The sequence below is a fragment of the Arvicanthis niloticus genome, chromosome 30, assembly GCF_011762505.2.
Source record: "Arvicanthis niloticus isolate mArvNil1 chromosome 30, mArvNil1.pat.X, whole genome shotgun sequence".
NCBI classification, from domain to species: domain Eukaryota; kingdom Metazoa; phylum Chordata; class Mammalia; order Rodentia; family Muridae; genus Arvicanthis; species Arvicanthis niloticus.
Window position 1 is genome coordinate 15,033,258 of NC_133438.1, and position 144,179 is coordinate 15,177,436.

Genomic DNA, 144,179 nt, shown 5'->3' on the forward strand with positions numbered 1-144,179 from the left:
CTGGGTATTAGGACTATCTTGTACCTCACTGGTACAAATTGGCATAATTATGCTCTAATTGTAGTTTGAGAGAAAAGTTTTATTTTAACAGGAAGGGTGATACATAGGAGGAGCTAAGATGAGAGGGGTACAGAGAAGAAGAGAAGGAGTAAGGAGAGGAGGAGAAGAAGAAGAGGAGAAGCTAGGTGATGAGAGAGAGAAAGAGAGGTGGGGATATGGAGGCAGTTGTTCATGTGTCTCCACCAGTCAAAGATAGTTGATATAGCTAGGCTGGGTATTAGGTTACACTTCTGATTGAGCATTACCAAACTTATAAAGCCTTTGATTATCATTTTTAAAAAGTGTATAAAAGCAAAAAGAAAAAGGGGGCATGGGACAGGGGTTTTCGGGGGGAATGGGGAAAGGGGAGGGCATCTGAAATGTAAATAAAATATCCAATTTTTTAAAAAGGCACTGTGTGTATTGATATATCTTCTTGTTCTAATGAATGTTTTTGAAAGGCTTTTTTAGGCAACATGTCTAATGTGAGCTCTCTGTAGAGACAGTTCATGTCTGCAGGAGTTGGCACTGAATGCCATATGTCAATAAGAAACTTCCCACCATGGAGTTCAGCCTCTTAGTTCAGTCTTAGTTCACTTAGTTCAGTCTTTTGTCTTCTAGAGATGACTAGAGCCCTAGACAGATGTTGCTTTCTCAGAGTACCAATAAAAATATTCTCTCTTCCACTGATACCTCTCCATGGGAAGACAAACATGGCCCCTTCACACACTAATCTTTTAACTTTTAAACTGAATGGTAGTTTAATTGCCTGGGAGACTGACCCACCATGTATATCTGACCAGCCATGCTGAACAACCTGCAAGTCAAGCAGGCAGCTCTAGGGATGCAACCTTTCAGTGATCACTTGAGTAATTTGGAGTGGCTCTTCCATGATAGGCTTACCTTTAAGCCACTAATGCTTCTGTAAACAGCTACTGCCCAAATTCCTGTTAATAACTCCAGAAAAGCTCATTGGTTCACTCAGCTAGAGTGGCGTGGAATGATTTCTTTAATCTGTCATACATGCTTTAGGGCAAATACAAGTTTCTTCATCTTTCCCCAGGAAAAGTTTCATAACAGGTGTGAAGTGTAGGTTGAGAAAAGTAGTTAACATGCCAATAGATTTACAGGGCTGAGATGATTCAGACAGCTAGAATATAAGGCAATAATAAGGGTATAGTTCAGTTTGCTGGTTGCTTCCTTGGGAAAGCACTGCTCTTCAGAGGTGTAGAATTTTTTTCTCTAATGTGCACAGCAGCCTTGATAGGAAAGTTAAAACAAAGCTTTTAGAATAATGTAAACTGGTTTTATGTTAAGGTCTTTGGTATTCACTTGGACTTGACTTTTGTGTTGTTTCGGGTGATAAATATGGATGTTTGCATTCTTCTACACAAATACATCTAGTTAGACCAGCACCATTTGCAGAAGATAGTTTCTTTTTCTAGTGTGTATGTCTGGCTTCTTTTACTTAAAACAAACAAACAAACTAACTAACTAACAAACAAACAGGTGTCCATAGGTGTGTGGATTTACTTCTGTGTCTTTGATTGGATTCCATTGATCACTGTGTCTGTTTTTATGCCAATACCATGTGGTTTTTTATTACTATTTCTCTGTAGTACATCTTGAAATCAGGGATGGTGATCCCACTGAAAGTTCTTTTGTCATATAGTATTCTTTTAGCTATTCTAAATTTTTGTTTTTCAATGTGAAATTATTGTCATTTTGGGTCTGTAAAGAATCTTGTTGGAATTTTGATGGGGATTGTGTTCAATCTGTAGATTGTTTTTGACAGGGTGGCCATTTTTACTGTGTTTATTCCAGCAATCCATGAGAGATGTTTGCATCTTCTGATATCTTTAATTTATTTCTTTAGTGACTTGAAATTTTTATCATACAAGTCATTCATTTGCTTGGTTAGAGTAACCAGATATTTTATGTTATTTGTGCTTATTGTGAATAGTGTTGTTTTCCTGCTTTCTTTCTCAATCTGTTTGTTATTTGTTTATAGGTGGGCTATTGATTTTTATTTTTTTTTAGTTAACCTACCTATTTTACTGAAGGTGTGTATCAGCTGTTGGAATTCCCTGGTAGAATTTCTGGAGTCTCTTATGTACATATACTCTCATATCAATTGTGAACAGCATACTTTGACTTCTTCCTTTCCAATTTGTATCCCCTTGATCTTTTTCAGTTGTCTTACAGTTCTAGCTAGAATCTCCATTACTATACTCAATAGATATGGAAAGAGCTGACAGCCTTGTCTTGTTCTTGAGTTTTGTGGAATTGCTTTGAGATTCTCTCCATGTAATTCGATGTTGGCTATAGGCTTGCTGTAAATTGCCTGAAGTATGTTTATACATGTTCCCTGTAACCTTACTCTCACCAAGACTTTTACCCCAAAGGTGTATAGGATTTTGTTGAAGGCTTTTTCTTTAACTTAGTGAGATGATCATATGGTGATTTTTTTCTTTCACTTTGTTTATATTGTAGATTACATGGATTGATTTTTGAATGTTAAACCATCCTTGAATCTCTGGCATGAAGCTTATGTGGTCATGGAATATAATCTTTTTTAAAAAATTTTTTAATTGGATATTTTATTTATTTACATTTCAGATGTCACCCCCTTTCTCCATTCCTCTCCCCTCTGTACCAGAAGCCCCCTATCCTAACCCTCCTCCTTCTTTTGGCTTTTATACCATTTTAATTACATGCAAGTATTAGGGTCAGTTCTTGGTTGAGGAACTAGCAATACAATAGATGTAAATAGTCAAGGAACAAGCAAGACAATAAACATGAATAGTCAAAGAACAAGCAAGGCAATAAAGAAAGTTCCATGAACACTCCTATGATCATTGTTGTTAAGGGCTTATCAGGATGACCAAAATATCTGAGCTTACTTCTCTGTCCTAGCCAAAAGTCATTTTCATTCCTGAAGCCTACTTCTTTGTTCTAGCCTAATGTCAGATTCCTGCTTGAAGCCCATTTCCTTGTCCTTGGCCAATGTCATATTCCTGTCAAGCAACCCCAAAGGCTCTCCACATCTCCCCCTTTATTATTTTATATACAAGACTGAGCCTGTCTTAGGTCATTCTGACAGGTCATTACCTGTCGTCATGGAATATGCATTATCAAAAGCAATGCATTTCTGTGTTAGGTTGGTAAGTGTAGAATCTTATCCGTCCTTGGCTTGCCAGCCTGTTAAATTAATAACTCTGTCTGGGGATCCATTTTCAGTTTCAAGTCATGTATTTTGACTGCCAACATGTTGATGTTGTTAAAGACAAGCTTTAACACAATGGGCAGGAATAAATGTATTCCCAGGACAAAAAGGGCTAGCATGATCAAACTATATATGCCATTCTTGAAGCTTGACCAAAATGGAAATACTGACATCAAGCCATGGATAATTTTATCAGCAGTATCTTCAGCATCAAATCTCAGCAGAGCAACATGGTTTAAATTCATAATCTCACTATGCAAAGTTAAAACATCCAGAGAGGTGTTAGAATTATGCCAGATACCCTGCAAGTGTCTTTAAACTTTTTCCTAATTATAATGACTATCATTGTAAATTTTAGAAGTAACACAAATCCAATGGTATTTGCCATGACACTCGAGATGGTTCCTTATTCTTAAACTCTTAACCTCCTTCCAATAATTTGAATAAGATAAAGAGCATCAATCCAATATTCCAAATGCCTATCTAAATCCTCGTGAATACTCAAAATATTAGTAACATTTTCTTGCTAAATGATTAACAAAAAGTAGCTGTCTTGACTTCTTGTGTAGAAGCTATTGCAGAAGCAGTGGTGCTAGCAATTAATGTTATTAAGGCTGTTAAACCAGCAATGACCAAGCCCAGTACTTTCTTGCTTCTTCTTAAAGCTTAACTCCCTACTTCCGGTACTTGGAAACTTTTATCAGAATACCAAAGTTCTGTAATACTCAGGGCAATATGACAAAAACTGGTTGATAGAGCCCCATAACAGACATGCCAGGTTTCAACACACTAACACAATTAGAAAGTGTACAATCAATGCAACTTACAATAAATACTATAGGAGAAACAAAATTAATTTTAACTTGACAATTAAAAGAGCCTTAACACATGCACTAACACTTTTTTGAAATCTTTTCAATGTAATCTTGGGTCAGTTTGCTAGTATTTTATTGAATAGTTTTGCATCTATGTTCATAAGGGAAATTATTCTTGTAGTTATTTTTATTTGTTAAAATTTGTGTGATTTCAGTATGAGATAACTGTGGCCTCATAAAATGAGTTTGGTAATGTTCATTTTATTTTGTGGAATAATTTGAGGAATATTGGTATTAACTCTTTTTTGAAAGTCTGGTAGAATTCTGAGCTAAAACCCTGTATCCCTGGGCTGTTTTTGGTTGGGAGACTTTTAATGACTGCCTCTACTTCTTTAAGGATTATAGGTCTACTCAAATTCTTTAACTGATCGTGACTTAACTTTGGTAAGTAGTATTTATTGAGAAAATATCTATTTTTTGATTGTTCAATTTTGTAGAGTATTTTTTTTTAAGTTATGACTTAATTTCCACAATGTCTATTGTCTTCCTTTTTTTTCTGATGCTATTTTATCAGTATGTAAACAAGAAAGAAGTTATTTTATGAGATGTTTTAGTTTCTTCTTCTTCTTCTTCTTCTTCTTCTTCTTCTTCTTCTTCTTCTTCTTCTTCTTCTTCTTCTTTCTCCTCCTTCCTTCTCTTTCTCCTTTTCTCCTTCTCCTTCTCCTTCTCCTTCTCCTTCTCCTTCTCCTTCTCCTTCTCCTTCTCCTTCTCCTTCTCCTTCTCCTTCTCCTTCTCCTCCTCCTCCTCCTCCTCCTCCTCCTCCTCCTCCTCCTCCTCCTCCTCCTTCTTCTTCCTCTTCTTTTTACTTTTTTATAGTGAGCTCTGTTATAGCACTTCAGGAAAGACATGAAAAATAACAATATGGAAAAGAAATAAATTGAAATGTATGATAATTTACTAATTGTTTATTTATAATTTTTACTAGTATATCAATTACCTATGAAATGAAAATCCAGATATGCAACAGAAATTAAATTTAGTCAAATTCTGTGTTTTTCAGTCATGTAAACTACAGTTTTACATATATATTTATCAGTTTTATTGCTATGATATTTATGATATGTTGGGAATATTTGCCTCAGTGTTTCTGTTTGCCCTAAGTCCTATACATGGAAAAATGACCCGTTTACTTTCTCTACATCATATAAGCAAGATGCGTTGATTATTAGGGATCATACTGTCTTTCTAGCTATGTCAGCATCAGGAGGTGGATTTTCTTATCCTGAATACCTTTCCACAGTCCCTCAATGATTTTTCTTGAGTTTTTAATTAATGTAATACTAGAGACGGAAGCTAGGGCCATACACATGTTAGGAAGACATTCTACCTCTGTGCAACTATCCTTTTTTTTTTTTTTTCAGTTGAAATCTCATTATCTCACTTAGCCTGATCTTGAACTCACTTTGTAGCATTACTCACTAAGTAAGCATTAAATCATCCTTCTGCCTCAGCCTTCAAATAGCTGGGATTTTAAGCCTGTTCTGTGAGGCCTGCCCAACATTTTCCCTTTCACTGCCATAAATAGTGTGCTACTGTTGTCTGAAAGGAACTTCACAGGTGTCATCTGTTCAATGAACAACTCCATGAAGTACATAACAGTGTTCAAAGACATGATGAGGAAATTTAGTGATGTTGGCATATTGGGTAACCGGTGCTTTATTCTTCCCTCACTTCATTTTAATGCTTCATTCAGGTTTGATGTAGACATGGGGACGTGGGTGTTAGAAAAGCCATTTTAACCACATGAGCAATAAATAAAAATAGCAGTTCAGTTACTCCAGTTTTTGAGGCGAAAATAAAGTATGTAGAAAGGAAAGCAGTGAAGCATTGGATTGTGGGTTTGGGATTTTCATTTTATCCTCATGAGTGTGTCTTATGTTTACTTTAGTTAGTTTGTGTGGTTTTTTTTTTTTTTTTGAAAAAGTGAAGTACAAAACCCCTAATTTTATCATTATGAAAACTGTTCATTTGTTTTCAACAGCAAGCCTCATTCTCTTTTGTAGAACTAGGAGAGATAAGCAGTGTAACCCACACCTACCGTGATAAACTCTTGTTCCCACACTTTCCTGTTCTTCTCAAGTGTTGGCAGGAAGCACTAATCTCCCAGCTGGCTGCTCTGTGTAGACACTAGTGATGTGGGCATCAAGGTCATGGAGGATGGATAGATCAGTTCCAGTTTGTACCATCATCTCTCAGCCACATGTGAACTGAGGATGACTAAGATGATGAAGTCTTTCTATACTGAGGATGAGCCATTCACAATCTGCCTGTGATATTTTCCTAGATGCAGTGGTTTTGCTTTTTTTTTTTTTTTTTTTTTTGAGGGCTTTACTGTTTCCAAAAATAGAATCAAATTTATGATCTTCCTGCCTCAGTATCCTGTATGCTGGGATTGTAGGTATGTGCCTGACACTTGGTTTATTCCTTGTTTAAAAAGCAAAGAATTATATACTGGCATTCAGATGCAACTTGACTGGTAGAGTGTTTGTCTGATATATAGGAAGACAACAAACAAGAAGAGAAAACCTACAAGACAGATCATAGTGCATTGTTTACATAAGTGTGGCAATTAGGATTTTATTGCTGTGAAGAGACATTATGACTATAGCAACTCTTATAAAGGATATTATATGGGGCTAACTTATGGTTTTAGAGGTTGGTTCCATTATCATTATGGTGGGAAGCATAACAGCTTGCAAGCCAACATGGTGCTGAAGAAGGAACTGAGAATTTTATATCTCGATCCACAGGCAGCAGAAGGTGACTGTGTGCCATGCTGGGATTTCTTTCTTTTGTCTACTGATATTTCCGTGAGAGCTTTGGATGCTCTGGTGATTTGAAAATGCTTGCTTGGCCCAGTGAGTGGCATCATTAGGAGGTGTGGCCTTGTTGGAGGAAGTATGTCACTCTTGGGATGGGCTTTGAGACTTTCCTCCTAGCTGCCTTGAGACAGTCTTCTGTGGAACAAGATGTTCCAGGCACCATGCCTGCCTGGAAGCTGCAGTGTTCCTGCCTTGATGATAATGGACTGAATCTCTGAATCTGTAAGACATCCCCAATTAAATGTTGTTCTTTTTCAGAGTTGCCTTGGTCAAATGTCTCTTCACAGTAATGGAAACCCTAAGACAGATCCTTATGGAAGTGAAATATATTTTATTGTTCGAACCAGTTTCTTTGGGAGTCAAAAGTGGAATAACCACTAAGAAGTCATTCTCCAATCAGAATTCTAATAGAAAAGATAATTTCCAGAAATAAAAGACACAGAAAAAATGTTTCTGGCCATCAAGGTATGTGAATTTATCTCCTCAGTTTTCCTGTGTTTTCAAGAAATTAGAAAATCAGAAGTTTCTGAAAAAAATAAATGTATCTATAGTTTAATAAATGGGGCAAAATGTGTGGCTTTAAAGATGTTTACCCCTTATCTCCCACCCCATACACAGATGTCTTCTCCCTGTGGTCATAACTTATAAAAGGCTATGAGGAAAACGTTAGACCCTATGTTAATTTAGCTGTAAGACAGGTTAACCAAATATGATGGTTTGAATCAGAATGGCCTCTGTCTCAGTTTTGGTTACCGTTGCTCTGGTGAAACACCATGACCAAAGAAACTTAGGGAGAAGGGTTTGAGCTTATACTTCCAGATCACTGTTCATCATTAAAGGAAATCAGGACAGAAACTCAAACGTTGCAGGAAGGTGGAGGCAGGAGTTTGTGCAAATGCCACGGAAGGGTGCTGCTGACTGGCTTGCTCCCCACGGCTTGCTCAGTTTGCTTTCTTATAGAACCCAGGACCATTAGCCAAAGAATAGCACCACCTATGGTGAACTGGGCCCTTCTACCATCAATTGCTAATTAAGAAAATGCCTGAAAAGGTTGCCTACAGTCCAACCTAATCACAAGTGTCTTCTTTGCCACCAGGCTGTTTTTAGTGCTGCAGGGCACTGTTAATGAAATGGCCCCTTGCTCTGTTGTTGGAAAGGAAGTCAAGTGACCATTGCTTTCTCTCCACTGCTTTTCCATATTGACCCACAGATAGATTGACCACACGAGGGGAGTTCCTTTCCTTTTTCCTTGACACAACCCAGCCTGGCCCTGGGAGCCAGTACTGATTAGGGATGTGTGTCCAGTTTTTCCTTTACTTTTTGGCTCTAGTTGATACACCTGTACTTTTCAAGGTATGTGGCAGCACATGACATGTATGTCTGAACTGGCGAGAGATAATTATGGTATTTTCAATCCACTCTGCCTTTCCATTGTGATTTTATGAGATTTAAAGGGTCTCTCCCTTAGTCCCAAGCAGAATTGAGAAAAATCCAAACACCTCATTATAATTATCAGTAAGGCATAGTCCTTCCTTTCATTCTGAGTCTTTATTTTCTTTACAAAATTATAAAACTAGAAACAATTTAGAGAAATATTTTAAGAGACAAAACTCAAATATATTTTGCTTCTCATATATATTTTTCTCAAAATGGACTTGAGATCAAAATAATGTTTTATGAACCATGTGCATTTGGAAATCCTTAGCTACATATTTGGAAAATATATATTTGGTAACTAAGTATAGTTGTGAGAAAATAAACTCAGAATGATTTGAGGTAGAGGGCACACATGTGAAATTTAGCTTGAAGACTAATCTTCAATAGTGTATAAATCCTATCTACCTTTGGGATGAATTCAGTTCTTTTGTAATGGAGGTCTTATTCCTTATTCTCATTTACACACACAAGCTAATAATGTGAGTAAAAAACAAAATTCCCCCAAATAATCCCCTTTATTTGCTTCTCTGATAATTTTTGTACTTTCTGTAATGCTCTCTTCCAAGTTGAAATGTAATTCCTCATTGTTGATAATGATGAGCTCCAACTAGAAATCTTGCTACATTTAAAACACTGGAATAAATAGAAAATCATTTGACAAATAACACACGCACATTTAAAACCAAATGTTTGATTTTAGAGTAAGTTCTTCAATGAGAGTGGTCTGTACCATTTACCTTTGTATACTTTACTCTGTGGGACCAGGGGTGAGAATCACATTTCCAGGCTCCCCCAGTACTGCAAAAAGAACAGAAAAAAAAAAAAAAAAAACCACAGGACACAATGAGCCTATGGCTTCTAGCTCAGACCTGGTGGTTAGTTGCACTTATGGTATTATAGGAATGGTGAAAGGTGTTCCAAACCACAAAGGAGCAAAGCTTCCATTCTGGAACTTCTCCACATCAGATAGCAGTGAAGCAGCAGGCATCTATCCCAAGGCAGGTTTAGTATCCTCCTCTGGTCTCTACATCTATAGCCATCTTTGTTGTCATTTTCTCATCCCCACCACCATCTGTCCTTCGACACAGTCCAACATCTTTCCCATGAGTTTCTGTACGAGCTTAACTTCCTAGTGTTATCTGTGTTCTTCTGACTAACACTGATAAAAAGCTACTGAAACTCACACACTATAAGGAAAACTTAGGTTTTGACACAGAGTGAAAGGAACCTTCCAAAACTATGCTCCCTGTGAAACAATGGTCATGCTTTTAAAATGGAGACATGAATAATGCAATATGTATTAAACCCAACATAGTTTTTCAGGATGTAAATGTAAAGTAAAGATTTATATTTAAAATTAGCTTTTTTTTTTTTAACTTAAAAATCTTGGCACAGGGCCTGTGAGGTGGTTCAGCTGGTCAGAGCTCTGACCATGTAGCCCAATGATATGAATTTAGTTTCCAGGACCTATATATTATGAGGCAAAAACTGAGACCTACAAGATGTCCTCTGACTTCCAAAGGCATGTTGTAGCACACATAGGCCTACATATAACCCTTCCCATATATATATATATGTGTGTGTGTGTGTGTGTGTGTGTGTACATATATAAAAATAGGAAGAGGAAAGACTTTTTTCACTTACTTTACGTAACAAATGTTACCTTCCCCAAAGCAAAGACACCAGAAAAAAAGAAGTCCATATGACTCTGTGATATATGTCTAAAATTCTCAACAAAATGTTAGAAAACTAAAGTCAGCATCTATAAAAATGCTTTCATACCCTGCCTACATGTGCAATATTATGGGAAGGTTGTTGTATTTTCTGAATAGATATAGAAATGCATCTAGCAAAAATCCAACTCTATTTCATGGTAAAAATCACTCAAGTATGAGCAAATGGAATACTCTTTTGTAGCTAAATATGGGAATCTTGAGGCTAATATCACACTTGATGATGAAGACTGGATTCTTCTCCCTAAATAAGAAAATCAGGCTAGGTGGAAGTGGCGAGATTTCTCAGTGAACTGCTCTTGCTAAGACCTGAGTCCAGTTTCTAGTACCTACACAGCGGTGATTACAACCTCTTTTGACTTCAGATCCAGGCTATCCAAACCCTCTTCTGGGCAAAGCAGACATACTCACCCCCATCCACATAGCTAACAATAAAATAAATCTTTAAAGTGGAAAAGGATATTCATTTTTATCATTCCTGTTCAGTGTGTTACTGAATGTTCTTTCCAGGTCAATTAATCTGGAAAAAAGCCATAAAACTAGCTTCAACAAATTTGAGGCAATTGAAACCATACTGAATGAATGCTCTCTCTGACCATATTAGAATCAAGTTAGAAGTCAGTAACTGAAAGATAACAAGTAAGCCTAATTTAAAAAAAATTGGAATAATATTCTAAGTAATCCATGGGTTGGGGGGTAGTCTTTCTATTGCTGATGCTACATACTTCGGATATAAGATACAGAGAAATCAAACTGGAACTAATCTAGAAGCTTCTTACCTGCTACCTAGTGTTTGTTATGCAGTCTGCTACAGAACAAAGACCATCAAGGTTTTACCCAGCTATGGACCATGAACCTATAAGGTCTCCTTACCAGGTAATATATGCCCACAACATTCTGATTGAACTAAAGTCCTATTCCACAAAAGAAAATACATGCTTGGTATTGTAAACCTGATTTGAAAAAAAACCTTACAGTTGGGGATGCCACAAGCCCTAGGGGGATATAGTACTCATTTCTAAATGGGCATGTATTTAAAATACTTTCAAAATGTTTATGTTTCTACCATAGACTAGTGTTCTTCTCAGTCTTGCCCAGAGACACCACCTTTGAGTGAAAGTCAAAGCAGTGAGTTTTGATTGGTCCAAATGCAGAGAACTAAATAACTGTTGAGTTCTCTGCCCTAAATAGGGTATCAATATCATGTCTTTCAAGTCAAAGGGAGCATTGTGGACTAGGGAGTACATAGTTGGAGAGAGAGTATTACTATGAAATGCTGTCTTCTGCCTATGTCATAGTCATTTTGGTCACAGTCATCTGGCAGCCATGACTACCTGCAAGAACACATGAAAAGACAGAAAAACAGAAGGAAGACAGACAATCAGGAGGAAGTAAGTAAGATAAAGTAGCAGGGATGGAAAAACATAATCATAGTGCATTGCATGCATGTATGCATCAAGTGGTCAAAATTTTAAAAACGAATAACAGACACTGCTAACCTAGCAAAAAAGCAGATATGGAAAATATATTTTGTGTTTGCAGACAGAAGCCTATCATGGCTGTCCTATGAGAGTCTCTATGAGCAGCTGACTGAGAGAGTTGCAGATTCTTACAGCCAACCATTGCACTGAGGTTAGGGACCAATATGGAAAAAGGAGCTAAAGAGGATTGCAACCCCATAGGAAGACCAACAGTGTCAACTAACCCAGACCCATCAGAGGCCCCAGAGACTGAATCATCAACCAAAGAGCATACATTGCCTGATCTGTGGCCCCTGACACATATGTATCAGAGGACTGCCTTGTCTGGCATCAGTGGGAGAGGTTTTCCCTAATCCTATAGATACTTGATGCCACAGGAAAGGGGGATGCTGTGTGTGTATGTGTGGGGGGGGGGGAGTAGCAGGGAGCACCCTCTCAGAGGCAAAGGGTTGGAGGATCTCGAAAGGGACAACATTTGGAATATAAATAAATAGAATAATTTAATTAAAATGTTAAGTAGAACTGACTTAAGTGGAAAACAAGAAGTGGAAATTTGTGCAAGGCCATGAAGATGGTTCTATAAAGTACATTTGACTTCAAATGCTTTCATTAGGAAGGGAGAGAATTATCAAATTAGTTATCTCACTGTCCCACTGAAGAAACAGAAAAATTACAAAAATAGACACAAAACAAAGGAGAAAATAATGTAGGTCAGAGCAGGTATCAGTGAAAATGAGAACAAAACCTGTATGAAGAGAAAAATGTATTTATTGAAACGATAAGTAAAATTGACAAACTTGTAATAAGAATGATAGCGTTAGAAGAGAGAAAGACTAGGGATATAGCTTAGTGGTGGAACACTTGCCCGGCATGTGTGAGGCTAGAGGTACAATCTCCAGTGCAGCAAAAAAACACAGATGAGAAAGAGGCAGAGGAAGGGGTAGGAAAGAAAGGGAGAATAGGGAAAGTAAGAGGGAGCCAGGCAACTATCAGTAGTAATAATAACAACAATTTACAGGCAAACTTGTATAGATTCTTCAGTCATTTAATGATCACATGAAAGAAACTACGTATAAAATAAAACAACTTAGGTGAAATCCTCTCAAAACCATATCTATGAATCAGATGATTTGTCTTATAAAGAGCGTGCACTTGGCTTTTCCACCATGATGGACTAAAATTAGAACTGAGAGCCTTCTTTTCTCTTAGGTTGCTTCCTACATGGGTTCTATCTCTGCAGTGAGAGCAGTAACTGATCCTACATCTCAGTAACAGCAGATGTGATGTACAGAACCTGCTGAGTGAGCCATGCTTGGTTTTCTTTGGTCTGTTTTCCAAACGTCCACAAGTCTATTATCAATTTATACTGACATATTTTAAGATATGTTGGCATGTGACAACTTAATGAACTTTTTGTTCTGGTGGCAAATATTTTATTACATTCATATAATTCCCGAATGCACAACATTTTCATGTGTGGTTGCTGTGACATTTTGATATGTCTGTGACTCATGAACAAAATGATATTAGCATTTCGGTGCCAAATAGTTTGTCCTGTGCATGATACTAGGATGTCTTAGTTGCTTTTCCTGCTGCTGTGATAAATCCTTTGAACAGAAGCAAACTCAAGGCAGGAATGGTTTATTTTGGTTCAGTTTGAAGTTAACAGTTCAATAGTTAACAGTATGAACTCATCATAGCAGGGAAGTCACAGGGAATAGACATTGAGGTAGCTGATCATGTCTTTTATTATTATGTTTACTATTTTTAATTTATGTATATATGAAAGTCTTTGTATGGGTATGTGCAAGTGATTGAAGGTGCAGAACTGAGAAGACAGTCTTCAGTTTCCTGGTGCTGGAACTACAGATAGTTGAAAGCTGCTTAAGGTGCAGCTAGGAACTAAACTCAGGTCCTCTAGAAGAGCGATAAATGCTCTTGTCTGATAAGCAATCTCTCCAGCCCCTAACTCTCTCTTTATATAGTCCTGGAGCACACCCTAGGTAATGGTGCCACCCAAAGTAGTGTTGTAGTGAGAAGACAAGAGTCAGAGGCCTCCTAGATAAATTTGGAATAAGTCACTTGGACGTAGATGGCATAGTGATACCTGTGGTCCAGATGTGTCTAGGAAGTGTTCTGCCTCTGCATGAATTAATCTTAGAGCCAGAAAGTATCTTCTTCTAACCCCTCGTCATTCCCACTAGACAACAGTGGATGAATGCAGAACATTCTTGAACCTGACATCCCATTGTGTAGGTTCCTGGAAGTCCAGTTCCCTTCCCATCAGACAGTGACAATCTGAATGATTGCTGCTACATCTTCTTCACATAACACCACACTGCATTTGTTTGTCCTTGAGACTAAAGTCTTTTCTTATTAAAACAGTTTGTCGCTTTATGTGTATTAAATGGAAATTTGTAGTCTCTGGGTTATCTAATTTTGTCTTATCTATTCAATGAAGTAATGGATACATTATTTATTTATTGTGTTCTCAGGAAACATTTATGTCCCAGAAATGAAATCAAAAGAACATAACAGTAAAAGTGAAGAGAAAGAGGACAGTACTCATTCCCTTCTTGTTCTTTCTAGGACTTCCCAATGAGGTTCTCAGGTGGCATCCTGCAATTTCCAGCTCCTGCTATCCCATATTAAAATCCGAGGTGTACTGCCTCACTATTTCTTTCTGTGTTGTATGATTATTGTCCTAGTTGCCTACAAATGGGGCCTCACTTCCTACTTCTGCTTTCCAGGTTATAGATTTTATATCTAGAGTTTCTTTCCAGGGACTCCTCAGTTCTACTGGAGCCCTGAAAAGGAAGAAACCAAAGCTACTCTTTGAAAAAAAACTGTGACTCATCTCATTCTTGAGCATTGAGGCTCTGGGTTCCCCTATGTAGTTTTGGTTTCAAGCCCAGATTGGAAACTGAGCTTTAAAACTAAATGATCTTCAGAAAACAAATTTAAGTGAGATTTAAATTGGAGGTAACTAATTGATTGCTATGGTCTGATTGCACCCCTCCAGAATTCACATTGAAACTTAATCTCATTGCAACACTGTTAAAAAGTAGGCCTCTTCTTTTACAGCATCATGAGGCCTTCTCACAAATGGACAAATTTGTGGCCTTGTTAAAGAAAGAAACCTTAGCTTTATTTACAATTGGGATTTTGTATTCTGCTCTGGAAGGACAACACTCACATGGTAAGTAAGGCCCACAAACAAGATCCTGTCTTAGATGTAAGGAATGTTATTACCAGGTACTCAGTTTGCTAGCAACAGCTGCCAGAATTGTAAAAACTATATTAACCATTAACCTCAGAAGTTACCCACTTATAGGCATCTTGTCACAATGAGAAGGAAGGTTTAAGAGTGCTCAGGGTGTTAGAATTATGCCAAATACACCGGAAACATTTTTAAGCTTTTTCCTAATTATAATGACTATCATTATAAATTTTAAAAGTAACACAAATCCAATGGTATTTGGCATGACACTTGAGATAGCTCCTTACTCTTAAACTCTTAACCTCCTTCCAATAACTTGAATAGGATAAAGAGCATCAATCTAGTGTTCCAAATGCCTATCTAAATCCTATTGTATACTCAACACATTAGTAACATTTTTTTTTTTTTGCTAAATGATTAACAAAAGTAGCCATCTTAACTTCTTGTGTCAAAGCAATTGCAGAAGCATTCGTGCTGGCAATTAATGTAATTAAAACTGTTATACCAGCAATAATAAAGCCCACTACCTTCTTGCTTCTGCTTAAAGCCTGACTCACTTCTTTGAGTACTTGCGAGCTTTTTTCAGAATACCAAAGTTCTGTAATGCTCAGGGCAATAAAACAAAAGCTGGTTGATAGACCTCTGTAACAGGCATGCCAGGTTTCAACACACTAATACAATTAGAAAGTGTACAATCAATGCAACTTACATTAAATATTAACTTTGCATAGTGAGCTTATGAATTTAAAGAATGCTGCTCTGCTGAGCATTGATTTGACAGATACTGCTGATAAAATTATTTATGATCTGAGGTCACTATTTCTATTTTGGTCAAGCTTCAAGAATGGCATATATAGCTTAATCATGCTAGCCCTTTTTTGTCCTGGGAATATTTTTAATACTGCCCATCATGTTAAAGTGTGTCTTTAACAATATCAACAAGTACATGGCTTGAACCTGAAGATGAACCCCCAGACAGAGCTATTAAGTTAACAGGCTGGCAAACCAAGGATGGGTAAGATTCTGCACAAAGCCTTACCAACCTAAGACATAAGTGCATCGCTTTTGATAATGCATATTCCATGACAGGTAAGGAAGGCATTCTTGTCAGGAAGACCTAAGACAGATTCAGTCTTGTTAATGAAATAAACAAAGGGGAAGAGTTTTTGGGACTGCTTGGCAAGAATCTGCTTTGGCCAAGGACAAGGAAATGGGCTTCAAGTAGGAATCTGACATTAGACTAGAACAAAGTAATAACTTCAGGCAGGAATCTAAATCTTAGGCTAGAACAAAGAAGTAACTTCAGGCAGGAATCTAAATCTTAGGCTAGAACAAAGAAGTAACTTCAAGCAGGAATCTAAATCTTAGGCTAGAATGAAGAAGTAGGCTTCAGGCATGAAAATGACTTTGGGCTAGGACAGGGAAGTAGGCTCACATATTTTGGTTATCCTGAGAAGCCCTTAGCAACAATGATTTTGGGAGTGATCCCAGAACTTTGTTTATTGCCTTGCTTGTTCTTTGACTATTGGTGTTTATTGTCTTGCTTGTTCCTTGACTATTTGCATCTATTGTATTGCTAGTTCCTCAACCTAGAACTGACCTTAATACTTGCATGTAATTAAAATGGTATAAAACCAAAAAGGAGGAGGGGGAATGGGATCATAATTTTTTGAGGGGGTGGAATGAGGAAAGAGGATGACATCTAAAAAATGTGAATAAATAAAATATCCAATTTAAAAGAAGGAGTGCTGAGGGTGCTGACCCTCATTCATTCTGCAGTTTGTTGTTATGACCTGTGAAACTTTTCTGACTCTTTTGTAGACAGGGGCATGGCAGGATTCAGTTTATACTGTATGGATACTGACTACTCACTTACTGTGCCATCTTATACTATCCACACAGAAATCCATGGGAAACCAGAGAGTAAACATGGAAACCAGTTTTGTAATGTGTGTGTTGACTGCAACATCGTGAAGCTGATAAACAACACAAGTAGATGAGGAGCATCACGCCCAGGTCACTGCAAGGCAAAATCAAACTCAGTGGTGTCTACCCTCTTGTTTCCTCTTTCCCCTCTGCCTTTCTTTATGGGGAAAAAAAGGATTGGGGAGGCTTACTCAGGAGACCCTTCTGTTTCTAAACACCATCTTTAGAGACACTTAGGCCAGTTGTCATTCTACTTAATTCCCTTTGTGTAGTTAGAAATTGCGAAGTCTGTCCTGAAGTTTGCTATAAGAAGAAAACAAATCATAAACCAAGAAAGTGTTTGGCAAACTTCAAGTCACACATGGAACAATGTATACAGGGGATCAGATCGTGGACATTCAAAGCCAAGCTTGGCTTCTATTCCTGGGCTGTCAGAGATTTCTCACCTCTAAAAGATGTTGTCAGGGATCATGATGGTTGTCAACATGCCTCTGGGAAAATTTGTGAGGGTATTTCCTGAAAAGGGGAAGTTTCCCCTATTACATAAAATGAAAGACACTCATTTTCTTCCTCCAATGTACCCCAGTTATGAAGAAGCTCAAAGGAAAAGCTATTGTTTTTGTGCTCCCACTGTGAGTGTGCTTTCTGATGCCATCTCATCTCTTCTGATGTCCTTGTCTTACATCCTCACTCAGTGTCTTCATCCCCCCCAGTGTGAACCAAAGCCCAGCAGCTTCCAAGGATCCTCCTTCTGTACCAGATTCTGACTGCAGAGGGGTCCAGCCTCATGAACTGAGCAGGTTCTTAGACTTTCCAGCATGCAGCCAGTCATTGTAGAACTACCCAGAATGCATCATGTCAGATAACCTAACAAATCCCCTTAGTATATATCCATCCTCTCTGCTTTCTTCCTCTAAGATAGTGATTTTAAAGATTCTTCTAAACCTGGACTCTTTGTGAACTTGACAGGTACCTCCAGTGTAGTCTGTTAGATTCATAAGATTACCCAAAATGGGCTCCATTTTAAGTCTTATGATTTATTTTACTAATATCACTTTACTGACACAAAAATAAATTTCTATGGCAAGAAAAGTGATTCAGGAGCAGGCATCCCTCTGAAGTTTTCTGAAGGATGACTTTTCAATTTATTTATTTTGTTTGACTCATGATGCCTCTCCCTTTTTAAGAAAGTATATTTTCTCAGAGTAGTGAATAAGTTGTAAATTCTCCTTAAGAAAAACACATAAAATTCAAAACAATAGAATACTATACAAAACAATTGTTATCTACCTAAAACTAATTTAATTTCATCATGTAAGTTCTAATTTCAGAGATTTAATACCATTTAGATGGAAACAGTGGATGTATGCACAAAGCTAGATGGCATTGTATGTGGTATCAACAGGTTTGTTTTAAACTCTGGTTATTCTGGGGGCAGCTGAATTAAACAATAGATACATTTAAGTTTGGAATAAAAGCCCAACAGGCATTCAGTATCACAGGGAAGAAAATAAAGACATTATTGTGTCTACAACAGTAAGTGTTTCCAAACTTATTTTATTTAATAGCTTCCAGTGGCTGAAGACTTCAATATCAAATAATTATTTTTTATCCAAAAAAAAATGTTAAGTTTAAAGATGTTTTTAATGGAACTTAATACTCTTTGGGCAATTGGATATTTTGTTTTGTTTCATTTTGTTTTAAGACTTTGTGGTGGCCTCCTTAAGTCATTTACATAGAAGTAAATCATGCTTTGGAGAAGGGTCAGCATAATGAAACTTTCTCTTCATTTCCTATAAGGACCAGTGAAAGACATGGGTCATGTTTTAAGTGCGGAAGAAGACAAATTATCACTTATATTTTATATATTTGGTTTGGGGATATAAGGCAAATATTGATAATGTACATGAAAGTGCAAACAGAGAGAGAAGGGAGGAGGGGCATGAAGAGATGGATAGATAATAGATAGATAGATAGATAGATAGATAGATAGATAGATAGATAGATAGATGATAGATAGATACTAGATAGATAGATAATAGATAGATAGATGATAGATAGATGTATAATAGATAGATAGATAGATGATAGATAGATAGATGATAGATAGATAGATGATAGATAGATAATAGATAGATAGATAATAGATAGATAGATAGATAGATAGATAATAGATAGATAGATAGATAGATAGATAGGTAGATAATAGATAGATAGATAATAGATAGATACTGGATAGATAGATAATAGATAGATAATGGATAGATAGATAATAGATAGATAGATAGATAATGGATAGATAGATAATAGATAGATAGATAGATAGATAGATAGATAGATAATAGATAGATAGATAGATAATAGATAGATAGATAGATAATAGATAGATAGATAATAGATAGATAATAGATAATAGATATAGACAGATAGATAATAGATGATAGATAGATAATGGATAGATAGATAGATAATAGATAGATAATAGATCGATAGATAGATAATAGATAGATAATAGATAGATAGATAATAGATAGATAATAGATAGATAGATAATAGATAGATAATAGATCGATAGATAGATAATAGATAGATAATAGATAGATAGATAATAGATAGATAATAGATAGATAGATAATAGATAGATAATAGATAGATAGATAATAGATAGATAGATAGATAGATAGATAGATGATAGATAGAGATTCAAGTACTCTGGTTCTGAGATCAGCTAAAAGTTTCAATAATCCCCTGTGGGGGAAAAAAGACTTTTATTTTTTTTTCAAAACCTGCCAGGGAAAACATCTCTAAATAGATATTCCTAATGAAATATTCCTGTAAATGGTTAAAAGACCTTAATCCCAAGGATGATGGTAAAATGAAGGTTTCAGGAAAAAAAAAGTCTACCCCCCCCAAAAAAAAAACAGTTAAAAATCACAACAATTCAAAAAATATTTTCATTGACAACTTCCACGTCCCTGGTAAATTTTCCCATAAAATTTATAAACCTCTTTAGAAGAGAATATAGACTAATCAATTTGTTTTAGTTTCTCCAGTTTTCTAATGAAGAAACCAGACTAAATGCTAATTTTTCTCAGTTCTAATATTCACATTAATATGCGGTATTAAAATGGTCTCATTGGTCTATTCAAATGATAATAGAAAAAGGCGGCTTGGCTTAAGCTTTTGAAGCCTGGCAAGGCAATTGTTTGTTGATAACAAAGGAAACCAACAAGTGGTCAAAGACACTACTCAAGTCCTAACCCACTAAGCTTCTCCTCAGTGTCCCTGCTTCCAAGCCAGTGTGGTCATCAAATATATTGCTTTGTTTTGTTTTTATTAAAGACTCTAAGAATCCCAGATCCCCACTCTGGAAATCTTTATGATTTTGGGGATGAGATCAGAATTTCCCATCTTTAAAGGAGACCTCAACATTCTGATTTGAACATAGACAGGTGCTACAGATCATTCCCAGACTGTCTGGAATTCAGGGACACTGAGGAGCAGATGTGACCACACCAAGAGTTTTAGGTTATCATTTCATGCCCCCAAAGAACCACTTCTCCAGTGTTTTCTCTCCTTTAGTGGAAAAATGTACTATAACTAGCTTCTGGTATCTAGGCTATGCTCCTGTGGTGGAAAACGTCCCTGAAGTATGCAAGATTGAGAAAAGTGGATCTATAACCTTTGTGATTTGTGCCAGACTCACATTCTAGACACTTAATACCACTTAAGCCCTAGAAGTCTTCTTACTGTAAACCATGAATCTCACCATCACCGTGCTACAGTCTCGAGCCTTTTAAGGCAATCTGTGATTTAAAAATTATTTTCTTTACTTCAGGCAATGGTATAGTAAAGTGGAATCCTCTTAGTGGCTAGGATACTATAAGCAGCAAGCCCACTGGTTTTGTTTGGCAAAAAGAATTTCTTAACATTTTGGGGTGAAGTAAAATTAATATTTAACGGACTGCGTAATATAATTGCTTTTAAATGAGAACAATGTACAGCAAAGTTGTTTCTAAGATCATCTATGTAGGATTCTAAGTATCTTAACTCTTCTACTTCTTCTAGGCCACTTCTTAGTACAGATTTCATGTATCAGGGGTAAGCAAATTATACCCTTGATGTACAGCACTGTTTCTTATATTATTATCAATGTCCAATTTAAGGCCTTTTTACACAGTATAAGAAAGAAGAAATACAATATAATTGAGCTGTCAACAAAAAATTGTTCCTGATCATTCTTGTTAAAAAATAAAAAAAGTGAATTAGTTTTTTTTATCTACTGATTTTGGGGAAATGATTAGAAAAGATGAATAAAAGAAAACAAAAAACAGAGAAACAAAGCAATCAAGCAACTTACCTCTACAGAGAGAGAATTCCAGATAAAGCTGACAACTGAAAACTTGGGACAATTTTAACAAAAGGGGAAATTCAGCATAATTTGATGCCTTTCTTTATCTCATTTAAGGAATGTTTGTTATTGAGAATGACAAAATAAATTCATTACTTTGTCCTGTCATTATTAAGGCAGTCAAGTATATAGATAAAGCCACATGAGACTACCAGGTGGTATATTAAAAAAGCATGTGTGAGCATCTTATGCTTGCTCTAGAAGGCTGGCATATTAAGCCTGCAACATTTTCATTTAACAAGAAATAAATAGTATCAGCTATCTTTATATGGGTTAAAATGCTATTTATGATTGATTTCTGGAAAATTGTTAATGTTAGGTTTGTGTATAATTCTTATTTTTCAATATAGTTGGTGGCCAAGAAAGTCATTAAGTGATACATTAATGTCAAATGCCTTAGGTGAGTACCTATTAAAAGGTATGCAAAATATAAATAGGATTGTATATTTTCAAAACTTTAAAATAAACACAAAGAATATATAGGTCTACATGTTATAATTTCAAAGTCAACACTAGCACATAATTTTTTTTTTACCTAAATACATACCAGAATACTTCCTATGACAACACATGCACCCACAAACACATGGCCATGCACAGAACCTTGTTTTCTGCATTTGCAAGGAAAGTTCAATTATACAATATTGTACACTGTGTCAACTTAAATCATATTGGAAAGTCAATGAGAATGGCAATAAAAAAAATCTAATGTAAGAAATTAAAGTACAGGGAGGTAATTGTCCCATAGATTAAAAACACTGAAGACTGATGGAAAGTTAGGATTTAGGATTGCTTGTCCCAGTGGTCTTAGAAGATACCAAAGAGAATAGAACTGTTTGTAAACATTCTGAATATTCAGCTTGGCAAAAGGTTTGAGAACTTTTGTAATCCAGCAATCCAAGCTAGAGTTCTAGAGCATCTGGGCTTCTGTTTGCAGAGAGGCGTTACAGCTGTGGGCAGTGCTCCGCAAGGCTGGGGGTGCAGATGGCGATCTGGATGCCCATCTGGATGGGAGCCGGCGATTCGCTGGTCTAGCAGGTCGGGAAAATCCTTTTCCTTTGGAGGCTTTCACTGCTATGAACTCCTACAACATAAACAAATGCTGTAATCTCTTAATACATACCACCTTTATCCAGCAAATATCCTTCTGATTATCATCATCATCATCATTGTAACAATAATAAAGGTGTTCTTGAGATTTTATACTTATGGTTCCAATGGGTCTTCTTTCAGGAATTTTTTTTTTAGATTTACTTATTTCTATTTTCTATATATGGATGGTTTGCCTGTATGTATGTATGTATGTATGTATGTATGTATGTATGTATATATGTATGTATGTGCACCCCGTATGTGACTGGTCTACACGGAGGTTAGATTTCTAGTTCCAGTGGATTCCCTGGAACTAGAGTTACAGACACATGTGAGATCCCATGTGGTAACTGAGAATTGAACTCAGGTCTTCTGCAAGAACAGCAAGTGCTCTTATCTGTTTAGCCATCTTTCCAGCTCCTCCAACTGGTCTCCCTAATAAAGCTAATATCCTTACATCTGAGACAGGCAGCAAGGACACACTCAGATGCTATTATCTCACTCATAGACAAGCAATAACCTCAATTTTTTGTGGCAGGAGCTCTGATTGGATAGAGGAGGTAGGCGGAGCTAGGAGTGGAGAGGAGGAAGGTATGAGGAGAGAGGAGAAGCCAGATGGAGACAGACATATGTGTCTCTATCAGTCTCGGGTAGTTATTAATATAAAAAGAATAGATATTGGGTTAACAATTCTTATTGTGTGAGCATCTTGTGTATTAAGTATTTGCTGATATATAAATCTATTGGATAATCTTTAAACATTAAGAGTCTCCATTCTACCTGGTACCGCAAGGATGGCAGGTATTGTCTGCAGTTGAGCCAAACACTATGAGGGTGGTGGAGTTGGCCCAGGTCCATTCTTAGAGCCATGGACTTCATGGAGCTGCTGACTGGCAGAGGCAGCAGCCACGCCAACATCTCATGGGTCCCCAGCCGGTGCCACTGGCTAGCTGGTGCCATTAGTGTGTGAACTTAGAGCAGGATCATGACAGGACAGACCAGGAGCTAGCCAGAACCTCCCAATCCCCGCCCCACTGCTTTTCAGTTACATCCCACTACAATTTTTTATTGTCCCTTTGGATAATTAAATTTAATTCACTGATTTGTTTTGTTTTTAAATGAAACAAAGCCATGCAATCTGTTCCTAAGGGTCAACATTAAAATAATGCCTTGCAAATCCCTAATCAGTGAAAAGGTGGAAACACTCAGCATTTATTCTTAGTTCAGGAGAAATCTGTTGGTTTTTGTTTGTCTCCAGTCACAGCTCCTACAGATTTATAGTTTCGCTGAAATGAAGAGAAGTACCAAAGCCCGGGAATTATTTGACGTGCTTGCTAATGAGATAATAGCACACCATATAACATCTTATAAATCATGCTGTCACATAGAATAAAGGGCGTTTTGTATGAGTCTTCATAGTAAATAGCAACTTGCTTGACCTTTCCCTTTACAACAAACAAGGACTATCATTTTTAAGTGGATAAAAACAGGATAAAGACTTAGTTAAGTACCCATTTCTATTAATTTCCAAGTAAAGACTATCTGTATTTTGTAGACAGGCTTTTAATGGCACAAACAAAAGAGTACTACTAGACGTTGTTTTGAATTATTTTACCCACACATTCATATGATTAGCATGGGTCACTGAATGGGAAAGTCTGAACCAGCGAGAACTAGGAAAGTGGAAGTAATTATATATGTACAGAAATAATAAACCTTTAGAATAAAACTCTGTAAATCAAGAAATAGGTATTCTGTTTTTTTAAAGAAAGGAAACAAATAACCTTCCCCATCTTGAAACTATCTTATATTAATCATCTATCTATCATCTATCTATCATCTATCTGTCTGTCTGTCTCTCTGTCTGTCTGTCTATCTGTCTATCATTTTTGAGGCTTGCTCTCACTACATAGTCCCAGATAGCTTGAAACCACTTTGGAAACCAGTCTCACAGAGATCTACCTGCTTCTGCCTACTGAGTGTTGAAATTAAAGGCACAGGTTACCACAAGTCACCATAGGTGTTCCTATTATTATTTGTCTTAAAGAAATAATGTACTAGTTCAAGTTTTAGAAACCATACCCTTGACTCATATTAAGGTTTTTCCTCGTGGAGGGCCAAGACGTTAAGAAGATGCCAAAATACATCTGCATCCTCCATACATGATCAAGCAAATAGATTTCAGATCTATTGCTAAAGATGAATGTAGTCCTTGCTTTCTCAACTTCGCAATCTTACTTGAATCTACTCCTTGACCCACTTGCTGATTCCCATGGACAGCGAATGTTCCATCTGATCCATTCTAAACACTGACTCAGTATGATGCAACCACTTACATCAGAACCACATTCGGTCCAGTTATCCCTGAAGCATTCTGAGTTTTGCAGTGCAGACCTTGTCTCTGTCTCATAGGTTTTCAGCAGCTTTTCCACAACACCATAATTTGATCTGGGGTCAGCTGACCTTGGCCGGCTAGAAAAACTGCTTGGTCTCCAATCATGCTCGTGGAACATAAGCTGATAGCTGCTGGGACTCTCATGTGTCTGCATTTGTTTGACCAGGCCTACTGAGGATACTTTTGTGGGATCACTGAACACATCTTCCATGGGCACAGGAACATCGTCACTAGCTTTCAGAACACTGGTCCCTCTGTCACTTTCTGATATGTCAGCTCTGTGAGTAGTGGAGATATCACAGGTATTGAGATTGTCAGGTGATTTTGTGTAGCTTTCACTTTGCTGTATTGCTTGACAGCGTCTGTCTGTTCTAAAAACAGTTCTGTTAAACTCATCGATCTTTGCAGCAAGCTTTTTATTCCTTGGAGTTGGTTCAAAATTGCAGTTGTAACTTGTAACTGGGTTCCTCTGTGTCACTGAGGGAACATTTTTCACATGAAGATCAAGATGAAATTTTGTAGGGTTATCCGGAATCACCTTTTCAAATTTTGCTCCACTGGAGGTAAAACTAATTTTTTGAGATGGCCTGGAAGGGCTCTCTTTTATATCTAATACAGTGTCACGTGACCACAAATTAAGTCGAACGTCTTTGTTACCTGGAGGCTTTCTATCTATTTTGACTTCTGGTGTCCAAGAGGAAAATGTGGTACTATCTTTCAAACTCTTTCCTTCGTGTGGAGACAATGGGGCCTGCCTCAAGAAGAAATAAGGATTGTTATTTGTTTTGTCTTGACGCTCATGGGTCACCCACATGTGGTATAAACTTTCCTTCAATCTTTTTTGGGCTTGTTCAGAATATGAGCTGGGGAGATTTCGAGAGGTACTTCTTGGAGGAGGAGTTGGTGGTGTTTCACTTCTTGCTAAACCAGTTGTATCAATTCCACAGTTGTGCATAGAATTGTTTTGGATTCTGTCGACACAGCTCAGATTCGTTTTCTGCTTCTCATTCTCCAAATTGGTTGGAAGAATGCCCTGGCCATTGCTGATCAAGTGGTCCACATGAGGCACATGGACTGTATTTGGCATTTTCTGGAGAACATGATCTGATTTCATCCTAAACAATTATAAGTTAAGGTATATTAATGACAATTTTCTTTTTAAAATGAGCTTTGAAAAGCCATAGTTTTCTTTAATGCATTTCTGCTATAGAAAAAAGTCACAATTTGATCAAATGTTTATATGTCTATAAATATATATTTATAGATAGTGTGTGTACACATATATAATGTGATATATAAGTATGCTATATATAAATAATATGATATATAAGTAATATGATTATATATAATGTTACATACACACACAGAAACACACACACACATTCTAAATCCACTTACTGCAAGTCCTCTTTATTGTAAGATAAAGTTGTCAGTGTCATCCCTCATTTTTCTATAATCTGAAACATGCTAGACTCAAACTAGACAATGTAGTCTCTTGAATTTCTGCTCTTGACATTGCCATTTCTACAGTCTTTCTCCTGTCATATCTCTTCTTCCTCGTTTCCTATGCAACTTCTATTTCCTGCTCATAATTTCTCTTCAGACTTCACTTTTCTCCTTGGGTTTTAAATAACATCGAGAATGCTGTTGTCCTGAATGAAGTATTACAGCACTAGGTAACTCCAAATAAAATGTGTCATTTGAACTTGAAAGGAAAATAAGATTATATTTTATTAATAAAAAAAATGAGCTCTAATGAAGCGTGCCCACTGTGCAAAGAAAGTGATCATGAATGACACAGAAAAACCAGAGTGTAGCGAATCTTAGAACAATCTCATTAAACCACATGTCGAGGCTTTGAAGTGCTTTCTGGAGGCCAGAGGGATGACGGGAAAGCTTCACGTTTCAATGTTTCTGGCTTTTTTTTTTTTTTTTTTGAGAATTTTATACAATATATTTTGCTCATATTCTTTGATCTTCCCTCAACTCCCCCCACATCTCCCCGACCTCCCTACTCACCCAACTTCATGTTCTATTTTCATGAGAGCTTTGTACCATATGTGATTTGTAAATGAAAAAAAAAAAAGAGCAATTCTCTGCATAAAATAAAAATAGAGCAACAATGTGGACTACCAAATAATAAAATCACATAAGTAAAATAAGTCATACTATACAACTTATAAAATAGCATCCGTGAGAACTTACAATGACATACAATAAGTACATACCAACACATGACAGCAGGAGAGCTCAGTAGGCAGAGAGAGGGCAGTGCACAGTGGCTAGCAAACTCTGTTGCAAATCAGCACAGATATTCTCAATTTCCTGACAGTTAAATAATAATAAGGAATCTCGTGGTTGTAGTATTCTAAGAGAATATTGGATTTCTCAATGAGCTAAATATCAATAAAGAGTAATCCATATTTACTATGCACAGAATTCTAAATCGTTGGTTTTTAACTTAGCTAGAATTTAGTCTTAAACTTACATAGCGATTCTGATCTAAAACAAAGTTTGTACCACTAGACGTATAATGTGTTATTTCAACAGGTACATTTACTTCTATTCTATACACATCACTGTTGAGAAATAAATGACCCAGCCATAAAATGTTTAAATAAAACATCTTACATTGTCCAAACACTACATTGTTAAAGTTGTCACAGTTTAAAAGCCAACTTAACTGGGTTTGCCTATTTGTATATTCTTCCTCTGGTCAAAAACTCAGATGGAGGAAGAACTTCAGTATAGAATATATAGTCATTCTGTAGAGACAGTCTACTTTACCTAAACACTGAAAGAATACAGTTCAGTATTTCTAATACTTACATTATAAAACGTACTGCAAGATTAGCTTTAAGGATCATGAGCTAAGGTACACATCATGAGTCAGTGTAGATTCATCAACTATAAACAGAATTCTTTTTGATTCTCTGCTCTAAAATGATCACAGGTGCCAGCCTACCTTCTGTGGTTAGAACGCTTTCGGATTTCCTCTTGAAAGGTACACAATTCTTCACTAACTTGTGCAAGTTCTTCAAGAGCCTTCATACCATAGCACATAAAAGAGAGCTCTTGTTAGGGTGCTGAAGTGTTAGCATGCGTCTTTAGAAATAGTTCCTGGCTGACCCCATCTTACTTACTGTGTTAAGGGCAACAGAACACTCTTTCCTCTCCTTAGAAGTCTTCTCCCCAGCCCAGGCCTCATGTGCCTTCCTGTCTGTGGCCAAAGGATTCCGAAACCCCACTTTGATTTCTGTGTGTGTATTTTGTTCTGGAGACACTTGACTTTCTTCCCCAAGGAAATTCCTTTGTGTTTTCTTTTCCTTTTCTGGATCATCTTGGTGATTCAGCACTCTGAATTCACATTGTCCTGAGTTGAGGTGATTGGGAGGAAATTCCATTTTATCTGGATCATGGTGAAGATCAATGACCTTAGAATGTTCATTCGTGTTCATTTTCCTTCTCAGCTTTACTTCCTGGCAAAGCTGTAAAAATTAAAAATTAAAAATTTATCTTCCCTAATTTACTTGACCAATATATTCTTTTAAAGGCAGTCTCACTTTGTAGCCCTGGGTAGCTGGAACAAATTCTGAAGTTTGAAGTGGCTTCAAACTCCTAAAGATTTATCTGGAAATAAAGTGGTGTGACAGTATGCCCAGATTTAATCAATATTCCTGATACTAAGCAAATCATTTGAGTTCTATTTGCAATATTACTATACACTACCATTGGTGTTAATGCTTGTGCATACAGGCAGTGTCTCTAAAATAGAGTTGACTCACTGAGGGGATGATTAGTAAGGGCTTAGTTAGAGGGGAGAATGTGTCAGTTTGCTACATGATACGGTCAGCTATTTAGACAGTTAATGTTACTATATAAGAGTGCATGATTAAAAAAACATGATTTTATTAACGTTAAACTCTTGTTATATCCAAAAAGCACTTAGAGAGAATAGTCAGTAATTGATTCAACACACTGTAATTTTGGGAATGTACTTTTGCATTTTGTATAGATCTAGAGTTATTTTATTTTTCAAAGCGTTGATTTCTCATCAGAAAAATAGAATGTAATGCCCATGCATTGCCTTACTAAAATTAGTCTTTCTGGTTTATGGTTCCCCAAAGCTTCTCCAGTTAGTCTCTATTCCAAGTTTCAAATGGTCTGAGTATGTACGTCCTGGATTGTCAATAGCAGTTGCCATTAGCGTGAACAGGGGCTCAGCAGAAATGCATAACATCTCCATGCCCAATGTTGGATGCTCTCACTAGGAGATATTATTACTTAACATCATTGATTTTACGGGTGCATACTTGGGAATACACACGTCTCTAGCATATGGCTCAATATTCTGAAAAAATTTAAAACTAGAACCAATTAATTTTAAACAAAATGCTCTATTTGTTAAACAATATGGGTATTAAACAAAATACTCTATTATGCTTTCATAATCATATGATTGTGTTTTTTGTTTTGCTTTTTAGTTTTCAGAACAAGTGTCAATTTTCTTTAGCCTGTGAAAATATTTCCCTTGTTTTATCAGCATTTCATCTCAGCATTACACACTGTGATTGTTATGTGCATGACCAGAAGAAGACACCCTTCTGGAACTGAGATATTCTCTATGGGAAGTATGAGTACTCTCAACTATGTTGTGTTAAGCACAGGTAGGAAGTCCCTGGGTAAGAGGAGATGGAAAGAAGCAAGTAGAAAATGCCTTCCAAATTGTTGAGGGACACAAAGGAATCATTAGTCATAGATGTCTCAACTTATTTTAGAGGAAGGATGAAATAGCCCCTTTCCTCTGTTTTTTGTTTTGTTGTATCACTTTTGCACTCTGTATTTTATTACTAACCTATTTATTTGTTGTTAGGTAGGGAAAAAAAGTGTGTTTTCATTACAAACATACAAAGCACTTACTTTGCTTACCTGCCTTAAAAAAGAGACCCAGCATTCTGTTAAATAAACCATAAAATTTAATACTGTGTATTGAACAAAATAGAGCAAAATAAATATAGTTAACGTTCAGTTGGAGAAAGCTTGAATGTACACCGAAACACATGTGGGAAGAAATATTCCAGAGCAAAGTATGGGATGATTAGGAGATGATTAAAGAAAATAAAATTAATGGCTATATCAGAGCCATGACACGTCTTTTGAAAATCCTATTTCCTAGTAAGTGTGGTAACATGTGGAGGATCCATGCCAGAATAAATCTGAAAGCCACTGCTACGTTTCTATTTGGCATATGGCACACTTTTTGATGCTGCTGAGCTACTTGACATCCTTTGGTATACATTACTCAGATATCATCTCAAGAACGATCTTTATTCTTGTGTCGTTACAATCTTAATACTATACCTCCCACAAATGATTCCTGCATTTTCATCCTAGGTTCTAGTATCTGAACACTTCTACAGAATATATACATATATATAAATATATATATATATATACATATATATATATATGTGAATATATATATATATATATATATATATATATATATATATATATTCCATTTCGAGCTGGGACTTTACGGTACATCTAGAATAAATCAAGCCTTACCTCTTCAATCTTCTTCTGCATGATCTTCCACTGACTCTCCCATTCTTTTCTTTCATTGTCAAACTGGTCCAGTAACTCCATCTTTTCCTTGTGCCAGTTGGCGGCTGTGGTCTCCCAGTGCTTACGTAGGTCCATGGCAACTGTGTGAGTGTCAGCCAGAGGATGTCTGCTCATCTCTGCCTTCTCTTAGCTGTTTCTTGGAAGTGTTAAACTGTTTGATTTGAAGTGGTCTCACTTGCCTTTAAAATAAAGCCTGAGATAAACATAACGAGACACAGTCCCAGGCTTCTGTGCTCTCTGTCAACATATGATTTTTGTCAAAAGTCACTGACATAATCAAACTATAGAAAGTTAAACAAAAAGAAAAGATAACAAAAATCTGCTTATAAAGGATGTTTTTTTTTATATAACACAGTCAATAAAGTGGTATTGTCCTAAGATCGTTTCCTCTTCTTTGAGATTAACAGGAAAATTACAGTGAACAAGCTGGTTAAGTGCAAGTGCAGGATATAAACATTTCCCTACCTAACTGCCTAATCTAAATAGACTTTCTTCATAAATATTTACAAGTTTGAGTGTGAAATACAATTGTATGGTTGCATCTGCCTAGGTGTGCTCATTCTGTTAAAATGGAACTACCTCTTTTATGTGGCAGTACTAGTTCCATATGCCCACGATGTAAGATTGTGAGCCAGTTCAGGATAACTGTCTGAGTTTCGCACTCAGAGATTAAGCCCACGTCAAGTGGGAAGGATATACCAAGACCCAAAGCAGGGAATTACCTCGAGAGTCTCATGTCTCATCAAGAAACTAGCCTAACTGAAAATCGAAAAGGTCGTTATTTTACTTCCTCAAATGAAATCTAAAGTATCATTATTGTTCCGTAAGAATTTTAACATGTGTTAAAGCTTATTCATAACCTCTCCTCTTTCACCTGCACTATTTATGCCTAGAATATAGCTATAGAAAATAGTTGTAGAACAATAACTATAGGAAACTGCTTTCTTAGGTCACCCTAAGTTGTGACCAAAGTAATTTGATTTCTAACACTCATCTTATGAATATTTAGAGTTTGAAGACACAATTTAAAATACCAGATATGGGGGTCAGAGAGATGGCCTCAGACCTTAAGATTGCACACTGTTCTTACAAAGGACCCAAGTCTGGATCTCAACCCCCATATAACCATCTGTGACTCCAGCTTCAAAGAATCCAACATCTTTTTCTGAAGTCTGTGGACACCCACACTCACACATGCACATAATCCCCAACACACACACACACACACACACACACACACACACACACACACACACACACACAGTTAAAAATAAACTTCGAAAAATAAACTTGGATATACAATTCTGTTATAGACTTTAGTATCTTACTTATATTAAAGTGAGGATATTTATAGAGTTACTATAAGCTTTAGACAGTATAATAAATGCACAGTAACTTGAGAAATTAAAAAACTTATAATTTGGACTTTGAATTTTTTGCTTTGTCTGAAGAAAGTTTTTATTAATAAAATTATGTGTCTTTTTACTGAATAGAAAAAAACATATTTACAAATGAATGATTGTATTTAAAATAATTATGCCAATAAGAAAAATAGTGTTATACGTAATTCAGCAGGAGCACATGCTTAACTTATGTAGGCCCTGGGCTGATCTCCCCCACCCCCATAAACACACACACACACACACACACACACACACACACTCAAAAGAGAAGAAAAAGCCTAAACCCTGATTGTTCTGCTTACTAATTAATTATTAATTATTATGCATTAATCAATTAGCATAATTACTAATTGATATATGGCTGCAATGCTACACCCTTTCTATTATTTATGCACAGATCTGCCAATAGTCAATATGCACTGTTTCTGGCAGAATTAAGTCTGCATGATTATGTAGTAAGAACTACTTTGCATTCACAGTAGATAGATGCCTATTTCATACCTCACATATTAGATGACTATGAAAGATAACTTTACTTTTTGTTAGGCTTCTGCAGTCAAGATATGAATGAATTATGATAGACTACAAGGAATTAAAAGCATAGCTCTTTATGCAGGGCCCCATTTCTTTAAAACAAAAAAACTTACTAATGGTAATATCGATAGTTTCTCAAAAAAACAAAACAAAACAAAACAAAACAACATTTACCAGTGGCACTTTGATAGTTTTTGCATATTTCCCTGTCACTCACAGTATCATTATTAATTCAATCAGGAAAAGTAAACAATTGCCAGTTTAGTTACAAGCATGCTCCCGTGAGCCTGGGTCACTCATTCACTCTGTTTCCAACCTCATTTTCCTTTGCTTCCTCATCAGTCTTGGTTTTCTTCTGCTATGCACCCCACTTATAAGCCAGACTATGGAAATCTAACAAAATGAAGAGAGTAAGGAGTTTCCCAAAGTTAGAGTTTTGTTTCGCTTTACGTAAACTTGACTAATATTATCTAGTGATCCTTTAGGTCTATGCAAAACCTATTCCCAGGAGACACAGACTGGGTTTGTGTTGAGACTGGAAGACTGCTTTAAACCTATCTGTAATGACCTGTGAGCTGAAAGTAACTCTCCAGCCAGGAAGAATTGCCTCTCAGGAAAAGTAGAGACCTTTGAGACATCAGAAGACAAATACAAATTTAACCAAAGACATTGCGAAAAATGAGTGGAGTGATTATAGGATATTTAGAAAAGATGCTTTACAGTATCCATGCTTTGTCCCAACTGTGTTTAAATAGTGGAACTGATCAGAAATCATCCTCACAAGGATTTACTAAAATCAATGTAATGGGTGTGTGCAAGGATTTTTATTTGTTTGTTTTTCATTTCTAGCTCCTTTTGAACCATGCACACTTCAGACTTTGAAGTGGTCAAGCCTTCCTATTTTTATCTACAATAAGATCATCCATAAATACCCTAGATCAGTGTTGTCACTTATAACAGGAATATGTTAGCCCAGGAAACAGTCACATCGGCCTGAATCCTGACCTTATTTATTATCTGCAGGGTCAAACTCATCACTGTTGAAGGGCCGATTGGCACAACTTCCTCTTTCCAGAGCCAGAGTAAAACTTAGTTCTTGAATGGTAATGGCTATGACTGAAAACCAACCATAGCCATTTCACACAAGAAAGAGGACTTTCTGAAAGTTTATTTACAGCTGTTTCTCTGGCAGTGTTTTTGGAAGGGCATTTCCTTAGCTTTGCTAGGATCTAGGCCTTGTCACCAATACACACTGCAACACAGTTGCATCACCCTCTATAAACAAAGCATGGGGAAGGGGCATAAAAACCATTCTGAAGAGTAAGTAGCAAGTGAGAGAATGCATAACAAGAATCCAGACACTGTTGTATCATAAGGATTTTTTTTAAAGATTTATTTTATATATGCATGTTCTATCTGCATGTACACTTGCATGCCAGAAGAGGGCATTCTATACAGAACATTACATTATTGATGGTTGTGAGCCACCAAGTGGTTGCTGGGGATTGAACTCAGCAGCCAGTGCTCTTAACCACTGAGCCATCTCTCCAGGACCACAAAGTTTTGCTAAGTGCTGATTTTCCCCCTTGCCTTTCATCTTCCCTCTTTCCTTTCGTCCTTTCTTTCACTCATCCGTGTAAGCCACTTTCTTTTTTCTAAAGTAAAACCGATTATATCAAACTTTACCTCCTTGGAAGCAAATCTCAATGGGTTAACTTATATTCCCTTTGTCTGTGTCTTGCCTTGGTATTTTTCAGTTTTCTTAAAGACATATGCCAAGTTAAGTATAGTGCAAAACAATTTGTCCCTAGTAAAAAGTTGGATAAATATTGGAAACTGCTTTTTGTTATCATTCTAAATTGAGTCAGGCTAAATGATCAATTTTGTGGGGACAAAATGTTCTGTGATGAGAAGTTTCAAGGCCAAGTGGATCAGCCATTCAAAAGCCTGGTGTTAGTGCTCTCCGCTGAAGCCAGTATAAAAGCTCTCCTTGTTCCTAGCTCTCAGTCTTTCCCTCCCACAGATTCTGGCATCTCTGTGGGAGAGAAGAAAGGATTTCTACATCCTACATCCCCTTCCCCGTAGCTCCTTGCTGTTTCATTTCAGCATTCCCAAATTTCAGAACAGACGTCTATTAGAGGAAATGTAGAAAGAGAGGCAGCTACATTTGTTAGGTACACAAATGCCCCGCCCCTAGCAACACTAAATTAACGTTCTATGATTCTCTTTAATCTGCTTCTCCCCAAAACTAAGATTGTAAAGTGTTGAGAGTGTGGGTTATGCTGTAATGAGAGACTGACGGTTCAGTCCTGCCAAAGGGCAAAATTGAAGAACAGCAAAGGGGGTCTCATGAAGTATACATGATGAAATACTGATTACAAACAACTTTGGGTTGGGAAGCAAAGATATAAGTGTAATAACACTGAACAGGGGATTACTGCTGCAGTTTCGGCCCCTAGACCTACCTCGGTTTGGCCACGGTCACAGGTCTTTACCCAAGGCATGGTCAGTGCTTCCTACATTACAGTTATGACCATTTCAAACTCCATCTTGCCTGCTGAAACTAGATTTTAGCCATGCCAACTAAGGAGGGTCAGGAGGGCTGATCCTACTGTTGCTTCTGTCTTGGGAGGATTCCGCTCTGAGTATTTGGTTTTTGCCCAGTATTTTCTCCTTTTCCTGGGCATATTACATTTCTTGTACCTCAAGTCCTTTACACACATGAAAGTGCAGACTCTAGAAGGAATGTCAGAGACAGCAAATCCGGCCAACCTCATAATTCCTAGAAGAAATCATTTGGCCTGATGTTAAGTTGCTCCCGATCAATTTTGTGGGGTTAAGAAGACCCGTGCCTGTACCTCAAGGAACTGTGTCACCTGTCTTCAGAATTCCTTCCCTCACTTTCCGGGTTATTATCCACCACTGGAACCATTTTAAGCAATTAAGGAATCCTATTCCTCCTGTGCTGTTCATCAGCAAATACATCTACCTAGAGACCTCCCACTTGATTTTATTAGAAGATTAAAATGAAAAGAAAAAAAAAAAAACGCTACTGTTCATTGCTATCTCTGTCTGGTCTTCGTTTTCCAGCAAGGTCAAAGAAATGTGGCACAAAGAGTCCCAGAGAAGTCAATCTTATTTTCTCACTGAGTCACTGTCTTTATTCTTGGTTCTCCAGCTATTTACTGATCGTCTCAGTTTAAGCTACAGACACACCATTTTTAGTTCCCTTAACCAATAAGATATAAGCTTTGAATACAAACAACTTTCAGCTTGGGAGAAGCAAAGATCTAAAAGTAATAATAACCTTGAGCAAAGTTGCTTCTGCGATTTCTCCAGGACACCCGTGCCTCCGAGCTCACGTTCTCTTGGAGTGTAATAGTAGTCTTGAATAAAACTACATTTTTTTTTTAAATTACAAATTTCAAACAACAGTGAACTCACGGGTTGTAAATTTTACGTCACAGATACTAAAAATAACTTCATCCCACCACAGATTGCGTTCTAATAAATAGTTAATGAAAACGCACACTGAGCAAAGTTTTTCGGAACTACTGAGAATGAGCGAGAAACAGTCTCAGGGGTGAGGATGTTGCTTTAGAAATCCACCCTCAGCAGCTGAACAGCCTCTTCTCCAAGTCAGTTGAATCCATTATGTACCCCGCCCACTGTTCTGAGTAGCCTGCCCTAACTGGTTTGCTCTTTCAAGTTTGCCGGGAAGAAACATACCTTCTTGCACTTGGGGATTGTCCTGCAGCAGGTCAGGCTCGGCGTGGCCAGTCTAGCAATGGAAGAGGCAAGGCCGAGAGCTAGTTGTCTTAAAGAACAGTCTCAGTGATTCTTTTATAAAACAAAGGCCATCCATTTTCCACAACAGTCCTGACAAACCCCTTTGCAAATTGCACCCTCAAAGGACTACTCAGCTCAGTGTCACAACAGCAGCTGGGCTACAGTGACGTCAGGGACTTGGAGGCGGCCTTAAGGCTGCTGCTTCCAACCAGAGCTCTGTAATTTTAGAGCAATTCTCCCTCTGGGTAAACAACTCCAGGTCCAGGACATTTTTAACTTTTATAATGGAGCCCAGCATTTTCAAACTTGCCAAGAGAGAACTGCTTGTTAGCTGCACATGATGATAACGGCCATATTCGGGTTTCTTTTATTTGGAAAGTAGACTCTTTTTTAGAAGCAAGAACTATCCTCTTCCTCCATCTCCTCTCTTTCCCTCTCTCCCCTCAGTGAGATGCAGTTTCAGTGCCTTTGTAAGTCTGGCCAGGGATGAAGTGGGAAAGTGCATTTATCACGTAGAGTGAGGACAATATGAAATATACACACACACCAGCAAGCGTGAGTCAAAAAGTATGTTGGAACATATTGAATGTCTACCTTTATGTAAAACAGAAATGAAACATATATAAAAAGCAGTGTGTGTGTGTGTGTGTGTGTGTGTAGGGATGTGTATGTGAGTGTGTGTGTGTGTGTAGGGATGTGTGTGTGAGTGTGTGTGTGTGTGTAGGGGTGTGTGTGTGAGTGTGTGTGTGTAGGGGTGTGTGTGTGAGTGTGTGTGTGTAGGGGTGTGTGTGTGAGTGTGTGTGTGTGTAGGGATGTGTGTGAGTGTGTGTGTAGGGGTGTGTGAGTGTGTGTGTGTGTGTGTAGGGGTGTGTGTGTGTAGGGGTGTGTGTGTGAGTGTGTGTGTGTGTGTAGGGGTGTGTGTGTGAGTGTGTGTGTGTGTAGGGATGTGTGTGTGAGTGTGTGTGTAGGGGTGTGTGAGTGTGTGTGTAGGGGTGTGTAGGGGTGTGTGTGTGAGTGTGTGTGTGTGTGTAGGGGTGTGTGTGTGAGTGTGTGTGTGTGTAGGGATGTGTGTGAGTGTGTGTGTAGGGGTGTGTGAGTGTGTGTGTGTGTGTGTAGGGGTGTGTGTGTGTAGGGGTGTGTGTGTGAGTGTGTGTGTGTGTAGGGGTGTGTGTGAGTGTGTGTGTGTAGGGATGTGTGTGTGAGTGTGTGTGTGTATGTGTGTATGAGAGAGGGGGAGGGCAGGGTGAGAGAAAGAGAGAGAGAATATATTTTGCCTTATATATTCAGGCAGCTAATGGTTTACTTTAGTCATTAAAGTCTCTAGAGCTAATATATAGTCAATAAGCTACACTGAATTTTAAGTAATAAGGTCTTATCTTCAAGTTGAAGTTTTCCACCTGTACAATATTACAACCTACCTCCAGGCACCATCTCATACATAGATAAATTGCTTAATAACGGTAAACTGGACATGGTAGAAATGCATTTATTCAATTTAATCAACTGACTAATTAAGTCTTACTTTGCAGAACAGGCTAGCCTGAAACTCACTACTGCATCTCAGACTGGTCTCAACTTCATACAATCCTGCTTCAGCTTGCCAAGCCCTGGAATTATGGTCATGAGCCACCAAGTTCAGCTTCTTTACTTCCATAGAAGGATGTTATACATACAGAATAACTGAAAGAAATGCTTCCCTATGTTTAGAGAGCTGGGCTTCATAATTCCAACGGCCGTAACAATCATCATAGTTACAGTAGTAACACTAGTTATTCATCGTGAGCAGCTTTAAGCAGAGCTCTGTTCTAAGGACGTCAAGTGGACCTTTGTGTTTACTCCCCTTAGCAACCGTCTCTACAGTTTTTTTTATTAACCTGATCTTACTTATATCCATGGCTTAGAGAGCTAAAACATCTTGACAAAGCCCACAGAAAGGCCTCTGAGAGGCCAAGACTTGGAACCAGTTTGGGGACCCTGGAATTTTGTCACAGGGACCTAGAGCTCAATTCTTCTGCCCCCCCCCACCCCCATTTAACTGTGTGAGCCTGTGGCCTCTGTCTCTTCCTTAAACAATTAGATGTATTTACTTCAGAAGGCTGTATGGAAAACAGATACATGGACTGATAAACAGTCACAGTTGGTTTCTCCTGCTTGCCTTGGTGCTAATGCAAACAGGAGGGTGAAGGAGAAACTTTGTCCAGAACCGTCAGCTGGAGCTCTCAGGTACTGCCCCTGTGGACTCTTCATTCCAAATCAGTGAGTTTCTACATGTTCCCTGTAACTCAAGTTAGGCTTTGCATCTGGACATGTTGGCATAAGCCTGTAGTCCCAGAACCTGAGAAACTCAGGCAGAAGAATCAGCAAATTAAGGCTAATCTCAGATACTGGGAAAGTTCAAGGTCAACCTATGCTCCATGAGATCCCATTCTCCAAACACACAGGCATAAACCCATCAACAAGAACCAAAGAGAAGATAGGAAAAAAAAAAAAAGCCCATTTTGAAATTCTATCAGAAAGTCAAATAGCACTTGGCTGATGTTCAGAAGTTATGTTGTGCTATGGACTCTGGTCTTCCCCGGGGCTATTTCAATGTCATTTTCCTGTGCTAATAAAAAAAGAACTACAGTTCCTTTTTATTAACTTCTTGTATTGTATGTAGATTTTTACTAATGAGTCACTTCATATTTAACACTAATGTGAATATCTTTTAGCTGAATAATTTTGTAAATATACATACATCATACATACATACATACATACATACATACATACATACATACATATTCTCTTGGTCTCTGTCTGTCTCTGTCTGTCTCTGTCTCTCTCTGTCTCTGGCATAGGCACATCAATAAACTGATAGGATACAAAGAAAATAACCGTTCAAAACCTGCTTTCTATAGCTTCCAAACAATTCATTTTAAAAGGGGTGGCTATGTGCACAAGATACATGAATTGAAAAAAATGAATGATGGTGTACATAGTCCCACAGTAACGGTGATATTCTTACTTATTAAACGATTTGGCATTTTAAAGTAGGTGTTAGAGTAACAACAATTTTATAGAAAACATGTCATTTATTGTGTAATGCAGATGATTTGTAAGCCATTCGAACATTTGATTTCATCTCAAAATAATAAAAACACCCAAATTGTTGCTCTCCATTTTAGAAAGATTTACACACACTCAGAATTGCATGCCTGCTAATCCAGTTTCAAAGCATAACAGAGTGTACACAATCCTTAATAAGAGTTAATAGAAAAGGACCAGCTACTATTAAGAAATAATACAGCAAATTATAAAAATGGTTTTAAAAACATTTGTACTAATGATAACACGAGCCATGAGCTAGAACACTTTGGAAAAGTAAAAGAAAGAATAATATAAATGGCACGAGCAGGTGTTTCCAGAGTCACCAGATTTAGAGCCAAAAAGAGCCTCTGAGGTCATCTAGCTAACCTTCTCAGTTTACAGTGAAGGGGGAGACCCTGTCATGAGATCATCTGCTCAAGGTCACTAGTGATGCCAAGAATAGAATCCTGGTCCTCTCATTCCCAGTGCAGTGCTGTGAAATGTAAAATTCCGACCAAGTCAAGAGACAAGAATCAAGACCTGGGATTGACCGGTGAATAAGATGCTGGCTTCTGGCTTTGTCAAATTCTGTTTTCTTCTGTGTTCAATCAAGGGAGGCGATACTCTATCTGTCAAGTATGCCATAAACGCTGTATAGCTGAGAGTTTACTTTGGTAATCAGATAAAGAGACTTGGACCCTGAAAGATGGCTCAATAGGTAAAAGTGTTACTCACATAAGCTTAATAGACTTGCTTTAATCCCTGAAGGCAGTGTACAAAGCTGAATGGTCTTGTGTGCATCTGTGACCTTAGCACTCCCGTGGAAAGATGGGAGGCAGGATTAGAACTGTCCAGAAGCTGGTAACGCTCAGCACAGCAGCATAGACTAGGTACCCTATGCCAACATATGCGGTATAAAGAGGACTGATGTCTCAAGGTTGCATTCTGACCTCTACTCTTCAAGCCGAGACAACTCTGGCTGCTCTAAGATGGGAATATCTGAGTTCATGCCTGCACAGTTCTTTTTCTTCCTTCTATCCTGAGGTCTGATGACATATAAATAGATATTTTAGTCAAGCAGATCCGTCATGGAATTTATATATAGGCGCTTCCAGATGTAAGAAATAGTCCAAAGAAACACTTTTGAACTATCAAATTTTATTTTAAACTCTATTCCAAATTCTGAGTAAAATAACAACGTATTTGAGAAATGTATGTTATTTAAAATTAGAAAAAGACATCTCTTTGAGACTTCAAATTGGCGTTTAGCATCTAATTCTACTATTTACATATTCATGACTTGTTGGTAATGACCAAAGAATCAAAATAAGGAGGGCATTCTGCTAAGGGTGTCTATTTAGTGTTTGCCACTAGAGGGCAAACCTGAGTCACTTCTCTTTGCCGGTAAGTTCTGAGGCCCAGACTGGCCATTTATTTAGGGAGTGATTTGGAGGAAATAATCCATAGTGTTTTTTAAAAAACAAAACAAACAAAAAATCAAAGTGTCTATCCCACAGGCAAAAGCATTATGGTTCCAAAAGTTGTTTGCTACAATGTTACTGATATAGGAAGCCAACTGCTGGTTCTTCACAGCCAACACAGAAAAGGAGAATCACCATCATATAGAAAAGACTGGAAGAAACAAGCAGGGAGTGTAGGACAGTTACTTGTTTCATTTATATGTCATGGGTGAGAAAGAGGAGCAAGGACTGGAAAGGAAGGAGCAGGGCTGGGGACTCCAGTCTGAGGCATCATGCAGAGTGGGAAGAACTGTGGCATTGTTGGTAAGAAAGTCCTAATAGTGAAAGAGAGGCCTGAGGTCATACCTAAGTGTAATCAGAAAACTCCTATAGCTGCCAGATTCATTCCCTAAGGACAAGGTATCTCAGTGAGCCCACTTGAGCTTGGAAACACGACATCCTCAAAGAAAGCTTGTCTGCCAACATCTCAGAAGTCCAAAAAACCCAGAGAGATTAAACTGTTGTGGCATTAACTAAGGAGATAGTTCTGTGTCTGATGACGTCAGTAGGCACTTAGTATACCTGCCAATGTGTCTGCATCTGAACCTTATGGTGTAGCATGGTTCTTGATGCTTTCAGAACAATTTGCACGATCATATCCCTACAGCTTTTTCTATTGCAGTTATTTGGAACCCACAGTGATAATTTGAATCTACTTACTTTCTAGAACGTCAGTAATTTCAAACAAGGATCTACTTTGGAACCGATCGCAGTCCTTCTAAAGTCAGGGGACTGTCAGAAATGTAAGTTTATCTCTGGTAGTGGGTTATCACAGCAATGCTGTAAGGCAAGCCTAGGAAGGTGTTCACTTCCCTCAAACTCTGCCCTTTTCCAGGTCACTGTGGCTTTTTCACCCAGATAGAGTCCAAGCCTGAGAGAACAATGGGAAGGCCCTAACCCCAGCAGATGATACACCTCCAAATGAAGGTGCTCAGACTCCTAGGGCTCCCCTAAACTCCAGCACAAATTAGTTTTGGTGCTTGGTCATGTAAAAATCTACCTCGGAAATTCTATATAACTGATCTATTTTAAAGGTGATTATTTTCTGTTCAAGAGCTAATACTGCAAGTGAAGTGCCAGAGATTTAAGAGAAAAACAAAACAAAACTATAGATAGTCATGAAAAAGAATGGCACACTATACACAGAACTGAGTTTGGGGGTATACACACACACACACACACACACACACACACACACATATATATGTGTGTGTGTGTGTGTGTGTGTGTATCCTCCTCTATCTATCTATCTATCTATCTATCTATCTATCTATCTATCTATCTATCTATCTATCTTCAGGCAGAAAGAGTATTGATGGAAATGTATTAAGTTATATAGCAGGAACCATTTGAGTCTATGGCTCCACAAACTTTCAGAATGGCCACCCGTACCTCTTCACCCTCCTAACTATTGACACAAAAGCACTATGTAGAAGCCCGTGGTTGCTATTGTGTTCATCGAACTGTATTGGGAACATGAAGTATCCTTTGTTTCTCTCTGAAATCTTTCAAGTGTCATGAGACTACTGGTGCACATTGTCATCAAACTGTATACGAAACCATCTCACCTGCTTCAAATGATATTACAGACTCAAAACTGCTTATCTCCATGTACCTTTCTCTCTTGTAAAGAGGGCTCTAACAGATATGTCTTTATGCATAATGTTTTTGAATTGTACAAAATTCCACCATTCCTTTCCTCACATTTTAATACTACTGTCTACCACTTCCTGTTTATTCCCCACAATCAGTTAGAGCCTGATTTTCCCGGGGGAGACTGCCTCGAGGAGAATGTAGCTAAGACACTGTGCAGAGTGGTTAGGTTGACGTTCCAAACTTCAGTGGTAGACAATTATATAGCCATATCCCAATCTGCGACATAAACTGCACATTCCAGCTTGGACCAAACTTTTCTTTGCTTAATGAGTTTTAGTCACTTTTATTTAAAAATAACCAAGCAGATTCCTGTTTTTTCTTAACCTAGGCTAAATTAACCAAACCTCTTGTTTCTATGTCCAAGAAAGTACCATAGAAGGGAATCATCTATAATAATTTTTGCTTTAAAAAATTATGTCTAGTATGCCATTTAAGTAGCACAGCTTTGAAAGTGAGACGATTCCTTGTCTCAGGAACTGGGAGACTCTGTGAGGTTGATCACTTAAAACCAGCAAAAATGAAATAGCTGCACACGGAACAAAGTAATAAAAATAACGCAGCAGTGAGATCAGAGACTAGGCAGGGAAGAGTGTGAGCTGGGGGGAGGGGGAGGTGCTCAGGGGAAGGGCTTGCTGGGAACTCTCACAGGTCTTGGGCACCATCTTTCTTAACTTTTCTTCCCAACCCTAAGTACTAGATTTCTACAGAAAAAATTTAAATTTAAAAGGATATCAAAGAAAGTCACTTCACGGGTAGTTTACGGAGACCGCCTTCCTTTCACTAGCTTACCAGTCGTGTTCTCTGTGATACAGGGACCTCTGACCACCTGACTCTATTGAATTTATTACACATCACTGCAGGTTGGCTGTGTGCACATGCATGTTGTTCCTGTGTGCGCAGCATGTGTGTGCAGGTGTACATGCTGAAGCACATGTAGACACCTGGCTGGACAGTCGACAGATCAGAGTTAGAAATGCCTTTCTCAGAATTTACCGGGATGGTACATTTACATCCTTAAGTTCAGCGATGCAGTAAGAAGTCCAAAGCCCCCAGAGTACGGTCAGAACCAGGCCAGTCCCATTCAACCTGATGTCCCTTTCCCAGGATCTTAAGACAGTTCCATCTATGGAAGGTGTGGTGGGGATGTAAGAGTCACGTAAAATTCTTGTATTAAAATTCTGCCATATAAGTTCCTCTCAGTGCTGCTGTGCCCAGTATAAGCATGACTGTCAAATGAAATCTAAAGATAGTGCTATTTGGCTAGCCCAGAGAGCAAAAAGCATTGCTATGGTCTTTTTCATTACCACTACAGACATTTCCAGGACCTTTAAGAAAGCCTAGGAATTTGTTGTTACAGCGTACAGGATCATCATGAGGGTTTGACTTATTGTATTCATCTACGTATCTGTAATGTGCCTTCCTCGCATTGTTTCATCCTGGTTCTTCTTCCCGTTGCATAAGTGTTCCTTTTGTTTTCTTAGAATTTGTGAGTTTTGAGAAACTGAATTAGTGGGGAAGAGTTTTTCTTTCTTCCCGATATTTTAATTTTATGTATATGTGTATTCATGTGTCTGAGTGTTTGCCTGCATGTCTGTATAAGCATCATCTGCCTGTACTGTTTGCAGAGTCTGGAATCAGGCCCTGGGTTCCCCCAGAGCCGGAGTTACAGATAGACAGCTGTGAGAAGCCAATGAGAATGGGGCCCAGGTTCTCTGCAAGAGTACTGTGTACTTAAAGCCTTCTCTTCAGCCCCATCTATTAAAAATGGCAACAGCACAGTAGAGAACTGCCCAGTCATTGTACATCGTGAAACATTTCCATCTATCCCCAGGAGCTCCACGGGTAGCTAAGGACCACTGGTTGGCTGGGGAGTCTCTGACTCCAAGTGCCATCGACATTCCAGCAATTTTCAGTTTCAACCCTTAAGCATTTATTATGTTCAGTTCCACTGAGTTTGTAACTTTGAAAAGTATCAAAAAATCTAGCCAACAGGTTTTTTTTTTTTTTTTTTTTAAGGTGTGTGTGTGTGTGTGTGTGTGTGTGTGTGTGTGTGTGTGTGTGTTGTTGTTGTTGTAGTTACATGACTGGGTGGTTTTGAGTCAGTCTCAAACTGTAACCCAAGGCAGCTTCAAACTTGCCATGGTTTCTTGCTTCGGGCTCCCAATCATGTTGACCCCGTAGGCTTGTGACCCCAATTTGATCAAGTACGGAATTTTTCTCCCTTCTTTCTTCTCTTCTCCTGAAAGCCAACCTAATCCTTAGCCCTTTGAATTTCAAGATTAAAAGGCAAGTGTGGCCGGACATATATATAGTTCTAAGGTAGAGCATTTGCCTGGCATATACAAGTTCCTGGGTTCCATTACTAACACTGAAAAAAACAAAGGGAAAACATCTAATCAAACAAAATCTGTTTATTGATTGATTCCTAAGTGCTGGTAACTTCACCAGACAATACTTTCCTCCCCCCAAACCCTAGAAATAATTACAATTAAATAAACAAAGTCAAAACAATCCCAAGCAAAGAAAAGATAGTGAACATTAAAGGCAGTTAAATTTAAGTTTCCAACTACCATGAAATTTTCTAAATTTAAGTGTATGTGTGTGTGTGTGTGTGTGCTGCATGCATGCAAGTGTGCAGGTACATGCACTTATGAAGTTCAGAAGGGGATATTGTATGTATGAACGTGTAGTGTGTGTTGTGTGTATATGTGTTGTGATTTGTATGTGTAATGTGTTGTGGTGTTATGTGGTATACATGTGTGTATGTGTATATACAGGTACTATATGTATGTGAGCATGTTGGTACACACACTACTGAAGGATATTGTTTTGGTGTGTACGTGCACATATGCAGGTACTGACTGTGTGTGACTATGTAAGTACATGCATTTATGAAGGTCAGAAGGGGATGTGGTGCATATGTATGTATATTGCACATGTGTGGTGTGTGTTATTTGGTATGTGTGGTATGTGTGTAACATGTAGCATGTGGTATGTTTATGTGTGTGTGTTCACGTAGTATGTGGTGTATTTGTATATGTGTGTGTAATATGTGGTATGTGTATGTGGTGTATGTGTAGTAGGTAGTGTGTGTGTATGTAAATAGTATGTTTGTGTTTATGTATATAGTATGTGGTATGTGTGTGTACTGCATGCATATGTGCACTCGAGTACAAACACTTGTGTAGGCCAGAGGAAGATGTTGAATGTTCTTCTCTACTTCATTCCTTCTTCTGGCCTTGTTGCAGCATGCCCACCCCCACTGTACAGCCATGCACAGCTCTGTGCATGGATTCTGGGGATTTAAACTCCAGTCCTCATGCTTGCTCAGCAAGTTCTGTTACCTACTGAGCCAGCTCCCTGCAAAATTTTCCTAAAGTTAATATTAAAAAAAAAAATGGGGCTGTAAAAGGATGAGGTAAAACACTTTTCCTGCAGATTAAATTCCCGGAATTCCATAGGCCTACCTGCACATTTTTTAAATGGGAAACTTTCCCACAGGATCTGTTTCCTGTTGTCAAGATACTTCATTTTAGCATAGGTTTTCATATCTACTGACTAAGGCATGAACTGATAAGAATATGACTTTTCTTATTCTTTTTTTTTCTTGCGGTCTGGATAGATAGCTTAGGCTGACCTCAAACTCACAATCCTCTCGTCTCACCTTCCCCAGTATTGAGATAAATGCATGTACCATTACACCTAGGTCCCAGGCTGGAATTCCCATGTACCTTGGGATTTCAGTGGGTGAGCTATCAACAAGATGGGCAGAATAGAACCTTGAGTCCATAGAGTTCACCCAGGTGACTTTAGATACATACAAGAAGACAAGGGTGGTAGGGGTCACAAAAGTAAGTTTAGGTCTCAGAGTAGGTCCCATTGGCATGATGCTTTGGGTGTAGATTTTAACTCAAGGAAATTCTGCACGTTGTATTTATTTCCCTTCTCAAGCTACTTCTCATGCTGTTTCTAGCATGTTTTCTGCAAAGAAGGGAGTTCTGTGTGGTAGTTTATCATAGAAAAGAAGAGACTCCAAGCAACATGGTCAGTCAGTGATACACGGCTTCATATATAATACATAAATAGAGATAGCTGGTTTAGTGTAAAGTGGAAAAAATTCAATAGGAGGGGACAGTTTAGTTTCTTATTAAACTAAAAGATCATTTAGACTCACGCTTCCAGATATATCTCTGAAGACAGACCATGTGAGGGTCAGAACATTATTTACTTTTCAAGAGAGCTACATTTCATCATTTCATATTTTCAATAGTATTTATTAGACAATGACATTTTTCTTTTTGTCTAACAGGAGTAACACCATACTTATAAATCTACATAATTTGTATCAGAGATAATTTATAAAACATCTACATTGACTTATATCTCTTAATGCATCTACATGAATGTTGAAAATGCAACCAACTGAAAATTTTCAGGTGTAAAATAATACTCAATTCCTACAGAATAATTATGATACTTAGTCCATTTTTCACAGTCAACCTGTCAACTATGAATCAAGAGTGCAAAACAAAGAAAGATATAAAAGAAAGAGGCAGAAAAATTTGAGTTACACAAAACTCTGATAACTCACTTTTCCTTACCTGAAACACTTTGGTCGCTGGGGTTTCCTAGTGAATTTGACAGTGTAAGGTGAGATGTGTCTTTTTTACAGAGATGTGCAGTCTTCAGTGTTTTTTTTTTTTTTTTTAACAGCATCAGTTACTACAGAAATGATACTTCTTTTATGTCTTGTCTTGAAGGGTGGACAAAATAAAAATAACTGAAAACACTACAGTGAACAGCAAATAATGGAAGATTTACAGTACAAAAAACAGTGTAAAGAGAAAGACAAGTTTAAATATTGTTGTGTAAGACAGGGATGAGAATAGGACAAGGATGAGAATAAGCAGGATGATGGGCTGGAACATCTGGGGAGGCAAACGTGGAGACAGAGAGAAGAGCCAGTTAACAACTACCGTACACCTTCCCGTCGCATCCAAACCCTGACTCAACCTCAAGTAAAGGCACCCCCAGCCTACACTTGCAAATTCTTCAAGTACTTTGTTATAAATAGCGCTTTCTCTCACTCTGACATACATACACCCACCCAGGAGGATAGCTGCAAACACATGCTTGCTATTCAAAAACCTGCAAACCGAAAACCAAAAACCGGTACCAAAACATAACAGAAAAGAATAAAATTTAAACGCCGTGAAACCCAATGGCTTCTATCATCACTCCCTGCCCCACCCCCAGCAAAGCATAGCAACATGCAAGATAAGCGACAGGCCTGCCGGTTCTCTAGCCGTGGTCAGCAGGCAATTCCTCTAATGCCATGCTGCTGCATGTAAACTGGGGTTTAAACGTGGGGGTGGGGCAGGCTCAAGTGTGTACAAAGCCATGCACGCTGTTGTACTTCAGTGGGTTCTCCGATGGACACAGCGCATCAGGCTGCGGCAAGAGACAGTATAGCCTGTGTTGGTCCATAAGTATCTTTTATGTGGTTAACTTGGACAAATGCATTGATCTTTCAGTGGCCACCGTACCTGGCCAAATCTGCTGAGTCCAATTCTTCCGCTGTGTCTCTACAAGTCAGGAGGGAAACGCTGCTTTCCCCTGTGCTGGAATACTTATCATTTCTTTCAATTAGTATTGCCTTAGAGCTATGCTACAGACTTCTCGCAACAGATCTCCATTATTGAATTGAAGGTATTTCAACTAGAAATAATCACCGTGTTACCTCAACTCAGGTAAAAGGGGTAGCTTGTATGTGTCTCATCCATAGGGCTCTGGACACAAGAACATCTCTTTACGACCATCTTGAGAAGTATCAATCAATCTTGTTTAATAAAAAAAAATTTTTTTTTTAAGACAGGGTTTCACTATGTAGCCCTAGGAATCTGTATTTACAGTGACCCACCTGCTTTTACTTCTCTCAAGTGCCAGGATTAAAAGTGTGCACCACGACTACCCTGGCTTATTTCGTAATTTTTATGATCTTAAACTCAATTCTGACCTTCTCACAAACCTCAAGCCAACCTGTTAGGGAAATGCTGAAAATGTTGACCTTTTAAAATGATAATGTGCATTAAAAATGCATCAGTCATTATGCAAAATCTGATTGTGTCCGTGTTAAATTTCCCCTACAAATAGAATAAAAGAGTAAGTGTTAATGATCAGTTGGGTTTCGAGAACCTCTGCCTGGTGGAACATGGTGTGAAAATACAGGTGCCTTGAGCCCAGCAAGGCCTTGAGATGGAGCTTCCCTAAAGTGGGATGTGGAAGTTGGGGTTGGAGATGCCCCACGAGGGACCGCAGCTCCGCGGGCCAGCCTTGCCATCGCCATGGCTCGCAAAAGGCAGAACTGTACCTGACTCACGGATATGGGCTCCTCGGCTCCGCGGTCATCGGCAGACTTGGGCACCTCCAAGCGGTCGATGAAGGTCTGCAGCTCCTTGCGGAAGGCCTTCATCTGCGCGTTGATACGGTAGAGCAGCTCGTGCTCCCGGATGCGGCTGCCGTCGTCCTCCTCGTCCATCAGTCCAAACAGGTCCCCGTTGGCCACGTAGATGCGCGCCTCGGTGATGATGGTGCTCGTATCTGCGATGAGCCGATCGATGGTCTTGCCCAGGCGCTCGGCCTCCGAGCGGATGTCCTTCATCTGCTGCCGATCTGAGAAGCTCTTGGGCCAGGGCCCGGGCGTGGGATAGAAGGAGCGGGTGGGAGTGAGGGAGCGGATGTTCCGCACCTCCTCTGAGTCGCTCTCGCCTCCGATTGGCCCTTCGCGCTTGCGATGGGGAGGCCGGGAGTCATCATCGCTCTCCTTCTTGCCAGTGTCGCTTTCAGCATCGCTGTCGCGAGGGCTGCCGCGGATACCCAGGTGTGAGGCCAGGTCGTAGCGCTGCATGTTGGACATGAGCACGCGGTTCTCGTACTGCAGCTGCATGACCTTGCCGCTCAGCTCGTTGATCTGCAGGCGAGCCGCCTTCAGCTCCTCCTGCAGGGCTTCGGTCTTGGCGCTGTCGTGGTGCCTCGAGCTGTCGTGGCCGCTGGACTTGTACTTGTACTTGTTGAGCTCCGCAGTGATGCGTTTGTTCTGCTCCTCGAGGTCAGCCACGTTCCTCCGCAGCAGCTCGGTCTCGTCTTCCACCAGCTGCAGGTGTTGTCGCAGCTCCGACAAGGACTCGCTCTGCTCCCTCATGAGAGGGTTGGAAGAGCCATTGAAGTCGTCGCCCCTCAGGTCGTCCAGTTCTGCCTTCAGGCCTCGGTTCTCTACCTCCAGCTCCACAATTTTCCTGCCCAGGATATTGGCCTCTTCTTCCACCAGCCTCAGCCGCAGCTTGAGCTCGGCCTCCCTGGTGCTGGGAGGTCCCCCAGCTTCTCCTTTGGGTAGAGGACTGTCTAGATCCCCGTAGAAGGATCTGTACTTCTGCAGTTCGTGCTCAAATCTGTCCTTTTCTTTATCAATCTTGGCCATTTTCTTTCTCATCAGCGCGGCTTCCTCCTTGACGAACTGTAGCTGGCACTTGAGGTCCTCATTGTCGTCCTCGTTAGGGAAAAAGTGGGAAAGGACACAGGGTCATTTCTATGCAAATAGAGAAAACAACCGAGAAAGGACATCTGCCCGCAAAACTAATTTATTTTTCTTTGTAATTACATATCACACAGCTCTGTGTTTTCTCCACATCACCACATCACTTACAATCTTTGTCCAATTAAAAATTAAGGTAGGGGGACTGGAGAGATGGCTCAGCAGTTGAAAGCACGGGAGGTCCTAAATTCAATTCCCACCACCCACCAAATACATGGTGGCTCACAACCGGGATCCGATGCCTTCTTCTGGTGTGTCTGCACACTAGCTATAGTACAGTTATATGCATAAAACAAATAACTAAATAAATCCTTAAAAATTATTAAGGTTGGGTGTTCTAGAAACCAAAAGAAAAGAGGATAGGAAAGATGAGAAAGTCTGGCCACCACTAGGCAGGGATCGTTCTATGTTCTAACAGCTGCTAACCATCTCATGGACCTCTTACTAGTATTGTTTTTACTCTGAATTCCCCGCCCCCCAAACTGCCCCAAGTATAAACTCGTTTGCGCTAAGGAACATGTAGGTGCTTGCACTCACCGAAGGGCCTTCTACTGAGCTTGAGTAGGAACCAGGCTTCTTTAGCTCTTTACAAAAATGACTTGATTTAATAGAACGAACGCAAGCTACATGGTTTACAGGTGTTGAGTGAGATGTTCAGGGGACATAGTGGAAGAGAAGAAATGTGATATATGACTTCACCTTCTCTCTGAAACTATGGCTCTTGAGCATTGTCAGAAAACAATCCTCCCTCCTTTGCTATTGAAGGAGAATTGTTTCACTGCCTTTAAGAATGGAAGAATGATCCCTGAAAGGTGAAACTGGCAGGCAGTCTCTTTGCATGGCTTTTGAAATAGGATGCACTGCCATCTGCTAAAATGGATAGGGTTGGATCTGCCTGCTTGGAAAAAAAAAATAAAACCAGTAAGGTAGACCTGGTGAGGGTCCTCTCACACTTTCTAACTTCAACTAAATTGACATGTATTGAAAAAGAAACAGAAAGAGATCTTTTAAGATCTCTCGTAGTTGTCTGTGGTGGTTTGAAGAATGGACCCATGGGCTCACAAATCTGAACACTTGGTCCCCAGGGATAGAACTGTTAAAGTTAATATTTAAATGGTGCTCCCAATCTGTCTTGTTTTTATGGGGGCCACCATCTTCCCCACTAGGCAAGGCCTGAGGCCATGAGTGGCAGTGTGCTCCTGCCACTGCTCAACTCTGACCACAGCTCATGACAGCCCCAAAGCACTGGCCCTGCCACCCACAAGATGCCAGTATGGGAGATGGCTCTCCCAATCTACCATGCTCTCTCCACAAAGCTAGGCTGACCCCAGATCATCCCACCATCCACGCAGTACCGGTAGAAATGAGACTCTGATGCTTAAAGATTATCCAAAGGCTTTATATGTTTGGTAATGCTCAAATTAACAAGATGCTCACACAATTAGAGGTGTTACCCAATTAACTAACCTAAATATAAATTGTTACTCAGGATGGTCCTGGACCCGTGGTTCTCCATGGCTCCTACATCCTGCCTCTCCTCTTAGCTTCTTCTCTTCATTCTCCTCTTCCTTTCCTCTCCTCCCACATTGGCTCCTCCCAGATTACAGAGTTTTATTGTAAAATGTAGCAGGGGAAATATTCTGCTACATCACCTATCTGGGAAGGGTTAAGAGATGTTGCCTTGTTAGAAGGGCTGCATCAGTGGGAGCCAGCCTTGAAGTTTCAAAAGACTCAGGGTATTACCAGTGTACTCTGTCTGTCGTCTGTGCATGAATTGAGACATGAGCTTGCATCTCTTCCCGATGCCATGATACTGCACTGTCGTGGTGAGGTTCAACCTCCTAAAACTGAAAGCTCAATTAAATCCTTTATTTTCCCTGCTTGTGGTATTTTCTCATAACAATAGAAAAGTTACTAACACAGTGTCCAAGAATAGTGATTCCAAAGGCCATTGGGGTTCATTATTTAGATGAATGGGTAGATTGGTAAATAGGCAGATATATATAGAGATAGATAAATAGATAGATAGATAGATAGATAGATAGATAGATAGATAGATAGATGGATAGTTTTTGCAGCAGAGGGGATAGAATCTAAGGCCTGTCACATGCTCTACAAGCATTCTACCAACAAACAACATCCCCACAATTTCTAAGATTACAGTAAGCATTTCTTCTTCACTCAGACATCTGGGCCAAAGGTGCTTGAGGTGCATTCTGATAAAGCAATACAGAGGACTAGACACTGCAGAGAGGTTCAGAAAACAATGATGGGAAGCTACAAGAATCTTGCCTTGAGAGAAGGAAGGGTTGGAGAGCTGGACACCACAACCCTTCTTTCTTTAGAACCTCACTCCATCAGAGCAGCTGGATCTTTGACCTCTTTACAGAGGAGAAGGGTTATCATGGCAGAACACAGTTAACACACACCAGAGCAGAGTCTGTAACCAGGCTGATTGCAAAGGTGACAGTATTTGAGCTTCTTTTAGAACAAAGGCACAAATGAGGAATCTAGGGCGGGGGGGGGGTAAAGTTGAAGATCTAGGAGGCACCTTTATTCTTGAGAAGCCTCGCTTGAGCACAGAAAAGAGCACAGAGAATTGAGGTGACACAAGTTCCAGAATCAGAGAGAGTGGAGGCTAAAAGGATTCATCACAAGCTTCCATGGGAGAATCCATTCCACAAGAGAAGAGAGAAGCAGCCATGTAGGAAACTCTTGAAATCAAGGATGCCTTACAATGTTTAAGACCACAGTGATCAAAGATTAGAAAAACAAAAAACCCCAAAGTTCTGAGCTATAGGGTTTTGGTAGATTGTACTGATGATTTCAGGGACATAAAGAACAAAGAGGAACGAATTCTGAGTGAAGAACATGGCCTTAGGTATTTATAACGCTGTCTTTGTGAGGCAGCATTGAATGGAGACTATATTAACATCTAGCCATAGGCATGTGCTCTCTCAGGCCTGAGGTCATGAGCATTTACGTTCTAGAGAGCTTCTCTTTGATGGAAAAAAGTAAGAACATGATGCCTTGTTATGATGGGTGAAGCTATTGTAACACTTATGGGGGCAACCAAACATGAGAAGAAGAGAAGGGCAGAGGGTAAGAGATGTTCAAAGGTTTGACAGGTCATGAAGAGCAACAATCAGATAGCAGGTCTGACTGGCCAGAAACAAATGTGCCTTGGCACAGGGTAAGTTTTATTGGAAAGTATAATTAGCTGAGCCTGGGAAGCTGGGTAGCGTCACCTTTATGGTGGAAAACTGTATTTTCTATTACAGAAAAACATTTCCTATACTGACATATAGGGTGGTTTTAGTCTAATTAGTACAGCAGTTGGTTTGATACAAACCACAGAGTGGAGCAGAACAATCCTGCACTTTGCTGTGTCAAGCAATCCAAAGATAGAAGCCTGTCTGATTTGTATGCATATCAGCTCTCCTAACTAAAGGAATAAAAACATATTTAAGACTCGGAAATATCCTTTATGTGACAAAGCCATTTTAAAGGAGATGTAGTGAGAGGATGTGGGCACAAGAATTTATAGGCTTATTAGAGGCTAAGTCTTCTCAAGATGCAAACTGTGCTAGCTTATGCAACTCTGAGAGTTTAAGAACTCTTCGTGCCAATGTGCATCGTATCTTATCTTACAACCTACTTAAAACTGGCCATAAAAACTGCACTCACAGTTATTGTTAAGAAAAAAAAAAGACCCACAGAAATTCATTCTGTCCAAAGTAATTGGTAAAATATATGCCCCACTTTTCTATATAAAAGGGAGGCAAGAAAACTCAAAATTGTCTGAAATGTGAATCAAATTGTGATTTCTGATCATGTCAAAGACCCACTCATTAAAAGATAAAGGAGTAAAATGTATGTATAAAAGATGTAAGAGGAAGGAAACACAGAAACAGCAAATAGTTACCAAGATGCAAGGCCAGCCTGGCTTTGATCCAAAAGGCTAATGCTAGAAGCCAATTTATATTCTAATCAATTACATATATACATATACATACATACACACACACACACATATATATATATACATACGTATATATGTATATATATTTGTATACATACATACACATACACACACAAATATATACATATATATATATATATATATATATATATATATATACATACATTTACTTATTTAAGTACTCAGTAATTCTCAACTAAGATCTGATGTATATGGAAGAGGAGTCTCTGAACAAATGAGTAGCTTATCAAAAGTCATGTAGAGAGCATATAGCAATGATTTCAATATTACTCCCTTGTTCCAATGTTCCTGAGCCCATGTTAAGTTTATTTTTTAAGGCTTTCTTTCCTTCCGTCTCCCCAGTCACTGGTACCAAGTCATCAGCTGCAGACTCTCTCACCTGTTACCTCTTTCTACAGCATCCTTTTATTTATTCTGAAGATGCTTTAGGAACAGTCATTCTACTGAGTTCATTAATTACAAAAGAACGAGATTAGCAATCACAGAACGCACCATGTTTTGCTATAGGCTCACGGTGGGATAGCCCAGGATAGGCAAGCTAGTTCATAAGCAATTATTCTGCCCATATTTTACCACCCGTGTATACAGCTACATAACTGAGATGCATGAATAACACGCTTCACATAAGCCTATTTAGCCATTATGTCTATTTATACATATTGCTTGTTAACATGTGCAATTGGATGTGCTCCATGCATGCTTTAAATGTTTATTTTAACATACCTCGGTGGGCGTCTGCTGAGCCTTTTTTTCAGATTTTGGCAAATCTTTACTTCCTCTTCTTTTTAAGGATAACTGAAACAAAGCAAGAACATGATGAGTTTGGTAAATAATAGTTTTTAACACTATCTGTTTTTAAGCACCCTAACCGCATATAAAACCAAGACATATGAGTTCTCAAAAGAAATAAAAATTCCCAAGATAGAATCAGATACAATTTCACTGGAAACGAGAGATGTAAATCACAGTAGACTGTCACTAAAAGTTAGCCATGTACTTTGAAATCTGGAAAAAACAACTCAGACACAATACAGATCAGTGACTCAACATGCTATAGAGTTCACAAGTAGGCAAGTGCCCTATAAGAATTCATCACCGATAAGCAAAAGAAAAGAGAAGATTAAGTTTATTTTTTTCCTTTCTTGGTTAGGTTGTGACACTTCCAGTGGACTGAGGTAGAATTTACATATTTTTGTCCTCTCACCCCATACTCCTTCAAACAAATACCTATGACATGCAGTGGGAAGTGAAAAGAAAGAGGTCAGAGGAGAGTTCTTCATCTCAAGGAGACGTGGCCTGAGAGCCCCCAGGAAGCTGGTAGCCACTCAGAAACTGCCCTGCCATGAGAAGTCTGGATCATTCCATAAAGGCTCACATAATTGATGGACTCATTGAAACACCAACTCACAGAATATTAACTAGAGCCTGTGTCATGGATGAGCGCTTCATAGTCATTGAGGCTCACCTCCGTTTCCTACTGTAATATAATAAGAGCGAGTGACCTGTGTAAATACTAATTATCCACAGGTGACTGGCTTCTACATGGTGTTAGGTATTGAACTACAGAATCAAAGTCCAATTGGTTAACACATATACCAGCAGAGGTTTAAATTAGACAAAGGAGAGAGGAAGCCGATAATTGCATGGTGGAAAATGCAATGTTTGGGCTTTGGGAAGAATGGGTTTTGTTCTTAATACTGCATCACCTCCATGACAAAAATGCTTGCCACTTGGCAGAGGATGAGAAGTATTTGCTAAACAAACGAGCAAATACAAAATTCTAAGTTCCAAAGCCAAAAAGAAGAAGAGAAATGGAGAGACAATGAAAGCAAAAATAACTTCTCAAAACAAGAAGCTTTGTGTGAATACAAAGAACTAAAATTAAATCCTTCAAATGAAAATTTCTCATGCTCTCCGGTGATAAATGAAGGTATCTGTTTCTGCCTTCCCTAGGGAAAATGTATGACTAACTGCTTTTATTCAGAATGAAATTCAAGTGACAGGGATCAATGGGTGGTCCATGTGGCTATTCAATTGTAATTCTTAGAGTAAACTAAGTTGCTTATAGAATAAGAGTTTCCTGCTAAAAAGACTACACCTCCCAGTTTCCCTTGCATCCAGGCAAAGCCATTTTAGAAGGGGGGGCGGGGCGCTACTGGAGGAAACTCCTGCTCCCTCCACTGGTCCTCTGAATTTGTAGCATTATTTCCTAAGACAAGATAGGATCCTTTTGCCTTATGCCTTTGGTCTAAGACGGCTAGGCTGACTCAATGACAAGCCTCAAATTGTCAGTTCAGGAAACTAGGCCTAAATCTCTGTTTCCAAGAACTGGGCAAGTCCAGGCAATTCACGTACTGAAAAACCCCTTGGCCTCAGGAAGCCAGTCAGAAACTGCCTTACCACCAGAAGCTGTCCCTCCACCTGGCCTGAGGCAAGAACAGTTTCCTGACTTCCTCAGCAACAGTTTCCAGATTCCCTCAGCAACAGTTTCCAGGCTTCCCCAACAACAGTGACCAGCCCCCTACACCCAAGCAATGGTTCTGGAATGTTCCTAGAGATAGAACCAACAAATTAAGATAGAGGTTATCTACCCCTCCCCAGAATTCCCCTAATGTGCTTTAAATAGAGCCTGCAAGCTCACTGGGGTACCTCCATCTTGGTAGATGGTAGACCCCAGCATGTCAGACTTCTGCAGAATAAAATACTCTTTGCTTTTGCATAGTATTTGAGTCTGGGGTATCATTCTTCAGTGAATCATGGACCCTTACAAGCCTGCCTTTGTTTCTGCCCCCTCCAAAGCCTAAATATGTCTCTCAGTGCTCTGTATACTACTCTCTTTTGGATTGTTGTGGTTTGGATAAAAATTACCCCCACCCCCTTCCTCATGTAGGCCCATAGGGAGCAGAATTATTAGGAGGCGTAGTTTTGTTGAAGTGGGTATGGTCTTGTTGGAGGAAGTGTTTCACTGGGAGTGGTTTTGAAGTCTTGGAAGCTCAAGCTAGGCTTAATGGCTGAATGTCTTTTTCTCCTGCGCGTAGATCAAGATGTAGAACTCTCATTCTCCTGCACCATTTCCGCCTGCACCCTGCCATACATATGCTTCCCACCATGATAATGGACTAAACTTCTGAAACTGTAAGCCAACCCCCATTAAATGTTTTCCTTCATAAGAGTTGCCTTGGTCATGGTGTCCGTTCTCAGCGATTGAAACCCTAACTAAGACGATGGTTTTGTTTACTTAAATTGTCAAGGCTGGAGATATCTTTGAAGCTTTTGCTGAAATGGAAACTTTCTTTATCTCAGGATTTGTAAAACCATTGAAAGTATAGTTTAAAAGGTAAAGCAGGAAAAAAATTTCACTTAAAATGTGTCACAAAAAGGGATTAACAGTTATATAAATATAACTTTTTATATATATTAATATATATATATAACTATATATATATATATATATATATATATAGTTATATATATATATATATATATATAGTTATATATAAAGTCCACGTATAAGTAATCTTAACTTGCCATAATATACCATATACGTTGAAGGGCTCTAGCAGGCGCCAGCATGGCAAACATGTCACCAATAGGTTTTACCTTTTAAATTTCTTCCCCGTCCCCTGTACCTTGATAACCCATTAGATTGCATTCCTAATGCTAGTCACCAAGGTCCGTTTCCTTATTTGGCCACTTCCTCCTCTTGAGGCTGACCACCAAGGTCCAGCTATCAAAGTGCTAAAGTCCAGTAATCAAAAGCCCCCTTTCAGCTCTCCTAATTAACATGCCCAATCAAAGTTAAACACCTCATCCTGACACAGGGTTTCCCTTTTTTCCTTTATAAACTGTCTTTTGCCTTTTGCAAAAAACCTGTCTCCTCTCTATCCAGAGGCACTCCTTTGTCCTTCCAGGGAAACTACCCCTCCCCCTCCTTTTTTCCTTCCCCTTCTTCCTTGTTCTCTGTCGCCTATTCTTGTCTCTTATTCCCTGACCCCTGTTCCTCTTTAGCAAATAAACCCCCTTTGTGCTGTGAACTTGGTCTTGGGTCAGTTTCAGTCCTTCATAGGTACGATTCTACTCTTGCTTAGGAAAAATATATATTTCTCTGGAGCAAAAGCAACAAACAAACAAAACACGTGTGTTTGATAGGATCACCTGCTCAGGGACCTAGGCTTACCTGAATAAAGAACAGTCATGTGGCTTGCTGCCATCTTGACTAATGACCTCCACAAGATGGAAGCAACTATGTTACTGGTCGTCATCCTAACTGGTGACCTCATCAAGATGAAGGCAACCACTATCTACACTAAGGTTATAAAGAAGGCATGCCATGACAGTGACTTCACCACTGTCTTGGTTAATTTGACCCTGTGGCATAAACCAATTATGGCAGTACCCTACTCTGCCCCCTGGTTATCATCATATCTCCATTTCATAAGACTAAGAAGGCAACACTAGGTCTTCAGGATGGTTTGTTTTATCATGTTTTCCCTGGATCAAGAAGGCAATGGCAGGCCTTCAAGTTACTTTCGATAAATATGGATTTTTTTTATATGGAGACTTTTGTCCTGCAAGTGATGGGGACAAAACTATGAACAAGGTTTATGGAAAATAGGGCTTAAGAAAACTGTGTCTGATGATTAAATTTCATGAACTCCTAGGATTTTAATGATCCAGTCAGGCTAACAGAAACTGGCCTCTTACAGGTGTTGTCTAATCACTTCACTTTCTGTTAACTATGTAGAAAAACTGAGTCATATAGGAAACTGATATTTTCTAAAAGTACACAATAAAAGGATCAGGAAAATGAGATTCCCAGTTTTTCTGTGGACTGTATTTGTGAGTTAAAGTTTATTTTGCTACTAAAGGATCTTTAGTTTTAAGAATGTAGTTTTAAGAATATATTTTTTGTAAGGCTCAAACCTAGCAGAAACAAAATTATGGAATTCTAATCTCGTAAAAGCAACTAACTTGTTATAAAGTATCAAAGACAACTAAGGTGTACAGGTTAATGCTCAGCCAGGTTGTAACAATCACATTCGTTAATATGCCTCAGAACTATGTTTGCAGTCATGCTAAGTACAATGTAATTTAATATGGAGATAAGCTTGGAGGGAGAGACCAATTTACATCTCTCATTATGTCTTTTCCTGTATATGTTGTTAAAATTAACCCTAAAGCAAATTTGTTAAAACAAATTTAAAGAACTTAAAGTTTGTTTTGTGAAAAATAAGATTCAAAATAAGGTATATACTTAAAAACAAAACGGTTATGAGAGGTTGAGTGTTTGAATAAACTGAGTTAAATTTACTTACACTGGCACGGCAGGATGCCCCCGGGGCCCAGGTTATTGCCTTGGATGGAACAATCCCACCAGAGTAAGTTGCCTCGTTACAAAATATGGATGTTTGGAAAAAGTACATGCCAGAAGTCTGATGCTTCTGCCTCCAGCCTGTGGGCCTGGGCTGCTCCTACTGTGTAGGCCAGACACCAAAGTCTTCATTCCTGGCTACAGGACAGATGAATTACTCCTCGTGTCTCATATGACAGGGGGCTGATTCTTTCCCAGTGCGGGATCTCAGCACCCACACTGGCAGTTTTATGCCTTTAATGTCCCCTGAAGTGACATATGAAGATGCTGTGAACAGGAGAACCTTGTACCTCAGCCTCCCACCTGACTAGTATGGGGCCCTCACAACAGCACAACTGGCCAAGTCGTTTACCTTGGGTTTCAATTTTTCCTCTTAGTCAAAGCTAATTCCAGGGCCCATACCCTAACTACCCATGTTCCCTGATTAAAGGAAACTGCCAGATACTCCGTCTTCAAACTCACAGCTTCGGAATGTTATTCAGAATATAAAAGCAGTGTTTTTGAAACTTTGCTAGACACTTCTATAAAAATAACACAATAGGATTCTATTTCTCTTTTAAATTGACAGTTAGATGCTGACTTTAGCTGATTTATTTTACAAAGCTTCAAGGGCCTTGCTTCTTATGGAGCAGCCTGATGTAAGGAAACAACAAATTACAGGACCTTATTCTCCTACAGAACTCTGGTGCCTGGTCTAGCCAACTGTACAGTTGGATTTTACCTTTTGTGAACTTTATATTTTGCCTTATATTGACTAGTGCTACTCTTAATGTTACTTTCTTTGTCTTCAAAAAGTTGACTTATCTTCTGGGTCTTTGTCAAGGTTTATCATGGTCCCTTAGATAGATTCCTTCTGAGGCACTCTTAACTGCTGAACCCCATTGTCAACTTACGTCAGCTTGAAGCAGTGAGAGAGATTGGCACCCCCAAGCTCCCGAAAGCAGTTCAGGTGACCAATGACCATGGGTCTTCCAACTTTTCTGTCTTCTTGAACTCAAAATTAAAACAGCTGGACTGAATTCTTCTTTGAATTAATTAACCTGTCTTGACAGCTCTCAGAAAAGTCCTTAGAGAAATCTCAGATCGGCTTAACATCCATCAGGGCCAGCTAGATTCCTTGCTTGCTGGAGTATTCCAGAAGTAAAGGGGACTAGATCTGAATACTGCTAATGATGGGATTTGTGCCCTCCTCCATGAACAGTGCGTCTTCTACACTAATACTCATGCCTGGTTTGAGATGGGGCCCTACACACAGAGAACATAAAAAATTCAACCAGAAGCCTCCTCCTAAGTAAGGAGTTCCTGCTCCTCCCACCCTAGGATCTCCCTTTGTTCTCTTCTTTCCTCCTTGCCCTGGGTTTTAAATGTTTAACTTACTGAACTTCACCCTTTGACCAAACTAAATGTTCCACATAAGTTCTCCCAATGGCTCTCACCCCACAAGTAGCTCAATTTGTTCTATTTGTTCCCTGATACATCTGCAGAAGAACTTGTCAGGCACTGTGGAGAAATTCTGGCTGCAGGGGACCTTCAACCTATACCCCAGGCCAGATACAATTTCTTTATAGTAGTCCTGTATTTTCCTCTCCTTTCCGTCTTTTGGTGTTCTGTTGCTTCTGCAAGCTCATTGTGATGCCGCAGTCTTGCAGTGGGACTAGTCTCTATGAGTCAACTCCATGCCCACTTCCTCTGACTCACCCCATCCTTCCCACCTCTGCTCCTCCTTCCTGCCCACTTTCCTGGAAAATCTCAGTTTTACTCTGCAACCAAATCATCTGCTTACAGATTATTATTCAAAAATTTCTCCAGAGATGCAGGGTGGCAATCACATGATCCATCACAGCCAATAGAGTTAAAACTTCCTTCCTTCCATTAACTGACTAGAAGACTCCTCTTTTCACCAGCACTGAGCTAGCCCCCTCCAACAGCGAACCTCCTCAGCAATAAACAACTTAAGAGCCTATGCCCTCAGTTTTCTGCATCTCCAGTTTTCTACGTTTCCTTAGATTTTGAAATGATAGTTTCCTGCTAAAAGACTACACATCCCAGCTTCACTTGAGGCCAGACAAAGTAACTCTAGAGAAGAGAACCAACCGTAAGAGAAAGCGGTTCCGTAATTTCCATCACTATAAATGACTGCAGCCATCTCTCTCCCCAGACTTTCTTTACCACCTTCATGGTATGAGACATCCTCAACACCCAGGTGGGTGAAACTATGCCTCTTCACCCTGTCTATCAAGGAAGGTGGTCTCGCCTCCCCAAGATCAGGGGCCTCTGTTTTCCAGCCTTCCATCTCTTTTAAGCCACCCTAGAAACCCTCTTAGAATTGGAGGCTCTAGTTTCTGAGTTACCTGTTGGCAAGAAATAGTCCAGAGAATATCAAGAATATAAGGGGCTGAATTAGAAAATCTGAAATGCCACCTGTGCCATAGTCCAAATAAAACCAATGCAATCCCCACTCTTTGAAGCGTTCCCAGTTTGCTCGCCATGGCCAGTTAACAGTGCCCCAAAAGCGCTGACAATGTGAAAGGATGTGTAGCCACCCTGGATTGTGCACTAACTCATGGCAATGCTGACCATGTATCTCAACGAACTGCTTTGAAGATATTGAACTGAGAACTTAGCAAAATCGGTAAGTGTTTTCTAAAGCTCAATCACTAGAACAGCATCACTAATGTCACGAGAAGCAGAAGCGGTTAGAACATCAACTTCTTGAGACCCTTCCTAGGTCCAGTGAATCAGAAACACTGATGCTGATTTACAACTTAATACAACCTATAGGTTCTTCTACTTTTTTTTTTTTTTCCTCGTGAGTGTTTCAATTTGTAGCTCAAGCTACCCAGAACTTGCAACCCTCTGCTTCATATTCCGGAGTGATGGAATTAGCCTCAGCCTGTGATTCCGATGTTAAGTCTGCCTTGGTCTAAAGTTACTACTTGGTCGCCAGTAAAATTGCCTAAGCCAGAGAGCTTAATTGGGTTCCAGGACTCTTATATTGGAAAGGAAGATCTGGTTCCTTTATTATAAGTGATAAATGAGATCATGGTGATAAAACCTCTATGAATATCCCTACAGACAACTGTGAGACCACCCTGGCAAATTCACCATAACAACCAAGGGAACACAAAGGGCGAATTAAAAAGACACAACCACCCCTCTGGTCAGGCTGTTCCTGATAACAGGGAGAAAGTTAAAAAAAAAAAAAAATTCAGAGAAAAACCGAAGAATGTACTGATTAGTAACCAGCTGTGTCCTTCACAGCCCTGGATAAACAGAGCCCACCGGAAATAACTGCCTGAGTGGGTGTGGCCAATATGTTTAAAGGCTAAGCAAAGTGTCCAATTAGGTTTAGACAAGTTTCGCTGTTGCTAAAGTCTTCCCATGCTAAAGTATAAAAGGTGTGTGCTTCAGAAATTCGGGGTTCTTCCTCCTGCGGAAGTGAGGTGACCCTGACGAGTCTGAATAAAATTTTTCTTTCATTTTGCAGAGATCTCTCCTGTCCAAGTGGCTCTTTCAGGGGTTCTCCAGTAAACTAAGGCTCTGCTCACTAGAATCTTGCACAACTACCACCCTACCCCAAATATATTCATTCATTCATTCTCTCCCTGCTCTTGTCTGTGGCCTCTCCCAGCTGCTTCAAGTTCCTGTTGTTTTGACTTCCTCACAATGACCCAGGACTAAAACTGTGACCTTTTAAAATCAATGCTCTCTCCCCTAAGTTGCCTTAGTCAGCACCAAGAAACACTGTAAACAAATGTCATTAAAAATAATATTTCTCCTAAAGTGGTTTGAATTGATTCAAAATGGGACAAAATTATTTAAAGCACTAAACAGAGTTATCTAAAGGCAACAAATGAATAACACGTGAAAGGCAGAGGACAATGGAAGAAGCCATTGTTCCAGAATGGAAGAAGCCAATTGTTCCAGAATGGAGGAATTGCAACGAAGTTACCCAGAAAGTCTGACTGTTGAGCGATTTTGCAAAATCAAACTGCATGAACAGCAGGAAGAAAGATGTAGAGAGGCGAGAATATCTAGAGACACATTAATTTCAGAGGAGCAACAATGGAGGCAGGGACCCTGAAGACGGGGGAGAGAAGAAAACAATGAAAAGATGGATTTTCTTACAGAGCTAAGAAAGCTCACATTGTCCTGTAGCCCATGTTAAAAGGAGACTGATGAATTAGTGCCGGAAAAATGCTGAAACTAGGGCATTCATTCCTGGGAGGCACCTTGTGTTTTACTCTCATTTAAATTGCATTTAAATAGGGCACTAAATGAAACTCTGTGCAAAATCCCTCCCCTTGAAATAAAGATGTGTTGCTTTTAAGAAGACTGTGGGACTAGAGGAACTTTACATATAACATTCAACTTTTTAATAAATAGTTATTATCTAGTCATGTTCTAGTATGATTTCATTAACTTTCTGATGCCTGTAAAACAAAGGTAGGGGACTGATAAGCACAGAAAAAGTTACAGCCGTGACATCACTTATCTTCAGTTGTTACTCTGCTCATACTTCACACACTCAATCTAGAAGTTTCTGTGTGTGTCTGTATGTGTGAATGTGTGTATGTGTCTGTGCATGTGTATGTGTGTGTACATGTATGTATGTGTATATGTGTATGCATGTTTATATGTGTATATGTGTGGTGTGTGTATATGTGTGGTGTGTGTGTATATTTGTGCATGTATATATAAGTATAGTGTGTGTGTGTGTGTGTGTGTAAGTATGTGTGTGTGTAGGGGAAGAATCAATTTGGGCAGTGACAACAGCATCTCATATTCCCTGTGTTGGCAGCATGGCCACTTTAGACAATTCTCCAGAAATGTTTCTTGTTCACTTTTTCTTTGCATTCTCACACATAACTTGTCTGAAAGAGGCTGCTATGCCTTCTCTCATAAGAAAGCCCAGAAGTAGAGTGCTGCCAATAATTATGTGTGCACGGCAATTATATAAAATGGATTGTTCATGTTCTCAAAGTGCTAGAAGATTGTTCTTCTAATTGAATTTTGGTTTACTTCTGCTTCCCGTGCCCCCCCCCCGTCCCCCGACCCATTTTGGTTATTTTAACAGGGAGTTTGCTATGCAGTCCTGACTGACCTAGTACTCACTATGTTCTGCACTGTGCTGTTGACCTCAGTCCTCCTGAACCAGCTCCTGAGTACTGGGATTACAAATGAACCCCCAATAGATTCCACCATAGATATATTCTGTGTTTCATAATGTAAAGTGAGATCCATTTGTATGCTGACGAAATCAATGAACTAAGGATATTAATGCCTGTGATTTGTACAGAGCAATGAATACTGCTGTCTTCTTTTCACCATTTTATGTATATCTCCTCTCTGAGTCTGTCAGCTGCTCTGAGTATGACATCATAGTCTCAGTGCCTCGTTATTGCTGCTGGATCGACTACCCAGATGGCAGATGTCAAACCAGCATTCACAGAGCCAGTTTCAGATGCACAGGAACAGAAGTGCAGTCTGGCAACCAGCTTTATTACTTCTCTATGTTTTCAGAGTGTGGCTGCACAGGCATGTGAACCCCCTTCCACATATTACACAGATGTATTGTGTCTTTCATCACCTTCACAACAAAAGTGATGTACACACTGGCCCTCATAATCTGAAATTCCTGTCATGTCAACAACGGAGGGAGGTCCAGGCATATACCATGGAAGGCTGGAGGGAAATTGAAAGAAGCAGGAACCTGTCTCAATTACTTCTTGGAATCTGGGCTTGGCAGCAGACTCTTCTCTAGTGTTTAGGAAGGAGGCAGGAGAATCAGGAATTAAAGGTTGCCTACTTAAGTAAATAGCAAATTTGTGACTAGCATAGGCTGTACGAGACCTTATCTTGAAACAAAACAAACAAAGCAAAACAGGAACCAACCCAGCAACCAGGCCTTAGAAAAAAAGGGCCTCTTGTCTCTAAAGTCAGCCTTGTCTTCACCGACAGGAGAAGGCCTGGGAGAGCATGTGAGGGCACGACTTAGAGTGAGTTCCGCTGTCCATGGTGTCCATTCTCACCCTATGAGGATGAGGTAGATTCCCAAGCTGTATACCAAGTCATGATCTTGTGTCTAAATGAGAATGTGGGCAAGAGAGGCAGAAGCCAGGGTGGTTAGCCCAGCGCATTCTTCACCAAAGCTCCCAGTTTCCCATACTCACAGGAAGCCATTAGCAAACTTGATTGAATAATACACTTATCCTAGGAATATTGGATAGGGTCCCTCTGTGACCCTTGAAAGCTCATTTCAGATTCATGGTGATCCCCCTTTTATCCTCCTGAGTGCTGTCATTACGGGCATGGATCACCACACCTGGCTTTTCAAAACATTCTCATTAATACATCTCCCTAGGACATTTATCAATATTTGACTCCAGAAAAGATTTTTTTTTAATGGAAGTTTTAAATTATTTGAAAAAGCTCACCTTCCAATTTTAAATTGCAAATGCATCTTTTAATACAAAGTGTTTCAATTAGCACCAAAGGTGTGATCTGAGTTAACAGTGAATGAAAGAAATACATCCAACATTCACACTTATTACTGGGCTTGACTAATGCACATCTTTGAAATGTTTCTTCTATTTGAGCTTACTTTTCATTCCTCATCTTCAGGAAGAGATTATGCGCACATCCTTATAGTGACCCCTTCACAGATCTAACTTTCAAATTAAAACCTGTCAACCCCTGGAGAGTATACTGAGAGTAGGAGGACCTGGATCACTTAATTATGCAAATTAATTTTTTTGGTCTTAAATTAGATGTGTGCATCAAATCTCTCCCCTCAATGTCCAGTGATGTATGTAAAGTGGGGGAAGGAATATTTTAAGAGCCAGAGGTGATGGATTACTCCAAAGAAACTCCATCTTCCAGGCATAACAGTATTGCTGCATATATGAACTCACAGAGACTATAGCAATATGCCCAAGACTTGCAGAGGTCCAACTCAGATGGGGTCGCAACATTGAGAGAGGGAAGTGGACAGGGTTTCTAACCCCTAACCAAGAAGCTATCTGCAATTGATACTATATGGCAAATGGAAAAATGGACTATGTGTATCAACTACACTGCAGGACAGAGCAATACCCAATGAACTCCATGGTTTTTGGTGGGTGTTTTATTTTATTTTTGCTTTCTTTTGGCTTGTTTTTATCTTACTGGTCTTTTGGTTGTTTATTCTGCTTTTCATACACACACACACACACACACACACACACACATATATATATATATATATATATATATTCATTTTGAAACACAGGGAAAGGACATAAAGTCAGTTGTGTAGAGATATGGGAAGGATTTAGAAGGTATTAAAGGGAAATGCTTAAAATGTTTAAAAATATAATGTATAAAAAAATGTCAAATCTACAATTAGTTTTACCAAATTTGTCTTTTCATTTTGCTCCTACAGTTTTTCTAGGAAGAGGAAGAAAGATAACTTTCATTTTCACAAGTTTTCCTAATAAGTCATAGTTGAAACATGAAGACAAATGCAAAGAGAGGGCTGTACCCAAGAAACCCTAGGATTCGGTTTGTCAAGGTTCTATGGAGAGGCAAGAAGGCCAGTAGTGAGGAGGGATGCATGGCATGGAGAAAGGAGACAAGGCAAGACGTAACTCATCCACTCCAGGAATCAGCCTTGGAAATTGGCTGACTAACTCTAGGATTTATTTCCAGAATATAATACTAAATATAAACATTGTCTTTTATGTGCAATAAGAATGGTATTTCCTTCCTAAGGATGCTCAGTTACAAAAGTGCAAGTCAAACGTAGAGAGGTGAGGTTATGTCATGTCATGTTATGTTTGATGTTATGTTGGTTCAGAGCACATACATGGTGATCCTCAACCATCTATAATTCCAGTTCTAGGTGATTCTATACCTTCTTCTGGCCTCCACAGGCTCCTGTACATGCATGGTGCACATGTATGTACAGGTCTACACACATGCACATAATAACTTATGTCTTTTAAAAATATTTATTCAATGCTAAATTGAAATAGCAAAGATCAGATTACATTATTAATACAAATAATTCAATGACTTTTCCCTCTTTAGCTCCTCCATCTTTTGCCCACTGTGGCAGAGAAGATACATATAAAAGATTAGATTGCCTATAGAATTATATAAATTAATTATTATTAAATGTTATAACATATGAACTTGTAAGTTACCAAAGAAAGAGAACTCGTTGGTATTTTTCTGTTTGAGAATCAGGGTTCTCACTTCAGGATTAAATAAATTATGTATAGTTCTTTACATTTCTGTTGTTTGTTGTTTTGATTTTGGTGGGTCGTTTCTTTGTTTTTGTCATTGTTGTTATTGTTTTGGGGTTGATTTTTTTTGTTTGTTTGTTTGGGATTGGTATGTTTTTCCAGACATGGTTTTTCTCTGCATATCCCTGGCTGTCCTGCAACTTGCCCTGTAGTCCAGGCTGGTCTCAAACTCAGAGATCCACCTGCCTATGCTGGTATGTTACTTCTTAAGTCATTTTTAAGGTAATAATGACTTTAGAACACCTCTGAACTTTTCTTACCATATTACTTGTTACAGTGCTTAAAGGCTTTTAGATGAGAAAACTGACTCTCCATAACAAAATTTAGATGAGCCAAAATTTAGAAACTCAACTTCGAAGAGATTAAAAGTCTTTAAGGATATGGATCAACAGAGAGAAACAAAGGCCTTTTTGTTAGTGGGATTCTGTTGCTGTGGAAACAGGAGAACTGGGAGGAAACTAAAGCTGAGGCTCCCACAGCGTTGTGAAAATGTCTCCTGTATAAATCAGGTTTAAGTCCAATAACTGCTGGTCTTTCATGGTGTGGTTCCTACTATATGGTCAAATAATTTCTAGACATGTAGGAAAAACTTGATTATTCAAGTTTCTCTAGGTTCCCCAGGAACAGGAAGCATCACATATATAATGTGATGTTTTGTTTTAATTGTCAACTATAAACAGTACAGAATCACCCGGGAAAGGGAATATCAATGATGAATTATCTAAATTAGATTGGCCTGTGGGTGTGCCCGTGATGCAGAGGGTATATTGATTATGTCAACTGAGCTGGGGAAACTTAAAGCTATTGGTGAGATAGTTTTATTAAATAAATAATTTTTTTGTCATTACTAAAATTTTCTGTTTGAGTATGGATAGCCAGTCAAAAAGTCTGCCAAATTGTTAATAAAAACTGATGTCGAGGCTAGGGCACCTAACTTCTCAAAACAAAGGCACATTAAAAATGCTTCTTTAATATTCATATCTTATATGATATGTATTCAGATACTAGCCAAAACCTTTAGAAAACTCTACTGAAGATTTGGAGTTAAGACTGGAATATTTTTCTACAATACATTGTTGGTTTTGAGGGGGGGTTGTTTGTTATTTTAATTTGAGAGTCTGATTAATAACATGAAACAATCATTAAATTTATTTTATTCCTTTGATACCCCATCCGTGGGTAAGGTATGCTTTTTAAGCTGTGACTAACACCCATCAACAAATGCAGAGGTTTCAAATCACATTTAATTAGCTGTGGTTATTGAGTTGGATAATAACCATCATTCTAGCTCATCAATTAAGACATTTAGAAAGTCACGTATGGCCAAGGTAGCAGTTCCTTATGGGCTTTCTCTACAATGAGGCAAACAAAACAAAAGACATGTAGAGCACTTATAAATGAGAAGTCCGATTTCTCCTACGTGATGCCTCAACCAACTCCAATCATGAATGAGATGATTGTAAAGTGAGTGTGCTTGTTTGAGAAAATTGTAGCAAATATGCCTGAAGCTGCTATTCCAAAATATCAGGATGCTAAGGAATGAATATAACTTGAGTACTTGAAAATTTTTCCTTATATGAACATATACTTAGGATATTCAATAAAATTCTTCTATGTCACAACAGTCAATCATTTATAAAATTCCTCAAAAGGAAGAAAGAAATTCCCTGGAAGTTCTTGGAGATTATTAAAATGCAGGAATCTGAGGTATTTAAACACCTGACCCTCTTCCCTGTGTTCCCAGTACAAGCACAAAAATTGCACTTGCTCGTGCATCTGAAGAAGATGCCCAGCTCAGTTGCAAAGAATAGTGTTCTGCTTATTAAAATTCCAATATAGCAAGGAACCCTGCAGGGATGGGTAGATTATTAACCAAACAATTAATCCCAAGATATAACCTTCCTTACCAACTTCACACATTAAAAAGTCTTGGAGGGAAGATATTGTTTTGTATCCACTATAGATAAGCTTCCTTCAGAGCTTATCTATAAGCTTCCTAAACCTAGGGTCACTCAATGTTCAGAGTTAGACTAATTTCATTTTTACCTTAAATAGAAAAGGGCTAGATTGATTGTTAGTAGGAGTGAAAACTGGAGGGAAATTACAGATCAAGCTGACTATACTTCTGTAACAAAAATGGAACAAGAGGCATAGAGTGAAAAGGTAAAAAGTCTCCACAGTGAGCCAATATGACAGCCACAAATACTTCTTTTTGATATTCAATGAGATAATTAAAAAAACAAAAAGAAAGGAAAAATTACACCAAATTAAGATGTATTTTATACAATGAGGGAAAAATGGTATTTTGAGATGGCCAAGTCTCATGACCAATCTGTGTTCCATATCCAGATATCACAAGGTGAGAGGAGAGAACTGATTCCTGAGAGTTAATCTCTGACCAATCCTGTGGCAGGTACACATGCATATCAAACATATGTGATACATAAAAATTATGGCAAAAGGCAAAAACAAGTGGTAGTTAGGATGATGACAAAGGAAAACTCTTGCATATTGTTTTGAGGAATTTAAATTAGTATAGGCACTGTGGAAAACAGTAGGCAAGGTCTTCAAACTAAAACTACCCTAGGACCAAGAAATGTAGATCAAAAGGAAGCAACCCATCCTATTAAAGAGATATCTGTTCATCCATGCTTATTGTAGAGCTATCCAAGATAATCCAGATATGAAATCAATAAGATGTCCATAGATGAATATGCAATTAAAACGTGTGATGTACCCACTCTGTTAATTACCTTTGTATCACCTGACAAAGGTGAACTAGGGGAGGAAGGATTTTATTACCCAGGCTGAGAGGTTTCATTCTATCCTGCAGGGAAGGTATAGAGGTATCACATATCCAGGCAGACAGGAAGCAGAAGACAGCCAAGACACAAAGTTGCCACAAGGACACACCCTCAAAGACTTGCTTCCTTCAGTCAGGCTCATTCTTCTTCAGTTCTACCAGATACCAAACTTTGAATCCACTAATGTATCAAACCTTTCATGAGATAAGAAAGCCCAAGATGTGCTCTCCCCTGGAAGGTTTCTCGCTCTCCTAATCCCATAAGAATTTCTACATTTAGTCAAGTTAAACATTCATATCCACTAGCGCAAACATGGTGGAATAACATCTCTCCACAAAAGGATGAAATTTTGTCAGCTGTGGAAACAAACCTGGAAAGCATTATGTATGTAAATTAAAATTAGGCATAAAAGGATAAGTACCACACTGTCCGGCTTATTTTGGAAGCTAAAACTGCAGATTATATAGAAATGTAGAGTAGATCTATGACCACTGAGGGTTAGGAAGGGCAGAGGGGGAAAATGACATTGGATAACTAGACAAGGCAGGGAAATCAGTTTAAATAGGTTATGGTATGGTGGTGTACCCAATAATCTATAACCCTCTATTAGATACTTCAAAATCACTAGAAGATGTTCAAGCTTCCCAACGCAGAGAACTGTTCATTTCTGAGGAGCTATAAATTAGCTATAAATGCCAATTACCTTGACTTGATAATTATATGTTAAATATATGTATCAAAGTGCGATAAAATGTCTTGTAAGTGCAAACTTTGCATAGCAACTAAAAACCAAAAAAGTATAAAAAAAAAATAGCACATAGGCTGCTGTAGAGAGAGCTAAGTAGTTAAGAATTCACACTTCCCTCACAGAGGACCCATGTTCAGTTCCCAGCACCATGCCATATAGCTCATAGTCCGGTTGAGCTCCAGGAGGATCTGATGCCTGTGGCCTCTGCTGACTTCTGTGATGGCAGACAGGTGCACATACCCACCCCAGCCCTGAAAGAGGCATGCAAAATTAAAAGTAAATTACAAAAACATTTAAAATAGATGAAAAAATCATTTATATGGTGAAAATCTGGTCTGTGAAAGGTAAAAGAAGCCTATATTAGACTTCAAAAATATGCACAAAATGCAACTAAAAATAGACATAAATAAATAGATGGATCATAGATATTGCAGAAAACAAGTAAATAGACAATGTACACATAAAATGGCAGTCAACATAGTAAGGAAATAGAAATTTAAACCACAACGGTATTTTGTTAAAAATTAGTAATGTAGCTGCAACAAGAATTCAATAGAAAATCATTACTGGCTATGATATAGACAGTGGGAAAGGCAGTGGTGCAGATGTTCTGGAAAACATCTGTTAGAGTCTTAAAAGTTGGAAATAAATTCACTGTGTGACACAGGATTTCTATTTAAAAACATGGAAACACATTTACACAAAAATTTGTTGTCCTCAGTGACATTAATCATAAAATGAGAAATATACGTAATTTTTCAGGTGTGTTGCCACGCACTGGAGGCTGAGACAATAGGATTGCCATGAATCTGAGGATAACCTAGGTCATCTAATCAGTTACAGTCCAGCCGTCCAGGGGGAAAAAATGGTATTTGTAACATTTATTTTTTAATAAATGAATAGACAAAAGTGTGGATATATAGGTGGTAATTTGAAAAGAGAGTAGTCTACATGGATGAACCACCTAACAAACTTGAGTCTATGTAAAAGAAGCCACATGCAAAGGTCACCCATTGTGTGATTATAATCATATGAAAACAGCACAGTGTTTGGAAAGTGGTATCTCCATGGTTGATTGAAGATTGGGAAGAGGGGCTGAGGACAGAATGTGAATAGAAATGAGCCTCGTTGGAGCTTTATGGAAAGATTTGAATATTCTAAGATTGGGAATGGTTGAACCCCTATGTACTAAAACCCATTAAATCGTATGCCTAAAAATGGAATGGTTTGAAAATTTATGGCTTTAAAGTATACCTCAAGCACCAAATAAAATTGATGAGGTTGATTTTTTTTTAAATTAGCAAGAGGGAAAAAAAAGCAATCAAACAATGAGAAATCAGATTTCTGAAATCTACTTACTCTGAGAAAAAGAAGGTTTTAACCAACACACTGTACTCTTAAAAATAGCACAGAGTCTCTATGGACTAAGATCCAGAAGAGAGGGCTGAGATGGTTAGGGTAGGTCATGGCTATGTCGCTGCTGTGAATAAAATAATTCAGACACTAAAACTCAATACATGACATCTGAACGTCTTTATAAAGCAGACATGCTGACATGGCAAAGAACTTATACAATTATTCTGAGATTCTGAAAATTTTTCTAGGGATACGGAGAAGGATCAAAAGCAAACGGATGAGAGGTTAGCTGTCCAGATTACTGAAGTAAACGTTGAGAAGACAATATACAGCATGTGATTACCAAGTCTGTATAGCACAACAAGGCTCTTTTGACATGAACAAATGGTTTCTGATTTAGAACTTACATAGTTTGGACATATTATAAGCAAAGATGATCATGCAGATATGCCCAGGCATTAATCTCTGATTTTGTTATTCTCTTTGTAATTACCAAGATATGTCTTGCCCTTTCTCTGCATTGTTCTGTGCTATACAGGAAGACAATCTAAGCACTGTTCACGGGAGGCCAAGAAAGGTTAGGGAGAGTCTTCCAAGTCCCCAGCCTCACTCACTCAAACTTGGATTCAACCAACAAAGTCACTGACAGGAATGCTGAAGTAAGAAGGTAGGAGGTGATGTGAGGCAGGATATTTCTCATGTCTTCATCCTTTCAACACTACATAAAAAGTAGACGCCAAGTCCCTCTTAGTCAACAGTCAACAGATACTACCAGGTATACATACTCCATAGATCAGCTGCCACTGCATCTGTAATGCTGTTTCCACAGCTTGCTCACCCTATCATCTATCCATCCATCCATCCATCCATCCATCCATCCATCCATCCATCATCCATCATCCATCCATCCATCCATCCAACCATCATCCATCATCCATCCATCCATCCATCCATCCATTCATCCATCCATCCATCCATCCATCCATCCATTCATCCATCCAGCCATCTTCCATCCATCCATCATTCATCCATCCATCCATCCATCTTCCACCCATCCATCCATCCATCATCCATCCATCTATCCATCCATCCATCCATCCATCCATCCATCCATCCATCCATCCATCCATCATCTATCCATCCATCCATCCATTCATATCTATCAATCATCTATCTATCTATCTATCTATCTATCTATCTATCTATCTATCTATCTATCTGACAATGGTATCCAGATAGTGTTGGTTTTCTCCAAATGCCTGGCAAGCCCTACTTGATTCTCTTAAATCTGTATTCATCACTAAACTCATATTTGCTCGTTGCAAACACAGTCCCAGAGCTAAAAACAAAATTTGAATCAATAACAAGAGAACCATTATTTTTAGTTCAATAATTTCAATATGCCAATCCTGTATGATGTTTACTAATGATAACCTTTGTCAGCGTCCCAGAAGAGACAGTGTCTCTAAGATTTTCTGGAAAACGAATGCAAAAATACTGTTTACAGTTCAGTTGTATGAGATTGTGGCTGAAAGTCATAGAGTAGTAACACTGGATTTTTAGATGGCTATATAATGGCATATGAAAGCAAAGATGGCTTGAAACTGAAGCCATGTACTATTAACAGTGAACTTAGCACTAGATAGCTTAGCTTAGGCTCCTCTTTGTATTACTGAAGTCTGACCTATGGTCTCAGGGTCTGAATGAACTGACTTTTTAATTCCTCACTTCATTTTTAAGTTCATAAATTAAGAAAGCTGAAAATTATATAAATATATATTACAAAAAAACCCAAAATTCTTACAGTTAATACCAGTAGAATTAGATAGAACAAGATAACTACCAATAGAGTCCTTATAAAATATAATTACTCTAATTTATACTTAACTGGACCTCTAACAGCTATGTCTTTGGAAGAGAATACCTTCCAGGTGAACCTTTCCTAAGTTTAAATAAATGAATCATGGTCTGAAATCTTACTTGCATGTGCAAGGAGGCAGAGGAAAGATATACCTTCATACAAACTGTCAATATTTAGCAATGCAATACCATGCAAATAGGCTGTATGATTATTTATGCTATGATTTAAGGTTCTGAACCAATGGGATAGAAACTTTGTGAAGAAAAGAAAAGGTAACAGAGCTAATTTTATGAGGTGTTTGCTTTATGATTAACTGGCTGGACCATTGGAAGCAACTGAGCAGGTGAGAGCAGGGTACTTTGAATTTTTTTATTTTAAGTGCTTCTAAGTTGAATAATGCTGAGTATAAATGGCCCTATTAACTGAAATATGTAAGTATGAAGTGGAAAATGTCAGGAGGGAAGCTTAATGACATCTTCAAATGTCATCTTCAAATGTCATTTACCATCTGTATAAAGATCAGTTTAAATGACCATAGGATTTTTTAAAAATGGAATTATATTTTAAAAGGCCAAATAAATAATTATATATCTATTATAAGCATCAAATAAATAATTGTACATCTCTTTAAAACATCAAATAAATACTTGTATATCTCTTAAGATGCAGTCAAATCTAGAAATTGCCAAAAACAATTGGATGTTTAATTTAGAAAAAATACTTCTCAATATTTAATGAAACTGTGTATTATCGGTTGCAAAGCAGCCTGGGATTTAAGGGACCAAGGAAGCAAGTGAATCCCGACTTCGACAGCTAACAAGATGCTCCTATGGCATCGAGCTCATGTTCTCAGCACCCTCCTCTTTAGCCCCAGGTTATATATGTATGGTATCTGTGTGTCAGCATACTGAAAATATCGTCTTAAAGCTAGAGAACTAAGACTTTAGCTGTGGAGCCAATAACGCCCAGAACAGCCTAGCACACCTTGTGCTCTGGCACGTTGATGAGCGGCACTTTACTCTGCTCTTCAGCATGCAGAGCAGTGGGGCAGGAGAGCCAAGCAGGCGAGGCTGCATTTGTCCACTAGCTCTCTTCTCATCCTGTCATTATTGCATTAGGCTCCATAGAAACAGTTTTGTTTTGGTTCACTGTTCTGATACTATTTTGGTTGGTTGGTTGGTTGGTTTTGTTCTGTTTACAAAACATACGTCTTAATTGCAATTTTATAATTTCTGTTATTCATAATTGCTTATTGTTCATCAGGTTTGTGTCAGGCTGTCCTCTGGTTGCTATGGAAACAGTGAAGATAAACTCAACCAAGTCTGAGGGAATTTGCACTACAACATGTGAAAACTACGTTAAAGTTAAGTATAAGCAGGCTGATCAGTGCATGTCTGTAATTCTGGCACTTAAGAACTGGAAGTAGGAGGATCAGAGGTTCAAGGGCATCCTCAGCTACATAGCGAGTTCAAAGGCAGCCTGAGGTATACAAACCATGGTTTTGAAACAACAGAACCAAAACAAACAAAAACAAACAAACAAAAAGAAATAATAACTATGAAATACAGGTTATCATATTACAAGTAAAGATTGTCTATAGCCTGCTACACAACTGGGTGTTGATAAATCTATAGAGAATAAAACAAGTCTGGACCTTGATCTCAGAGAACTTAACCTGGCTGTTCTTACGAAAAATCTTCTGAAATCGTAGACATCAAATTATTTGGAATACCAATTAGCGGTCAAGGCGTCATCCATTAAACACTGTCATTCCCATAATTATTTTATTCCATAAAAGGATTAACTTGAGTGCATAGACTATCTCCATGATGTCAATATCTGATAGCCCTTGTAAATATGTATTTTATGTATATATGTATGTATACATATATCTGTATGTATAACAGTAATTCATGTTTGTTAAAGTCAAAATTGTATGCATTTTATCTATATATAAAAGGATTAAATATATACAATACGTTACATTCTGACCATTCTAGTACACAAAAGCATTTCTCTGGTGCCAAGACTGACCATGGTAAAGATCCAGAAGAGAACAATACTGTTAATTATTGCCTGTTATTTGCTGTGACAAAATACCTACCTAAAAGAACCAGGTCAAGAGAGGAAAGATTTATTGGAGCTTGTGATTTCAGAGTGCTCAATTCATGGATGCTTTGCCAAGTATGTTTGAGAAACATCATGGAAGTGGGAGAATGTGGTTCAGGAGGCTGTTAGTCTTATGCACACAGAGAGTAGCATGTGAGGAGGAGGCGGCTGGGAACCATGCATCACTCTGAAAAATAAATTCCCCCTCACCTAATTTTCCTGCTAGACTTAAGCTCTGACATTTCCAGATTCTCCTTAAATAGCACTGTCAGTCAAGGATGACGTATTCAGGCAAGAGCCTGTGGGGAACATCCTATCAGAACCATAATATTGCCTCAAAATCTCAAGGCACCACCTATAGTATTTAGGTTTTAGTTATAGAGTTGGAATTCAATAGATGGTGACAAGATTCTTAATAGAGGCTCATTTTATATGAGGTTTATGTTTGTCATACATGCAAACCCAAGGAAAATCAGAATGGTGAGAAACTGGAAAGAATTGCCAGTTTGATAGCAATTCTTTTTGATTCTAGAAGGCAAGCCCTGAGACACATCTGTGAGAGATTATCTAGATTAGGGTGGGGTGGGAAGACACACTCTCACGATGGTACCTGGGGTCCTGGATTGAATTAAAAGGAGAAAGATGAACACAAACAGCCATACTCTCTTCTTTCCGATTATAGATGAGCTGCAAACTGACACTCTGAGCTCCTGCTGCCATCACAGACTGTGTTCCCTAGAACCCTAGGCCAAAAATAAACCACTCCTCCCTTATTTGGGTTTTGGTGGATGCTTTGTCACAACAACGTAAGTAACTCAGTAGTAATAAATTCAACTTTGCCCATCATCACAGTACTTCACAGGAGAATACAGATGCCCTTTATAAGGGGCATTTATAAGGGCTTTTGAGAATACTCCGTTTAACTTATGCACTTGTAAATAAAGAGATCTAGCTGTACACAATTCAGGTATTTGTCGTAAGAAATACGGTTTCCAGACTCCATAACATAAGCATTTCCTAATCAATCACACTCAAGTTAGTGAGTCATAAGAAGATACCTGATTTTTATTTTCTGAAAACTTTTAGTTCCTAATTTAAGGATCATGTAGCCATGTGGCGGAGAGGCAAGCATTGTTTAGAAAGCTCACCCATCCATACTGGCTGTGTACAATAATCAACAGCTCTTAGCATCTCAGTGTTGCCTCCAAATCTGACCATTGCTGGAAACAAGTTCTTTTCAACCTTTCCTCTCCCATTGCTGTCAAACTCACAGCATGCATCCTTTGGGCAGTGCTTACTTTCATCTTTCCTGAACTTTTGCTTTTAAACCTTTATTTCAATTGCTGACTAGCTTTATTGTGATATCTATAATTCACTTATAAAAAAAAATAAGCTGGATGTAGAAGTCAGAGCTGTAAACAACCTTTAACTATATATTAGCTATCGTAATAAGATTTTTCTATAACTTCTGACTTGCACTCTCCGGGATGGGTCATTCAAAGCACAGCGCAGGGCTCTTAGACTGTGTCCAACTTGTCTGAAGTAGAGACTCGGGGCTCATAAATACATCTTATTAGCAAATTCGGCAGAACTTCAAGCACAGCTGTTACATGATGAGGCCTGTTATGGGTTTTTGTTTTTTTTTTTTTCAAACTCTAGTCTTTTTGATTCTGAACTTGATTTTTTAAAAAAAGGTGTATATATTTATTTTATGTATGCGAAGATATGTCTTCAGACACACCAAAAACCAAAAGAGGGCATTGGGTTCCATTACAGATGGTTGGGAGTCACCATGTGGTTGCTGGGAATTGAACTCAGGACTTCTGGAAGAGTAGTCAGTATTCTTAAGTGCTGACCCATATCTTCAGCCCACCCATTATGTTTTTAAACATTCAGGTCAATGGGAATTTTAGATGGAAAGTGGTGGTGTGCTCACAAAGAGTTCGCTGAATCAAGTGAAATTCCTTTTCCCTCCCATTCCTTCTCTTCTTCTTCCCTCCCCTCCCCTTCCACTTCCTTCCCCTTTCTTCTCCTTCTCCCTCCCCTTCCCTCTCTACCCTTCCACTTGCTCTTCCCTCCCTCCCTATTCCTTCTCTTCCTGTGATGTTTGGACCTTGGACTGACTGATTTTGTGTATCAGCTTGACACAAGCTGGAGTTATCACAGAGAACGAAGATTCAGTTGAGGAAAGTCCTCCATGAGATCCAGCTGTAAGGCATTTTCTCAATTAGTGATCGAGTAGGGGAGGGCCCATTGTGGGTGGTGCCATACCTGGGCTAGTCATCTTGTGTTCTATAAGAAAGCAAGCTGAGCAAGGCAGGGCAAGCAAGCCAGTAAGTAACATCCCTCCATGGCCTCTGCATCAGCTCCTGCTTCCTGAGCTGCTTGAGTTCCAGTCCTGACTTCCTTTGGTGATGAACAGCAAAGTGCATGTGTAAGCTGAATAAACCATTTCCTACCCAACTTGCTTCTTGGTCATGATGTTTGTGCAGGAATCGAACCCCTGACTAAGACAGACCTTGTGCATGAGGACTAACTGCTTTGCCACTGAGTCATGTCATTAGTTCATAAACTTTGTGCTTATGCAAAGCTTTACTGTTTCCCATATATAAGGTTAAAATTCCAACCAAAAAAGGAGCTGGGATCTGATCAACTGTGTGTGTATGCTTGGGGGTGTGGGGTTAGGGATGACCTGTATTTGTATGTCAATAGTCATAACTTTTATATAAAAATTATGTAATGTAGATATAAATATAAACTATAACTGAAATATTCAGTGTAACCACAAAATAATATACTATTACTTTATCTAAGAACTAACATTACTTCTGCTTGACAACTGGAAAAGAAGTCACTTGCCTAAGATCAAGTTTGAAAGTTTTTTCTGAGTTTATATTACTACATAGGTAATTTAATTTAAAAGATCCAGTAAAATTTATAATTCCTCAATGAACATAGTTTTGAGAATTTGTTCACAATGTGGGACATGACTCAGCAGGTAAAGGCACCTACTGCCACACCTGAGGAGAGAAGTTCAATCACTGGGACCCACATTGTAGAAAGGAAATCAATGCCCACAAGTTGGCCTCTGACCTCTGCCTGGGTGCTATGACTTGAGCATGTGCATACATGAAAGAGGACAAAACAAATAAAATGCAATAAAAAAGTCATTGACAATAAATAGTAGCTTTTTGGAAGACAGGCTTCCCAAAGCTTCCCCAGCAGAGCCTTTTTAAATTTATTATTCCCTTCTATGCTTTTCAATAAACTATTAGCTGTGACTAGAAAAAGAACTCGTGTGTTTAAAAATGGTCATTTCAACAACATTAAGTATGAAAGGTATTTATTTTATGGGTATGTGTATATGTATGTATATGTGTGTGTGAGTAAGTGTGTATATGTGCACTGTGTGCAGAAGACCGAGGAGGTCAGAGGGACACTGAACTCCTTGCAACTGGAATTACACGTAGTTGTGAGACATTATGTAGGTGCTGGGAACTAAACCCAAGTCCTCTTCAAAAGCAGCCAGTGCTGTGGACCAATGAGCCCTTTCGGCAGCCCCCCCATTTTCCAGGACAAGCAGAAAATAATCACATGTTGATGAATTCCCCATCATGGGCTATCCTGTCAGTGATACTAGTCAGAATTCTGCACCTTATAAGTTAGGTAAGTGTGCCCTACCAAAACCAATCTGCTATAGTTAATAGCAGAACCTAATTTTATATAAGAAAGTGCATACAAAATTGTAATCATATAGGGCATAAACTTATCTATTAAAATGCCCAATGTGTTAAAATCATCAGACATATGGCTATTTTCACAATGTGTTAGAAGAACAGTGATGCTTCTGCTAAAATTTATAGTGTTAATTATTTTTGTGTTTCAGGATGAACGCTCATTATAATAGGATAAATAAACCACACATATAGAAAATAAAAGTCCTCAAGGCAGATGACGCTCCTGCAGCTAGACAGTTAAGAGTCTTCTAGATCCAAAACTGGAAGATTTTAAGAAAAATATTTTCTTATGTAAGACTGAGAGAAGAAACAACAAAGATAATTAGAGATTCTGAAATATAAAGATGCAGTGAACGCTTTGCACCATCAGCTCATTTTTTTTGTTCTTCTTTAAATGGCTTTTGTTATGAACTGTCTTTCAAACTGTAGCCATTAAAAATGACCTAGGAAGATATCCTCCCTCATTATAATCATAAGAAGCGTTTAAGTACCAAAAATGATGCTACCTCTAATAACGGCAGGAAAGCTCCATGAAGGGAAGCAACTGGTCTCACATGGACAAAAACTCACCCAACCCAGAGAACATGTACAGAGTCTCCTACAAAACCCTAGCTTTATCTTATGTGTGCACAAACCGATCGTGACAGTCAAAGGGCTCCTTGTTTGTGTGCAATAACTTTCAGAGAACTCTATATTGCTGTGATCCTTCATGATGCTGGAAGTCAGCCTGCCACTTTCTCTGGGTTATAAAAAGGTAAACGCATTGTACTCCAGGAGGAAGACACGGCTACAGGAAAACCAATGTTTCATAATGGGGACAAGAATGCTATTAAGGTTCGAAGGCAGATTTTAAGAGGTCCCTCTTGTTTACAGTTGACAGAATATCAGCAGTTTCAATATAAGGAACAAATTGCAAGAGCCTAAACCAATTACCCTCATCCTGCTTCTACTCAATTCTTACTCCCAAGTGTCCACTCCAACCTCTCAGAGGGAGACAAGAAGCAGATGGATATTCGCAGGTGCACAGGATGGTGTGCAGCCACCAGTTCTGAGAGAATTGGTCAATACCCTTGAAGCTAGTTAAAGTTTTAGAAAGTGGCTCCAAACTCTAGCAGATGGTTTATTGGTCTTAGGAGCACTGTTTCTATCTATCTGCCTATCTATCTATCTATCTATCTATCTATCTATCTATCTATGTATCTACCTACCTACCTATCCATCCATTCATGTATGTATGTATGTATGTATGTATGTATGTATGTATGTATCTATCTATCTATCTATCTATCTATCTATGTATATATATATATATATATATATATATATATATATATATATCCATGTATGTATGTATGTATGTATGTATGTATGTATGTATCTATCTATCTATCTATCTATCTATCTATCTATCTATCTATCTATCCATGTATCTATCTATCTATCTATCTATCTATCTATCTATCTATCTATCTATGAATGTATGTATGTATGTATGTATCTATCTATCTATCTATCTATCTATCTATCTATCTATCTATCTATCTATCTATCTACCTATTTATTTTTGGTGGAAGTCACAGACCACAAATGGAACTCAGGGGCCAATTTTAGGGAGTTGGTCCTCTCCTTTTAAGATGTGAGTTCTGGGACTCAAATTCAGATTGTCTCAGGCTTGGAAGCAAGTGCCTTTATTTCCTAAGGCACCTTACCAGCCTGGAGCTCAGTTTTAACAATAAAAACATCATCCCAAATTTGAATTCTTTATTTGAATAAGATATTTCTGACTTTTAAACCAAGTTTCTTACAGGTGCTTTCCTGACACTCTGAAGTCAGCCTGGGGCAGATGGTTATGCCTGCCTGGTTATTTTTCATTTTTCCTTATTATATTTAGTATTTTCTACATCTCCATATGTCATATGTGTCTTTCTCTAACTTCAACTTTTCTTCCCTCCTCCCGACATACATTTTCTAGTATTATTTTTCTTACTAAAATGGTATTTTTAAGAGCTAATGTCCTGGGCTGGGGAGATTGTTAGTGACCTAAGTGTCTGCTGAACAAGCATAAGACCCTGATTTCAAATCTCCAGCAGCTACATAAAAGTCAAGCGCGACAACAAACAACTGCAATCACAGCATTTGTGGGAGGAACTACAGAGACCATAAGACCTCCTGCCTCTGACAGCCTGGCCAAAACAGTGAGCTCCATCCAGATTCAGTGAGAGACACTCATTCAAAATTTGAGCTAGAGACCAAGAAAGGGAAATACCTGATGTTGACCTATGACCTACACACACACACACACACACACACACACACACACGTAGGTGAATGCACCTGCATGCACATGAACATAAATATATGGACCCCACACATAATAAAGAAAGCTGATATCTTGCAGAAATTCTGCTAAATTCTCTAGACTTCATGACTACCGCATTGAATCAGAGACTGAGTTTGAGGTCTCCTTATTTTTTCATGAATATGGATTATCTTTCAGGCCTCCACTGTCTGGTACTGTACCCACATTTTCCTAATTGAGTGCCAGAGTCTTTGGGAAAGCAAGCATCATGGGGAAGTGACTTTTTTTATTTTAGGATTCAGGATGGCCTATCTGTCTGGCTAGGGGATGGATCCATGAGCATTTTCCTCTTTTCAGGTCACGGGATGAAAATCAGAAAACCCTTATACCACTCTTTTGTGTGCACTTGTGTATGTGTTTGCATGGGGGCAAATGGAGATTGAAAGTTAGTGTTCGGTATCTTCCTTTATTTCTTTCCACCTTCTATTGGGGGACATGGCCTCTTCCTGGACCTGGATCTCCCCGTATCATCTAGGCTTACTGCCCATTGAGGCCCCAGCATCTGCCTGTCTTTGCCTGCCTCCCCAATCCCAGCACTGGAGTTACTGATGCATGATGAATATCATGGCCTGCTTGGCTTCACGGGAGTGTTGGGGATCTGAACTCATGACTTCATGCTTTCCCAGTGAATATTTCATGTACTGAGCCATCTCCAAATTCCTCAACATAAGTCATTCTTAAACACAAGTTTCAGAATATCCTCTTGAGAAATATTCACATGACACCAAATTACATGGTATTTCTCGTTTATCCCTGGCAAACAAGTAAGGTTTGTTTTTACTTGAATGTTTTTGATGGTGTAGACAATGACCAGGCAGGCTCCCCCCAATCAAAAAAAAAAAAAAAAATCACACATAAACAGAAAGAGGCCTCATGAGCACGACACTGGACTCTCACTTGCCCACACTAAGGTGATCTTTCTTTACCTTCTTCCTCAAATGAATGTTAAAATCTTAATTCCCAGTTACAAGATGATTGCTAGGTTAGAGAAAATTATTTGGATATATTCTTTTGCAAGGGTAATCAATTGAAAGTAAAGCAATTCGTGTAGACTTTAGCCTAATATGACTTGTGTGCTTATTAATAGGAAGTATTGGATGGTGGAGAAATACGTTAGACAGTAAGATGATTGATTGCCTTGCAAACCGGAGTACCTGAGTTACATTCTTAGCATCACATTGTGAACCTGAGTGTGGTGCTGCTTGTCTGTAAACCTTGCCCTGAGGCAGTAAAATGATATGGATTCCTGGAGCTTCATGGCTAGCCAGCCTAGCTTAGTCTTTGAGTCATAGATGCCAGTGAGAAAGACTGTCTCAACAAACAAGGTAAACAGATTCTAAGAAATGAAAAATTCCATCTGAGGTTGACCTCTGACTTCCGTAAATATCTATACAATGTATACACACACACACACACACACACACACACACACACACACAAACACACGCACTCAGGCAGGGTGGCGCGAGGTGGGAGGTGGGGAAGAGAGAGAAAGAGCTCTAGTGAGTGAGGTTGGGTATGCATACAGACCCTGTTAGCTACCTTCTTGGTAGGGAGCCTGCCATGGGGGCATGAAGTGGATTATCAACAAGCTAAGGAGGGAGGCTTAGACCAGATCCTTCCCTCATGACCCTTAGAAGGCACCAATCCTACTGAAACCTCGCTCTTGCACCTTTGGTCTCCAGGATAGTGAGAAAGTAAAATAGCAGGTATTTTATGAATGCAATGCTTGAAAATTAAACCATTTACCTACTTCATTCTCTCCTTCCCCAGAAACAAAATAAAATTTTGAAACTCTTTACGAAGATTGTCATTATTGCTTAAGACAATACTCATGCATGTATGTATACGTTTCATATGCAACTATCTCATGTATGCAAATATTTCATATTTGACTTTATAACTTCAGGGAATAAGGATATGTGCTTTTCTTTAAGTGGCAATGCCTTGGACTGCATGATAAAATACATCATAGGAGGAGACACTGAAGCAGAGAAAATATGTCATAGGAGAAGACATTTGAAGCAGTCTTTACAGTTTAGAATAAGTAGAGAAAAATAGAAGTTAGAGACCTTTAAAGGTCACCCCACTAGTTACTGATGAAAGCATATTACATGATTCTCAATCTCTGTATTTTTCTACTGTAACACAGAGGCATCTTGGATTAGTGGCCAAGAAGCATGTAGCAACAATAGTACTTTCCTTATACTGCCATGTTAAAAAGATGCGTAAGGTCATGTGTAGGTGGTACATATCTGCAATCTCAGGCTTGGGAGGCAGAGACAGAAGAAATACCTCAAGCCTGAGGCCAGCCTAGATTGTGTAGAAAGTTTCAGACCTACACAAAGAGACTCTATTTCAAAAAATTATTTAATGAATGAAATATTTTTTTAAATGAAAAGGTGTTTAAAGTTAAGGTAACCTAAGAGTAAGTGGGTACAAAGAACACAAAGAATAGTTTGCTTCACTAGCATAATATTCCAGAGTCCTACATTTACAGATTCATAACCACGCTGCTGATATTTTTACTGTGAATGGCAGATATGAGTGGTTCAATATTCAATACATTCAAAGACTAAGATTTTCTTTGGAATTCTATATATCCAAGTAGTCCATTTCCGCTTTTGCTGATTTTTCACTAATAATTTTCATATTATACTGCCGATAACTCAAGTAGTATAAAAATAATTTTAGGTCAGCGAATCTGTTTATCATGACTCTAATTACTTATTGATAGTTTTTTTTTTTTGTTTTTTGTTTTTCTCATCTCTGTTTATTTCTATATCATTATTCTCTCACGAGACGGATGGTAAATAAAGCTGGGGCATTCACAGAGCTAACATGAAAAAGAGAACATTAAATCTCCCACCCTAAAAGACAGAACCAAGATAAATCACTTTGAAGTACATTTGTGTAGGTTCCAACTGAAAACAAAGAAACCCTTTCACCAGAACTCTAATAAAACTGAATTGGCTGCCAGGGAAGAGCTTCAGGATAGTATTATGAACATTAAACAATTTGGGAAACTTTGTTATAGACAAACCCAACTAATGGTTGGAGTAGACTGAAAGGCCATTACATCCCTGCTCATTCCAGACTTTATTGTTCTAGGAACACAGCGATAATCTCACAAAACTGTTCCCCTCAGCTAACAAAATCATCACATAACCCTTATCTTTATATCATGTGTGTCTGTGTGTAATAGTGTATTTAATTCCCACACATTCCAACAACACAAGCAGCTTACAGCTGCTTGTAGCACACAGTAAGCTAAACTAAAAGTTCAGGTGAGAGAATTTTCTTTGCTATTCACTTGTTAGTGTGAAATCTTCTATCCCTCACTGTAGTGAGTGGGATGACAAGTTGAATCAGGAAAGGATAACTTTGTCAGTGATGTTCATCCTGAGAGTCTGTTCTAAAGAGCAGAACTGACACAGTTAACCAGCAAACAGCCAGATACTAACCTCCTTCATTTTCTCCAGTTCGTTCTGTAGGGCTTGCTTTGCAATTTCAACTTCGATCAGCTGCTGCCTCAGTTTCTCATTCTCATCTTCGGTTGTTGTCCTTTTCTCCTCCACGTTTTCCAATTCATGGTGAAGTCTCACCGATACATCCTTTGCAACCTAAGATGATGTGTTTGTAGAAACAAAATATTACTCATCCATATTGAAGGCATCAAGGGCTGGTATTTCCAGAGAACTTCCCAAGTGACAGTTTTCCAAATGCCTCATCTATAAGACATTCATATGTAGCAATCACTTGATCCTCACAGCACTCCCATGGGATAGATGCTACTGCTATACCTGCTTTATAGAGGGGGGACGTATTGAGGAAGATGTTCAAGGCTCTACGATAAACAGGTAGTCAGATGATCTTGGTTGACTTCATTTCTTAATTTTACTACATCAGAGTCACATGTGTTTCCTTTCATGTTTAGCTATAGATAGACTCAAGATATCTGCTTTATTTTACAGTAACAGCGTGAGCTATATGCTCCCACTATGGTTCCCTCTGAGAAATGTAGAAAGACAGTTTTAACTTCTGGGTAGTTGGTCTTTGTCTTTTCCTTATAACTCTAGCAAGTTCCAAGTACTTAGGTTTAGAAATATTCTAGTTTTTGAGATTCCTTTATGTTTCACGAGTACGTATTTTTACCCCAACTTTTGAAATTTCCTTGACAATTATAGGGCTTTGCAGGTATGCTGAGCACCTAGTATTAGAGGCTTAGGACACAATCAGTAGTGGTTTAGGTTGGATGGAGGGAACTTGGCTATTGCTGAGCTTGTTACAAGGCCCGGGTACATGCATAGAACTTATGTAAAAGGTGCTGTTGGTTGGGGTTGGAGAGGTACCTAAGTGGTTAAGAGCACTGAATGCTTTTCTAAAGGGTTTTCTGTTCAATTTTCAGATGCTATGGCCTTTTCTGGCTTCCAAGGGCACCAGGCACTCATGTGGGGTGCAGACATGGAAAATACCAATACTCATTTTTTAAAAAGTGCCATTTGTGCACCGAAAAGTAGTTCCATTTATAATCTCTACCTCACAAAATTGTTCCTCGAAATCAATCAATATTATATGTAACAATGCTATAGATTCCGGTGAGTTATGATGTATTCCAAAGCAAACCAGAAGAATGGAGCAAGGACTTCCGTAAGATGTTTGCCAAGACCTGCATATCGATGAAGTTAATGCAGTTAAAAGTATATTTTGTTGTCAATGTCTAGTTTGCCTTGTGAATAAATCTGCCTGTTTCCAAATTGAAGAGAGAGCACCCCATGAAAGAGTCTACTGCAAGCTCTGAGCTGTCTGGTAGCCTGTCCTCTGGGACCCGTTCTGAATAGGCAACTTCATTTGAAAACAAGATGTTTTCTGATTCACTCTCTTTCTTCAAATGGTTTGCTATTTAGACAGGCTACTTTTCGGGGAGTTGCAGAAGTGGTGAGTGCTGATGGGAAAAGAGTCCTGGGCAAAAGCTGAGAAAACAGACCTTAACTATTTTTTCAGTGCTGTTCCTATTCCGGATGTCAGTGCTCCACAGTAATCCACACTGCTACTCTTGAATGCCTGGTTCCACCTGGCCTTTACCGGAAGTACATCACTGGACGCTAGATCACTGGAGTCCAGGCCCTGTAGAGTCTGCTTTACCATGGCCTTGTTTCAGCCCAGAAGGGAGGCGCCCCTAATTACTTCGGGAAGAGTTACTCCCAAAAGACATCTCCCCTACCCCCACTAAACTGAGTATTTCCTTCCCTTCCCAGATGCTAGCATCTTATGCTGAACGCTTGGAAACTAACACCCTTAGCCATCCTTCAGTGAGGCCCTTTTAATGCAAAGAGCCTTCCAAAGTCTCCACCCATTGACCCTAGCGCGCCCTGGCCCTGGCCTTGGCCCTCCCCCACCCCACCCCGTGGCAGACCTTGAGATCTTGCTCCAGGCTGCGCAACAGCTCGCCATCAATTTCCCCGGTCTGCGCGTAGCGGAGCCTTTTGCGCTCGGCTTTGCGGAGGCGGTACTGCAGAATCCGGCAGTTTTTGTTAGCTCTCTCCAACTCATGGCGCATTTCCTGCAGTTGACAGGCATCCTCCTCGAAGAAAGTATCCCTCATCTCGTCCATCTCGGTCCTCAGCTCGTCGATTTCGTTCTGAGACAGTGACAGGCCATGGGTCACAACCAGTCTTGCCACTAGTACCTCAGATTCGCACCATGTACGTCCCATCCCTACTTCCAAATCCTAGTTTTATTGCCTCCCTCTGCACAAGACAGGACTGACAGGGGGCTGAAAGCAAAATACGTAAAACCGGGCCTAGTTTAGGCCTGCCTTTCGTTTTATTACTCTAGCTCTCCCTGCCTGGGAGAAAGTGGGGCAAATCATGATAATTGGGTAAACGAAAGCCTAGATTTGGTTTTAAATATAACAGTAGTAATATTAGTTCCGTCTCAAATTAGGAGCAGGCCATGGACCACCCCCGGCCCCCATCTTCCTAGTTTCCCTCCCTTCGCGTGGTCCTCAAAGGTTAGCAGCCTTCCAACCCTGCCGGGACACGCCCTAATCATCGGAGGCCCCGCACTTCCCCTCCCCCATTCGGGTCCCACCCCCTCTCTTTCTCACCTTGAGAGTCTCATTCTCTTCCCGCAGCTTCTCCATCTCCTCCTGCATGTCTTCCTGCTCTTGGAGCTGCTGCGAGTGCGGCTGGGATGAAGGGGGAGCAGCCGCCTGCATGGCCCCGCCATTGCCGCTGCCCTCTGCGCTCTGCTGGGGGCCCTCGGCTGCAGCCGCCATTGAAGAGGAGGAGGGAACCACAAGGGGCTCACAGATGGCAGGAGCGCCTGCCACCGGGGAACTGCGGCTACCGCCGCCGCCGTTTTTAGTGTGCATCTGAGCCGCGGCCGCCGCCGCTGCCGCCCGCTCCTTCTTGAGGTGGAACTGGATGAGCTCAGACTGCAGACATCCCTCCTTCCAGTAGCTCCCTCCACCGCCGCTGCTGCCCCCTGTGCCACCGCTACCGGAGTTTCTGCTGCCTGGCCCGGGGTTTCTGCTCGTAGCAGCGGTGGGTGGCAAAGGGGAGACTCCCTCCCCGCTGCTGCTACCCCTCTGAGATGCACGGACGCCTCTCCCTCGCCAACCCCTGGGCGGCGGCGGCGGCTGCGGAGCGCCCCCCTCCCGGTCCCCCTGGCCACCACCGGCTCCTCCTCCTTCCCCGCCCCCTCCTCCTCCCCCTAGCGGAGGGGGTTCCCCGACTTTCGAGGGCCCCGATTCTATCTCCCGGGGTGGCTCCTCCGGCGGTCCGGACCTCCTGCAGCTCACAGAGGCCAGGATCGCCGCGGGGGACCCTTCAGCACCAGGCGCGGGCTGGACAGCTCCGAGAGCAGCCCCTTTGGGTACCGCGGGCGCGGCCTTCTCCGCCCCGCCTCCGTAACCTCTAGAGCCGGCCCCCGAGGCGCCCCGACTGGTTATCTTGTTACCCTGCTGTTGCTGCTGCAGCAGCTGCTGCTGCCGAACAGAATTGAGTTTGGGACCGACCCCAAGCGGGGACCGCGTGGCCCCGGCGGCCTGTCGGAGAGAATTGTCCCTAGGCCTAGCTGGTGACTGAGCTCGCTGCTGCTTTCTGCTGCTACCCTCCGGGTGCATGCGTGCCTCCGTGGCTGCGGCGGCGGCAGAAGCTGAGGTTGCGGCTGGGGCAGCGCCCCCGGACTGTGGCTGACTCATGGCAGTCTAGAAAGAACCTACTGGATGCCACTTGGAAGCGTCCATGTCTAGATCATCCTCTTCTCTCCTTCCTGTGTCAGCTGGGATGGAAATAAAAGAAGAAAAATATATAGTATGTTTACACTGTTGCAGAGCCAGAGGTTAATGTGCTGTACAAGAGAAGCTAGAGAGAATTATCAGATTCGGAAACCAAACGTTTGATGGAAGCTTTGACTAGGTAAAAAGATTCAGGGATGTTAGTTATCACCGTGCCCAAAATGGTGCTGTCTCTCTCCATCTTACTCTACCTCAACCAAATGGATCCTAAGGCAGCTAAAACTTGCATTCTCTAGGTAGCCTGTACCAGGAAAGGTGAGACATGGGTTCAGAAAGAAATGAAAAGTGAAGGATATGAAGGGAGGGGAGTGTTTAGATATTATAGTTTTTAAACGACTTCCTTCGACATAAAATCTGTATTTTAAACCTTGTTTAGTGTGTGTGTGGGGGGGGGATGTTATTTAATTAGCATTCCCAGTTGTCAATTAAAGAAACAAGGTTACAATGTAAGATCCTAGAGACAATTTACCGTGAATAAATGACACAATGACACTTCTCTTGTTCAGCTCCAGCTCTTAATGTCGTCTTTAGAGAATTTTAGCTAACTTCCTTTAGAATGGAAAACAAAAGAAAATATAAAGAATGAATATAGATCAATCCCAGCCACAAGAAAAAGCTGACACTAAGAATTAGTTATAAGATTCTGTCATTGGCAACCCAAAGAGATTATCTTAGTAGCTTAAAGATACTTGTTGGAAAATTTTATGAACAGCTTTCTTTACAGGCTGTGAAGTTTTTAGTGATGAATTTGTCTGTACTTGCTTCTTCTTTATCCACACTTATGGAGGACTAAGTTACAAGTACAAGGTAAAAAAAAAACCAGTTTTATTCTGAAGCACCTTTTTAGATAGTATATAATAGACTGAGTGGAAGCTTTAAAATGCCCACTCGTGGACCTAAAGAAATAGTAGAGTGGTTAATAGCATTGGCTGCTCTTTCCAGAGGACACAGGCTCTGCTCCAAGCACAGAAGTGACATCTCATAGCTCTCTGTAACTGCAGTTCCAGGGAACCTGACACCCTCTTTTGTCATCCCAGGGCACCAGGTCCATATGTGTGCACAAATATGCATGCAGGCAAAACACACATACACATAAAATAAAAATTTAAATGCAAAAATGTTAAAATGATCACTCATTCCTATGGAGCCAAACTCTGAAACGGAACCATGGAACACCGTGAAACCAAAAGGTCTTCCTTTATGGGAAGATACATTGTGTTATATTTCCAAAATAAACATACCACTTAAAACTAAAGAAAAGCCTGTGGATTTTCCCTTACTAGTGGTTCAGACAGCTAGTTCATTTGGCCCCATTCCGAGAGAACCTCACTTACAGCACAGAAGACCAAGAAGACTAAGCACAATGTTCTCTTATACACGCATACTTTTTAGGAGAGATGACTTCCCGGTGTGTTACATTATTACTCTTACTGTCTGTTGTATCTTAATTGAGGATGTAATTATTTGTCCTTTCATAAAGGAAGGGTACCCAAAATCTTCTCTACCTTCCCTTCTGCCTCTGTAATCTCTTTTCAACTCCCTTTGTAATACAAAGATAAACGATGACTACCTCCGAAGGAAAAAAATAAAGTTACCCACTGCTAAAACATCTGGCCTACTTTACCGTGGGTCAGACTAATGTGGGCCATCCAACTTAATTATACTGACAATGTAAAGTTATATTTAACTAAGTAGAACCACGCAGGAACTCAGAAAGCCATCAGCTGAAGCCTCCCCCCCACCCCCCCACCCCCGCCCAAAGACTATACCCTCAGAGAAATCTTGGGTTCCATTAATTAACTCCACAATCTAAGGCACCTAGTGTCTGTCACTTGTTCCCTGACAAAGTAACAAGGTATTGTATCCCAAAGCTTTCTCCAGTGGAAATCTCCATCTAAACAATTACAAAAGACCAAACCAATTCTTTTCATCTCCAATCCTATCTGTCCCCTGGACCCACCCCGTTTCTCATCGTCATCTCTTTAGAAATCTGTAGTGGCTTTTGCTTCCAGGAAGTTGATGCAAACCAACAACACTGTCTTCTTCCTGGTCTTCCGGAGACCTCCGAGTTTATTTTTCTACCTTTCCGAGAAAGTTCAACTTCGTCGTGTTGTAGGCGGATTTCTCGCTGGGCACGCTTGCTTGCATGGGATCCACACCCACTCGGTTTCTCCGAACAAAGGCCGTAACCACAAAGACTGAGAGCTCTGGGAGCTGATTCCTAGCCGCTGGTGCTTGGTTGGCTGGGCTGCAAATGCAGCAGGCAATACCCGGGGTGCCAAGCAGTGCCAGACGCTCCCCAGGAAGTGCAGCGGTATTCATGAGCTGACCTCACTGGACTGGGCTGAAAAGAGGGCGGGATTGAAGGGAGGGCCGGAGAGAAGTAACCAGAGTGGTTGCTTAAAGAGGAAAGAGAAGGTGAGGATGGGGAACCGGAGTAGCGGGTGGGAGGTAAAAACACAAAAAAAGCCAGAGCCACGCCCGAGATGCAGAATTATCAGCCTGGCTCATCAAAATCCTCTCTCCTTTTCCATTTTCTGTACTTGGCAGAAGACTCCAAGACTGCTTAAAATCGGATGCATTGGCTTCCTGCAAAGCTTTGTCTCGGGTCCGATCAATCTCCATCAATTATTTACTTGAGCTCTTTTCCTTGGGAGGCCAGTTGGAGCGGCCCGCACCCTCAGTTTGACCCAGCGGAGTCTCTTGATGCAGCTCTGAGAGGCGCCGGCGCAGGCTTCTGGGACTTCTCTTTGTTCACTCACTTTAATGCTCAGTCGATCTCTCCACGCGCGGCTCCTTCCCCACCCCCAGCTCGGGCGGAGTCCTGGGGTGGCATTTCCGCGAATAGACAATGCTCGTCAGAAACACCGTCCCACAAACAAAGGGTTCTTGGGAAGATACGAAAAAAGGGACTAATTAAGGGCAAGCCGAATAAATATGAACTTCCAGGGAGGTTTGGAATAAGTAAGAGCTTCCAGGGAGGTTTGCTGACATTTGTATAGCACTGAGCAACACACTTCCCCCTCCCCTCACCGAAGGCCAATTTCTTCGGTGAAAACAAACTGGTAATTTCTGGGGTCCACATTTTTTTTTTTACTATTGTGCACGTGAGTCAGAACGACTGTATCAAAGAATCATCTGACAGTGAATTAAGAAAAATGTGTTTTCAGTCTATATTTATCCATATTGTTTCACAGTAATCATATTAATGTTTGACGGGAATTTTCTCCTTTTCCTTCCAATTTTATTTCAGAGAGCAGGCTTGAGAGACCCCTTTCAGCCCATGGAAATCTCCTTATAAGCTTGCAGGTCAGAATATATAAACCTTATTTAGAGGACATTTTTGAGACGTTAAACTTCTTTTACTTTGTTGTGGTGGTTTTGTGGTGGCAAGCAAATACTTAGATATCCTGCAACAGTCTGTCTAGCCTAGCATTCATTTTATAGCTTGAGACTTTATTTAAGAGTGAAATGACAATTTGGAGTAATTTCCACAGAAGCAGTGAAATAAAAGCATATTTAAGCCCAGGTAATGTATACCTCAAATGACATCACATGTGGTGTCATAAGGAAATAATCTAGGCTGTTAAACTGTGGCTGTGGAGGGGTTTGTGGCCAGCACTGTCCAAGGTGCTGGAGATCCAAAGAAAGTGGAGAAAATAGCTCTATGCTGATTAGGCTCAAATATATTGGCAATAGTTGAGGTAACTTAGCTTTTGTTCTTATTCTTGAATATATGAAAATCTGGAAAAGTGAATCCTGTGGTATCTACGATAGGACTTGCATCGTTGATTAGAATAACAAAATGAAGCCACAATGTCACCAGTTATTTTGAGTTTGTGTTGAACAGTTCCTCATTATGTACCATAATATGTAAGTTGCAATAGTTCCCTCTCTGTCTCTGTGTGTCTGTGTGTCTGTGTGTCTGTGTGTCTATGTGTCTGTGTGTCTGTGTGTCTGTGTGTTTGTCTGTGTGTCTGTGTGTCTGTGTGTGTGTCTGTGTGTGTCTGTGTGTGTGTCTGCCTGCCTCTCTCTCTCTCTCTATTTCTCTCTCTCTATTTCTCTCTCTCTCTCTCTCTCTCTCTCTCTCTCTCTCTCTCTCTCTCTCTCTCTCTCTCTCTGTGTGTGTGTGTGTGTGCTTCTGTATGCTTCTTTCCTTTTGAAGTATGTCTCAGTATGTAGCACTGGCTAATCTGGAGCTCAGGGTGGGTGGCCTCAAATGCATCTGCCTCCTGAATACTGGAATTAAAGTCATGGAGCACCACGCCCAACTTTCTAAATAGCAATATTTTAAAAACCACTAAGGTTCACATATCCCATTCAATGAAAATTTGTACAATGGATAAAAGATCTCTTAGGCCAATCTTTATAAATAAAACATTCTTATAAAAGTAATCTAGGAACACAAAACAGAGTTATGCTTGCCTGAGAACTTGCTTAGATATATCCATTTCAGGGTTTATTTCCATGCAAACAGTGGCTTTTGTTCGGTGAACGTCTAATAAAATCAAGAATGCTTACATCAGAGTTCATGTACCCAAAAGGATAGTTTTCTACCTTAGGATTCTTCAATCTCAGTGCTGTAAGCCATAGAAACATGGATGAATAGAAGCAATACTGACATGTATTTACAACTAAGGATTTTAATTAGAATTGTATTTTTGGTTATCCCATTATATACTGTTTAAAAATTACACTTCTGCATGGGGCTGGAGAGATTTCAGGTTTTTAAGTTCAGTTGCTGCTTGTGATAGTTTGTATATGCTTGGTCCAGGGAGTGGCACTATTAGAAGGTATTGCCCTGTTGGAGTAGGTGTGTCACTGTGGATGTGGGTTTTAAGACCATCATCCTAACTGCCTGGAAGTCAGTATTCTGCTAGCAGCTTTCGATCAAGATGTAGAACTCTCATGTACTCCTGTATCATGCCAGCCTGGATGCTCTGATGCTCCCACCTTTATGATACTGGACTGAACCTCTGAACCTGTAAGCTAGCTCCAGTTAAATGTTGCCCTTTATAAGAGTTTGCATGATCATGATGTCTGTTAACAGCAGTAAAACCCTAACTAAGACACTGCTCTCATAGAGTACTAACATTTAGTTCCTAGTACTCACATAACAGCTCACAACTGGCTGTAAAACCAGTTTTAGGGGACAGGACAGGCTCTTCTGATGGCACTGCACACATTTGATACCCGTGTGTATGTGTGTGTGTGTGTGTGTGTGTCTGTTATATATATATATATATATATATATATATATATATATATATATATATATATGATTCGTATGAGCATTGCCTTATACAAATTTGAAAACATTTTAAAATTATGTACTTTTCAATTAAGCAAACACTAAAGACGATTATGTAGATTTCTTCATAGTCCAGAAAGGTTTGGGCATTATTTTTGCTGTTTCAGAAGCGGGCTCAACAACTGACATCTTATTGTTTACTTGTAATAATGAATCATCTTTTCTATAACACAGCAAAATAATGGATCTTCAGTCTTTGGAGCAACCCAGAAATTTCAACTTTGAAACCCTTAAATACGTAGCTAAAACTTGAGTCTTCAATACTTATGACTTTAATGAGACCCAGTATTTTAATGCTGACAAGTTTTTCATTTTGTCAACTCAGATTACCCAAGGAAGATCTTCTCTTCCTTGGACATAGCACAGTACACCCCTATTCCAGAGAAGTTAAGTGACTTTCTCAACTTCATAATCGGAACTCAAACTTAGACTTTCCATTATCAAGCATGCTTATTTGTCTCAACCACTTGTCTTGAAATTATTACAACTTAAATATCTGCATGTCTAAGGCTTGTTTCTCAGCTCCATCTGTCTACGTATTTATAAAATAAGTTTGTGGGCAAAGCAATTAAATTATATTTTATGTGAAAATTTTCTCTGTTCTACAATTCTATTCTACTTTTAGTCTAGAAAAAGAATCTAACATAGTTTATTTACTTTCATCTTAATGATGGTACTTTTTTATGTTTTGCCACCAAACACTGATTTTTTTTATTGCTATGTCATTTCCCTTTGCTTCAGTATTCACTTGTCTTCAGAATATATACAGTTACAAATACTTCTTCTTGTAAGTTATAGATGTTCAAGCTGTGTACGGGAATCCTCAACTTAATTCTAGCTGAGGCAGAAGGATCTCTATGGTTTCAAAGACCAGCTTGGCTACATAGTGATTTCTAGTCAATCATGGGAGGCAGTATTAGACTTTGTCTTTAAAAACATACCACACACACACACACACACACACACACACACACACAAACACACACACACACCAAGAAACAAAAATTAAAAAATGATATGTGCAATACTTTATTTTTCCATTTTATATTAAATAATTTTCTTAAGTCACTACAGAAAAGGTATCATTCTTTTCTTCACCAAACAGTACTTCCTAACCAGTTACAGCAATGCTCCCTGTCCTGCTAAGATTTAGTTTCTTCGTTTAATGCTGCAAAGTTCGAGTTTATTCATAAAATGATTTTAATACTGTTATGTGTTGTAGAAAACAAAAATCCCAGCAGCTCAACTTTCCTAAGGAAGACCCAGGAGCCAGCTCCTGGTGTGGTGAAAGCCTATTCGATCAGAGAGTCAGAGAAAAAGAAAGCACCCAGGTGACCTTCCAACTCCACCAGCATCCCAGAAGGAAGCTCTTTCTCCTTCACACTGTCTTAAATACCTTCCAGCTTAATGTACCTCCTTTTTGTTTACTATGTTCACTGCCTGTCAGCTGAACTAGGGTTCAGCTCTGGTCTCTTGACTAGGGTTGAGTTTATTTAGCTCTTGGATTAAAGGTGTGTGCAAGGGCGGAGCCACACCACAACTAGGTGTTTCCAGTAAGTAACACAGTCTTCATGTTCACAGTGTGACTAAGATATGAGTGTGGACACAGAAGCACAGAAGGAGGAGGAGGAGGAGAGAAAAGAAGGGAAGAGAGAGTGAAAAAGAGTGAGAGAGAGAAAGAGAGAGGGAGAGAGAGAGAGAGAGCGCACAGTGGTAGCTGTGTAGACTCAGGGATTCAGTGTGAGATTTTCAAGAGACAAGAGACAGCTCTTATCTCTTATTTTGTTGGCGTTTGATTAAGTAAAACCTATTTTGGTGTACTTATCTTTACTTAAAAGACCTTCTTAGTAAATGAGAATAGAAGGCTGGCATCCAACTTACAGAGTTCCTTCTGTCTCAGTATCTACACCAGGATATGTGTTTATGAGTACATTAGTTAAGGGAACAGGCTGAAAAGAGGACAGTGTTTAAAAAGTCAAAGGAACTCTTAATATTTGCAGGCCACATGGTTATCAGGGAATCTGTTCTGAGTGTGAACATAGCTCTTAATGTTGTATGTGATATTTTACTTTTTATTTATATTTTTATAAAATGTCATAAGTTTACAGATAAGTGTACAGGTTATAGAAAATATTTAATCTCAACCAAAGGTTTCTACCCTATCTTTGATCATTCAGTTTCCAGATAAAAGACACACAATTTTGATTATTTATAATAAGCAGTAGAGCTAGTCAGACATCTACCCTTCATGCTAGTAAAACCTATTTCTTATCAATAACCCCGAGTTATTACTATGTTTTATCTGCATTGTTCTTAACTCCAATTGGCCAGCCCTCAGGGCCATGTTTTTGGTTTTTTTTGACTCCTAACCCATAGCTTCTTTCTCCTCTCCCCCTTCTCTTTCCCTTTTCTCGAAGCCTCCTCTAACCCCAAGGCTGAGAACCCCAAACCCAGCTATCTCAATTCTGCCCAGCTATAGGCTGTAGGTATCTTTATTCACCAATCAGAAATAATGTGGGAGCAAGGTCACATAACATCACTTGGGTCTACCTGTGGGCTCTCTTGTTTCTGGTCTCTTGTTTCTGGGGCAATCGGGTCTGGGGGTCAACACTTAACATTATAATACATACAGCAACAGGCCCAACCTCAACAATGAGTAAATGCAAAGATCATGTTTTAGCTTTTAGTGTGGTTCAGTAGTTGCTTTAACATTTTTGAAATGTGTTTTTAAAAGGAAAGGTATAGAATATTATCTCTGTGAAGGCAGTGTTTGTGGTCATTTTGCTGTCGGGGTTAGATGCGTCAGATTCTTGACACTTAGTCTATCAGAAATTTAAATGTCAACCCAGAACTGTGGGTTTTGTTTTCTTCCATGTGTTCCCTGATCCACTTGGCCTGTCAATTCTGCCACTGTTTCTACTTCTGAGACTTTGATACATGATTTTAAGGATTGGTGATGGATGAACTTCCATCATCTGATGCTTCATCCCAGCTAAACACAGCTTGAGGCCTTACCTGTCCAGAGATGGAAATCTTCCCTGTCTTACCTAGGGTGTGCATGAGAAAGTCTTATTTCAAGACTGACAGTCATCTGATGGTAAATCTCAAGGAAAATATGGCCTTACTTACACCTAACTGCATAAACTAGGTTACTGCAGGCTTGGCCTATGTAACTCTGAAGTTATCACCAAGTATAGAAGGATGTTTTTCCACTACAAGGTGCTGGAGAGCTACCATTTTAGCACATCTTTACTTTAAAGGCAAAATCTGACATAGATGTAATTTGGTTATACAAACCTGGAAGACTGTTGTCAGATATGTATACAAAACTTTCCACTTTCAGAATGGCAAAAGTTCCCTCTTGATCTTTTGTCAAAATACCAGGAAACATCTTTGTAGTATAGCTGCCCTCATCATCCTCACCTTTGAGATTAAGAGTAAACTCCTTTGGGCATTACTGATTCAGAGAATTGAAAATAGGATTCCTAAGAAGGAGGCTAGCAGGAGAATTGAATATAGTTTAACCTGCCCAGTTGTACGGATGACCACCAGGTATCTCTCCAGAGTCATCTCCTCCATGAAGCTGAGGGCTTGCTGCATGGTGCAGAAAAGACTTCATAGCAATGTTGGATTTATTAAGGAAAATATTTTACCATAAGTTTAAACATGGTAGTAGGGAACAGGAGGAAGATAGAAAGATAATGTCAGAGGAGTATACCACTGGGTTTTTTTTTTTTTTTTTGAGAAAGATTTTATTACTATTTATAATATGATATGGGGGAGGAACTACCACCATGCTGTGGGTTCTGGAGATAAAACTGAGGTCATTGGCTTATGTGCTAAGACCTTACCCATTGAGCTGTTTTGCTAGTCAAAAAAGGCATGGCTTTTTAAATGCCAATGGATCCATTTCCCACAAGTATGAAGACTTTAACATCTCCGCATAACAGCTTTTTAGATTTTATTATTTATTTTTGGTTTCTCAAGACAAGGTTGCTCTGTGTAGCCCTGGCTGTATTGGAACTCACTCTGTAGACCAGGCTGGCCTTGAACTCAGCTATCCACCTGCCTCTGCCTCCCAAGTGCTGGGATTAAAGGCTCGCACCACCACTGCCCAGCTCCAAATAAAAGCCTTAAGAATTTGTTTTTTAGTTGTCAATGAACAAAGAATGCATGTCTACTGATTGACCAGGAATCCAGGAAGGAGGACCTTCTTTAAAGCAAACTAGAAAGCTGCCATTGTTGGTGGGACAAATGTGTAGGAGCAGAGCGGTGGCCTGCCCGTGTCTGAGTAGTGTGCAGCTGGGGTTTACACAATTCTCAGGGAATCAGTGGAACAACAGGTCCCCTGGCTACCATCTGAAAAGCACGTGTGCACATTTTCAATTGTGAAGGTGTCTGCTAGACCAAGGACAAGACTGACTCATTACCACACTAATGATCCAAAGGCTGGATATAAGAGCTATTCAGTTACACTACCTGTCAAGGCAGTCAACTCATTCCAAAGCTTGGGTACATGAAGGATGTCACTGGTTTTTAAAAGGCTGACTCCACATCTCTCATCCTCACACACACCGTCTTCAGCTGTGAATGGTACTCAATTGTCACACAGCCATTCTGTCTGCCAAATCCTGACTTCTTGTAGCCACCAAAGGGCAGCTCCACCAGGCTGACATTGTAGTTGTTAATGTAGCATGTTCCAGCCTGCCACCCTGTGAGCCCTCTGGATGTCCCTGCTAAAGACCCCAGCTCCTAATCCAAAAGTGGTGTCATCGGCCCCCTCCAGAACCTCGGCTTCAGTTTCAAATGTTAAAATGGATATAACTGGTCCAAAGATCTTTTACACAAGCCATGTCATCTCCTCAATTAGCTAAAATGCACAGTGTCATGTAATATCCATGTTTTAATTTAGGATCCTCGGGACATACAGCTCTCCACCACACAGCATAGTAGTACCCTACTCCTTTGCCCACTTGACAAACCCGAGGACTCGTTCCGGATTCGGGCCTTTGATGAGTGGGCCCATCCTTGTATCTTCCAGAAGTGGGTCTCCGAGTTTTATCTTCTGAGTCTACTTCACAACCTCTTTTGAAAATGTATCCACAATTTCCTTTTGCAAAGAGACTCTAGTGCCATTACAGCAGACCTGTCCTTTTGTGAAGAAGTTAGCCATGAGGGCCCCCTTCACAGCATTCTCCATATTACAGTGTGAGAATATGATGAGAGGAGATTTGCCCCCAAGTTCCAAAGTAGTGGGTTCGACTCCTTTAGCGGACATCTCCATGATCTTCCTGCCAGTGGGAACACTTCCAGTGAAGGAGATTTTGGCCACATCACGATGCTGACACAGGAATTGGCCTGTGGCAGCCCCACCTTGCACCACGTTGAAGAGCCCGGGAGGCACACCAGTTTGGTGTACATCTCAGCCAGGAGCACAGCAGACACAGGAGTGAAGGGTCAAGGCATTACCTTCAAGGCATTGAAGATCATGGCATGACCACATGTCAAAGGCAGAGCAGACTTCCAACAGGCAATTGGAAGGGGTAGTTCCATGCTCCTATCCCTCCCCCACACACACACACACACACCCCAAGTGGTTCTCTTCGGGTGTAGCCGAAGGACCCTCCTGGGAGCTGGATGTGCTCTCCTGCCATAGATGCAGCCAGGCACTGCCAGCAAGTGTCAACATCCCAGCGGACCTCAAATATGGCCTTCCCATTGTTGATGGTCTCCACAGTGGCAGTTTCATCCTTCCGCTCCCTGATGATCCAGGCAGCCTCTAAGAGGACTTGACAGCTCTCTTCACTTTCATTACTCCAGATTTTAAAGGCAGCCTTTGTATTTTTCAACAGCCAAATTTACTTCCTTTATTCTTCAACATGTGAAAGTAGCTATCACTTTCCAGACCTGTGGCTGGCTCGAATGCTTTCTCTGTGCCAGAAGGATCCACCAGCTCCACAGGGGCCCGGCTGCAGTAGTTGAGCAGCTGTGACACAGAGAAGGTACCAGTGCTCATGGCAAGACTGCTGCAGGCCAGGGAATAAGGAGAAGTGAGGTCAGTGCACGACTGCACCGAGAAACATCTGTTGAGCTCTAGACAACTGTTTCTTTTAGACATTAGCACACAAATTCTTTCTTTTTTTGAATCCTATCCTCCTTCTTGTCATTGCCCATCAGCAACTTCCTCAATTCTTGTCACATTTTTTGCTCATGTTGTAAAGTTTAGCTCAAATTTAAATTTTCCGAATATGGCTGATCTTGGTTGTCAGCTAGATTGGATCTGAGACCCACTGACAGCAGAGGAGCAAGGGACACACTCTGAGGCATTTTCTGGATCAGGTTATTTGAAGTAGGATGACCCACCCTAAATGTGAGTAGCATCTTCTGGTAGAGTCCAGACAAAAGGAGGTCGGGGAGGAAAGCTTCATGCTTTCAGCCTCCCTGCCTTCAATATCAACTGTGAGTTCTACTCTGCTGATGCCACTGCTGCAGCTGTCACTGCCTGTCGCAGACCGCTCTGCCCCACGCTTGGGGGCCAAAATGTCTCGGACCGCTCTGTCAGTGTTGGAACCTGCACTGCCAAAAGCCTTGGGGGCTAAGTTGTTAGAGCCCACACTGCCCCAAGCAGCTCCGGTCCGTGGGTTGGGGTTTAGCAAGAGAGAGAGAGTGAGGACAGACGCGAAGAATGGAGACCAGACAGAGTGTGATTCAATTCCGTTTATTCTTCAGTCTCTCTTCTTCTCTCCAAGTCTCTTGTTCCTAGTCCAAGTCTCAGGTCCCTAGTTCTAATCCTAGTTCTAGCTGTAGTAAGTCTCAAGTCCTAATTTCTGTTCTAGTTCTAAGTTGCTAGTCTCTTTCCCAGTCACTAGTCTTCTTCCAAGTTACAAGTCCTTTTCCAAGTACCTTCTTCTGTCTGTCTCTCACCTTTTATATGTCTCATTTCTAAGTCATGCCTTTAAGTCATGCCTTTAAGTCTTGTCTCTAAATCACACCTTTAAGTCTTGTCTCTAAATCACACCTTTAAGTCATGCCTTTAAGTCACGCCTTTAAGTTTCACACCTTTAAGTCTCACACATCCAAGGGAAAATCCTGGGTACCTAAAACAAGATGTTATCAGAGTGTGCTCAGCTGTTGTAAGCTGTTGTAAACAAGTCTCTTGTCAGGGTATATGGCAAGATGGCTGCAAGGATGATAGCTGCTTTCTGTTGGCTCCCCACAACCACCAATGGCATCAGTGCTGGTGTTGATGTTACTACATTGCCTTGTTGGGATTAGAGCCCAGCTTCCTTGGGCTTCCATTTTTCTACTGAAAACAGGTGGATCTCTAAGAATGCCCCAGGCTTTAAGTGGCAGGGTGACACTGATGCAGCACTCAACCTTGAGAACCCTGACGAATATGGTTTAATTTAACTAATATAATTAAATGTTTAAAATTCCTGAGCCTCAAGGGTTTTTTTTACAAACGCTTTTTATTTGTATATTTATGTATTATATATTAATATAATTTATATTATATCATATAATTACAAGTACCATGTATATTGCTATAGTGAGTGTGTATGTTTGTGTGTTTCGGGGGTGGGATGTAGTGGATCCTGAGAGGTAGCCTGGTTCTCGGTTGAGCTGAAGGCTTTGAAGTCTTGGAGACCCTAAAGAGACTCTAGGAGCTTTGCCTATTCCTGGGGAACCAGCCTCCCCCTCTCCCCATAGGTTTGTGACCATCAGTCAGTAAGGGCAATGCTCCAAGCTTCTCCAAATTTAGATGAGGCATCCCTGACATCTCAGACCAAGAAAATTGGAAAAGAGATGTGATCAAGACAGAGATCTCCATGCTTAATGTGGTACCTAGAAGCCCAGAGGGCATTGCCAATAAGATTCCCTTCCCAGACATTCCTCCTTGCAAAAGGTATTTAATCTCAGGCCCACCTTGAGAAGTAGGGTATTGTTTTACACATCTGCTTTTCACTGAGATCCACCATGAGGAGCCATGCAGAAGGCTTTTGCCTACAGAGCCACTGTCTAATGTCCTGTAGAAGGCCTCTCTGCACTTCCAGCCACAACTGACATCACGCCTGCCACCATCAAGCCAAGGACAGTTATGGTGGGTCTAGCTGGAACTCCTCTTACCCCCTCTCCCCAACCCCAAGTCCTGTGCTGAAGCCAGCTTGCGGGCACCTACTTTGTTCTCAGCTCTTCTGGGATCCCATCAGTGCCTGAATGTCTGAGAGCCTGAGAACCAGATGGCTCTGGCCTTGTTGCAGGCCAGCAGACTCCCTGAACCATCTGTCTTACTGTCCTGCACCTCAGACTGCACTTTGCCACCCACAAGTTGTGTCCTGGGGCTTCTCTATGGCCCAACACCTGCCCAGTGACAGCATGGGGTAAGCGCAGTCAAACTTTCTGCCTCCCAAGCAGCAGAGATCTCTGGCAGAGCAGATCTGGGACCCATAACCGTGTGTGTGTGTGTGTGTGTGTGTGTGTGTGTGTGTGTGTGTGTGTTCGTGCATTGGGTGCATGGTATGTTGGAGGAGAGGATAATGTTAGGTCAAGTTTTCCACATCTTATTATTATTTTTTTTTTTTGAAAGAGGACCTCTTACAAAACCTGAAGAGCATCAATATAGCACGACTAGCTGGCCCAAGGGATCCTCCCCTCCCCAGAAGTTTCTATGTGAATTTGCTGTTTGAATCTAGGTCCTCATATTTGCATGGCAAGCAGACAGCTTTTTCTTGCTGCAATTTTGTGAAATGAAGTTCTCATCACAGTGTATGGGACATGGTATTCATAACTGTTTGGGTAAGTAGTGACTGCAGTGTATACTGTACTGTATACTGCCAAGAAATATTAGCTGTTAGTTTTTTTTTACTATTAATACTACTATATTCCTTTAGCTAAGTTTTTCCATTCCTAAATTTCTATAAAATTAGTGCTATGTTGATGGAGGCCCACACTGCATCCTGATGTGTTTGATGGTCATCCATCTAGATGGTAAATATCTTAAGATAAAGCATTCTTAGGAGAAGAGTGACGTATAAGAAAGCTGGTTAGCACATTCAGATTCCTCAGAAGGATCCTTCCTGAAAAGGGCTGCTGTTGTGGGACTTGGTCTTTTTCTTTCAAGAGTACTTTAGCTGGGAAATTTGTCCTTGTCCCAACCTTTACTGGGATGTGTATGCAATCACACACCAAATTTGTTCTCTGGACCATACTTTAATCACAAATCACAGTGTCCTTGGGTCTGTAGACATCATGATTCATCTTTCTACGTCTAAGTAGGCTACTCAGATCATATTACATTGAATTCAGCATGATTCTGGACATCTCAATAAAGGTCATTCTATTTTCTCTCTGATTAAATGTACACATATATCCTTGTTGCTTTTTTTGTTTGTTTGTTTGTTTTGAGACATGGTTTTATGTAGCTCGTGCTGGCCTCAGATGTTATATGCAGTAGAGAATGACTTTGAAATCCTGCCACCATCTACCTCTACCTCCAAGTGCTGGGATTATGAGCTGTGCCACACACTTAGATAAGTGTCCCATTTTTGTCATTAGTTGTTTGTTTTGCTGTAAATTTACTTGTCAAGAAGGATCAGTTAGACTCCCAAATTCTGGATTACAGGCATGCAGCACCATGTTGGATTCATACATGATGCAACTTAGCTTTGTGACTTCATCTTTTAGTTGAATACATATATTGAATTGAGACAGCAAACTGCTACATACCATGAATACTTTGATCATTCATGACTTTGCTCTTGTTCGTTCTTGCAGTTGGGTCTTACATAGCCAAATACTGATTTATTTCTGTAAGTTATTGTAAATGTCTAATTTTGGTGGCTCAGCACTATATGTAGCCATTTATTGTAGTTAAAATATGGATGAATTACTGTTTGTAACACAGTCTCATTTTCAATCCTAACTTCATGTTAGTAGGAGGTGTTCAACAAGCCTAATATTTATCACATAAATGCTATATATATATTTATGATCACTATTAACTTTTTCTCTATTAGTAGATTATTAATTCACAATCACAAGTTCTCTGTATACATATTTTAATGACCCTTCTCTCACCTCCTCTGCATTCTCTTGTAGCCTTTGGTTTTCATGAATAATTAGTGTGCTTTAAAACAAACACAACAGACCAAGGAAGTTAACATCTCAAATGCTTTATATTTCACTGGGACCTTTTGGCGCATGATATACTCAATGCATATACTCAAATGATATATATATATATATATGCGCAAATGCGTGCATATATTATATTGAGTATATATGTGTATATTGTATATATAATATATTATATATGTGTGTATATAATATGCATATATGTATATTATATTGAGTATATATATATATATATATATACTCAATATTAAAAGTTGTAAAAATAAATGATCCTATGGTCAATGTATAAACTCATAAAAATGAATGAAAAATATGTTTCTTGGTATAACACCATAAACTGGGTGATGGTACACATCTATAATTCCAGCACTTGTAAGTTTGAGGCAGGAAGATTGCCATGAGTTCAAGACAAGCCTGGACATGGTTGGGAGAACAGTTAATTCTGAACTACAAAGTTAGGCCTTGTCATAAAACAACTCCAAACAGTTTTCAAATTTGTTAAACACTAGATTTTGAGTTAATGTGGAAGTAAAACTTTAAAACTGGTGAAAGAGTAGGAGAACACATCTCCTCATTACTGTTACTATACTTAAAAATGATTGAAAAGGTATGATAAAATGTGGCGCTGGCTTGAAGATGTAGCAAGGTGTTTTATGTAACTGGTAGCACTTTAAAACAATGCAGTCACTTTAATAAACTGTAGTTTTATGCAGAAATATTGGAAGTACCAGTTTCTTCATCTTGTACCGTATTTAAGCATGAGGGCTTAATATATATATTAATATATATATGTATATTAAGCATATATATTCTAATATATGCTTATAATATAAAAATCCTCAAAGTTAAATGAGTAATAAAATATTAATATGTTCACCTAATATATTACTAAAGTACAGTGGAAATAAATATGAATACCTATAAATAATGTGATATTGATGCTAAACCAAAATGAGGAAGTCACAAAACAAATGGCCAAGGCATTTAAACATGTACAGATTTCCATAAGGAAAACTAAGCAATATATATCACTTAGGATATATGCATAGAAATTAAATCAGAAAACTTAAGGAGAACATAACTGGTTAATGCACCAGTGAGGTATTTCAGGGTTAGAACTGAGTTTAGGTACAGGTAGTTTGGCTGACATTCAGTTCTCAACCCTGATTCCCTGATTACTGTTTTCCTTCCAAAAACATATTTTCTTTTGTGTTGCTTCTAACTCAGGAAATTTCATGATTTTAGGGACCTGCCTTGTAACCAGAGTTATCAAGTTTTGGCCAATAATGTGTTCAATTTCCTAGCAGCTCTGATGAAATTTCGTTGTTCATTCCTCAACGTTAAGTCATATATCCACCCTTGTTCATGTTGTGACTCTGCGCGACTGTCACTCCTAGATTTGTGACATGCATGGTTCAGCGCAAGATCACTGGTAAGAAAAATTTCATCAGTCAGTGCAAATAGGATGAAGGCTTCCAAAGCAAAATTAAGTCTGAAACTAAAAGCAACGGAGAGTGCTGCTGAGACATGCCAACAATACAGGTACTTCAATCTCATGGCAAAATTGTACCTTCATTTTTCATCAAAGGGCCTTAAGCCACGGTTGATATCATAGGAGTCTTTACATTGCATAATAGAGAACTGAACTGAACTTACCAGGTAATAACCAACTGTGTAAGATCTGCTTCCATAGTACTCTGTAGTATACTTTGAAAACTCAACTAAGTTGGAGCACACTATGGTAACCTTTCACACTATGTCATTATGGAGAAAGATCAGACCTCATGGGAAATCCAGCAGACAGCAGAGTTCATACTACTCACAAGGCTTATGCCATCATACAAAGCAGACGGCTCAATGGTCTCAAGCAACATAACTCAATTATGAAATGGACTTGGGGTATTGATTTAGGTTCAGAGAAGTTGAGTTGATGCAGGCATTAAATGCCCAGGGAGTACACTGCTAAGTAGGCAGGTCCCAAATATTTCTGGAAGAGGGATTGTGTCCCACCTGTGACTTGGGGAGATAACCAGGACTACCTAAGCACACACTTTTGTGTTTTTCCAACTTTTGTTTACATGGAGCAGGAATAGGAAGTTGGGGTGGGGAGAAACAAAGGAAACTGTAAAATAGTTAAAACTTTCATCCCAGGCCTTAATGATTTGATCATAGCAGCCGAGTTATTGAGAATTTTTGCTACATATTGTATATATAGCAACATTCTATGCCTGGGTTTTTAGAGTTATACCATGGCAGAAATGGTAAATGTCAGAGCTCAAGATTAAAGTTTAACTTTTTTTGGTAACAATACTCCTGTCAGCTGGCTGAGGACTGTTAGCTCTGCTGGAGTAGGTGTCACATGGATAGGCAGGCACAATGTCTTCCAGAACTGTTACATAAATACACAACACCTTTGTATAAATTGTGCTCTCTGACTTTAATATACAGTCTAACATTGTAGCCCAGGCTGACCTTGAACATATGGTTGTCCTGCCTAGGCTTCCCACATTTTAGGATTACAAACCTGCACCTTCAGGCCTAGCTAACCCTTGGCTTCTGATAGCAGCCAGCTTCAGTGCCAGACAGCTCTTTCCAGCAGTTGTTACCTCTATAGCTTCAGATCTCCTGAAAGTCTCAGGTACTAGAAACACTTCTATGGTCACAGGACAGCACAGGGAGCACAGACCCACAAAATAAGCTGAATAGCCCGTAAAAAGATGTTTGTATTTGTTGAAAGATATTCATAAAATGAGGGACAGCATTCAAGACAATCATGACATTGTCCATCTTGTACTAGTCCTGTGAGTCCTTTTGCTGGGTCACCTCCTCTTCTGCATAAAAATGACTTTAAATTTATGGTGCTTTGAGTAAGAATGTCCCCCATAGGCTCCTGTGATTGAATGCTTGACCACTAGTTGCTGAACTATTTTCAAAGCTTAAGATGTGTGGTCTTGTTGGAGGGGTTTTGTCACTGGAGGCTGCTTTGGGGTTTCAAAAGACTTGCACCATTTGCAGTCTCTCTCTGCTTTCTACTTGTGGATCAAGATATGAGCTCACAGCTGTTCCTGCTGCAATTCCTCTGCTTCATTTTCATGCATTTTATCTAACCCTCTGAAAACATAAGGCCGAAATGAAATGCTTGATTTTATAAGTTCACTGGGTCATGGTGTTTTGTTATAGCACTAGAGAAGTAACTAGACCAGAGTCATCTAAATTTCGCCAACACTTGTGAAGACAGAATTCAGTTCAGATGATTTAAAGGAATGACAGCCGGGACTACTCTTTCCAGAGCCAACTGGGTTTTAACAACAAGCAGTTGTTTTGTGGCTTCTTTAAGGCTTTCTTGGACTGGTCAAAATATCTGGTATTGGCAAGTGTGTAGTCTTGCTAGCTGCGTGACTGACTGCTCAGAGCAATGAGGGCACTGGACAAGAAACTCTCAAACGTCAATGAAAGAATCAAATCACCCCATCTCCCAAAATCTTTGTGTGTTAGGAAGAACAAACATTTGAAAGAGTGCTTACAAGAAGGAAGTGCCATTAACATTCATGCTAATTTAAGAATATTTTAGTAATGCTTAAGGTCCACCCTGCAAGCTATGGAGAAGTGGAACCTATAAACTGTCTCAGCAGGATTGCTTTTCTCCTCAAAATCATCACATCCCGAGATACCAGACTCCAAATGCAAAGATGGATTGAAAGAATTCTGTTTTGTTTTTGGTGATATTTATTTGTGTGTGTGTGTGTGTGTGTGTGTGTGTGTGTGTGTGTGTGTGTTTCATGTGCAAGTTAGAAGACAACTTGAAAGAGTATATTCTCTCTTTCAACCACATGGATCTCAGGAACCTATCTCAGGTTGTCAGGTAGGTACCATGAACTTTTACCCACTGAAATATCTCACCAGTCCTGATAGGAAGCTCTTAAAAATAGATTAATCTTTTATAAAGTTATAATCATATTGGTGCCAAGATTATTTTCCAGTGGGTATGAAGCATCTTTCAAGCATGCCATCAGGAAAAGGATTGTGCTACATTAGCCATAATCACATATTTATGCCTTGGATTTGGAATGCAGAATGGGCAGAATGGAGGCACATTCTGCATTGTAGATAAAGGAGCAGTTGAGTTTCTTTATGGAGGGCTGGGTATTCAGTGAGGGAGTATAATATCATATGATCAACTGATAAGGTGTCTTATTGAATAGGAATGTCTACTACATAGCATTCCTTAATCTTAATTACATAAGTGATACCTAGACATGTGATTATGAAATGGTTTTAAAATGCAGAGACATTTCTACTGACTTAAAATTAACCTTCACTCTTCTCTTTGTGTCATTTTACAACACAAAAGTAATTATTGGTCAGTTTAGGATATGTGTTTTCTTATGAATTTGTATTACAAATATATAGAATTCAAAATAAAATTAACTATGAATCATACTTTGTCTAATTAGATTGAGTCAGAAATCATTTCCTCAGTCACGTGGCTTCATTTTATACTCTAAGATTCAATACACCATTCCCTTATATTTACCACATTTATATAGTTCATAATGTTTTGTTATAATTAACAATGTCAAATTTTGTGCATACATTTTTGTCATTTCTGGTTTCCTGTAGAATAGATATTCGTAAGTAAATTAGCAATTGTTGTATATATTTCCTTAAGTTTTATTAAAAAAAAATGTCATTCTTTTCCTTGAAGAGTGATAAAGAAGAGGGAGAGAGAAAGACAGAGAGGAAAGGGGAGGGAGAGAAGCGGGGAGGGGAAAAAGAAAATAAGAATGAAATACAGTTTCCAACTTGTGAACTAAAATTGCTGAGCCTAGGCAAGCACAGATGACAGCTTGGAACAGAATATGGATTCTCTCTAATATGTAGTTAGCCAGGAAATCCTGACCTCTTGGGCCAGCTGTTCCTACAGAATAATGAAAACTGTCTTAAAACAGTGACTTTCCTGTCCTTAGTCCACTGAGATGATAATTTAATACCATGGCCCAAGAAAATATTTTTGTACCCGCACAGTGAGCAGGTCCTAGCTATTGCCCCAATTCTCCCCAATTCTCAGCAGCTTCAACGCCTTCCGAAGCATCCAGGAGGTATAATTTGGGCACGGGGAGCAGAAACTCTTGTGTAGATTAGATATTTCTGTGTGCCTCAGGTTGCACTTGAACTTGCCGTTCTGTCTCCACATCTGAATTCTGGGGCCACAAGTGTGATCTTGGCCTTTTAGCTTCCAGCAATGCCATCCTTAATTCATGTTCTTAATAGTTCATCTAAGAACCTGTTTTAGTTTTTATCTTCTTTATCAGCATATTAGATTCAATAGTTATGTAACTATATTTGATACACAGTTCTCCAGTTAGTGATACTTGGCATCTTTTGTTTCTTGTTTTGTTTGTGATGCTGGGGAGTGGATATATTAGGCAGGTACTCTATGTTGATTTCTTTTCCTAGTTCATTTATTTAAATATTTATTTAGACAGGCTCTTGTAACCCGACTTGTAGTATAGGCTATCTTCAAACTCATCATCCTTCTCCTTCCACAACCCGAGTGCCAGGATTACAAAAGTGAACCAGCACCTCCTGTCCAGTCTCATCCGGTCCCCTCCCCTCCCCCCTCCTCCTTTCCCCCTCTCTTCCCTCCTCCTTTCCCCCTCCCCTCCCCCTCTTCTCTTCCTCCCCTCTTCTCCCTCCTCTCCTCCCCTCTCCCCTCCCCTCCCCTCCCCTCCTCTTCCCTCCCCCTCCTTCCCCTCCCCTTTTCCCTCCCCTCATCTCCCCCTCTCCTTCCCTCTCCCCTCCCCTCCCCTCCCCTCCCCTCCCCTCCCCTCCCCTCCCCTCCCCTCCCCTCCCCTCCCCTCCCCTCCCCTCCCCTTCTCTCCTCCAGTCTGCTTTTCTTTCCTTTCCTCCTTTTTGGATGTAGAATCTCAAGCAGCACAAGCTGACCGTGAACTTGACATATATGGATCATAACTCTTGCGCTGCTATTCTTCCGTTTTCAAACTTCTAGAGCATCTGTGCCTGTGTGACACATGGGGTAGGTACTGCAGTGCCTCTTTGTCTTCTTTGTTTTTCTGCTAGACTCAGTACTCCTTGTTGATTCTTAGCAATTTGTTGTATTTTAGACAATGTATCTTTCTATGTTCTAGCCATAATTTTTTTTCTGTTGTATGGATTAATGGGTAGATAAAATTCAAATTCATATGCAGAAACAATTTTTATTCATCATATTTACAGCCGTTAGGCTTTGTATCTAACATAGAAAGGTCGTCTAAATGGAATATTAGTAATTTAATTCAATCCATAAGTTGCTAATTTTATTATCCCCATTTTATATTTTTAAAATATAATATTTTTTAAATTCTACATGTAGGAATTTAGGCTAAATGACGTGACTTTCCCAAGGCGATGCTTTCAGTCAGTGTTGGGATCAGATTTGTAGCCAGGAACTGAGCTCCACAATATGCTCTCTGAACTAATCTATGAATTCACTAATAGTATATATTTCAGCATTAATATGAATAAGACAGTCATCTGTACTGTTTATTCTGTGTAGCAACATAGTCCTATGCTTCTTCAATTGCCAGTTACAATGAATCAATTACACGCATTACACACCATGTACGTTATCTAGTAGGATATATCTTTCCTTACTTATTTACATTTTTCTTGTCTATTTACTTCCCTTTTTTTTTTTTCCAGGCTAACCCTTAAAATCAGTTCATTAAGTTTCACAAAATGTTTTTCTGATTATCTGAATTTCACATTTATGCAGAAAAATTAATCTCGTCACGGCACACCATTTTCATCATCCTCCTGCTTTTGATTTTAAAAACATTACTGATTTTGCTTTTTAAAAAATGTTTTGTTTTAAATTTTTTTTAAAATAATGTTTCAGGTTTAAACTACATATTTATTTAGGTTGAAATGAGAAATTAGTACAGTGTTACTTTTTTTTTTTTTTTTTTTTTTTTTTTTTTGATTTTGGTTCACTTTTTTCAAGTGGAATTTGTAATTCTTTTGCCTTGCCTTGTCGATAGTTGAGATTACTAGCATGTGCTACTGTATTTTGCTATTGGTAGAATTTTAACTTTACCACGTATCTGAATACACATGTAAATTGTATTTGCTTTCTATACTTTGAATCTTGAATGTCTAAAGCCTAAAAGTTGAACGTTTGATACCAGAATCTTGGCTCTCAGGCAGTAGAGTCTTTGGGGGCAGGGCCTAGTGCAGTGAGCTTGTCACAGGAACATGGCTTTGAAGGGCCTACTTAGGAGTCTAGTTCCTCTCTCAGTCTGTGTTTTCCAGCTGCCATAAGGTGAGCAGTTCTCTGAGGTCATATGCTGCCATCCTGGATGTAATGTGCTGCCACAGGCCAGAAGCAGAAGGGTCAAGTGACCATGGACTGACACCGCCAGAGCAAGGAAACCAATCAACTTCTCCTAATTATGTCACTGGTACATCTTTGTTGTTTTACCTCTACTCACTAGATATGCCACTAACATTGTACTTCATAGATTCTGAGTGACGTGGTGTACGTGCAAACTCATTTCCTTCAGTTGGATGATTCATTTCTTTTGTTGTGTTTTTTTTTTCTTTTCCTTTTGCAAGATAAAGTATAAGAAAATGCCATGCCAATTTACACTATCATGATGACCTCAAACATTTAAATGACAGAAGAGTGTGTGACTCAAGTTGAAACATCACCATTACATGCCATCAACTTCAGCATCTTTTTAAGGAAAAACCCCTTATACTATGAATGTCTTTGAATGCCTAAGAGCAAAACACTGAGGCAGATACTATTTGAAATATACACATGTGTACATGCACATATACCCGCGGATACATTAAGAGGGAAGAATAAAATAAAACAAACCAACAAGAGTCACCCTATCCAGCAGTATACTCTCTTGGCCATTTTAGGTGAAATTTCTCATTTTCACGAAGCTCCTATTGGTAGAACATGAAAACTAGCCTAACGGTGCCAGTTAAACAGCCCACCTTTGTGGGATAAACACTTTTGTGGGTGAATAAACACTTTTGTAGAACACTTTGAATCTGGTGTCCTTTCCATACATTGCTGCATTCTGTTGTCATGGCAGGGGAAGAATAAGTGATTGCAAGGTTTGATATTGTTTGCTACATTATGGAACAAAGTCCTAAAATTTGATTCACATGGGAACACAATTACTAAGAATGGAGCAACACACGAGATTGTGACTACATATCAAGTGATAGAGATATCAGGCTTTGGCAGTGTTCTGAGTGAAAATACTATGAAATACTATGAAATACTATGAAATACTGTGAAATACTATGAAATACTATGAAATACTATGGCATGTCTCTGCATATTCCAGGGCCAGGTTCTTGTACACAGGGAGTAGGAGTGGCTATGCCGCCTGCCTCTTGTCCCACAACTAAAATGAGCACCTTAGTTAATGGGTTCCTTTGTTGGCTTGTAAAAAATATACATTCCAAAGGGAGAACATTTTATGAACTTTCAGAAAGATCCTTACACTTCCTGTTCCTCAGGAGCATTTATCAGCAATGTATGGCAGCCTCAAAAATTAAAGAATGCTTTGTACCTTTTAAAAAGCATTGTCTCAAAAGCTTAAAGGAATTTAAATAAGATTGCCTAACTACCAGCTATCAATTTGTATTATCGAGTATAACTAACTCACGCCTCTGTGTGAACACAAAAGAGAAAAGCAGTGAGTACTGCTTAATCCGGCGATGACTAGAAGTTTCTAGAGAGGCACACACTTAGAAAGAACAGCATAGAGTTCTGGGACTCAAGCCTGCTCAAAGAGAACAGCGTGTATGGCCCATTTGTTTATTACTCTCTGGTTGGCAATGATCTTTTTCCTCTTTAAATCTGGTATTTCTTGTTTTTAATTCTTTAATTTAATTTTTAAAAAGCATTTATATCCCAAGTGTAGAATGTATGTGTCACATATTGATCTATGGGCTTGTCTTAGTCAGGGTTTCTCTACCTGCACAAACATCATGAACAAGAAGCAAATTGGGAAAAAAAAATGGGTTTATTCAGCTTACATTTCCATACTGCTGTTCATCACCAAAGGAAGTCATATTGATCAGCTTATTCTAGAAGCTTCTTGAGGATAGTATTGACTTGTTCTTGGTTATAGCCCTAGGGTACCTCCATATCTATCTACCTGTCTCTGTGACTAAGAGGTTATCCATCTGGAACACTTTGTTTGCTTGACTTCAAGTGTTATATTCTCAAATGTGTCACATAACATTCTGGGAGTGAAAAACCACATCATAAATTTTGTTTCACATTTGCTAGTACAAACGTTTTCATATTTTAAGTGAGGGGTGAGGCCATGGGGCCAGAGAAGAGCCTACTATGACTACCTTCCTAAACCAGTATGATTTGTAGCTGCATTCTAAGAGCGTACCCCTGTACCCATAAATAAATGTAGTTCTCAACTCCTCACCAAAAGCTGCTTTTTGCATGAGATCATTATGGAACCCCCTAAACAGTTCAAAATGCCGAGAATGCTGACAATGTTGACAATGCTGACATGGAGTGCCTACCTCCTATGGATATATTAAAAAATCAACTCCTACACTCAAGGGTTCAGGGAAACTTGTTAAAGAGGAGGGGGAACAGTCAACGAGCCCAAGGGCCAGAAGAGATGCTCTAACACAATGGCAATACCGACTGATAAGACAGTGTGCATGGAGGGAATCTCAGAAGGCTTCACCCTAGATGAAGACCTACAGGGAATTAATAGATTCTGAGAGTAGAGGAGTCTTCTTTCGTGATGAGGCTCATGATAAGTTATCAAATCTCCTAATTAGATACATTCCAATCACAAATACATCCAAACATCACTACATGGACTCAGCATTTTGTGTTGACATATACCTGCATGAGTGTGTATGCATGCTCATGTGTGTGTGTGTGCAACAACACTAATTAAACAACAAGCTATCATGAATTGAGAGGGACATTGATGGGGACATGGAAGGAGTTGGAGCCAGAGAAGAGAACACTGAAATAAAGTTTTCAAAAGAAATGTTTAGTTGTTTTTTGTTTTTTTTTTTTTTTTTTTTTTTTTTTTAAAGAAGAGAACATTTGGAAAGAGCCCAAAGCTTAGAAAAACAAACCAAAGAAAGATTATCCTATACTGAATCAGTTATAAAGTGGCATATAGTGATGACTTAAATAATGTTACTTTATGTATGTTTCCACCTATTTGTCTGAGTTTTTACTTCTCTAGCTTCAGTCACATTTTATAGGCCCTGTACTGGCTGGTTGTCTGTCAGCTTGACACAAGCTGGAGTTAACACAGAGAAAGGAGCTTCATTGAGAAAATGCCTCCATGAGATCCAGCTGTAAGGCATTTTCTCAATCAGTGATCAAAGGGGGAGGGCCCATTGTGGGTGGGGCCATCCCTGGGCTGATATTCTTGGATTCTATAAGAAAGCAAGCTGAGCAAGCCAGGGAAAGGAAGCTAGTAAGTAACATCTCTCTATGGCCTCTGCATCAGCTCCTGCTTCCTGACCTGCTTGAGTTCCAGTCCCGACTTCCTTTGGTGATGAACAGCACTGTGGAAATGTAAGCTGAATAAACCCATTCCTTCCCAATTTGCTTCTTGTTCATGATGTTTGTGCAGGTATAGAAACCCTGACTAAGACAAGCCCATCAAGAAAAAATATGCTTATTTAAAGTATTATTCCAACTATTCTTTTTAAATAGCATATATTTTAATATAACATCTTTCAGAAATACGTTTTTTTTTTTCTCTTTGGTGCAATATTAAATGAATCAGATGTCAAGGTTTTCAACAAATCACGTTGTGATTTTTTTGCCATGGCAATCTATTAGGCGATCCTCAGAATGAAATAAAGCGTCACTGGGTGTCAGGATTAGGTCAGTATAGCGACAATGAACTTGTTTGTTGTAGAGGTTGACACTGGAAACTTCTGAGATAGGATCAGTTACATGGGACCCCATGGTCTTAGCCAGACAGCTAGCTTTCCTCTGAATCCATATGTCCAACAAACACTTTAACACAACGTAGTTGTGTTCTCTCCCTTTATTGAGGACTGATTTACTACAGCAGCTGTGCACTACTATTTTAGCCTGTGTTCATACTATAATGCCATCTTGCAGTATACGTTAAGTTGACCCAGAAGCCATGGCAACTAGAAAAGAAAAATACAATGATAGCCCAGTATACATTAATAGCAACAGAGCTACAGACATTCGCTAGGAGATAAAGAAAAGTGGGAATGTGATCCTCATCTGGAATTCCATCTTTCTCATCCTGCCTCCTAAATGCAAGTGATTTGGGGATGTGCTGGCATATGTAGGAAGTGAATGGTTAATAGAAAGTGGGATTACATCATGGAGCTTCGACAATGTCATTATTCATGATGGGAAGAGACTTTGTGTGATGTATGTTTGGGGTCCTATGCTTCTGTAAGTAACCCCTCACCTGTGCTCTGTAAGCAAGCCCAATAAATTTATTATTTTCCCAAGTTAGGCTTTTGTGGCATTCTACTGTGGTCTGTAGTCAGTTGTGATAAACAGATGTTTGCACAAATTTCTCCAGGAGAAGTCAATCCAACAAACTGGTGCCCAACTTGGAACATTGCAGAAGCAAGTATAACTTTGGAATTAGTGATTTCATGGTCTTTAAATTGGGTAGCAAGTTATGTAACTGAGGTTGAACTGTCTGAGGTTGGAGAATTCACTGAGGTTGAACTGTCTAAGGTTGGATATGACACAGCTGTCTTTTTCCATGTAAAGTGTAATGACATGTCTTGTTGCTATAGTAACAGTTGCATAAACATGTAGATAGGAAGGCATGTAACCAAATCAGAGCCATCAGAAAGTAGAGCACCCTTGGGGGCATTCTAGGGTGGCTTCGTTCTTCTGTGTGAATTAGCATGGCATGATTCTTGCTGAGAAGAGTCTTCCATGTTAGTATGTAGCCACCTTGAAACAGTTAAAGGAGTGGAATGTATTGAAATCCCCAAGAATAGCTCTAATGGAAATATGTGGCAGTTGTTGCATGGTCCCTGTTGCAGGTAATAAGACATGCAACTGAGGCCAACATGGCTGCTCAGTGTGAAGTTCTCCATTGAGATGAAATCACAAAGGAAAAGGGTTGTGTCCTCCACATCAGCCTCTGCCTTGGCAGGTAGAGTCTATAAAGAAGAGCATGAAATGGAGGTTCTGATTTGTCATTTCTTTGGACCAAGGGGCTAAGTGGAAAATGAAGTATAAGATATAGCTGTGTTAAAAAGTCTCTTTGAGGACCCCCCCCCCACCAAAGTTGGAACCTATAAGAACTGGATTATAAAAAAGAAGAAATAAATCAAACGTGACAAAAAGCCCAACTTTTAATGCAGAGGAAATGAAAGCATTACTCAATATGAAGACAGGGGACTTCATAATGGTGCAGCACAAGAATTTAGGGTTGTCAGGCACATATATTGCCTCTGACCTGCTTGAGTTGAGAAGGACTTTTGAATATGAAATTAAAGACAGCTTGGCTTGTGACAATATGGGACAGGGGAAAGAAGTGATCAATTTGAGTGCCATAGAAATAAAGAAACTATGTGATGTAACTGTTTGTCACAGGTTTAGACAAAGGCTGCATAATCTGAAGCAATATAAGGGACATGACTGTCTTAAATCAACCATTCACATGCTTGTTATAACAAACTGAGGTCTCCAAGAATATGAGGGACTGGGGAAACGATAAAGGAGGACAGATGTGCAAGAAGCAGTATTTGACTAGTTCATCAGACACAATAGAACTGTGAATCAGAGAGTTAAGAAAAAATGTTAGTTCAGCAGGGACTTGGAGATTGGTATGAAACTTTAATGGGTTTTCTGAATTACTTGGTAGATCTTCTTATTTAAGAGGTAGAAATGTCTCCAAGCTAGTGGTTGTCAACCTTCCTAATGCTGTGACCCTGTAATACTGTTCATGTTGTACTGACCTCCCCAACATAAAATTATTTTATTGCTACTTCATAACTGAAATTTTGCTACTGTTATGAATCATAGTATAAAAATCTGACATGCAAGGTATCTGACATGGTACCCCAAAGGGGTCATAGGCTGAGAACCACTGCTATAAGGGATGTAGTCACTTGGAGCAGCATGTAAATCAAGGATGTCGCTTAGATCCAGTTTGTAAAGTATGAAGGCAACCTAGAGGGGATAAAGAAAAGGTAATGAAGTATGCTTACGTCAAAAGTGAATGTGGCAAGATTTGTGTATAGCAGAGTTCCTGAGGGGGAAACTGATCAAGTGCCAAGTGCTGTGTTAGTGAGCTTAGAGAAGAATTTAAGCTCTGAGAAATTGTTCACAAAAGGCACAATTGATAAAACAATGCAGATAAAAAAAAAAATAAGCTTGTCTCAGGCCTGGACAGATTGATATGTATACATTTCTATTCTGTAGAGAGGCACGTGCTGAGGATTTAATTGTTTGCCTAGCCTACGGCTCTCAGAGCAGCCAGGTGTGGCTGAAGAAAAGCCATTCCTAGAGCCTGCAGCTCCTGTGCTGGCCCTGAGCCCAGCAGCCTGAACAGCGTGTGTGGCAGGCAAGTGCTTGCCTTCATTCCCCCTTGGACCTTGGCCAAGCCATTGGATTAAGTCAGCCTCATCATTGAGGCTCAAGGTGTGAAGAAAGATGTGTGGCTTGCTCCATAAAGTGCCCCAGGCAAAGGAAGCAGAACATGAAACTACAGATTTAGATCAAGTAATGCTTTCTACTCACACTATAGAACCAACCCAGCATTGTTTCTGTTAGAAAATTACTCATACTGGCAATAGAACCTTTCTATGTGTGTTATCAGTGTTTTCTTTAGTGTCCTTTTTGATGATGTTTTTTGAGGTCAACCTATGCTTGCTTGGAATGGACAGCCTCAAAGACTCCCTGTACTCTCTTTGTAAAAGAGTTTCATTACATGGTGTTACAATAATAACTTCTTAAGGTTTTCTAGATTTGTAAATTCACTTGGAAGTATAGTGAAGACAGAAATGGGAAGATTCAACAAAGGCATCCCTTGTGAATGAGAAAGAGATACCATTAAGCTGTTTCAAGAAAACCTTAGTGTCAAGTTCAGTTACATGCTTATGAATTATTGCACAAGGATGCCCAGTGGTCCATAAAATGATGAAGTCTATCAACATTGTTATTGGTTGTATACTACAACTAGACAATGTGACTCTATCTTACTGGTGAGATGGAAGATGTCAATGCCTTACCAAATGCCTTGTCAATGTTTGTATTTCTTTCTTTCCTCTTAATTCTATTTTCTTCAAGTGTTGGAAACACTGATTTTTCCTACTTTTTCCTGGGAATATATTGCCTTTCTAAACTCTCTCATATACACTGACAGCATTTTTTGTTTTATAGTTTTTTGTTTGTTTATTGTTGTTTCTGTTTGGTTTTTTTGTTTTGTTCTCTTGGATTTGGGGGTATAAGTTGCCTTTTTGCTTCTAACATAAATTTGACTGCCTTTTGCATGGTTATACTTTATATATTTATATCTTCTGCTACTGTATTCCTTCTTTCATCTTTTCTTTTTCTTTCTTCCTTTATCTATCCATTCTTTCTTTCTCACCTTCCTCTTTCATTCTTTTTCCTTTCTTACTTAAAACCTTAGGAAGAATGCTGAATGGTAGTGTTTCTACCACATAATATATAATACATGTATTTATATAATATTCTCAGTGACCATAATTGGAACAGTTAGGTTGATTTGCTTTTCAGTCCAGTGCTTGATTCAGTTCCTGGTATACCATCTAAACCAAGTGCACCATGGGAGTGATGATATGAGCCAGGCTCTAGATGCTCCCTAAGGTGTGAACAGCATGGAGTTGAGAGTTTCTCTTCCCTGATCCACTCACTATCTACCATGGCTTAAGGCAGGCTTACCTATAACACTTGCTTAGTGGGTTTTATTGTGCTGTTAGAGCTTCCTGAAAATTGCTCCTATTCACCAATTTAAATCTCATCGACATCAGGACTTCGAGAGGTTACTAAACTTTCTCTCAATTCTCTTGAAAGTTTTATAGCTCTTTGGAATTTGAACAGAATTTAAGTAAACCAATAAGTTCAGTTATCCAACATCAAATGACTATTTTACAACAAATTTAATCATTTCAAATTCTGTTATCAAATCATGTATGAATTCTCTCTGAAGAATGGTAGAAGAACCCATTAAGATAGCTCCTAGCTGGATACATAATTGGGGTACATAATCAGGACCCAGCATTTTGCTGCATACAGGAAACCCACCTCAGTGAAAAAGACAGACACTACCTCAAAGTAAAATGTTGGAAAATATTTTCCAAGCAAATCGTCCCAAGAAACAAGCTGGAGTAGCCATTCTATTATCCAATAAATAGACTTTCAACCAAAAGTTATCATAAAAGATAGGGAAAGATGCTACATACTTCTCAAAGAAAAAAAAATCCACCAAGATGAACTCTCAGTTCTGAACATCTATGCCCCAAATGCAAGGGCATCCACATTTGTAAAAGAAATTTTATTAAAGCTCAACACATACATTGCACCTCACACAATAATAATGGAAGACTTCAACACCCCACACTCACCAACAAACAGATCATGGAAACAGAAACTAAACAAAGACAGAGTGAAACTAGCAGAAGTTATGAACCAAATAGATTTAACAGATATTTACAGAACATTTTACCCTAAAGCAAAAGAATATACCTTCTTCTCAGCATCTCAAAACTAACCATCTAATCAGACACAAAACAAGCCTCAACCAATATAAGAAGACTGAAATAATCTCATGCATCCTATCAGATCACCATGGACTAAGGCTAGTCTTTAATAACAACAAAAACAACAGAAAGCCCACATACACATGGAAGCTGAACAACTCTCTACTCATTGATAACCTGGTCAGGGAAGAAATAAATAAAGAAATTAAAGACTTTTTTACAATTTAATGAAAATGAAGGCACAACATACCCGAACTTATGGGACACAATGAAAGCAATGCTAAGAAAAAAACTCATAGCTCTGAGTGCCTTCATAAAGAAATTGAAAAGAGAATACACTAGCAGTTTAACAGCTCATCTGAAAGCTCTAGAACAAAAAGAAGCAAATATACCCAAGAGGAGTAAAAGGCTGGAAATAATCAAACTTAGGGCTGAAATCAACCAAGTAGAAACAAAAAGAACTATACAAAGAGTCAACAAAATTAGGAGCTGGTTCTTTGAGAAAAATCAATAAGATAGATTGTGGGTAAGGCTGCTGGGAAATGCAGAGAGGGTTCCTCCAGGCTGTAGGTAGTTAGATGGCTGGGAACGCTGAGAGTTTCTCCATCGGGAAGTTAGGCATGGCTGCGGTAGCTCCACAATTCCTCATGGTACAGCCCCAATGACATGAGAAAGTCCATGGGTTTTTACAGGCTTTAATGTCATGGTGGAGGGTGGAGGGATCTGGATACACCCCTCTCCCCCAAATCCAAAGCAGACCTGAGGGGGAGGGGCTGGGGAAGAATGTTTAATTGGATTCACCCTCTAGCCTTCAGGTATCTCATCAGCATGTAAATCTCTCTTGAGCCTGAGGCCTGTTCCTCTTGACTGATAGCCATAGACCTCTTTGTGGGAGGGGCTGTGGAGAGGGTTTAAGCTAAATGAAAAGAACCAGGGCCCGGGAGCAAAGCCAAACTCCTGCAGTCCAATAATGGTCCGGGGTTCCAAGCTCATGATCAACCAAGCACCCAGCTGCTTCTCACAGTTCACTGCCCCACTTCCCCATAACAGATAAGCTTTTAGCCAGATTAGCCAGAGAGCACAGGGACAGTATCCAAATTAATAAAACCAGAAATGAAAAGGGAGATATAACTACAGAAACTGATGAAATTCAAAAAAATCACCAGATCCTACTACAAAAACCTATATTCAACAAAACTGGAAAATCTAGATGAAATGGATGATTTTCTAGATAGACAGTACTCAAAGTTCTAACCAGAGCACTTAGGCAACAAGAGGAGGTCAAAGGGATCCAAATTGAAAAGGAGGAAGTCGAGATATCACTATCTGCAGATAATGTGATAGTATACATGAGGGACCCCCAAAAATTCACCAGAGAAAAATTCCATAGTGTTGTGGCCCCGAGCTGCCCCACACTTGGGAGCCAAAATGTCACAGGCCACTCTGTAAGTGTTGGAACCTGCACTGCCAAAAGCCTTGGGGACTAACTTGTTAGCCCACACTGCCCCAAGCAGCTCCAGTCTGTGGGTTGGGGTTCAGCAAGAGAGAGAGTGAGGACGGATGCGAGGAATGGAGACCAGACAGAGTATGATTCAATCCCGTTTATTCTTCAGTCTCTCTTCTTAGTCCAAGTCCCAAGTCTTGAGTTTCTAGTCCCTAGTTCCTAGTCCCTAGTGCCTCCAACTTCCAAGTTCTTTCTCCAAGTGCTAAGTGCCTACTACCTAATAATAATTCTTCTTCTGAGTTCTCTAGTCCAAGTGTCTTCTTCCTCAATGCCTAATTCCTACTCCAAGTTGTACTCTAAGTTGTGTCTGATTCTCTGTTCCAAGTTCTCTAAGTTGTACTCTGCCGAGTGTCTAATGTCTACCAACTACTCCTAGTGTCTGATTCTCTGTTCCTCCAAATTGTTCTGAACTCTCCTGTCTGCCTCTCGCCTTTTATACGTCTCACTTCTAAGCCATGCCTCTAAGCCACGACTTTAATCATGCCCTTAGGTCTTGTCTCTAAATCTGATCTCTAAGTCACACCCTTAAGTCACACACCTTTAAGTCTCACACACCCAAGGGAAAATTCTGGGTATCTAAAGCAAGATGTTATCAGAGTGTGCTCAGCTGTTGCAGGCTAATGTAATCAAGTCTCTTATCAGGGTATATGGCTGAAAATGGCTGCAAGGATGATAGCTGCCTTCTGTCGGCTCCCCACACCATAGCTGATAAACAACTTCAGCAAAGTGGTTGGATATAAAATTAACTCAAACAAATCAATAGCCTTCCTCTACTCAAAGGATAAATGGGATGAGAAAGAAATTAGGAAAATGACACCCTTCACAATAGTCACAAATAATATAAAATAACTTGGTGTGAGTCTAACCAAGGAAGTGAAAAACTATATGACAAGAACTTCAAGTCTCTGAAGAAAGAAATTGAAGAAGATCTCAGAAGATGGAAAGATCTCCCATGCACATGGATCAGCAGGATTAATATAGTAAAAATGGTCATCTTGCCAAAAGCAATCTACAGATTCAATGCAATCCCCTTCAAAATTCCAAATCAATTCTTCATAGAAATAAAAAGACCAATTTGCAAATTGATTTGGAATAACAAAAAACTCAGGATAGTGAAAACTATTCTCAATAATAAAGAACACCCAGGGGAATCACCATCCCTGACCTAAAGCTGTGCTACAGAGCAATAGTGATAAAAAACTACATGGTATTGGTACAGAGACAGGAAGGAAGATCAATGAAATAGAATTGAAGACCCAGAAATGAACCCGCATACCTATGGTCACTTGATCTTTGACAAAGGAGCTAAAACCATTCAGTGGAAAAATGACAGCATTTTCAACAAATGGTGCTGGTTCAACTGGAAGTCAGCATGTAGAAGAATGCAAATCAATCCATTCTTATCTCCTTGTATAAAGATCAAGTCCAAGGAGGACTTCACATAAAACCAGATACACTGAAACCAATAAAAGAGAAGGTAGGGAAGAGCCTTGAATACTTGGGCACAGGAGAAAAGTTCTTGAAGAGAACACCACTGGCTTATCCTCTAAGATTAAGAATTGACAAATGGGGACCTCATAAAATTGCAAAGCTTCTGTAAAGCAAAGTACACTGTCAGTAGAACAAAAATGGCAAACAATAGATTGAGAAAAGATCTTTACCAATCCTACATCCAATAGAAGGCTAATATCCAATATATACAAAGAACTCAAGAAATTAGACTCCAGACAACCAAATAACCCCATTAAAAATGGGGTACAGAGCTAAACAAAGAATTCTCAATTGAGGAAACTCGAATGGCTGAGAAGCACCTAAAGGTGAGCATCCTTTGTCTTCCTTCTTATTTTTTGCTGAGCTTGGATCTTGGCTCCAGGGATCCCTTTTCTCTGTCTCCTCAGTGCTTAGATTATATATGTTTGCTGCTGTACCTGGTCTTTTAACATGGGTGCTGTTGACTTAGCACAGGCTAATGCTTGTATACAATGCACTTCACAAACTGCAGCATTTCCCCAGCCCCTTTATGCATAAAATTTCATTTTGTATGGGAGATTTGTTCCCTTATGTGATAAGAATATTCAAATGTTTCATAATTTTTGTGTAAATGAAATAAATTTCTCACATAAAAGGAGTCAATTATATTTGTAAAATCTTTGGCTTATTTTACCTTTGGTTCAAATTTCCAAATAAATTTGATTCTCTAGTCTATTAAAGTGTACCACCATTTTTATTCTTGGGTGTTTCTTCAAATACATGTTATATTCATTTCACTCATTTAATAAATTTCTACAGTTAGGATTTTGGTCCCTCACCCTAACCTAGCTTTTATTTTTTATTTTTTATATTTTATTTATTTACATTTCAGATGTCAACTCCTTTTCCCATTTCCCTTCCCTAGAACCCCCTATCTCAACCCCTCCTTCTTTTGGCTTTTATATCATTTAAATTACATGCAAGTATTGAGGTCAGTTCTAGGTTAAGGGAATAGCAATACAATAGATGCAAATAGTCAAGGAACAAGCAATACAATAAACACAAGTAGTAAAAGAACAAGCTAAGTAATAAACAAATTTCCATGAATACTCCCATGGTCACTGTTTCTAAGAGCTTATCAGAATGACCAAAATATCTGAGCCAACTTCCCTGTCCTAGCCCAAAGTCATTTTCTTGTCTGAAGCCTACTTCCTTGTTCTAGCCTAAAATTTAGCTTCCTGCCTGAAATTACTTCCTTGTTCTAGCCTAATGTCAGATTCCTGCATGAAGCTTACTTTCTTGTTCTTGGCCAATGTCAGATTCCTGCAAAGCAGCCCATTTCCTTGTTGGCCCATGTCAGCTTCTTGCCAAACAGCCCCAAAAGCTCTACACATCTCCCCCTATTTTACTTCATTAACAAGACTGAGCCTGTCTTAGGTGGTTCTGACAAAAATGCCTTCTTTAACCATCATGAAATATGCATTATCCAAAGCAATGCACTTCTGTCTTAGGTTGGTAAGGCTCTGTGCAGAATCTTACCTGTCCTTGGCTTGCCAGCCTGTTAATTTAATAACTCTGACTGGGGATCCATTTTCAGGTTCAAGCCATGTACTTTGGCTGCCAACATGTTGATGTTGTTAAAGACAAGCTTTAACATGATGGGCAGGAATAAAAGTATTCCCAGGACAAAAAGGGCCAGCATGACCAAGCTATATATGCCATTCTTGAAACTTGACCAAAATAGAAATACTGACCTCAGGCCATGGATAATTTTATCAGCAGTGTCAGCCGAATCAAAGCTCAGCAGAGCAGCATTTTATAAATTCATAATCTCACTATATAAAGTTAAAACATCCAGAGAGGTGTTAGAATTATGCAAAATACACTGCAAGTATCTTTAAACTTTTTCCTAATTATAATGACTATCATTGTAAATTTTAGAAGTAACACAAATCCAATGGTATTTGGCATGACACTAGAAATGGCTCCTTACTCTTAAACTCTGGACTTTCTTTCAATAATTTAAATAGGATAAAAAGCAGCAATATGTTGTTCCAAACACCTTTCTAAATCCTCTTGTATTCTCAGCACATTAGTAACATTTTTTGCTAAATGATTAACAAAAAGTAGCTGTCTTAACTTCTTGTGTCAAAGCAATTGCACAAGCAGTGGTGCTAGCAATTAATGTAATTAAAGCTGTTATATCAGCAATAATTAAGCTCACTACCCTCTTGCTTCTGCTTAAAGCCTGATCCACTTCTTTCAGTACTTGCAAGCTATTTTTAGAATACCAAGGTTCTGCAATACTCAGGACACTAAAACAAAAGCTGGTTGATAGACCTCTGTAACTGATATGCTGGATTTCAACACACTAACACAATTAGAAAGTGTATAGTCAATGCAACTTACATGAAATACTGTAGAAGAAACACAAGTAATTTTAACTTGACATTTAAAAGAGCCTTAACACAGTGCTATCACCTGTTTGAAATCCAGATCCTGCCCCAACTTATCTCTTGCTAACATAGCATCTTAGAGAATTCCAGCTAACTTCCATATATGTCTCTGAAAATGTTCAGAACCAGACTTCTGAATGAAGACTGTTATTTCCAATATTGGATTGATTTCTAGACAAGTACATGATTGAGTCTGAATAACTGGTTACATTTAAGAACAATGAATGAATCATTATAACTTCTCTTTTTGATTCTCTGTTCCACAATGTCTAAAAACTTGAGACAAGGCAGCTTGTCTCATCAGGGGTATAGGTAAGCAATGGTGGGTCAGGAACATTTGTCCAATACAGCTCCCCAGTCACCCTTGTCAAGGCACACAGCAAGCTCACAGGTCAGCATCCTTCTTTGTCCTGCCATCAATATGTCTCACCTGTCACTCTGGCAGCCACAATGCTCCTTCAGCATCCTGCAGAAAAAACACAAACATGTCCTGTTCCCCATATTAAATACATAATTGAGATCATGCCTTATGCTAGTAAGTAGATCCTTCCCTTTCACCTATGCATAAATATGCCCAGTTGTAGAGCACCATAGACACTCAGCACCAAGTTCCTTGGCATCCAATTTATTTTTTAAAAAATAAAAATAAAAAGAACATGATTTAAATAAATTTCTGGTGTATGGAGATATATCTTCCCCTTTTTTATTTTATGAAAATATTGTTTAAAGTTCTATGTGCCCTGTCCACAGTCTCTTGTCCTTGTCAATTATAAGGAATCTCAGTAATATGGGTAATGTTAAATTTCTGCCAAAATGTCTCAAATGTTTGACTTGGATAACCAGTTCCATTATCTGATTTTTTGTTTGTTTGTTTTTGTATTTCTTTTTGTTTTTTTATTATTGTATACTTTATTTATCTACATTTTAGATGTTATCATCATTCCCCATTCCCCCTGAAAACCCATTATCCTATCCTCCCTCCTCCTATTTCTATGAGGGTATGCCACCACCCATTCACCCACTCCCACCTCCCTGCTCTCTAATTCTCCCTCACTGGGGCATCCAGCCTCCAAGGGACCAAGGCCTTCCTCTCTCACTTATGCCTGACAAGTCCATCCTCTACTACATCTACAGCTGGAGCATGGGTCCCTCCATGTGTGTTCCCAGGCTAGTTGTTTAGACCCTAGGAGCTCTGGTTTGTTGGTATTGTCTCTCTCCCTGTGGGGCTGAAAGCCCCTTCAACTTCTTCAGTCTTCTCTCTGCCTGTACCTTTGGGGACCCCATGATCAGTTCGATGGTTAGCTGGGAGCACCTGTCTCTGTATATGTCAGGCTCTGGCAGTGCCTCTCAGGAGACAGGTATATCAGGTTCCTGTCAGCATGCACTTCTGGACCTCCACAACAGTGTTTTGTATATGCTTATTGCACCTGGGGTGGATCCGCAGGTGGGGCAGCCTCTGGATGGTTCCTCCTTCAGTCTCTGACGCAAACATCTCTGTATTTGCTCCTGTGAGTATTTTGTTACTGCTTTTAAGAAGGACCTAAGTGCCCACACTTTGATCTTTTTCTTAAGCTTCATGTGGTCTGTGAGTTGTGTCTTGGGTATTGTGAGATTTTGGGCTACTATCCGATTATCAATGAGTGCATACCATGTGTGTTCTTTTGTGATTGGGTTACCTCAATCAGGATGATATTTTCTAGTTTCATCCATTTGCCTAAAAATTTCATGAATTCATTGTTTTTAATAGCTAAGTAATACCCCATTGTGTAAATGTACCACATTCTCTGTATCCATTTCTTTGTTGAAGGACATTTGGGTTCTTTTCATCTTCTGGCTATTATAAATAAGGCTGCTATGAACATAGTGGAGCATATGTCCTTATTATATGTTGGAGCATCTTTTGGGTATATGCCCAGGAGTCTAACCTAGTTTTCTGTCACCTGATGCTTTGAATCTTTTTCCACATTTTCCCTATTTTACTCAACAGCTCTTGATTTTATGACAGCTCTTAGCCTTCCAAGGTAAAAGCTACTTTATCTGTGATGATCATTGTAAGCACAATTATTTGCTCATCTGTTGCTGTGATAAAACCCATGAGCATGGCAACTCATAGAAAGATGAATTTATTTGGGCTGTGGTTCTAGAAGAACAGCAGTGAGTTTAGCACAACAGAAAGCAACAGGCACGGTGGCTGGAAAAAAATTGAGAACTCACACACTTCACTGCAAGCACAAACCAGACCTAGTGGACTGGAAATGGGTAAGGCTTTTTACTCTCAGACCTCAACTCTGGTGACATACTTCCTCCATCAAGGCTACACTTTCTAAGCCTCTCCAAAGAGTGCCACCCACTGGGGTCAAGAATTCAAATATCTGGGCCTGTGGGAGGCATTGTCATTTAAATGACTACGTGAGTGATATAATATTGTCTCCATGTCCTTTTCACATTAACACATTATTATGACAGTGTTAAAGTGCTGATACTACCAAAGTATTTTCAATATAGGAACACTTGGTTTGCTATGTCTGCATCGAAAGATCTTAGATATTTATGTTGATTCCCCTCCTTTATATACTACTCCATATACTAAAGCCATTGTGTTACTAAGGAATTATGACCTCTTAATAGGCTGCAGATATCATATGTCCCTTCAACAGCTGTGAGCTGCCAAACTGCAGTAATTTAGGAAGTCATGATTTTTCTATGTAATGGAATACTTACTAGGTGCTAAATCTTGTTCTAATTTTAAACCAATACATTATTTTAAACAAATCATTGTCTCCAAGTTGGATCTCAGTTTAGTACAGTTGTGTTTTAACATGTATGGTATATATGGGTCTATAACAACGTGGGTATCAAATCTGAATTTCTCAATCATTTTAACATTATTTAATTGTCGTTTATAACTTGTCCTGATTTGGAGAGAAGATGAGTCAGGCCTGTTAATTTAAGATTGTTAGGAAAGTGAGTCACGTATCTAAACATTGTTTTAGTTTGTGGTCTCCCTTTGTGTAACTTACCCCCACCTAGTGGTTCAAAGGTAAAACTGCAACTCCTACTTAGAAAATTTCACACTTAACTGTGTTGTAATCAAATTCACTCCCATTCCTTGTCTTCCGGTTCCTTTACCCTCCCGTCTTTGTCTCTCATGTTCATATATGTTTTTAATCCACAGAGTCCACTTAGTGCTGCTTGTATGTGCATGGATGTAGGAGCATTTACCGGAGTGTAGCCTCTCAAGGGCTGATCTTCATAAGAAAACTGAATCTGCCTTCCCTAGCATGAATCACTTGACCATTTCTGCTCAGCTGGGATGGGGTTACATGATTCCCTTCTCTGTCTATAATGGGTTCTTGCATAGCTTGATCTTGGGCAGGTCTTTTGTATGATGTCATAGCTTCTGTGAGTCCGTGTGTGCCGTAGCTCTATCATGCCCAGCAAATAATGTTTGCAGCAGACATCTACTGCAATTTGCTCTTACATTCTTTCTGCCCCTATCTCACTGTGATGCCTCAGCTGTGGAGGGAGAGCCAAGCACTCCACTGTCTTTTATTTTCTGCACATGTACTATATTAATCCTCATTGACTGAAAAAAAAGATGTTTCCCTAATGAGGATTGAAAGAAACACTAATCTATGAGTACAAAGAATTCAGAGGGCAATTTATTACTGTATCTATTTAGGAGAATAATAGTGTTAGATTCTCCTTTAGGGCATGTCCTAACCAGGCCCAGGTTTTTGTCCCAGTTAACCTTACCAAGCATAAGCTTCATTTTGTGGAGTGATCCTTAAAGTGGTCCAATGAGGAAGTGTTAGGTACTATGACAACACTGTGCCTCTATTGTACTCACGGGCATACGTCTACCCCATTTAATCCCACTTGTTCTACAAGCTCCTATCCTGACTTCCCTAAGTGAGAAATGGTGACCAGGAAGTTGTAAGATAAAATAAACCATTTCCTTCCCAAGTTGCAGTTTGGGTCATGGTGTTTATCACAGCAATAGAAAGTAAAGTAAGACAGACATCATTAGATATGAAAGACATTCTTAAATGATTTTCTCATTTATTTGGCTTCTGGAGTATCAAAATCTACTAATTTTAAGTATTTTCTAAGTACTTCTCTAATACAAGCATTAAACTGCAGATTCCTTTCATTTACTGTATCCCATCAGTGTTCATAAACTGCATTTCCAGTTTTGTTCAAATGAAAACACTTTTAAATTTATTTTTGAATAATATATATATGTGTGTGTGTCTGTGTGTGTGCACATGCACACACTTGTCACTTATTTTTGAATAAAATATTTATATATGTGTGTGTGCACATACACACACTTGTCACTCTCACATGCACATGTGTACAAGGGTCATATGTTAAGGTCAGAGGACAACTTTTGATGTTTGGTTCCCGCTTTACGCCTTGTTGAGAAACGGAGTCTCTGTTGATGTGCTGGGAACACAGGGTTGTGCCATGCATCTGACTTTTTACGTGAATTCCAGAGACTGAAGTCAGATCATCAGACAAGGCATAAAGAGCCTTTATGCACTGGACCACCTACCTGAAACTTTTGCAACTCCAGTCTTATTAAAAAAACATATCTTGTCCAATTTATAAACAGTCTAGATATTTTTTCAGTTAATTTTTGTTATTATTTCCACCATAGTTTGTGGCTTTGCCACATAAAGAGACATTACAAATTGCATCAGCCTCTAGCATTCTTGGCACAAAGAAGATTGAGAGAAGATATAAATTACTGTTCCCACCCTAACCTGGGGAGTAGAGCCTAAAAGTAAGTTGGAGTGAAGTCTCATGCAATAGTCAGCTTTATTCAGGGCATCAGACAATTTATACTTTGAGGGTATTCTGAAAACAAAGCACAGTCATGTGAGCAAAGTGAGCAGGAGTTCAAGCTGTATGCAGTCACAGGATCAAGGTGTGTTCACAAGAGTTTAGGCTGCATACAGTCATGAGGACAACTCGTGCTTGAAAGTCTCATTTAAATAGCAACATAATGGGTAATCTGAAGTAAACCACTCCTCTCTATTACTTTTGGGAGGGGCCTGAAAGCATGTTCCAAAACCAAATCCATACTTAGAAGAAACAGCGGTTATAAGATTCTTGTTTGCCTTTAGATGCATGGCATGCATGGCTACTATGTCACATGTGTCTCAGTAGGTGGCAGAGAGGAGAGAGGCTAAGCCTACACTCAGTGTTCTGACCTAAGAACATCTGAAAGATTAGTAGCTTAACATTTCCTGACAAAAGCGAGAATAAAATGATCACTGGTTCAGTACCAGGCTGTTGGGGGCGGACTTTTAGCAGAAAGCAGCTATCAGCTTTGCAGCCATCTTGAGCCATATACCCTGACATGTGACTTGGATTACAATAGCCTACAACAGCTGAGCACACTCTGATAATCTTGGTTTAGATACCTTGAGATTAAAGGTGCGTGAGATTAAAGGTGTGTGAGATTAAAGGTGTGTGACTTAAGAGTGTGACTTAGAAGTGTAGAGATCAGATTTAGAGACAAGACCTAAGGGCATGATTAAAGGTGTAACTTAGAGGCGTGGCTTAGAAGTAAGACATATAAAAGGTAAAGACAGAATCAGACTGACATTAGACGAAGGAGACTATAGAGGGAGAATCAGACAGGAGACACTTAGAGGAAGAGAGACTGAAGAATAAACGGGATTGAACCACACCCTGTCTGGTCTCCATTCTTTGAGTCTGCCCTCACCCTCGCTCTTGCTGAACCCCGACCTGCAGACCGGAGGAGCAGCAGCTTGGGCCGGGATACAGTGGCTGCCCAAACGTGGGTCGGCCCGGGCCTCAACATTTTGCCTGGGCTGCAACATTTATTTTGGCCGCCCCAACGTGGGGCTAGTGTGGACCCCAACACCAGGCAGGCCTGGATGGGCTCCCAGGACAGGGACCAAGCCACAGACTAAAGCAACTCAACCTGAAACCATAGGTCCCAGGTAAGAGTGAACCTGAGACAGATGACCCTCTCAAAGGACCACTGAGGCTGGACAGGTGAGAAGTGAGCCTAAACCAACCACCAGGCTGGTGCTATGTGGCCCAGACAGAGAACTAGCCTGAGTTGACCACATGTTCAGTGCCCCATGCCAGCTGACCCTTAGCCAGTGCCATAATGTACCTGGTAGAGGAGAGGCAGCACATAAGCTGCTGCAAAGCAAAAGACGTGATAACATTTATTGAAGAATCATTTTTCTATAAAAATCTGGGCTGAGTGTGGTGGTAGGTGATCAGATAGTGAATGTGCAGGTTGCTGCATAGCCTTCATGTCCAGGGTTCCCGCTCACCCCCTGTTGTACATACTACCTAGTGTAAAATGAATGAACAGACTGATGACTTTATATTAGTCAACCACACCCCTGTTTCCATGAACCCTTACCATCACCATGGAACCATACTAAAAATGGCCCAGAAAATACGGTCAACTTGAAATACCTAAAGCTCATGCAATGAATATTGATTTTTGAAACACTTTTGAATCCCTTTCTTTTCAGCATCCTTAATATGCCCCCAGAAGACACAGTTTTTGTATTGCCTGTTAAATTGTGGCTCACTGTGTGAATATTGTGTGGAGTTGGATGTCCACACACAACAATAAAAATATTATTGGATCAGTTATGATTAAGAAAATTTGTCCTCCGATCATGTTTTCTGAACTTTACATACCCAAGTTGATGTCCTGCAATATGACATGTAAATTCTCAAAGTGTCAATTTTTGTATTCATAAAATGAGGACAAGAATATGTGAAGACTCAATATAACATGGGAAATGAAGATGGAGCAAAAACTGGAGCAGAGGATATGAAAAGTGCTGTGGTCGCTGTTATCCTGAGAAGGACTGGGAAGCATACTTCTGAAAACAGGAAAGCAAATCTTTGTGTTACGGGGCGGGGGGCAGTTTTATAACGGTATAGAGCTACTTCAAGTGCTACAAGCTGCATAGTGACTCATCAACGATTACAGATACAGTTGCCTTTGTGTGCTGCAGCCATAAGGTAAGTCATCAAATGCTGATGATAGCCACAGATCTACTGTGTTGATCACAGGAAAATAACATCTGTTACATGATAAACCAGATTCAGACCAAAAAAAAAAAAAAAAAAAAAAAAATCTAGCACTTTTCTCACCACCTTTCACAGTGTTTGAACCAAGAGCTATCTTGAAAAGAATATATTGCTGGATCCTCTCTGGTAGATATCATGAAATAACTTTCATGTGGGCCATGTGGCCGTGATGGGCACCATGGCCAGTGTTCCCACAAAGTGGCCAGGAGTGAGACTTGTTCCACATGATTAAAGGAAGTTGAGGACCATAGCTATGAGAGCTTCTCCCCCCACCCCATGCTGCACCCCCAGTTTAGAGACCACAGATCTCTGAGGTACTTGGAAACATGCAGCAGCTTGGACGTTAGACCCAGGTGCACATATGAGGGCCTCTGGAACCAGAGATCACGTGCCCATCCCATATGCTCTGAAGTTCCTAGGAATTTGTAGTGCCTCCAGTATTACCCATATGCTTGCCCACAGTCTGAAGGTGCCTTACACATCCTTTCAAAGTTGTTCGGTTAGGACATCTCTAAGGATTCAAGCAAAAGCCTTTGGAATGAATACATTTTCACAAACCATACCAATACACTCCATGGGATAACACAGAGCTGAGCTGAGCCCATATATCCTACCACTGCTGAGAGGTAAGAGGAATGATGGCAGCTGGTCTGTGCCCTTCCCCCACACTGACAATCTGTCCAGGTTGAGCAGGCCGGTACATGCTGTTTACCACTAGAGATAACAAAGGACCTGGGAAGCTGGAGACCTGCAGTCTGCCACAGGAGTTGAGCTGAATGGATTGCCTGCTGAGCTTGCTGGCTACACCTCTGGCCTGTGATTAAGGATGCACACCCCTCACTCACATTGCTGAGCTATCTTTGACACCTTCCAGACTGCTATCTCCTTGCCCAGCCCCTGGGCTGAACCAAGAAGAGACTCTGGGGGGTGGGGCTTCCCCCTTTATATGTGAAAGCAAATTATTAAACTATGGGCCTTGATCAGAGAACTTTGTCTTGGCCTCATGTCTTCCCGCCGTTCCCCTATTCTCAGCTTCTCTTTCAGGTCAACCCATTCAGCTGTTGCTGCAGGCAGCAACACTGGTCCACTCCAAACTTGTTTGTTCAATTCTCAATTAGATTGTTTTGTTTCATAATTTCTTTTCTTCCTTATTGATCTCGTTACTTTTGTTAATTCTAACTTGTGTGGGTCTGTTGCTCGTGAGTGGACATGGGCTCTGTTGGGTTGAGTTGTGGATCCTCCGTGTCTGCCATGGGTCAGTGGAGGCAGAAGCACAGGAATTTGACTGAGTTCACTCCACACGGTGCTGGGCAGATGTCAGGCTGTGAGAAGTCACAGAACTCCACTCTGGGCATGGGGAGATTTCAGTCTGAGGTTCCTCAGGAGCAGAGCTCCTGGGTTGGGGGTCTCCAGGCCCAGGCGGCTGACCAGAGGCCGGCTGGTCTCAGCCCTTGGGCTCCCAGATGCTGCTGGGAGACTGTAGAAGAACTGAGATGGGAGGGGAGGCATATGGGCTGGACTGGCCTGCAACCAAGAGGGAGGAGAGAGAGAGGAGCTCCAGCATGCCCTGCAGGGTAGAGACTCTTGGTTATGGTAACTCACTTGGCTGGGTCACGGCTGGCCTGGCTAGCTTGCTTGAGTTGGCAGGCCTCTGTGGCTGGAATGTAGAGAAGTCTTCCTGCGGGAGATTAGGTGGCAGCTCGGTAGTTGAAGACCATTTCCAAGGACCCCCATGGTGGGGCCCCAAATACAAGAGGAAGTCCATGGTTTTAAAAGGTTTATTGTCATGGCCAAAAGTGGATGAAGCTGTACCCCATGTCCTCAGGTCAGGCCTGAGGTTAAATATCTTTTGCAAGGAGGAGGGTCTGGGAAGGATTGCTTAGTTGGCTACGCCCTCTGGTCTTTAGGTATCTCATTAATATGGAGATCTCTTGAGGCTCTGCAGCCTGTAGTCATACCCTCTACCTGTGCTATGTGACCTAAGGCCACAAGTCTTTCTTTAGAAGGGTTTGTGGATAAGTAAAAGTAACCAGGGTCCAGGCAAGGCCAAACACCCATCGTCCCATTAGGGTATGCAGGGTTCGAGGCCTGTGCTCAACCAGGTACCCAGCTGCCTCTCACAGCCCATTGCCCCACAAACTTGGAACGTTAAGTATATTTTTGTCTGTTCCATGTTACTTTTACCCTCTTCTTATCATTATTAGTGGTGTGGTAGTTGTCTTCAGTCATTTTTACTGTTTCTCTGTTTTGTTTTTGATGCAGCTGTTCTTGTGATTTTCTTTCTTCTTTCTGCATAGAGACTGACAAAAAATTCTTGAACCCTTAAGCAGTTTCAGGGAATATTTTGTCACTAAACTACCCTCCTGGTTTGTAGAGAATGAGGGAGTTGGCCTGGCCTTGAACAGCATGAATCACAAGTTTCTCAGGTTATTAAAATCCATGGCTCCTGAGGCACAATGTATTCTCCAGTTCCAGAGAGACCCGATGTACTCCCTCAGGCAGGAAAGCATTCAGGCAGATTTGCGTTTCTATGTTCCCATAGATGTCAAGGAAGCATGAGAGCTTAACTGGACAATTGGTCTTAGACATTAAACTTGCACAGTTTGGAAACATCATTGTGCCTTAGCAACTACAACTGTATTGATCCTGGCAATTGCCATTGTATTTTTTTTTTCTGATAAAGATATTTAAAAGTCTTTTTGCTCTCAATAAAATTTGCCACAGCCTCAGTTTTGCTGTGGACCCTCCAATTGGCCTGATTTAATTCCTTGCAGCCATATCAGGTGACCCTGATGCAATAAAAGAAATTGCATCTTACTACAGCCATGACCTAGGCTTTTATAAACCTTGGTTCATATGTTAAGAAGTGAGAAGACAGACCCCACCTTCAAGCCTTCAAGTTGCCAATCCAGCCCCAAGTAGTCATGACAGAGGAGGACAGATGTCAGGAGTCATGTAGGAACAGCTAAGACTACCCTAGAGGTGGCCTTCCTGGAGGTGGCCCACCTTTTTACATGGCCTAGGATGGATGAGATCTGAGAGGCAAGGTCTCAAGAGACTTCACTTCAGGATTGCTTCTTGCAGCTGATATGCTTTTCCTGTCACTCTTACACAGCCTAAGGATTCCTGGGCATGAGCCCACCCTACTGAGCAGACTTCCTGCAGATCAACATAAGGATGAACTTTCATGAGTTAATGCACTTTACATGAATTAATGATTCCTGATCTGATTTAAATAATTTAAAAAAGTTTTAAGAGATAGTTTTAGTTGTTTGATAGAAAGATTTAATAATGTTAGAATCAAGAATAGAATGTCCACACTCTTCATAATAGTAAGTAAAGGTGCACAATGAGGAATAGAATGAGCTTCTGTAATTACATTAAAAAGAGAAATAGGCTTGGAAGAAACATTCATTCTAGGTCAAGTCCAATGATGAAGCAACAGGTATGCACTATAATAGGGCAAGGCCATGTGAAACTGTTGCTTTGAACTTATAATGAGCATATAGAATGAAACACTACTTTGAACTTAATATCAACATCCTTCTGTAACTCCAATTTTACATAACATTTTATCTCTGATGTAATTTTCTAAAGAACTTTTTTTAAGAAGAAAGAAATAATGTTGGCTTGGGGGTGTTCTACCTCATCCATTCATCCATCTATCTATCCACCTATCTATCCAAATGCATATGCTTGGATGCATGAACACTTGTGGAGTTTTAGTGAAATTGTAAAAGTATTCTCCAAATCCTAGGGATGACATGAAAATTTAGACACAAGAGATATTTGTGATCCCAAGCATGTATGGCCAGAAAAGAACTCTACTATGTGTTATAATAAAATATCAAGGGTAAAGAACAAAGAAAGAATATTAAAAAGTGCTAGTAGACATAGCAATACACTCCTGCAGTCCAGCAACTAGGCTATGGAGACAGGAGAATCAGGAGTTCAAAGTCACCCTCAGTTACATAGAAAATTAAGGGCCAGCTTGGGCTATATGAGACTCTTTCTGAAATTCTCATCTCCCAACTCTACCTCTCAATGTCACAAAGTAATTGCTTCCCAAAATTATAAGAGACAACCACTTAATGTTGTGAAGACAAAGCCAATAGCAACAGGTTTCTCAATAGAAACTCTAAATCCCATGAGGACATGCAAAGATGTCTTTCATGGTAACAAACAAATAATCCTTTTTTTGAAATGTCAACCTAGATTATTACACACAAAATGGTAAGTAAAATTCAAAGAAAATGGAATCTGAAGGCATGCAATAAAACTTGTTTTAAAATAGGAAAGAATAGACTAAAGAAATTAGAAGAGGGAGATAAATACAAATTAAGGGGAACGTCCATCATGAATACAGAATGATTTAATCATACATGGACTGATAGAATATACAGTCTTAAAAAGCAAACACTATAGGACATAAAACAGAGATCAGCCCCCAAACAATAGTTGTGTATGATTTTGACAGTCTACTAAGGCAATAGATAAATGGCAAATTAGAAGAATCATCCAGAGAAAAGCATAACTGAGAAATATAAAATTTAAGTTACAATGAAGACTACCAAGCCTATGTAAGTGAAATCTAAGACAATTATGTTCTCAATAAATCAATCACCAATGATGGAGTACATATTTGTGTTATTATCACAGGATAATTTTCACAACTATATCAGATTGTTAGCCATAAAGCATATCTTAATAAATTAAAAATAATAAAATGACAAGAGAATGAAACCAGAAATCAAGAACAAGAGGAGTTATACAAACACATGGTGGTTACTTATAGACTGGGCCAAGGAAGCAATACAGAGAACATTTCAAAAGCTCCTAAATACAAAGAGAACTGGAGAACAATATAGCAAGATCTGTGTGATACAATGAAAATAGACCTAGAGGGAAGCTTATATAGTTCCACATGCCTATATAATAAAAAAATATGTCAAACACATATGTCAAACACATAACTGCCATCGTTACTTTTATATTGGAGTAAATAAAACAGCATGGCTAAGGCAATCTATAAAAGACTGAGTTTACTTGGTGACTCATGGTTATAGAGGGATAAGACTCTGTCAGTATAACATCTGGAAAGCATGGCAGCAGGCAGATGGAGCCAAGAGCTAGAAGCTGAGACCAGAGGGCTGAGGGCTCACTAACAAGCCACCAACATGAAGTAGAGAATGAAGTGGAAATGGTGGGAAGCTTTAAAATCTCAAAGCTTGCCTCTGGTGCTTCATTTCTTCCACCTAGGCCATACCCTTCAAGCCTCCCCAAAGAAAGTTACTAACTGAGGACCAAGTATTCAAGTGCCTGAGATTATGAATAGTAGTTAGTGGTTGTTCAAGCCACTAAAATTATATATATATATATATATATATATATATATATATATATATATTCATATAATTTATACATATAATTATAAAACAATAATTACATAGAAGAATTACAAAATTCTAGATGGGGTGAGAATGTTGAGTAGTTAGTGGGAAAAGGAGAGATAGAAATGACTTAACAATGAGCTCATATATGAAATTCTCAAATTAAAAAAGAACAGAAGTCATGGTCAACTTAGAGTCATTTTAGAGATGCAAGAATGAGATAATGAGAAAAGTAAGTGACAGTTGGTTCCAGCTTTAAACTTTATGTGCTTCAATACATACTTGTTGAACAAGAGGTACTTAGGCATGATTGTATAATGGGGTAACCAATAAATTTCTGATTGGATCTGAGTCTACTTCTATAGGAGATAATTTATGTTAAATACTGTGGAGCTGGTCAAAGGTCTAGGGAGACCAAAAGTACTAAGAGTTAGTCTTCAATTTTTGTTTTTGCTAAAAGAACATATTGTCAAACTGCATCATAGTTATTCCCCTGCCCAAGACTAATTCTCTTTTCCAACTTGATCGAAGTAGCTTGTTTTGCGATGAGTATCAGTAAATGCAGACTCATGGTTGATCAAATTTTTGAGAACAAATAATAACCAAATGTTGAATTTTAAACAGGAGAACTATATCACTTCTGCCAAGAAAGGGAAGAGAGCCTGAAAATAATGTAAGAGCCAGATAATAAGGAGATAATAAGGAGAAGGCTATGATGAGCTATCTCATGGCCATGATATGACTGTGGTGCTCATAATCTCACAATGTGGTTATGTGTGTAGGGCCTGCAAAAGAAAGACATAAATGTTATCACAGATGTGGAGGGGCTTAGGGGGCTCCTATCAACAAAAGGAAGGAGTTAGATTTGATAGGGATTCAAAGGGTGAGGAAGTAATTGTTTTAAGAGATGTACCCATTGATGAGTTCCCCATCCTTCAGTGGATAGCTCCAAATCCATGTCCATACAAAGACAAATTATGGGATGGCACTTATTGAGAGGAGGAAAAATTGGGACCCAGAGAAGTACCAGAAAGGGCCATCAGAGAACAACACACACACACACACACACACACACACACACACACTTAAGAGAATAAGCAAAAAGTTTAGATTCTATTTTTGTGTGTTTCATAATAGAAAGCTTTCATTTTAATTGAAATTTTTGAATCCTTGGCAATAGTTAATCTACTATCCTGACCAAAGTTACCATGTCAAAACAGTATATAAAAACAACAGCATATATATGTAAATATATATACATATATATATATGTGTGTGTGTGTGTATTATACACATTCCCTTTTAAAATGAGATTCACATGTAGAACTCCTTTAGAGAGGTATCTTAAATACTAAAAGAAATACAGGCAGTACGGCTGATAAGAATTACTGATAATCATGGGACTGAAGACACTCAAAGTAAGAATGTAATGTAGGTGTGGTCAGTAAGACTTATTTTATCATGACCTTCAAATAATACTTGTCTCTCAGCATCTCAATTTGCATGTGTTGGTAAAGATGACAGAGTAATTTATATATTTTGTTAAACTGAAGTATGCCACTTAGGACAGAGCAGGATATGAGCACATGAAGATTGCCCCTGGCAATACAGTAATTCAAAACAATTATAAGCCAAAGCAAAAGACAATGGACTACTGTTGCATGAATAGTACTATCTGGGGTTACAACACGATGTTTCAAATGTGGCATCTTGACAAGTGTACAAGCTGCAGATGAAAAGGTCACTGATTCTGAAAGTCCAGAGATTCTCTTTGAGAGCTGGCCAAGAAGGAATTATCTGACACACCTCACCCAAATAGAAATCAGAAGGTCTGCATTCAGGGGAAGCTGTTCACTGTACATGGAAGAAAGGAAAGTCTCACAGTGAGCACAATAAAAGTATGTAAAGAGACCTTGTAAATTCTTCCACTGCTCATCAACATTATTACACTATATGTCTTTAGTTCCAATCATATTTCTACATGACTATTGCCTCTTTATTGAACTGAATCATAGGTGTCTGGTGCTTTGATTTTGAATCAACTTACAGCCTAACATTGCTTAAATACATCTTGTTAGTTGGTGAAGTTATTTCTGCACAGCTGTGACCATGAACACCTTAAGGGAACAAATTTATGTTGATTAACTTGTTCTGAGATTGCAGTCCAAGGTGCTTGGATTCACTGATTCTAGATCAATAATTAGACTATCGTGGCAGTGAGAGTATGAAGAGGAGGAGGCTATTCTATTGATAGTAAAAAGAATACAAATGAAAGGTACAGAGAGAGGCTGGGGACAAGTTACCTACAGCATATAGTCCTTTGATAAGCTCACAGCTCTGAAGTTGTGACTGAGTCTCAGAAGAGCCCCACTATATGAGAGTGAAAGCTGGAGCATAAAAAAGGAACAGTTTAATAACAACAACAACAATAACTACAACAACAATAACAAAACAAAATACTAACAAAACCTGTCTGTCTACCTCAAACAGTGGAGGAAAGCAAAATCTGCAAAAGCTGATTAGATTTTGTAGGGGTACATGGTAGTAGGGAGCTCAAAAGTAAGAAAAGCAGGTGTTAAAAGTGTGCTGGAGTCTGACAAGTAAAGTGCAGAGAGCTGAGCTCAGAAGCAGTCACCTGTTAAGGAGTCCTAAGTATCAGGTAGCACCAGGATGCTCTGCAAAAGCAGACAGTGCTCTTAACAAGGTTGAGGTGCATCTTCACTTCTCTGAAAGTGTTGTTTAACACAAATGCCAAGAAAATAAAAACTAAAGTGTAAGATGAGTATTTATGAAGTAGAGAAAAACAATAATCAGTTATGCCTTAAGCAGAGATGGCAAAAACAAACTTATTAACTACATAACTTATACTATTAAGTTTATCAACTTTCATCTAATAATTCAACAGTAAATGTCAAAGTCTTACACCATGTCCTTGTTTCCAGAAACTCGTGTGACAATAAATTACTCAAGTTACAGTCAAACAAGTCCAGTTGTGGCTATGGAGTTGGAGGTTGGAGGATGAAGGTAGGTTGTAAGGCCACCCTGGATTACATAACCAGATTAATCTCCTAATGAAAACAGAATGGTAGGAAAAAGAGTAACCAGCTTGGAGATACAGACTGGGGTACAGACAAACTAAGAAGAGGCTCAAAGTGGAAAAGTTTCTTCTTGGTTGCTGTAAATTGGTGGTAGTTTCCGCCTAAACTATTGGACAGATGGGCAGTAAATCAAAGAAGCTACTTCAGATCATGCTATGAAGAAAAAAACAGCAATAGGGCAGGAGAAAGTGTCCCTCACTAGGAAGGACTACAAAGAATGGAAAGGGACCAGTTAATGTCATGTTTTCATTCCTCTTCTTAGTGGCCATTATTAATTGACTAAAATCCAAAGAGAAGCTCCACCATATTTTGCTTCTTTCTAGGTAATAAAGGGGAAATTATCAGAGACAAGACATAGCTTTAATTTGATGACAAGTATGAATTGGAAAATTTTCCCAGAAAACAAAGAAAGGAAGAAAGAAACAAAAAAGTTTTAGTAAAGATTCTAGCTTATGCAACAATAATAATCAAAGACAAACAGAGTAAATCTGAAAGGGAGCAGGTGTGTGGTATATGAGGGGGTTGGAGGGAGAAAAGAGAAGTGATGTAATTATTTTTAATTAAACTAACAAATTAATAAAAATATCCTAGATTGATGACTGAGTAGAACTTCTGTGAATGTGGAGAGATTCAATGCTGCAGCTCAGGAGTCAGATTCTCCTGAGCTAAGGATAGCCTTGTTATGAGCTCTTCACTGCCCACCTCTTATTATGACCTAACATCCCAGTGACTATCAGGCAAGTATATCATTATATATGTATGACCATAACATAGAAAAAAACTGTAGCAAAACCCAATGCTGATAGGGACGTCAGACAACATCTAAAAACATGGAACAGGGATTTATTTACTTTATGTGTGTCAAATGCCACGTAGGGGAGTCACTAAAGTCTAGCAGGTGATTTTTCTGAGATGGTCACCATGGCGTTTTATGAATGAGTTCTTGATGGCAAGGCCCTAGAGACTACATCTCAGGATTGATTCTTGCTATTTATATAGCCTTTCCTGTAATTATTCAATTAATCTGACAATCCTTGGACATTAGCCCACCATATTGAGCAAATTTTCTACAGGTCAATGAAGATGTACTTACTATCTTATAGTGATGTTACATAGACAAATAGATGAATTTTATAGTTCCTAATAATGATTCTATAAGAATTCCTAAATTTATATTAGTAATTATTGAGCCCTTTGCATTTTGAAAACTGCAATTAGGACTGTGATTCTTCATTTATCACAAGTTAATTGTGCTAAGACAGAAAGCAGGCATGATACACATTTACAATTTAGGAATACATTCTTTTAGGCTGTAAAACATTTGACTAATGGTTCTAAAAGGAAAATGAATGATTTAATGTAGGTAGGTGCAAGAACAGATGATAAAATATTGAATGAATTATCTATACAAAATTTTAATGCTAATGAGACACTAAGCAACTAATTTGCTTCTTGAAATATAGTGTTAGCTTAGGCAAAAGAATTATAGTTTTTAACCTTTAATGAACCTGTGGAGGTAGTGACAGATAATGAATGTCTAGATAGCTAACTAAACTTACTGGAAACACATGTAAACAATTCTGTTGTTATGTCTTATTCAATGTATGAATTGAATTTATGTTTGAACTTGTGTGAAATCTTGAAAAAAGTTGCTTGGAATACCATGAGATCATGTATCCTGAGAAATATAATAAGGACCTGAAAATACAAAAGGAGAAGACAGGTATTTTCTTCGAGATAGATTACTTCCTTCCACATTTTTTCCTCTTTTTAATAAAGATTATAATCTCTTTTTAAAGTGTTTCTTCCTGTGAGATACTTTTTCTAGCTGACAAGGAGTTAAATAAACTCCCAGCTTTAGGGCCCAAGGCCTGGGATGACCTTCAGAAAAAAGAACAAACAACCTTTTTACTTAATTCCCAACTGTTTAACAATTGGATGTTAATTGCAAGAGGTCAGTGGCTTCTGGCCTCAGAGTGACATAGAGTCGAGACAGATAAATGTTATTTTATACTAATCATAAATCTATCCTACCTAAAATATAACCCTGAAAGAAGCAAAGTAGATCTCAGATCTCAAAGACATGGAACCTAATCTGAGAATTGATCAGGGTATAAGTGAGGTGCTCTATAGAAAGCTGAAGCTTGGTTTCAGAATGAGCACATTT

General features: G+C 39.4%; 2 protein-coding genes, 1 non-coding gene and 1 pseudogene across 10 annotated transcripts; 1 reads left to right on the forward strand and 3 right to left on the reverse strand.

Moving 5' to 3' along the window:
- Nucleotides 1–18,296: 18,296 nt before the first annotated feature.
- Kiaa0408 (KIAA0408 ortholog) lies at nt 18,297–46,998 on the reverse strand. 4 transcript variants are annotated; one of them, XM_076927956.1, is made up of 6 exons: nt 46,858–46,998; nt 30,226–30,464; nt 27,801–28,145; nt 27,623–27,702; nt 24,599–25,772; nt 18,297–22,254 (listed from the first exon to the last, which is right to left on the reverse strand). In XM_076927956.1, the coding sequence occupies exons 2-6, from the start codon at nt 30,397–30,399 to the stop codon at nt 22,081–22,083; spliced, it is 1,947 nt and encodes a 648-aa protein (XP_076784071.1). In that variant the 5' UTR covers nt 30,400–30,464; nt 46,858–46,998; the 3' UTR covers nt 18,297–22,080. The 4 variants fall into 4 exon arrangements, with proteins under 4 accessions (XP_076784071.1, XP_076784073.1, XP_076784070.1 ...); XM_076927958.1 differs by having other exon boundaries at nt 30,226–30,478; nt 46,858–46,965; XM_076927955.1 differs by lacking the exon at nt 46,858–46,998 and adding an exon at nt 35,952–36,519 and having other exon boundaries at nt 30,226–30,478.
- Mtcl3 (MTCL family member 3) lies at nt 39,066–92,343 on the reverse strand. 5 transcript variants are annotated; one of them, XM_076927951.1, is made up of 8 exons: nt 91,869–92,343; nt 90,256–90,335; nt 88,593–89,770; nt 87,900–88,124; nt 85,948–86,106; nt 54,574–54,645; nt 48,627–49,802; nt 39,066–47,184 (listed from the first exon to the last, which is right to left on the reverse strand). In XM_076927951.1, exons 3-8 carry the CDS (start codon nt 89,688–89,690, stop codon nt 47,074–47,076), a joined length of 2,841 nt encoding a protein of 946 aa, XP_076784066.1. In that variant the 5' UTR covers nt 89,691–89,770; nt 90,256–90,335; nt 91,869–92,343; the 3' UTR covers nt 39,066–47,073. The 5 variants fall into 5 exon arrangements, with proteins under 5 accessions (XP_076784066.1, XP_076784068.1, XP_076784064.1 ...); XM_076927953.1 differs by having other exon boundaries at nt 48,636–49,802; nt 91,747–92,343; XM_076927949.1 differs by having other exon boundaries at nt 91,747–92,343.
- A 7,211-nt stretch (nt 92,344–99,554) lies between these two features.
- LOC143440979 (4-trimethylaminobutyraldehyde dehydrogenase pseudogene) lies at nt 99,555–101,113 on the reverse strand (annotated as a pseudogene).
- A 30,431-nt stretch (nt 101,114–131,544) lies between these two features.
- On the forward strand, nt 131,545–131,676 carry LOC143441064 (small nucleolar RNA SNORA17). Its single transcript, XR_013108310.1, has one exon. It is a non-coding gene; the product is annotated as a small nucleolar RNA SNORA17 (small nucleolar RNA).
- Nucleotides 131,677–144,179: the final 12,503 nt, after the last annotated feature.

Coding starts and splice junctions, on each gene's coding strand:
- Kiaa0408 (XM_076927956.1), bottom strand. CDS start 30,399: ATGAGCAGACATCCTCTGGCTGACACTCACACAGTTGCCATGGACCTA. Junction 28,146..30,225: donor TGCAGAAGAAGATTGAAGAG/GTAAGGCTTGAT, acceptor TAATTTTTACAG/CTTTGCCAGGAAGTAAAGCT. Junction 25,773..27,622: donor AAGCGTTCTAACCACAGAAG/GTAGGCTGGCAC, acceptor ATAATTGTTTAG/GATGAAATCAGATCATGTTC.
- Mtcl3 (XM_076927952.1), bottom strand. CDS start 89,690: ATGAGTCAGCCACAGTCCGGGGGCGCTGCCCCAGCCGCAACCTCAGCT. Junction 88,125..88,592: donor AAGAGAATGAGACTCTCAAG/GTGAGAAAGAGA, acceptor TCACTGTCTCAG/AACGAAATCGACGAGCTGAG. Junction 47,185..48,626: donor AGCCCATATCCGTGAGTCAG/GTACAGTTCTGC, acceptor TTGCCTCCCCAG/ATGTTCCAGCCCATCATCCT.